The sequence below is a fragment of the Falco peregrinus genome, chromosome 11, assembly GCF_023634155.1.
Source record: "Falco peregrinus isolate bFalPer1 chromosome 11, bFalPer1.pri, whole genome shotgun sequence".
In the NCBI taxonomy this organism is placed as follows: Eukaryota; Metazoa; Chordata; class Aves; order Falconiformes; family Falconidae; genus Falco; species Falco peregrinus.
Window position 1 is genome coordinate 29,509,648 of NC_073731.1, and position 138,912 is coordinate 29,648,559.

The 138,912-nt window shown below is 42.3% G+C and overlaps 6 protein-coding genes and 4 non-coding genes across 11 annotated transcripts in view; 3 read left to right on the forward strand and 7 right to left on the reverse strand.

Annotated features, from left to right (window-relative positions):
- The window catches only part of LOC129785316 (ribosome-binding protein 1-like), a 4,721-nt gene extending 3,658 nt beyond the window's left edge, over positions 1-1,063 (reverse strand). The window contains exons 1-2 of the mRNA XM_055816387.1: positions 665-1,063; positions 1-116 (exon numbers count right to left, since the gene is read on the reverse strand). The exon at positions 1-116 is cut by the window's left edge and continues 33 nt beyond it. Coding sequence (XP_055672362.1) covers positions 1-116; positions 665-1,052 — 504 coding nt within the window. The 5' untranslated portion in view covers positions 1,053-1,063. The remainder of the gene's footprint in view (positions 117-664) is intronic.
- A 14,579-nt stretch (positions 1,064-15,642) lies between these two features.
- On the reverse strand, positions 15,643-40,082 carry WDR43 (WD repeat domain 43). The gene is made up of 18 exons (XM_005242402.4): positions 39,833-40,082; positions 35,194-35,328; positions 33,416-33,537; positions 28,189-28,309; positions 26,839-26,978; positions 26,225-26,327; positions 25,098-25,162; positions 24,556-24,727; positions 23,993-24,079; positions 22,073-22,204; positions 21,481-21,618; positions 20,575-20,661; positions 19,219-19,250; positions 18,350-18,413; positions 17,333-17,446; positions 16,815-16,884; positions 16,173-16,228; positions 15,643-16,080 (listed from the first exon to the last, which is right to left on the reverse strand). The coding sequence occupies exons 1-18, from the start codon at positions 40,037-40,039 to the stop codon at positions 15,961-15,963; spliced, it is 1,965 nt and encodes a 654-aa protein (XP_005242459.4). The 5' UTR covers positions 40,040-40,082; the 3' UTR covers positions 15,643-15,960.
- Positions 23,133-23,211, reverse strand: LOC114013561 (small nucleolar RNA SNORD53/SNORD92). Its single transcript, XR_003556605.1, has one exon. It is a non-coding gene; the product is annotated as a small nucleolar RNA SNORD53/SNORD92 (small nucleolar RNA).
- Positions 26,636-26,719, reverse strand: LOC114013564 (small nucleolar RNA SNORD53/SNORD92). The gene has a single exon (XR_003556608.1). It is a non-coding gene; the product is annotated as a small nucleolar RNA SNORD53/SNORD92 (small nucleolar RNA).
- Positions 27,966-28,049, reverse strand: LOC114013563 (small nucleolar RNA SNORD53/SNORD92). The gene has a single exon (XR_003556607.1). It is a non-coding gene; the product is annotated as a small nucleolar RNA SNORD53/SNORD92 (small nucleolar RNA).
- Positions 32,912-32,988, reverse strand: LOC114013562 (small nucleolar RNA SNORD53/SNORD92). The gene has a single exon (XR_003556606.1). It is a non-coding gene; the product is annotated as a small nucleolar RNA SNORD53/SNORD92 (small nucleolar RNA).
- Positions 40,083-40,163: 81 nt separating the features above from the next.
- Positions 40,164-46,835, forward strand: TRMT61B (tRNA methyltransferase 61B). Its single transcript, XM_027793902.2, has 7 exons — positions 40,164-40,716; positions 40,811-40,913; positions 43,846-44,036; positions 45,075-45,166; positions 45,581-45,816; positions 46,453-46,533; positions 46,719-46,835. Exons 1-7 carry the CDS (start codon positions 40,204-40,206, stop codon positions 46,760-46,762), a joined length of 1,260 nt encoding a protein of 419 aa, XP_027649703.2. The 5' UTR covers positions 40,164-40,203; the 3' UTR covers positions 46,763-46,835.
- SPDYA (speedy/RINGO cell cycle regulator family member A) lies at positions 46,542-61,273 on the reverse strand. 2 transcript variants are annotated; one of them, XM_005242404.4, is made up of 6 exons: positions 53,132-53,995; positions 52,040-52,098; positions 51,700-51,785; positions 50,014-50,185; positions 48,613-48,910; positions 46,542-47,106 (listed from the first exon to the last, which is right to left on the reverse strand). In XM_005242404.4, the coding sequence occupies exons 1-6, from the start codon at positions 53,358-53,360 to the stop codon at positions 47,018-47,020; spliced, it is 933 nt and encodes a 310-aa protein (XP_005242461.1). In that variant the 5' UTR covers positions 53,361-53,995; the 3' UTR covers positions 46,542-47,017. The 2 variants fall into 2 exon arrangements, 1 of the variants encoding a protein (XP_005242461.1); XR_008749194.1 differs by lacking the exons at positions 46,542-47,106; positions 48,613-48,910; positions 53,132-53,995 and adding an exon at positions 54,006-61,273 and having other exon boundaries at positions 50,050-51,785.
- A 3,624-nt stretch (positions 61,274-64,897) lies between these two features.
- Positions 64,898-71,071, forward strand: EPCAM (epithelial cell adhesion molecule). The gene is made up of 9 exons (XM_005242405.3): positions 64,898-65,498; positions 65,932-66,036; positions 66,676-66,916; positions 67,215-67,280; positions 68,500-68,560; positions 68,943-69,044; positions 69,213-69,407; positions 69,814-69,855; positions 70,557-71,071. Exons 1-9 carry the CDS (start codon positions 65,432-65,434, stop codon positions 70,596-70,598), a joined length of 921 nt encoding a protein of 306 aa, XP_005242462.2. The 5' UTR covers positions 64,898-65,431; the 3' UTR covers positions 70,599-71,071.
- A 6,800-nt stretch (positions 71,072-77,871) lies between these two features.
- On the forward strand, positions 77,872-129,551 carry MSH2 (mutS homolog 2). The gene is made up of 16 exons (XM_055816215.1): positions 77,872-78,130; positions 80,699-80,853; positions 81,256-81,534; positions 81,864-82,010; positions 83,063-83,212; positions 85,452-85,585; positions 104,638-104,837; positions 109,927-110,036; positions 113,697-113,820; positions 114,921-115,071; positions 117,984-118,081; positions 119,935-120,180; positions 121,654-121,858; positions 122,237-122,484; positions 126,550-126,722; positions 129,152-129,551. The coding sequence occupies exons 1-16, from the start codon at positions 77,911-77,913 to the stop codon at positions 129,320-129,322; spliced, it is 2,811 nt and encodes a 936-aa protein (XP_055672190.1). The 5' UTR covers positions 77,872-77,910; the 3' UTR covers positions 129,323-129,551.
- The last annotated feature ends 9,361 nt before the right edge of the window (positions 129,552-138,912 follow it).

Genomic DNA, 138,912 nt, shown 5'->3' on the forward strand with positions numbered 1-138,912 from the left:
CTCCCTCAGGATCTCGATGAGCCGCTGGGCCTCCCCCTCGCTGAACACCGTGCTGCTGACCGTGGACACAAGCGTCTTGTAGGGCAGGTAGAGGGGCCCATCCGAGTCCGCAGGTGCTGGGGAGGAGAGAGGAGGGGTTGGGAGCGCTCGAGCCAACGGCAGGGCTGAGTAGCATCACCTCAGTTGACTTCAACCCCGTAAGTGCCATTTCACGCCAGCAACCGCCCAGATGTCCACAGCCAAGTTTGATACCTCTCTAACCAAAAGCAATGTGACGAGCGCTGGGGACGGCGCTCACCACAGACAAGCGTTCCCTGAGCCAGCTGCCACCTCTGCCTGGCTCTGCTCCTGCTCCTGCCGCCCTGCCACCGCCCTCCATCACACTGAGCGTTTCCAGCCAGAGCTGGGCACGCTTTGCTAATGCCAGGGAGCAGAGACATGGTGGGCATCAGAAGCTGGACTCCATCGTGACACAGCCTCCCTAGGGGACATCGCTCCACGCAGCGGTGCCGGTGGCGCAGAGCAGCAAGGTCGTCTCCTGCCTTTCACTAGGCAGGTTCGTTCCAGCTCTTTCTTTGCTAAGGGAACGAGATGACTCCAGCCCTTCTCCTATCCCTCTGCTGGCTTACTCAATGGGGATACACGCAGAGGAACTTGGCCTTACCTGGCTCGCGTTTCTTCTCGGATGCACCTGCCTTCTTGACAGGTCCATTAGGCTTCTGCTCCTCATGGGTTGGAAGAACATTTGGTTTCTTGATAGTGACGGAGCTGACAGCTGGAGCACTTTGGTGCTGCTCTGCGATCTTTCCGTTTCGTTTCTCTTCCTTTTCCTTTCCTTTTGCTTTTTTCTCTACAGCTTCCTCTTTCTGCTTTTTCTCTTTTTTCTTCAGCTGGGCGGTTTCATTGTATTTGCCTTGCTTGGCCAAGGCTTCCTCAGAAGGAAGGAGGACCTTCTCCAGGAAGGAGAACAGGAAGATCCCAATGGCCAATACCACCGTCAAACCTCCAAAGACTACAACATCCAGTGTTGGAGGTTCATAGGCATCCATCATGCCTTACTCTTCTGTGCCTGCAAGACACCAGAACAACAGTTAGTGGGGACAACAAGGAGGTGCAACGGCCTCTCTGGGAGCAGGCAGTCTCCTATGTCCATCTGTGTTTTCAAATGGCACCACGCTCCAAAAAGTGCTCAGGATTCACACACCTCTAATGAGGGCAACCTGACGACACCCCCCCACCCCCACCCCCAGGTTTGTGCTCCTGCGCAGCACAGCCAGCGCACAGTGCTCCATCCGCACCGCAGGGACCGCCTGTGCTGGCTGCAGCAATCTCCAGAAGAACCAAAGAGGGGGAAGAAAAAAGCAGGGGTGCAACCAGAGAGAGCCATGAGCACAGTGCCCATGACATGTCCAATGGGACGCTTTTGCACGACCCTGGGCGATACCTGCAGCCCTGCGGCAGTAAGAGAGCCCGTTTTCAGACTGCCTGGTGCAGTCTGGCCAAGACCTGGTCTCTCCCTGGGGCACCTGGCCTTTTCTCTGCACCCGGGCGCAGGTGGAAGTGCATCCAGGGTCTCAGCTTTGGAATAAAACACCCCCCTGGCAGGGGAAAGCATGCACGGGAGAGCTTTCCCCAGCTTTGCAACAGCCCTGGCCGCCTCCCTTTGCCACCCGCGCCCTGCGGCACTGCTGGCCTCTGCCCAGCCTGGCAGGGAGGATGCGCGGTGACCGCATCCCACTGGGTAGCTGCTCCCAGCGGCCAGTGATGAGAACCAGCCCAGCAATGATGCTACAGACAGCACACAGAGAACCAAGATGCTACCACCTCCTTGAGATGCAAACACCAAGAAAAGGCCTAAGTTCAAGCCAAAGAAAAGCAGAGCATGGCCATTAACCGTCTCATCTCCCCGGCAGATGCCCGCAGGAAGAAACGAGACTTGCAAAGGGAGTGCTGGATGTGGCACTTCTCTTTCCACCTCTGCCATTAACTGGCGGGCAAACCGGGCACAGGGTCCTTTCCCACCCTCCTCTCCACGCTCAGGTTCTCCACCCATGACACACGGAGTAGCAACGGAGACCGTACTGCCTGGTCTGAGACCTGGCAGGCGGGGTGCAGCCCCACGCGGAGGAAGATGCTGCTGCCTCCACTCTTCTTAACCGCTAACCGAAGCCCGTCCCGAGTCTGGAAGCCAGTCTCTTCCGCGCTGTCCCACTCGCGCGTTTCCCCCGTGGGGGCATCACCTCCACGTGGCTCACAACCCCCCAGATGCTGCAGTCAGGCAGTTCATCGGCGCAGGGGCACTTCCCAGGAGGTGCCCGGCTGCGCTTTCTCGTGATCAACGCATCAAGCCCTCGGCTATCAGAAGTTCCCACCCCGCACCTAACTGAAAACATTTTCAAATTTCCTCTTGAAGAGACTGCAGGTTGAGGAAGGAGGGAGGGGCTGCAAAGGGAGGAGGCAAAATTAAGGCTATAACTAAGGAGATCAGCACCTTTTCAAAACCTCGGTGCTCGCAGGGAGAGACCTCAGAGCCTTTCCCTTTCTAACAGCCGACAGCGGCAAACTCACTCCCAGCCGAATCCGCACCGGTGCAGCCAGGGGGACACAGTGCAAGGAAAGTGTCACCTGCAGCCCCCAGGGGGGTTGTTGAGGGATGTTTCAACCAGCAGCCCAGCTCTCCCTGCCCGCCTCTCCAAGCACCCCAGCCGAAGCAGCAGAGAGCTGGCAGGCGGGCACGCTGCCAACGCCAGCTGGAACCAGCCTCCCCCGGCACGGCCACCTTCCTACCCCAGGGCACTGCTCGAGATCCCAGCTGATACTACAGGCATCGCTACCCCAGGTCCGCCCAGGCCGTTTCGATTTCAACGGCCTCAGCCGGCTCCATCCCAGCACAGCTGGTGCCAGCTCCCTCCCTCCTGACAACGCAGCATCACTTTGGGATGGTCCCCATCGGGCAGAGGGATTATTCCTAACCTGCAGGGTGAAAAGGGCTGCGTTTCCTCTTCCTGGCAGGAAATAGAAGCGAGGGTCCAGAGAACATGTACCCACGTCCTTCTGCTGGCTTTAGGGCCAGACCAATGCTCCCCGGAGCTGTTCCGCGGCGGAACTGAGCGCCCTGCATTCCTCACCTGGCAACCCCAATGTGCCGGTACCAACAGAGCTGCTGACCTCACAATGCCATCGCCAACAGAGCTGCTGACCTGCTGCTGCCACCGCCAACAGAGCTGCTGACCTCACACTGCCACCACCAGTAGAACTCCTGACCTCCCAATGCCACCGTGGCACACTTAGGCCAAAATTTGCAGCTCCAGCTTAGGGCAAGGGCATCGCTGACTGATGGCAAACGCCCTCCAACCCCACCAGCTGCTCCCGCCACCTCCCAAAGCAGCTGGATGCTGGTTTGGGCTTTGGGTTTTGGTTGGGGTTTCTTTTGGGATACTAGTGAGAGATGAGAACTTCGCAAGTGAAATGCCCTGTGACGGAGCTCAGATGAGCTCTGGCTAAAACTTACAAGGTGTGACTGAATTTTGGAGGCAGTAGAACTGTGCTCAGGACAAGAGCAGGTTTTGCAATGTCTGTGACACCATAGCTGTGCCATGCAGAGCAGCACATCTGCACCACACAGGCTGGAAACCGTTAGATTCCTTCCAGAGCTGCTGCTGTGGCAGAGGACGTTCAGCCCCGTGTCTGTTGAAAGACACGATCTCAAACATACTGTGCAATGGTAGTAATTAGCAATGCGCTTGATTTAGAGGTGTGGTTGTGATTTCTCATTTGAAAAGGCACTGCGTCTCCACGTGGAGAAGCAAAGTTCTAGTCAGCCTGTCAGACACCGCTAACCAAGGAGTCAACACCTTGCTGCAGCATTCAGAAATGTCACGCTAAGCCGGCCTGGCTTGTAGCCAGAGAGCGCTGCCCCCCCCTCGCTTCCTCCTGCTGCACTGGGCCACAATCTTGCAGCCTGCAAGACAGACAGCATCGTTGTGCAGCAGTGCCAGCCTTCACAGGACAGCTGGCCAGTGGACTGGAACTACCCAGGGAGGCTGTGCTGCACATGCGGAAGTTAAAGAAAGAACTCCTGACAAAATGCAGCTTCTCTCCGCATCAGACAGGCTTGGGTTGGGCTCCCCGCCCTCCAAGAAAAGAATCCATTGTTGGTTCCTTGGAGCAGCAAAGCCTTTCTGGTCTCTACAGCCCAGATTCTCACTCTGATTCTTTCACCCACCTCTCCAGAGCCAGCGGGAGCAGAGTCAGCCATTGGAGCCTGCTTGCGTGGAGCCTCCTCACCCGCCGTATCCAGGGTAGCGCTAGAAAGGAGAGATCCGCTCCTGAGAGAGCCTGCGGTGACAAGGGGACGGTCTGAGCACGCATGTAGTGAAAACGTTCTCCCTGGTGTTTCTACATTGCTACTTGGCGTGTAGCCAGATGTCTCCTCTGACACCCGTCGGGGAAAACCATCCAAATGCCTAAGCTAAGGCAGGACTTACCTGCTTGGGTGACCCGATTGCCTCTTCTAATGTTACTACCAAGTGTGTTTGATTGATTACTAGCATGTTGGAATGCCGCATTATTGTGCGTTTTGCCTCTTTTTTTAGGCAGAAAGCATGAATGCCAAGCAAACGGGCCAGAGGACCTGACCGAGCTTGCATGGCTGAGAAGCCAGGAGGCTCCCTGGTCGTAGCTCTTGAAGCACGTCCCGTGTAGATGTCATGGAGTGCCACAACTCTACAGGCATTCCATGTTTCAATAGATCAGTCATGTAAAGCAACCATTCTAGGCAAGGGTTTCCCTAACTGTAGGGAAGCTGTCTGGTAGAGTAGGTTTTGGAGATGTAGCTCGTATGTACAAATGACCCTCAATAAATCCCATCTAAGGATTTCTCTGGGTGTATTAATATTTGCATGGGTTGCCCGGCAGCCCAACACTGTCCCCGATGGATTAACACTAAAGGTCTCCCCAAATTGTTGGTCCAGTGCTGCAACGTGTCAGTGTATCACGGGATGAAAGGGCGGTGGGTGGGTGGGTGGGTGGGGTGAGAACAATCTGGTTCCTGCTCTTAATTTTCTAAACTGTAAAAAGCAAAATTCAGTCAGTCTTTTGGAGGCTACTGGTCAAATTGCCAAGCTCAGAACCCGTTTCCCCTGTAACCATTAAATACAAAAGTGAAAACCTCTAGTGAAAGTTAGGCTAAAACGACCTGTTGGCACAAAAACTGGGTTAAATTCTTCGTGCTTGCAGTTGCAGAGCAGTACTTATAAAGGCTAATTCTGAAGCGAAATAGCGATAAAATAGACACACTTTTCTGGAGAAATCGTCCTAATCCACTCTTGTAAACTCGCGGTGCAGGAAACAAGAGTTAAAGGTTCACTCGTTCTAGAGGGTCAGTGTTCTTGTTGTGAAGTGCCTTGAGTTCCCTTTCAGCCTGAGGGATTCTATAAAAATGGCTTTTTGTTGGCATAGTTGAATTTAGAACTACCTTCGTTTCTCTCATACGCACTTACTAGCGGGTCAGATGCTTCTGCGAGACAGAAGCGGCACTGTCCCCGCCGCTCCCGGCACAGCAGCAGGCTGCGCTGGCTCAGCCGCAGGGCCAGGGAAATGGTGGTCCATGACCTCACGCAGCATGTGCCCTCTCTGGCCACGCTGCGCGGTTCAAACCTTGAATTCAAAGGCAGGCGGTGACGGACTGCTCTGACCTGGCGCCCGTGCGGGTCACCGCGCTGGGAGCACAAGGGTTTCCGATGCAAAGAGATCCACCGGAGCGAAGCTTTGTGACTTTTGAGAAAAGCAAAGCGGCCTGGTTTGTGCTGGGGCTTTTCGCCTGTGTTTCAGTCAGCTCTGAGCTCACCCAAAAGCGGCTCGTCGTCGTCCTCATCCAGGGCTCGTCCTTGCCGAGGTGTCTGTAGGTGTCTAGTAAAACACCTAAAAGCCGACAGGCAGCAGTTGCACAGCTGACAGGAACCACCGAGAGGCAGGCAGGAGCCTCAGTGGCTGCGAGAGAAGGCCTGGGGCTCGGCCCGCTCAGCTCTTCAGAAGGGACAGTCAGTACTGGTGCAGAGGAGCTCCACAAGAAGGGCAATCGGTAGCCTTCTGACAGGGATGTGCTAATTGCTGAAAGGAAAACTACTCAAGAGTCAAGGACAACACTAGGATAAAATAATTGTGGCAGTGGGAGATCACGACCTCCTACTCAGATGGCCCCCTGAAGACAGTGAATCCCCCGCTCGGGGAGCATGCCCAGTAAATTTAAAATGAACTGTACCTTTGAATTGAAGTGAGAAAGCAGCTGACCAATACTTAGTAGGTGTAGACTTTGGGCAGAACTAAACAACTTCACTGTATAAATACGTATTGTGAGTACAAGTAGGTGTGCAAGTTAGGAGGAGCAATCCCCTTTGCACCCAGCGCTGCAATAAACATACCTGCGTTGTAACTTACCCGGAATTATAGTTTAATTCCTCATGTCATGGGTGTCAGGAACCTAGGGCTGCAGCTCGGTCTGGGACACAGGGGAGGGAAAGGTGCTGCTTTACTTTTGCCTATGTTTCTCACCATCCCAATCTCTTTAAACAGGCAGTAAATTAGATTCATTTTCCCCAAGTCGGGTCCTGTTTTGCCCACATGGTAACTGGTATGCGATCTCCCTGTCATTAGCTCAGCCCGTGAGCTTTTTTCCATCCAATCTCCTCCCATCCTGTCCCACTGAGGAGGGGGAGCAGCTAGGTGGGTGTCTGGCAGCCTGCCAGCATCAGCCCACCCCAGGGGACATTGCTGCATCTGCACTGCAGTGGCAAGAGATGAAAAACATAGGATCTCCATGTAAGCTCCAAGAGAAACGTGGGGGGACCAGACTCCACAAATACCACTCTAATTGCTGCAAGATAACTCGGATACAAAGGCAAGAAGTACCAGCATAAAACACTACAAGTCCTAGAGGCCTCCTTTGGCAAGGTCTGGAAAGGAAGGGAAGATACCTGCAGCTGTTTTAAGGCTTCTTGTTGCTTGCAGCTGTATTCATATTTCTAAAAGGAAATTACAGGCTTTCACTTGAGTTCTTCCCTCAAGGCATGCATCAGAGTTGAACTTGCATAGTCACTCATTTTTGTTTCCCCCCAGCCTCTAATGAACCAGGAATTCTTGCACACAGATATACCTCCCTTCTGCTCTGTCAGCCTTTCCTCTCTTCATATACTGAGCTGGAATCGGTCCCCATGAAGTCATACTTCAAACCCTTGCAGACTACAGAAATGCAGAATGCTGCAGTTCAGATAGCTGGAGCAGATGAAGCTGTTCAAGATATTAGAGCACTATCATACAAAACAGCATTAAGTGCTGGGGGGTTGGGGGTTTTAAATGTCATCGTTTACTTGGCCCTGGCAAGTAAGAGGTGATAAGGAGTGACAGATGGAGGGATCCCATGAGGAACAAGAGCAGGCATTCTTCGGAAATGCTAATCCAGCAACCAAGAGCATCAAGCTAACTGGGGAGGTTAACAGGAGGAAGATTTGTACAGGAGAGTCTACTCTAACCTAATCCGATCTAATCCTTCAACAGCCATAATGCAGTGACACGTGGAGCACCACTCAGCCAGCCTTATTTTTGACGTTCAGGGCACTTCTTAGCAGATACAATTAAGGCTCTAATCTTAAATCTTCAGGAGAAAATAAATCTTTGGCCTTAAATTTAGAGGTATTGTCTAATCAGCCATTTCCTCTTCTGGGTGACACAGTGACATCGGCTCCTGTACTCGGCCTCAGAGTTGTATGCTGAACTCCCTCCAGCAGTTCACTAGGTCTCAACAGCCTCAGCAGATGGCACCTACAGCTCTCCTAGGCCTCCAGGACCTCAGCTGCTCTCTCCACCAGTTTCTTCTCTCCTTCTAGCACACATCAGTGACATCTCAGTATCAGACCCTCTCAAAAGGGCAGCCTCTGCAATGTATTTAACCACATACTTCAGTCTAGAGCAGAAGTTTCAACTGTGACAAGTGCCACACTGCCTTCAACAGATTTGTGGAGAGATCGAGGAGGGAATATGGCCTTTAAAGAGGAACTGATGGAGGCATTTATTTAAAACAGTCTTTCTGCAGTCACCCTCTGAGGAACATACCAGCATCCCAGAAATATGGCTAACCCTGCCCCAACCTCTGTGTTTTGCTCTGATCCCCTCCCCTTTTCACACTAGCCCCTATCAGCAGCAAAAGGACTAAGTGTGGACAGCAAAGGAACACCAGCTGGCAAAGAGCAAGGACTTGCTGTTTCAGACCATCTGCATGCTCAGCCTGTTCACCAATAAATTAGGCTTGGCTCTCTTGGGAGGTGCTTTTTGAAGCCACAGGAGCTAGAAGTACACTTAAAAATCAAAGAACGCTGAGCTTCTGTGCACACTAGCAAAGCTTCATGCACCAGAGGAACACACTGTGCAAATTAATTTGGACACACAGACCATGCTTATTTAACAAACTTTTCTACAGATATCTTCTCAGAAGGACTGGATTGGCATTCTTTATGGTCACTGAGCACACTTAAGTTCTGCATATTTCCAAAAGCGCTATCACTGCTTTACTTAAAAAGTGATCAAGTTCTGTCTTTTTTTCTGTCATTCCAACATTTTAAAAACATTGCTACAGCCTTCCCAACAAAGACAAGACTGATGCCATGTGAGACAAAGAGCCAAAAAGGCACATTTGAAGCCCCTCAAAGGCCTGGGGACAGACCACAGGCAGCACAGGTGGAAGCAGAGTACTGCAGTGGTTGTGTGTTAGCTGCATTTTCCCCACCATTCTGCAAACCAGTAACAGCCTGGAGCTGCGGACTGAAAGCCAAGCAGAAAAACCTGCCTTGATGATTATTTTGTCTCTTCCAATCCCCAGAAACTGTATTACCCCTTCTATGGGTATTTTAGGTGTTTCACCGCCTGGCCCAGCAACAGAAGCAATCCGACATTTGGTTGCCTTTCCAAAACAGTTTGGATTACAGCACCATTATCAACACATCCACTTTCAAATGCTGGACTACGACACGTCCCAGGAACACCACTGCTTCCCAGAGCACTTCTGAACACCACAAAGAACTGAGAGCATCTCGCACCTGGTAAGAGGCTCTGGAGCGGGATTTCACTTGCACTGCTGCCCACTGTACGAGCCCTCAGCAGCTCTCCTCTCTAGGACCAAGCGGGAAACAAAATTTTCAGGTTGAAATCTGAATTCAAGATGGATGAATTCAATGGACTTGAATTTAAAAACAAAATCAATCAACCAATAAAACAACAAAAAATCCATACAAAACCCCCAAAGCTGACATAATTGGGGCCTGTTTTATGCATACCTGAAGGAGATTAAATGAAAATATTGAAGTCAGTTTAAAACCAATCAATTAAAAAAAAACAGTAGCTCTGTTTGAATACTAAAATAAAATGCTTCAGCCTCTCCCCAATAAAAACAGCCAAAAACCTTCAACATTTCTTTTCCATTTTTCCCTCCCTTGTCATTCACTTCACCACCTCCCTTTTTTGTGCATCAAACTATTAGTCTGCTGAAAATTAATTTTCTTCTTCTGCAAAATGCACCATTTCCAAGTTGGATTGGAATCTCACTTCTAACTTCAAGTTTCTAGAAAAGCAAAATATTAAAATAAAAATTAAAATACCACTTCAGAGCTAAGAGCAACTTTACATCAATAACAAGATACACTTCTCCTAAAAGACAGTCAGACTAAAATCAATGCAAAGCAGTGAGGACCCCAGTTCTGACCTGTACAAGAGGAGGATATTAATCAGCCCACCAGCATGTGTCGTTTCCTACTTGCAAGATTTTGCAAGCACCAAGAAGGACGTGGATGCCACCTAGTGCTGTTCCACTCAGGCTTTATTTGTGTAGAAACGCAAACACTAATTTTTCTCATCTTTCAAAGGTTCAGCACGTTGTCCATCAGGCTGGCCTACCATTCCTCCAGCAGGTGCCTTTGGAAGATCCAGGGATGTGCAGCGAAAGCCCCCTGCGCATTCATAAACATGCTGGGTGCTGAGCAGACAGCTGCGGTTCTGCCTACAGTTTCTAGCAGTGGCCATTCATGGCATTAATACACATCAGAAGAGAATCATCTAGAATAAGCAAAGATTGGCAAACTTAATCAGAATTTGTGGAACTTGGGGGGGGGGGGGGGGGAGGGTAGTGGGGGTGACAACCCCTGGAAGCACCTACAAAGCTCCAAAATTATCATCAGACCCCTTCAGGAAGCAGCAGCAAGCATAGGTTTCGGTGCCTTCCAAAGGGAGTCTTCTATGGAATTACCTTAGTTAGAGAGCAATTTATTTACAGGTAAAGGGGAAACCTCTTCATATAAACACGAAAATATTTCACTGGAAATTAGAGGACTAGAAAAGGAATTGACACTGTGAAACTCCCTTTATTTAAAGGTAAAGTCATTCAGTTTGAAGCATCCAGAGTTCATGTTTTCCAGAACAGCCTTCCCTGCATCCTATGAGTTTCCTTTGCTAAATGTACCCATTTTCCAAACCTTTCCTTGTATCTACAAATTCTATTTCAGCTATACACCTTGCTTTGAGGAGCCCAACTACATGATAAAGCTTCAGGGAACCACAGGTTTGGAGAGGACCCAAGCTTCTTCCAACCTACAAGTGCTGGAAGCCAGTCAGCTGAAACAGCACTACAAATACGTGTGTTCCTACATTCCCCAAGTTCTCACCATGAGATTTTTTGCATTACAGAAGTCATGGTGCAACTCCAGCAAAAGCAGATTCTACCAACCTTTACAATCAACTCCCCTTCCCAGAAAATCCATTTTCAACCGAGGACAGAAAACATTTCTTTGATCTGATTACAGGAACTTCCCACCCGAGGCAGCTGAAAGGGTCTGTACCAGACAGTCAGGGTGGTATCATTTCAACCTGACTTACCTCTACACCACCTTTTTGGGAAGTGTTGCAAATGGTCTCCCCTGATTCAGAGTGGGAAGATTTTTAATACTTTCATTGATGTGGACATGAAAAAGATTCTTGATGCCAGTTTCCCCCGGCAACTGTTGCCATGGTTATAAATCCTTTATTGCCCCCCATCGCCCTACAGCTGAATATAAAGAATGAGTTTACTATGTGCGAGAGCATGACAAATGCACAAGCCCTCTCCTTCCGAAACGTGCCATCAGGCACTGAAATACTGTTGACTGTTTTATTGCAGGGGCTTTGGGAAACCACTAAAATAACCAACAAACAAGTGCTCTCTAGTGTTGAAAGCAAAGTCCTCCAGTTCACAGATGCAGAGATCAAAGGAGTCCTAAGCTTGTGTGTGCAAGTCACCACTACAGGAGGGAGGAACCTACAGACAACGCTCTCCTTCCAAGCCCCCATGCAGCTTAAGGGAAATACTTCCAAGGACAAAATGCACCATTAATTCCTTAAGTTATTCCTAAATAAGAGTGCTCATTACTAAGAAAAGGTATTTGAAATAACCTAGTTAACCCTATCTCCATGATTAGAACAGCTTTGGATAGGCTCCAGGTCTGACCATGACTTCACTTCCCCTCATAGATAACATCAGATTCGCTCACACAAATCTGATTTATCTCTCATACCTCCTTGCTGAGCAATTTTGTGTCTTGCTCCCAAAACAGAAGCAGAGATGAAGACACTTATACACAATTTTCCTTGTGCAGAGGCCCAGGCTCTCTTCCAAGCAGGATTTTCTTTATGATCTTCTTGATTTTGCAAAGGCCAGGGATAAGGTAGTTTGGGAGAAAAGAGCCAAAAGAGAGATTATGTTTTAGGCAGCAGCTGAGTCAAAAACAATCATGCTGGCAAAACCAAAACACGTTTTGGCAAGTTATTGCCCTCTGCTCAAGTGCCGTGACTTCCCACACATTATTTCTGCAACTCCAACAGGAAGTGGATCACTCTCCAGTTCAAAACAAGCCTTTATAAATGTTTAAATGAACTGGAAAACACCACAGCTGTTAGAACGTAAGAGCTGAGGCATCCAGACACTGTAACTGAATATTATGCATTACCTGCTTCACAAGATCACCTCCAAACTACAGCTCCAGCAGCCCTCCCAGTGACTCCAGATGCTCTGCACACCCACTTAGGCAGCTTAGGGACCTCTATGCCAGAAGGGAGATGGCAAGACTGATCCCAAACCCAATCCCGACTGGAAGGGTACAGCCACCTAGCAACCAGCTGAAGCAGCAGTTGTCCACTTTTAGCAGACAGGAAATGTAAGAGCAGTTTTTCCTTCCAGGGTCAACCATACTGCTCTCAAAAGCAAAATTGGAAGTTTTCAGCTGCCCACCATAAATTAACTTGCAAAATATTTGTCTTCCTGGAGAGTCTCCTGGGTGGTTCACCAAGGTCCCACAGCGGTGAATCTGTACACACCTGCAAGGAAACAGACTGTCTGCCACAATCACCTCTCTCCAGGCCCCTCCTTCCAGGCAGCAGGGAACCAACATCCCAAACGCCACAGGTTATAGTTTCTAGGAGACTTAATCTTGGTTTAGGCACAGGTTAAAGGGGCGAAGGGCAAAACTGTGCACAGCATAATTTTCCTTAGCACCGAACAGTTGCTTCCCATGCAAAGAAGGGTGAATACAGTACCAAGCCCTTGTTTTATCACAAGACAGTGAAAACTACAACTTGGCTGTCAAGCTGTGTGCCATCTCTGTAGTTTTCATGTGCAGTTTCCAAATGCCTACATGCTGACCTTCCCAGTAATGAGGAATTTTCTAAGAACTAGTTGCACATCCTAAATCTTTCCTTCTTTTCTCCCTTTCCATGCCCTCCTCCCTCCATTCTGTCTCCAACAGCATGTTTTGCTTTTGTTTGCTTGACCAAGGTCATTGAGATATTTTGGGACAGAGAAGCCATTAGCAAAAGTAATTTGAAGGATGAACAAAAAAAGTTTTGCTATTTTAAAACCAATTGAATCACTTCCCATAGCACGCAGGGAGACCAAAAGCAAAACATCCATACTCCAAGTCCTTAGGCAGCAGAAGCAGAACCTCTAACAGACAAAGATCCACATCCCACATGGACAGCTCTTATTCCCCTACCAGTCTTCCAAGAAGCAGACGAAATACTGAAACATTTAGCAAAAGACACAAGAAGCACTTCTCGCGCCAAGTCCTGGTACTAAACCCCTTTGGAAGTAGGACAATAAGGAGAGAACGGGAGCTGCCCTTGCAGCGGGATGCAATTAGCAGCAACGCGATTATGCCTGGAAGCCACAGGCGACGGACGGGGAAGGACTTTTTGTGGCGCTGGGACACGCGCTGGCCACCTGTGGTATTGCTCCTTATCACAGCGTAATCCGTCACCTGGAAATAGGGCCACCACCAGACGAAAAGCGGCAAAAATGCCTTCCGCTACGCAGTGGTGCCAGGACGAACGTTAAAACACACACGTGTAAATAGGGCACAATAGGAGTTAGGCAAATAAAAGCAAACCTCAGAGTTTCCACCCCACTGATTTGTTGACTGCTCAGTCAACAGAGGTTTGCTCTGGACACACTTTGGACTCTTTACACAAACCCTCATCCAACCTCCCCTGCTTCAGATAAGCAGCTGGTCTGTCCTCCTTACACTCTTCATTGCTCCAGAACTACCAGGATTAGGGCTGCAAGAGAGGACCTACCCCATTTCCAGCCTCTTTCTCCACACGATGCCGCATCTTTGGAAAAACAAAGACAGCAACAGTTTAGCTGTCAGCTGGCTGAGACCTTGGCTTTGCAGATAAATAGTTCCAAGGATTAGGAAGTGCACAGAATTGCCAGTTATCAGTGCTATGGCGACAGATATTCTTGGAACAGCCAGCCCAATTTCTTGCAGCTGCCACACCCAGTTTCACACAGAACAGCTGCCTGAAGACGATGCAGGCAGAGGGCTGAGAGGACAGTGTGACCCAGCTGTCGTAACGCCAGAGGAGACCAGAACTCACACCCCTGCTACCAGCTTGCTGTCTGATGCTGAAACAGATTCACTGGATCTCAATGTCGACAAGACCGAAGAACGAACAAAACATTCTTGAAAGCCCCCTCCTCTTCCTGCTGCCAGGTTCTCCCACAGCTCCACTCCTGGAACAGGTTTCTGGTGCGCTGCAACAAAGGACATGGGTAATGCCAACTTTACAAGTGCAATGGGGAGCAGTGGCGCTTCCAGTGCCACCACTCTCCAGACCCAAAAAGTGCCAACAAGACACTCAGGCTGCTCTCTGACCCCAACCCAGGTCGCCTGCTTCAACTTCTGTTAAGCCTGGGACACAGATACATGCAGGACCTTGCACGACGAAACACTGCTGCTCCTTGAGTTACTCCACACCCCAACAGCTCAGCAGACCAGCACTCACCTGAGATGCAACAGACCTTCACTCACAACCCTCCTTTGCCTGATTTTAAGACTGTCTGCATATAGTAACACAAGTACTGGTTAAAAACTTAGGTGTCAGTCCAGCGTGATTTGGTGGGTTTTGTGAGTACAGTGCACAAGTGTTGGCATTTATTTTCACAGCATCTCAGAAATGGGGAAAAAAAAAAAAAAGAAAAAAAAAAGTCCAACTTTACAAATTAAGACACTGATTTACTATCAGTTAAAAACCCTCCAACTAGAAGCCTCCAAGTGCTGCCCTTCTACCTCCAGCTCTCCAAAGACAGACCATGTCTACTCCAGCTTTGTCAATGATGCAGTTCAGTCCCCAGCATCTCCAGACAATACTGCAACCCCAACACAATGGATAGGACCAAAATGCAGGGAGCCAAGAAATGAGTAACAATAGGTGCTTTGCAGAGTATCTTAACCTTTTAGGTTGGCTTTTTCATCCACCAGAAATCTGCTTTCTACAAACAGCATTTCATCCTTAACCACCACCTGTAGCTACCTAAGGTCTCTCTCAACAAACACCACAGGACAGGTATTTGGTAAAGGAGATGTATATTTATTCACTTTACAAAGAGGGTGGTATTTAGTTGCAACAGGTCCATTTATAGACAAATAGATTATTGTACATTATAGTGGTGAATGGCTCAAATCTTTACCTTGTTTTGCTCTTAAAAATGTGTTTGCACCACTTCAGCTTCCATTAGCTGAGCAAATAGCTGTCCTTGTTCTGCCACTGAGAGATTAAAAAACCATAATAAAGGTATAGCTGTGCGCTACGTATTCACAAGCATTCACCTTCTCATTTCCCTGTGTTACTCCCCTCTCCCCAACCCAACACAGTCTATCCTCTGGGTTAGCATTAAACTTATATACAGCCTCCATTAAAACAGAATTAGGAGCCAGTGACAGTTCTAACGTCCTTTTGAAGCACAAGAAAAGTCATTGATTTTGTACATATAAAAGTCTTGAGTTCAAATTTGTTAAAAAAAAAGAAAAAGCCATTTTTAAGTCAGGTTGGCATTTAGACATTGCCAAGGCATGGCGAAACCAATGGAGGAGGGGGGGGAAGAAAAGAATTTCAGTAGAGAATTTAAATATTACAAAAATATCTTTTTTTTTTTTTCCTGTTTTCTGTTTCCTTTTTTTAAAATGCAGCAGGATGCCCACTTGCTATTGCTAACTGAAGCATGGAAAGAAGGTAGAGACCAGTTGTCTTTGATCCTTGGATATTTGAAACAAATTCAGTGTAAAGCTGAACCAAGTTTACCACACGAACAGCGGTGGCAGATTTATTTCACTTGAGATACAAATGCATGTCCACATGACAAGCATAATCTGACCATGAGGTGGAAGAAATGTTTGTATAAGTAAGCGCAGGGAAATAGGGAGAGAGAAGGCTGGCATGGTTAAACATTCTGGATTCAGAAATGCAGTGCCCCACATGTGCCTCTGCACACAGGCCGTGCATGAGTCTGCACTCCCCATATGCAAATATGGCACCTTTCAGCAAGATGATCCAGAATTAAGAGTTTGGTGGCCCACTTGTTTAAACTGTTAAGATTACTCTTTCGTGCTGTTATTCTTCTTCACTTTCATTTCCCAGTTCCAAATCAGAATCACCATTCATTTCCTTTTCAACAGTCATGTCTTGTTCATCAGATTGCTCCTCTTTTTCCTCATCTTCATCCCAGTTTTCCTGGGGAAAAAATAAACAGGAATGTTTCAACCTTTGACAGTCACACAATTTGTGTTACAAGCAAACAGAAGAACTGATCCATCTCCACTTACATCAGAGTCTTTATCTGCAATCATCTCATCATCTGAGCCTTCCTCCTCCGAGGACTCTGCAAAGAGAAAACCCCTCAGTTTGGAGAACTGACTTTAAAACATCACTGTACAAACAAAGCCCAACCCCACATGCTGCTAAGTCTCCAAATTGTGCTATTTCAATTCCAAAACTAATTATACCTGAAGATTAGGCTGATCAACATGAATTAGGAACAAATCACTTCCGTTATGATTATACAGTATGAAGCTGCAGTAGGAAAACAAGGTCAAATTGGAAGTGTACATGCGCATACACTGACACACGTAGGCTACCTTGATGTCCTGCTGACTCAAACACAAAACTGCCTCGGTTATATCTACCATAGCAAAGTAGCAAGAAAGGTGAGATTGCCAGTTAAGCAGTGTACTGAAATTCCAATTAACAGATTCCTTAATTTGGAAGCAGAGAAAGAAGGAAGGACCAACCAACTACAAGACATCTGCATCACTAACCACTGACTTTCCTGCCATGGACTTCCCACAAAAACTCCCTACTTGTGATTGTACACTAATAGGTAAGCACAGGAGTATGATGAACAGCCATCAAGTATCAACTGTCACGGGAATTCAGGAGCTGAGCTACACCCAACATATAACACTTACCATCTTCATATACCAGCTTTGCAGTCTGATTAACCTCGGATACATCCTGAACTGTTTCTGATGCTGCAACCTGAATGGAATTTGCAGGTTAGCTTTAGATGCAATCACATATTCCAACCTTAAAAGGCAATAAAACTCATAACAATGTAAATGAAATCTACATCAAATTTAGCACACATTAATTCATTTATAGTAGTAGTTTAACAGCCAAAAAAGTACAAAGCGAAATTTTAGAGGCATCTGTTCTGAAGTGGCCCAGTACTTCCTATTTTTTCCACTTTAAAACTCTATGAGTTAGTATACACATTTGGCAGGAAAAAACATGTCACGCTTCCAGTGAGCACAGACTGACTAGACAGACAGTTAAGTGTACCGCTCTGAGCATTATCAGCGTAGCTGTACAGCAGCTGCATTAAGTTCCCAATGATAGGTCCCATCAGATGTAATCACAACAGGAGGTTAAGTCTGCAACCCATACTTCTGCACATCCATGTTACTTGGTTGGAACTGGAACTCACCTGGGTGACAAGAATGAAGAGTCTTCCATGCAGACGGGAAAGCTTTTGCAAAGTTTTTACTCTGCTCTCCATTAACTGGTACAGCATCCCCAGCTGAGGAATAAGGTCTGGCAACTTGAGAGAAAAGAAGGATGAGGAAAAATGAAGCTGTTAATCAACACATCACAGATGTCTTATTTTTAAATTTTTAAACTATCTTTGTATGTCTGGGACAAAAAAACCCTTGTCACGTTACTCTGACAGAAGGCAGAGCTGAGAGCTCACAGAAACCACCCGCAGCCTGACCGGTTAACACTTAGCCATGTTTAGAAACACCTTCTACGTTCAAAACATGGCAATTCTTACACTACTTTTGCTTTCCACAGTCACTGCCAAAAGCAGGTGTCAAAAGCACTATTCGGAAAGCAGTGTAAATGGGAACTGCACATACACCAGTGTACAGAGGCAGCTTCAGCAACATGTGCAAGTTCTGACACACGGCAATCCTATAATAAATGGGAGAAAGGACTAACAGTGCCAAAATGCTGGTTTCTTAACTGAGCAAGAGTGCTTTATCCATCACTTGTAAGGCAAGGCTAGACTTCAGTCCAGAAGCTATGACTTTGCTTACTACCCTGCCAGCTTTGGCACATCTTTACCCTATAAATCTGGCCATGCCCAAGACAGTCTCAAGATGAGCATTAAAACAGCAAGGCAAATTTAGTTCTGTAAGATTCAGCGACACAGGCTAGATTACTTTTGACAATAATTTTGTTCCCTAACTCTCACAGGTATGACATAACTTATCTTGGTTTGACTTTGGGATGACTATAATTATATCACAAATGACTAAAACAATTTATAACCAATATGCAGCTATTTGGCAAAAGTAGCAGAAATATAGCCCTCTATGCATTGATTTGGGCACTGCCATATGTGGAGAGCAGAAGACAGTTTCCTGAAGGCAGAACATACATATATTTAAACATTTAGATCTATGTTTAGTTACGTGCGTTAGCAGTAATGCAAAATACTTACCGTGGAAAGGTAGGATGCATGTAGAGTAAAAACAGATTTCAGCCATCGAACCATTAGTGAGGCACTGGAAAAGAAAAATTAATTTTGTCAGAGATACTGGCTGAGAAGCACCCATTTTACATTCTAGATGCTAAGTAGGTTCTATAGAAAATGCTCCTCTTTCATTACATAGAAAGATAAATGCAGATGGAAATACAACAGTCTGGCTATCCAGATGAGACACCTACGTAAGATATTTGTTAGGAAACAGACGTCTAAGTGAGGGATTAAAGTAGGCATGTTCAGGGGTCTGTGTTTCTGACATCTTTTAGGGGAGGCTTCAGTGAATAAAAGATCAAAGCATGCTACTTTTTTCTCCACCCACCATGAGGGAAATTTTATTTAAAAACACACATCACGACTGAAGGACAGCTAGTCTCAGCAAAGCTATCCTTATAGCAATATACCGAGATGGGAGAGGGGGAGACAAGAGCTGTTTTTGTTATTAAACACAACATCAGGAGATCTCTAAATATATTTGATAATATATTTGATAATTAAACCACACAAGCTATACATCTGATAGTTATTTTACACATTGATCAGGTCCACAGTGTTGATATTCTGGGACCCAAGATACATTCTCAGGGTTATACGCTTACTGCAAGTATCCTTTTCCCTTTTTAATTTCACTTCAGCCATCCTGGCAAAGTACTGCCTTGATAAAAGCTCCTTTTTGCACCCACAATCAGCTGAGATTTTTTACTTTAGGATACTGTAGTTTAATTACAGTTCCTATGGAGATCAATCACATAAGTGGAGGGAGGGACCATAATGCACAAGCTAGAAAAGTTTCAGGTGAATTAAACTGTAGTTGAGTTCTCTCTTACCTGTATGGGTTGCCCTGCAATCTCTTCGTTAGCTAAAAGGACAAAAATAGTCAGCAATGAATAGCAAACATAATGAATTTTAAAAAGCAACATAACATCCATGTGACAGTCCCAATACTGGGGCAGAAAGATCTCCAGACATTTGAAGTTTGAGAGGATTAACCATTGCCAGGCTCCAGAACATTACATTGCTGGCTCTATTCACAGGCTGATAACCTGCAGAGGCTGTTTCATTATTAAAATAAAACTGGAACTCTTAACAGGCAATGTATCTAGTGAAACTTAAAGCTGGCAGGAATAAATAGAAGGAAATCCCTTTATTTATGTCTCTGTGTATCTGCTTAGTAGAGCAGCCATTACAGGGTGAATGAGCTGGGGAACAAGGTAAAGGCTATTTCACAGAATAAATATCGAGCTCTGGAGAAGACAAGTTACATGTAGATCTGTCCATCCACTGAGATTATACAGTCAAACACTTGCACGTAGACCCTCTGAAAAATGTCCCAAAGAAACACTGCACCTCATTAACTAAGTCTAAGGAGGCGTCACAACACATGCTTCAGGGAAGTCAAAATATTCAAAACCAGACCATCTGCATAATTCAGTTAAGACTGGTACCACAAGTAAAAATTCAATCTTACTTGTGGCCAGCACATCAAAACACAAGTTAATAGTTAGATTCTTCTTATGTTACAGAATGTCATACACATAAGAGCAGCTAATCAAAGTTCAATTAATAAAAGTAATGTCTGATTAAAATATTTCTGCCCGAATACAGGTTTTATTTAATATCACTGAACAAGCAGTTCAGAAGCCAAATCTCTTTTAAAGTTATTACTAAGTGATGTCATACAGCTTAAATATAGTAACTGGGCTTCTGAGCTATCTTCAAAAGAGGAAAGAAATTGCCACTCAATTTCCAAGTGCTATCTAAAATCACTGCTCTAAGTGCATACTCTAATGTTCTTGCTCTCATGCGAGTATCTAGCATATTTATGCTCATATAACTTCTCTAGCTAGCACTGATATTTTTAAAAAAAAAGATGTAATTGGAATTGCCATGGACTAAACAAGCTTTAGCTTAACCTCTTTCAGTTCTTTTTCCCACATAATCACTTAAGAAAATATTACATGATCAAATGCTCTTCCTAGCTTTGAGAGTGGCGTTTTGTCCTTTGGCTAAGTTTCAGCCAGAGAAGATGTGAGTGTAGCAGAGATAAATTAAGAGCAACCTCTGTCCTGTAAAACTACCAAATTTCAATGGTAAAAATAAAGAGGCTACCCTGGATTTTCCCCAGCTAGAACAGAAACCAAACGTGGCTTGTATGACAGTAAAAGAAATACAGTCTCTCCCACCTCATGCAGCAGTGGAATGACAGCATGTATAGGCATTCTGGCTACTGTGTTCTTTATTACATTTTCTTTTCTTGTGTTAAGCACTCTCTGTTAAAATGAAAAAATATGATCAGAGAATCAATCAGTTTTAATATGTGTATGAACAATAAGCACAATCCAAAATTGCTGGCTTTAAAATCTTTTTTCTACTCCACTACTGTTGTACACTAAAAGATTTACCATGAAAAGGAGTTAGGAGTTTTCAAGTCAGCTACCATTAACAAAATAAGACACTTAATTAACCCATTTAAAACAATCTAGCATTGCCTCTAGTCCACCCAGGCCACGTTAGAAATGAAGCATCACAGGCACATTAAAACCTCCCTCACTATCTTGTGTGCTTGACTTCTGTGAATAAATGCTCTTCTCCACTATTTGTGACAAGTAATTTCTAATCAGCATCAAATTCTTAAGATTTCATTTCCCTGCCCCAGAAATATTATTTCCTCCTAGTCCAAGTGCAACAGTAAGCTTTTCAAGTGAAACTGTTGTCATCATGCATTTTTCAAGCAGTATTTCCAGGTTTTCCAAACCTGGAAATGGTACACTCAGGAGACCAAGCACAGATTATGCTCCTGCTCAAGCTAAAGGCAAGTTGGCTGCATTAGTAGCATCCCTTGTAAAACATCTGAACCGTGACATAACAAATTTATCGTAAGCAGAAGTGCCTCAAAGTTTATGGACTGACACAGAAAGCTAATACTGCTCCTATCATTTATAATACTGCTGCCTTGAGCAGCAAATCGGCAAAAAGCTGGGGAAGAAGCAACAGGTTCTTGATTGTTGAGCCTCCCCAGCTTTCAGGAAGGCTCCCCACAAGCCTCAGTGAACAGATTAAACAGCGTACAATGATCGTGTAACACTTACATTTAAGATTTCTGCATCGTTGCTTTCCAAGCCCTGAACCAAAAGTACTGCGAAGCTATCTGTTTGTGGAAGGCCACCTGGAGTTTTTACTTTGCTCACATCAATATCCAGTGCCTCTAGGCGCTCTTCAATGCTCTCCTGCAGACGGTAAACAAGGGCAGTGCTGTTTCAGTGCAGTTTCTCAGAAACATCAGCTGAAAGCCAAGTACCTAACCTACAGCATTCCCCCTTGATTCTGCTGGAAAACAACATAAATCTTGCATATTCTTTTAAATGCAATGAAAAAGAATGGCCTGAGCACAGAAGAGAAGTTTTGACTAAAAAGCAGTAATCCAGCTTATACAGAGAGACAGACATACGCTTGTGACAAAGTTCTGCAGGAACATGGCAAAACTACAGGTAAGGCACACAGAGCCTGAAAGAGGGGAAGGTTTTGAGCAGAGGGAAGCCTCTTTGATACAAAAAGATAGTATCATTAACCTTGCTTCCATGCCAAACAAAGCAAGTTCAAGTTCACCTAAAGAAGTTTTAACAATGATTTATGAGTCTAGTTTCTCCATTATTGATGTGTTTAAAAGAGGAAGAACTTTACCGCTGCCTCTCCCGGTTTCCTCTTCTTTTTCTTCTTCTCCTTTCCCGAGGATGGAGTTTTGACAGCTGTACTATGTCCTGGAATGCCAGGCACTAGAACTTTGGTGTCTGAGTTCACAACAGGTGTCTTTACCTAGTGAAAGAGATAACCACATTTGCCTGAATTAATAATATCTCAAGCTTTCTTCCAATTTAAAATACTGATTTTATTCCAAGACTCTCACGTACAAGGTAAAACAAGCCAGCCACAACCCATTTTCTAGACGTATGTATTAGGAAAGTCACACATTTTTAAAAGCAATTAATAACCGCAAGCAACAGTCAGCTAATTTTCATAATTAACTAAAGAAATGGTCTCTTTGGAATCACTTGTGATTAATTTTTCTTAGAAATTTGTTCCATAGCACTCAAACTAAGTGATTATATCCAACAACAACTATTTGGATGTTTGCTAGCAATAGACATGACGTGTAGTAAATCAGGCCCATAAACCGCATGCAGATTAATTCAGCTTCCACGGGCAGGTAAGGACTGATCGTGAACAGAGGCACAATGTTACAGTAAAAGGTAGTTACTATTCACTTTGATCCCACCAATTTTCTTCCAGAGATTGCTCAGACTCAGAATTCAGTAGTCTGAATTACGCTATGATCAGGACACCAACACAAGCTATGGTATCCATCCTCAATGAACACACGAAGGAGATAAAATTTTGAAGGGAATATAACTAAGCGCTCCCTTGCCCCACAGAGGATGTCAGGGAGTATGCCAGAATGCTACCTCCAGAACACTTCTTAAACAACAGTGCTTCTTTTTTAAAAAAAATGCAGGCCTTTTTTTAAAGTACCTTCCCAAACTTCCATACTTGTAGGAGCCCTGCTGGGTGCCCACTGAAGTGATACAATCTACTACAGTAAGCAAAGCAACTTCCATGTGCTGTGTGTAAAAGTAAAAAAACCCTTGCTTTTGTAGCTGAAAATTTTTACTGTCAAACAGCAGCAGTGTTAAAATGCTACCCCCTTTGCCCACAACACTAATCACTGACCTGCTCCCCACAAGGCATGCTCAGACAGCCAAGAGAAATGAGTCTTCACTGGAATTCAGCAAAAAGCGAAACCAAAATGGGTATCATCACTGCATGCCAGGGAGCTCCTACACCTCTCACTGCACTTCAGCTCTGTTGCCCACCAGCTCCAAGACTGAGGAATCAGCACAAAACCCCGCCTGGCTGATGAACAGCAGATCCAGTAGGTAACTTGAGGGTTAGAAAAACAACGCTGTCTGCTCACTTCACTGATACTGCATTTCAAATCTTCAAGGCCTTGAATATACACACTGATTAAGAACTTCACAGCCCATCTCTAAACCCCCAAAGGATCCTGCATGACAAAGTGGTGGCAAGTGGCCTCAGTGGACCCTGTTGCCATACAAGTCTCGGGCTCACATTCCCAGGTTCCCCTGTGAGTAGGAACGCATGAAGGCCACCTCAAGAAAGAACGCAAAGGACGCCCTCTAAGGCTCCATTACACTTTATTTAGACTCTAAAACAAAGCCATCCCAACCTCACCCCAAACCATGAGGGCCAAAGAGGCTGTGCAAACTGAGAGACCCCCGGGGAAGGGCTGATCTCAAGCAGAAAAACCATCCGCCAGCCCTGTCTACCAAGCAGACCTGCTGAGAACAGGACCTGCTATGAGCTACAGGAGGGTAACTCTGGGTGAGAGCATACCAGGACACGCAGCAGCCATGAAGCACACTTTACCCACGCCTGCCCAAGTGCTGTGGACATTTGTAACTACCACTGCAGCTCTGAGCAGGTCCACCTAGCAAACCAACCTCGTTTTAAACAGCAGCAGCAAATTCTACCATTTCCGAAGTAAAACAAGCGGAGCAACAAAATCGCATTCCATGCAAAGCTCACCTTTGTTAGAGCAACATCTGTTTTAAGTGACAACACTTTCTGGATGTCCCTTATCAAACATACATGAGATTCAGCGGTGTTCAAAGACTAGAAGGACAGGAACAAAACTAGTTAATACAATTGAGACTCACCCCTGTGATTCATTATGCTACTGAAGAGAACAAATTCCAAAGGTATAAAGTAGAAAGAACTTTCTTCCACTCTAGAACAGCAGCTGCTTTGCACATCTGCCTTTTGGTACCAGATCTGTACGCTCTCCAAAGATGCTCACAAAGCTAAACTGAAATTGTATTAAAAAGTTTCAATGGCCTAACTCAGTAACAGCTGAAATGGCAAGAAACAGACAGCAATAATGTCAAGTCATATTTTAACTGAAAGAATGGAAGAACAGAAATTGCCTTTCAAAACAGCTCAGGGGCAATAGCTATAGCTCCCAGGAAAGGGGGAAGGGATAAGCTTTGTCTTGTTATACAAAAAAGAAAAAAAAAATAAATCCCTCCAGCTGAGTGCAGTATGCAGTCCTTATTACAAAATCCAAAACCTATTCATTAAGTTTTACATACCACTTTCTCTATGATGGGCTGTAAGATGTTTCCATACACGAGCAGCAGAGACTGTTTGTCTGTGCAAAATGCAGCTGCTAGAATAGGGACTGGTTTTGGTGTGGAGTCCCCATCATTTCCAGGTGTCGCTATCTGGATAGTACAGTTTGATGTTAAGGGTTTTTTGCAATAACTGAAAAAAAAAGGGAATGAAAAAATTCCAAGACATTTAGCTTAAACACGTCAATATCTTGCATATCCAAGCACCTTTCATTAGCAGCTCCCCAGCAAACTCAGCCAGTTTACACCTTTTACAGATGGCTAAGATGAGGTACTGACACACAAAATGTTGCTTAAAGCCACAAAATGCCAAATACAGCACAGTCCCCAACAATTAAGTTCTCCAAAAACACGTCCAGGAGCTCAAGACAAAGAATCAGCTAGAAGCTGGTCTGCGAACAGATACAAGAGCTTAAAAGGCAACAGCATGACAAGACTGCGTTTTGCCTTACAGCAATCCCAGACCTTTCCCAAAGACAGCCTCAAGATGAATACTAACTTACCCATTTAAGATATGTTCAAATAAATGCAACTGCCCATCTCTGCACACAACTGCTAACTTCACAGGCTGAAAGAAGGCACAATAAAAGATTTTAATTAGATCAAAGGACAAATATCCCATAAGTACAGGATATCAAGAGACAGTTGGCAAGGCTATGATTTGACTTTTTTCAGTAACTAAACACATTAAAGATGTGTCTTTGATCTTCCTTACAGATTTACTTACATCTCAGGAACATTTAGTACAACTATCAAGAGACAAAAAAACAACTCTTAACTGTACTTCACTGTATCTCTACTGATATATCCAAATTCAAACATTTTGCACAGCAGCAGACATATGTCACTACAAACAGCAAAGCTCCAGAAATATGGTACCCAACATGTCTAGAAGCACAGGTCTACAAAGGCGCTGACATAGTAAATATGCTTAGAGGAAAAAACTGAGATGAGTCCTTTGAGCAATGAAATGCCAGATGTACATTACAGAATACTCTTATCTCCAGTACACACAGTAAGAGGGAATAACTGGAAACACTAGAAAATATAGCATGAAACACTGTTTGTAGAAAAGGCATGGAAACAGTTTCTGAGCATGTTTTACATGCAGACATTTTCCACAAGACTACTTTGAAAGACTCTTACTTGTACTTGCGGAAACTGAGAGACCTGGGGAATGCTCACTGCTACTCTGAATTAACTAGCCTTCAATGAATTAAAAATGCAGTTACATCACCAAAGCCACTCAAGATCAGAAGAAAAAGGACCATACCCAAACTGGACTTTTAGAAAGAATTTTTTTTGTGCTTTTTGCTGCCAAGTTCTAACAACTATTTTGATTACTAACTTGTTCTAAATAGGGCACAACTGACATTTCCATTATCACAAGCAAAATTTCTGAAGAAAACACTGAATTTGCACTTAGCTTTGAAAATTACTATTTCAAATTATCAGCTTGAAAAATGCACCTGTAATAAATATCCTTACAGCCATGAACTGGCATTCAGATCTCATCTCTGCGTAACAGAACCCAAATGCAAACGAAGCTTTTTTCCTTACACCCTTAAAAGGAAACTGATGTGACAACTGAGAAGTGTTAATGTATTTCATAACAGACTCTTGCTCCTACCTCCTCTTTGACTTCTGATACAGACAGGTCAATAAAAGTTGGTTCTTCTGTTACTGTGAAAGACATCACAGCATTATTTTCTTTCCTAACTGATCTGATCTGCCTGGAAGACACAAACAGTGCACATTATTTACCATAGTACAAGCGGCACCCTTTGAAGCTGAAAAGCATTATAAAGCCTAGAAATGACCAGCAACTGTGGTAGTATCTACCCTACCCAACATTACTCATGCTGTAATTTCATCTTTCGGCTTAGAAAGTACTCTAAATTCCAAATGCAAAGTAAATCCCAAGTGAAATTCAGCAAGAAAGAAAACTTAGCATAAACCTTACATTAAGTACAAAGAACAAGGAAGCCTATTACACAGTGTGTTCTTGGCGTACATTAGTGATTCAAATGGCAACTGGAAGCAGCTCAGACACAGCCAAGGAAATTCAAGTCTTCATTCAACAATCAGCGAGTTGAAACCACCATTTAAGAGATCACCACTGCATTCCTCCAGAGTGCCCCCTGTGCTTAACCTTCTGTTTAATCAGAGCTCAGAAAACACTTGTTGAATCTATCTTCCACACTGATCATAATTAAAGGTACAAATGAGGAAAAGCTTACATACCATACACTCAGTAATCGGTCATGTATAGCTCCAGACAAGAAATAAAGCCCTGTAATTCCATCAAAGGGCTTACTGTCATTCGTAGGTTTCACTGCGGTAAACATTAATGATGACACTGATGTAGCATGGCCTGTGAAATGCTAAGAGGAAAAAGAAGAATCTTCCAGTGATTGCCATAAACAGTCATAGGGTAAAAAATTAAAACATTCGTTAACAAAGTACACTTCAGTCTTTCCTAATATTATCAACTCAACAAGGACATTTCAGTGATTATTTTCTTTTTTTAACTAGTGATCAGCTTCCTTGCACTTCTGTATTTCAAGGAAACAGATCTTTTCTAACAAGTTCTTCTAACTCTCTAGATATTTATCAGAATTTTAAAAATTAAACAGGGAATCAAAGGCAAATTCACTGGAACTAAGCTCATGCAAAACAAATCACATCCACCTGTACTGCTGTTATTGTCAGAAAGCATTTCTACACATACACAATTTTACACTTCAACTTCTACAATGAAACTAGATTCCCAGTTTTATTCTCAACTGTAAGATGAACGCACAGGTCTGCTGATACACAAAGGCTGTTCAATACCCTCCCCACCCCCAGAAAAACCAGTTTTTCAATCTACTTTCATAAATAATGGTTTTGGTCAGCATAGGATGCAGACATACATGGTAGCTGACACATGCCAGCAGCACGTCCACAGTAACAGCACAGTGTACACACTTACCTGATAGTCATTACTAGAGGATTCAGAGGCTAGCTGCGTCCTATCTGCTAGCAGACAAGAGAACACCGCTGCACTCACGGAACAGCTAAAACATGGTAATTAGCTCAGGTCTGAGCCCTGCTCAGTGAACACCAAGGGGTTTACTCCTATGCCTTCCAACTGTTCCAACAGCAAAATGGATAATGCCACCAGGCACATGAAGTTTAGCAAAGAAACCTGAAGGCTTGAAGGAGGGACTCATGCTGAAAGTCAGGGAGCTCACACACAAACCTGTGCCAGCAGTAACTAAGACTGCGGTGAATGGAGTTGTCCTGCTAGAAGGGTATGAGAAAAAGACCCAATGAAAAAGATCAGCAGCCAGCTTTCTGCTACAGGTTTGAGAAAAGGTGCTGGTAGCATGCTCAGACACAGCCAAGGAATTTAACGTCTTCATTCAACTCTCAGCAAGTTGAAACCACAGTTGAGGGTATCATCACAGCAACAGCTTCCAGCAATCCCAAAACTGCCAATTGTCTCAAGCCCAGTGAAATTTCCAGATGTCCTGTCAGGACACACAAGGTACCTACTGTCACCAACCAAGAAGGGTATTTTTTGGCATCTAATTTAACGAAGTTACTTACTCTGTAGACTTCTTTGGTCTCCAGGTCCCACAGTTTTATAGTTCTACCGGCTGACAGCAGCATTTTCCCATCTGGACTGATGCATAGAGAGGTGACACTCCTATTGTCACCTTTCCACTTGCTAGAATTCAGGTGGAGAGGGTTTGTACAAAGGGAGAAAGATGGAGAAATAGAAAAACCAGTATTAATTAGCATAATCAGGACACACATCAATATGCTGGAAAATTTAAGGTAAAAATTATTTTTAAAAAGAGAATTTAAGTAGTCAAAGATGACACCAAAGCTATTCTGCTTCTGCTCCTCTCCTTCAAATTAGTTTACACAAAATACAGCAACTCAGAAACATAAAGCTATTTTAAAAAAAAAGTAAACAGTTCAGTGTTCAATATTTGCTTATTCTGTTCTGAATTCCTCTCTCAAAGTTCTCCACTACTCAAAACAGGGTAAGAGAAGCCATACCATTTGAAGATTTCTCTTTGTACCACAATCCAAAAAGCTGACACCAACCCATTCAGAAAGGCCTTCTCAACACTAAAATTCAGAGTTTCAAGGCCCATTCAGTTCCTGGCCCATCTCTCAGGTCTGTCAATGACACTGATAATAATCAACTTCACCTTAAAGGTCTATGGTTCAAAGCAGTATTAAAAAAAAAAAAAAAAAAAAAAAATGCTGTCATGAAAAGCTTGCATCCCTCACAGGACAAAACTGCAAGGTAAGCATTAACACAAACCCTTTACATTAGGAAGTGGGCCGCAAGCCACCACATTCTGATTGTAAACAGCTGCTCTGGAAATAGTTCCAAGTCACTTTCACAAGTCCAAGCAGTTCCTCTCCCATCTCCCAAAACAGAGCTCATTTACTGTATCACTTCTGATTACATTTCATAGAAGCAGGAAGTTTTACTGCCTACAAACTTGACAAACAATATTACACCTTATGGACAGTGTGACAAGGTTTTATATTCTCTTCCAGAGAAAAGGTCAGGACTAAGAATTTCAAACCATTTCATAACGTAAGCCAAGAAGGTATTATTAAAAGTACTAAAAAGACTAGTCTAAACTATACTGCAGAATATAAAAAATGGCAAAAAATTCCTTAGTTTTTACTTTGGATACTCTTATTACAGTAAAGTTTTAAACAGGGTATCACAAAACAAGAAGCTGCATAAGAAGATGTACAGAATGCCTCTGAGTATTCAGAGTATTTAAGACATGAAAAAGCTACAACCAGAGAAACAAGAAGTCACCCTGACTGTTTTAAACTACCTCTCTCCAACACCTCATCTTGCTTCTTCAGAAACTCTTCCCCAGCAGCCTGTCCCTCTTCCAGAGGTTTCAATGTGTGCTGCACACACCTCCTGAAGTGGTTCTATGGACTTCCACGTCATTAAGAAATTCAAGCCTAAAGCCATGTGGCTTCAGTTCCCGATCTAGCAGTCCATACCTCTATACTAACATGTCCAGAAGCCTGCAAATCAAACCCAGGAGCAACCATTCTGAACTCTGTGGGATATGTAAGGATTCATTTCCAGGTCCTGTCAAGTGTTAAAGACTGCAGGCAATTTCACATGTACGTATCGGGCACGAGCAATTATTTAGGATGATTTTTTCCATCTAGTCTCATTGATTTAGGTAAAATTTTAGAGAACTGTTTTCCTTGACTCTTTCCAATTTAATTTACCTTGGGTATGACTTGTAATAGCACCAGAGACAAATTTCAGGTAAAAAGCATATTATATTCCTGGTGTACTTTTAATGTATACACTCCAGGAATGATTTTTTTTGTTGCCATCTTTAAAGAATACAACGCCTCTAACTAACTTTTATAACCAGAGCCCCCTAAAAAACAGCAGTATGGGATGGGGGGCAGAGGGAAACACCCAAGATGAAGCTTGACAGGAAAAGTTCCCACATTTCCTGAGGAAGCAGCATGACTGGGACCTATCTCAAGTATTTGTACATGAACATATGTGCTATGGGATACAAACAGGATGAATTAGATGCACACAGGCAGCTTCAGAGCTTTGATCATGCTGGGATCACAGAAAAACAGTGGGTAACTTGCAAGACAGGAATGCTGCAATAAATGGACCTTTAGGAAGGCAAAAAGGAGAGAGGTTTCTCCACACAAAAGGGTAGCTTGAATGCATGGAATTTTCCTTTCACACAGGCAAAGGGCCAGTGGAGAACTTACAGTTAAGTATGAGAGGAGACCAACAAGGGCGATGTGGTGGGCATCTGCTACAGATTGTCCAGTTAAAATAAATAAATAGGTAAGTTTTCATAATTCCATGCCCTGGTTCTTCTAAGGGGCCTTAACCACCCCAGCAACTGCTGGAAAAGCAGCATAGAAGGGCACAAGCAGTCCCAGAGATTCCTGGCAAGTGCTGAAGACCTTTTCTTGATGCACGTGTTTTACAATCATACTATGAAAAGTGGTTTACTGGATCAGGTACTCAAAGAAAAAAAAAAAAAAAAAGAAGGAAAAAAAAGAAGAAACAAAAGGGAAGAATTAATCAGGAATGTGATGGTTGCTGACAATCTCCAGCTATAGCAACCACACGACAATGGAATTTAAGACCCTAAGAAAAACAATAGCAGTATAAACAGCAGAATTACAACCCTGGCCTTTTAAAAGGGCGGACTGCAACTTGTTCAGAGAACTGATTGGCAGAATCTCACCGGAGGCTGCCCTCCAGGAAAGCTGCTTGCTCTCCTAGGATAACTTCCTCAAAGCAAAAAATGGTCCATTCCGAAGGCCAGAAAATCACCACCTATTGCAGAAGGCTAAGTGGGTAACTCCAGGCTCAACTCAAAAACACAAAAAAGAAACACAGAGAAGGTGAAAGTGGAGATAGGTTACACAGAGGAATATAAAAATATTGTCCAGGTATGCAGGGACAGAATAAGCCAAAGCTTAGCTGGTGTTCCAAGCCAGCAGGGCATATGAAGGCCAACGAAAGGACATCTGGATACAGCACATCAGGAACAGTAAGATGATGACCAAGTAAAGTGTGGGCCTGCTGCTGGTTGTTGTAGGGACCCATTCAGTACACAGAAAAGGCTAAAGCACTAAAGAGCAATACCTCTGAGGCCTCCCATGATCCAGAACCTAATGCCAGAGTCAGAGGGAGCACAGCACTCCCCATAGCAAATGGAGATCAAATTAGGGATCACAACAGCAAATCCAAGATATGCAGCTCCTTCAGACTGAATGGGATGTATCCAGAACTGCTAAGGCCAGTGTTATTACAAGATCACACTATCATTGTAGGCAGCTACATAGCTCAGAAAAAAATTCTGATGACACGAGGTGGGGGGGTGGAAGACAGAGACAAAATATATCCACAAGGAGAATCCAGGAAACAGGGAAGATTATACAACAAATCCACCTGGAAGCCACCTCCAAGCACACAAAGATCAAAAAAGTGACTGGGAACATCCAGCATAGATGTACAAACGGCAAATCGTGCCTAACCAACCTTCTTGATGAGAGAAGTCTCTCAGCAGATGAAAGGAGAGCCACATATGCCATTTAACTTTACTTTGGCAACACTTGTGACAATGTCTCACATAGTATCCTTGCAGCCAAACTGAAGATATACAGACTGAACCGACGGACTCTAAGGAGGGATAAGATCTGGCTGCATCACTGAATTCAAACAGTTGTGATCACTGGTATGATCCAGGTGGTGGCCAGTTACTGGCATCACTCCCAAAGGACATCCCAGTATTGTTTAATATCCCCAGTAATTGCCCAGGTCTTCATTAATGACCTCAAAACAGGACAGAATGCACACATAACAAGTTCACATTCATACCAAATTAAGGAGAGCAGTTGACATGCTGGAGGGCAGGGCTGCTACTCAGGGGCATCTCAGCAGACTTGAGAAGCAGGCTGTCAGAATTCCAAAGCTAAAAGAAAAATGTAAAGTCCTGCACATGGGATGGAAAAATCCCAATACAGACTGGGGACAAACGGCTAGAAAGTAGCTCCACAGAAAGCAGCTTGCAGTCCTCATGGTCAAGTTGAACATGAGTAAGCAGGGAGTCCTTGTGGCAAGGAGGTCAACTGCCTACTGATCTGCATTAGCTACAGCGCAGTCAGCAAGCCAAGGAAAAGTGATTCCTGTCCTCTGTGCAACACTTTTGAAACTGCATCTGAGCACTGTGTCCAGTTTGGGACAGTACAAGTCAGTCATGGACATAAGCAGAGTAAACCCAGTGGAGGGCCACGAAGGCAGCTTAGGGACTAGAGCACGTAATTTAAGTGGAACAGGTGAGGGTAGATGCGTTCAATCCGAAGAAGAGAAGGCTAGAGGGAGATTTTACAGCCATCTTCTGCTACTTGGCATCAGGGTCTCAATGTAATACAACCTAAGGATGCACCTCTTTTCTAGGGAAATCAAAGAGGCTATTTGACAATGGGCTGTCTGCAGTGCCCATGCCAACTTTAACAAAACCAACAGAGTTGCAGGAAGGATAACACAGCAGTGGGAAATGTTACGAAAACCAAACAACAGCATAAGAGGAAGGTGAAGGTGCCATCACACGTTAGGCTTTTACTGAAGTAATATAACCGCGGTCATTAATAGAAATCTCTGTTTCTTGAAGTTTAAAAACAGTTTGACTTTATTATGAAAGAAAATAAATGCCTACACCAGGTATCTTGTTACTCTGCACTCGGCTCTATTTTGCACAACAGTACTTTAAATAGTAGTAGCCTGCTCAGACAGCCAAGTGGAATGTCCGCACTGCACATCAGCAGTTAGCGAAACCAAGTGGGTTATCATCACAGCAAGGCCCTTTGAGCAAAGTCAGGAACCGATTTAATTGGGATGAGGTGTTCCAGTACCTGCTCCCCATATTTTCAAGGACATTTTCTAGAATTTAGATTTTTCAGTGTCACAAAAGGGACTGGAAGCCCAAGTCCCACTAAGTGTTAGCATGGAGGGACCCAAATCCCTCTCAGTGCAGTCACTACTTTCATCCAATCTTTTCAATACACTGAGGAAGAAACCAAACTATGAGAATTACTCTCTTACCCCTTAATAAAACCACTTCCAATCTCAGAAAAGTAATACCCAACAGTCAGCTTTGTACAGTGGGCATGTAAGCCTGGATAGCAGAGTGCAGCATTTCCAACAAGGCCTCACTAAAACCTGTGAGGGATGAAAATACACAAAAGCAAGCGCAAACAAATTTGGCTGAAAACAGACGTCACTTACCACTTTACTTTGCAGGTCTGTGTGTTCCATTCCACGATGTGTTTGTCCTCTGAACAGCTATATAAGCAGCAGTTGTCCTGATGCCATTTCACACAGTTTACTCTATTGTCATGACCACCATCCTACAAAAGGTAAGAGAGGGTCAACTCATTAATAAATGAAGTCTTGACTACTGAGTCTTCCCCACACCAACGAGAACAAGCTACTCTTGAGAGTTTAATTCAACACTGGTAACTTGAAGAGAGTGTGGTTTTAAAGCTCAGTGTAGATACACAATTACATAAGCAAAAGATATTTCCTATTTTGATAGGTACACATAAGTATTTTAATTAATTCTTGTTCCAGCACTTCAGAGTAAACAAAAAAAATGGCCTTGCCCACTATGTTTATACACACAGCCAAACAAGGCTGTGTAACAGCATGAAATTTGCTCACAGGAAAGCCTAGCACAGATGTCTTGCTGACAGCCACCCAAGTGCCTGCTTGCTCAAGTACATTCAGAGATGAGTTGCCTTCCTTTTACGCTCAGTATTCAAGGGCGTGCTATCAGTAGACCAGAAGACCCTACCAAAGGGGCATCATTCACCTCTCAACAACCAAAATTTCGGCAGCTCAAATACACCCTCTTTAACTGTTTATGAAAATATTTCCTGAGGTTTATAAAATGTCACTATTTGAATCAGCACCAGCCAGTTCAGACTACTCTGTAAAGTGTCACTGCAAATCAGCTTTGAGCAAAACAAAATACATCACAGCAAGACATTCTGTTCAATAAGAACAGCTAAAAGTGACAGCTCTTACTCTAGCAGGAATAACTTTTCATTCAACCTGTCTGTAAAAGCAAAGTGCTCACCAAATAACATCTGCTACCCCACTCATAAAGAAGAGCGGCCAGTGTTTTCAAACTGACTGAAACTGTAAATTTTAACCTTAAAGTCCTTTATTTTGTTCAGTTTTCAAGCATAAATACAGCTTTTCCATAAAACAGAGGTGAGATTTGTTAGCTAGTGTGACTTGCATGTATCATGATTATAAGAAGTCACTGCTTTCTCTAAATTCATGTACATTTATCATCCTACATACAATTAACATTTTAGAAGCAAAAGTATGCCCAAGTATCTCAAAGCAATGCAGTCATTCATACAGATTTATTTTGCCTGTTATGTAACTCAAGACTAAAACCAAAGTCAGGAGTAACAGGCAAGTTACAAATAAGAAAGGCAAAACGAAAATCAGCATCTCTTATTCGATAAAGACCATGTGCTGAAAGAGCTCAAAAGCTTCCACAAGGGAGGTAAGTTTACAGAAGAGTCCACCAACACAACACCTTCCCAAGAGTCAATGACTACTTCAGTCCTGTCCTCCCCTCCCACAATACTGTGCAGGCACCAAGGCTGCAACACTCCCACAGAGGACTTAACTCTCCAGTTAGGCACTTCATCATTACTGTTATTTTTCATGTAAAACAACAAACCCATGCATAATGTTAAGGTATTGCATTAACTCTGAAACCAAGATTTCTTAGTGTATACATACCGCCCCCAATACAAAAACTATATATAAAATATATATAAAACTATATAAAATACATATAACATATATATAACAATACAAAGATTCCCAAGCACCTGAATTATTGCACCTCTATCCATATACACAGCTATTAAGAAAAAAATATATCTGAATAATTAGTTTATTTGTCAGCAGCAGAAAGAACAGCATAAACTGACTGAAACCACCAGTGTTTAGTAGCATGTGATGAAGAGTGCGTTACTTACTAGCTTGCTCTGTAACTCTCCCTTTACTGTGCTGTACAACAAAATGCTACCAACTGCTGTACCAATGGCCAGGATATCTAACTGCTTGTCCACTTCTGCAACTTCTGACTTCCGTTTTTTCCTCTGCGGGCCATCCTGGAAAATTGAAAAAGAGAAAGCATCAAATAAATCATTCTCACCAGATAATCTCAGCGTTAAAGAAGAGGGGGAAAAAACTTCTGTAAGTTTGAGACCCAGTCAGCCAGCACAGACTCTGCTAAGATGTAAGATGAAAACACTGAAGTGCACAGCAAGCTAGAAATTCATCTTGTACCTCCATGTACGAGGTAACTAAGTTGCTATGAGTCACCTGGAAACATTTGGTGGAGGCCATTTTGCTAGCCTAATGACCACATACAAGAGGGGAAAAAAATGACGTTTTCATTCACGGTTTTTGTCCCAGAGGCACAGGTAAAGATTAACACGATCAGAATACTTCACAAAATAGAACAGATTGTCCAAGAACTGACATGTATTTTCTTCTCAAAAGCTGTTCAGAAGAGTCTTGCAAATATGAAGTATTCATAATGTCTCTTAAAAAGAAAGTGCTACCCCACTTTGCAGAGGGTAACAACCAGGACTGGAAGCTGAGTGCTCCGTCCAAGCCCTGTTGGCAGTACCAGAGGTCCTCGTAGGATCAGGCAATTCTTAAGTCTTCGCTCTCTTGCTTTGCAAGTGCTATCAACCACTTCAAGGAGGGATTTCACTTCATCTCTCAACCAAAAACAGGTGAGTGTGGCACATCACTGGGAAGGGGAGAAGGAATAAAACTGGCTCTTGAGCATGTCAAACTAAAATAAAAGAGGGCAAAACAGCCACTACATTTATTCTCATTGGGTTAATCCCACATAACTCATTACACACACACAAAAGAAAAAAAAAAAAACTTTTCAAGGACTTTCAAAGGAAAAAAGTACCCATACCTAATGATACTGATTAGTTTTTAAATTGGACTTTGGTAATGCTCTTTACATTGTTATGTCACAGCAAAGCATTCTCTCCAATTCAAAAAAGACCAAAATTATACAAAAGCTAATGCTTCCTCTACCTAACAGATATATCTGCACTGACGAGCAGCCAGAAGCCAAAGGAGACTCTGATAAAATGTGAGCAATAAGCTCTGTGCAAGCTCCATGTGGTGAAGCTAATCTCTCATACAATCGACACCACCCAGCAGATGTAAATAATTTTTAATCAGGTCCAGAGATACAATGACAATGAGAATTTAAATCTTAGTTGTGATGAAAACTATCAAAAGTTTAACAGTGCAGGATAAATACTTTGGTTCTTTGTGTGTATTAACAAAGACAACACCTTCCACAAGAAAAAGGGTTTAGGTTTAGGCTAGTAAATACCAAAATGCTATATAGATACTTTTACATATTTTAACAAAAGAGATCACATTGGGTTTTTTGCAAGCATTCATTTAGACTTCATCTCTCCTGGTAAAGAAAAGTGCTTACAAAATATTATGAAAACATAGGTGCTGAGAAACCATCACAGTGACAACGCACTATCAAGTAAATCAAGCAGGTTTTAAGACAATATATGAGAAAATACTCAAATAGTTAAATTTGTGGCAGCTATGCCAACTAAGCCATCTTGAAACTGCTGTCTGACATGCAAAGACAAGGACCACATAGCCAGTGGAGATGCAAGTACAGTTGATGTGTTTTCTGGTACGTTCTGATCTCTCTATAGTTTTACAAATTACCCCCCCCACTCCCATGGCAAAGCAAAACTACAATTAAGAACAGATTTTATTCTCTTTCCTTGCATAAATCTTCTAACTAAAATTTGTTCACCCTCCATTTCAGTTTGTTATGGGAGATTTCCTGTGAAACAACCCAACAGCACAACAAAATCCCCCACCAACGTCCACAGTTACTTCCAGAGTCAAGAAGAAAGCTAAAGGCAGTGAAGGTTTTTCCAATTACTTTTTCACATTTATTTCTTTAGGGACCACTCTTCATCAGCATTATCATTGGGGTGTTTCGTCTGAATTTTTTGCAAGAAATACCAATGGAAAATTCAGACACCAGTTAATGTTGGAGATTATTTGAGAGAACATTCCAAGAGCTAAAAAAAAGTTTTTAAAAAAAATAATCAAACCTCTCTAGCCTGCATTAGATTAATGCATATTATTAGGGCATATTGTACGCATTAGTGCATACAGACTGTCAACTGCAGTAGAGATCCATGTGGGATTCACTTGTGGATCAGGGTCTTAAATATAAGAGCAGCCAGTTTTCATGGATAAGACAGGACAGGGCAGGGCAGCTGAACTACACCAAATACCAGTTTCTTTCCCCCCGCGCAGGTTTATGGAAACTCAATCCTATTTAGAAATCCTCCAACTCTGCCTGAAAAAGCACAATGGCTTAATTGGCAGAAATAATTAAAAGAACTTATCTGAAAAGGGACTGCATACCTATTTTCCCATAACACTCTTACTTCAGTCAGCCACCACCTTTTTTTTTTTCTTAATAAGAAAACCAAAACAAAACAGAAATCCAATTTCTGCTGCTCATGTGTGAACTAAGGCACTTCAAACACTGAAATGAGGGGAAGCCTGAAGAGTCTTGAGAGCTGAAGATGACAGAGTAGTTGCAGCTTATTAGGAAGAAAGTGGAAGAAAGTATTTTAGAAGTCGGTGGCCCACATACTCTTGCACAAGGCACCGCTTCACGGTGGAGGAGGAGATCAACACCACAAGCAGGAAGCACTAACACTGTAAAAGCACGTGTGCAGGCGACATCCCAATAAGCCACCACTGCATCAGCAGTTCCAGGGCCTGCATTTCCAAACTTCATTTCTAATATTCCCCTGTAACACATGGCCTTCATTAACATGGCAGGAGTCCAAAATATACTTAGTTTAGGCGTAACTTGGCCAAACACGATTTATAGATACCTGCTGGCACAGTTTTACTCCTGAACCTCAGATACTAGCACTACCTACAGAGATGTCAACTCTTCAGGAATTAAAAGACTAAATAATGTCAAAAACCCCACATTCAGTAAAATATATTTGGCAGAACCTTCACAGCTTTAGTTCTTCAGTTCAGTCTAAGGACAAACCAATGAATTACAAAAGTTTATGGCACAACTATTCTAAGAAACAGCATGTTTTCCAGCTCCACTTGAAAACATACCAACTTTCAAGCAGGGGAAAGCATTTGAACTACTGCAATAATTAGAAAGCACTGAGAGGTAACCAAATGCTGTCTGATTAAGTCCATTTTCCATACAACCCTAAACCAGGTTAAACTGAGGCATCTGTGGGTTTTAGAGTCTCTAGAAAAGGGCTAATTTTAAAAGCCACTCAAAAACCTCCTGTGCTTAGATTTATTTCACACAGGTTAGAGTAAACCCGTTTTCACATGCCAATTTCAATTTATTTAAGAGTGAAGAAGGACCTACACAGCTCTGCAATTGTAACAAATGAACAGGTTAAGGACAACCTAAACTAACCCTTTCTGCCACATTCCTCAGATGTTCTGGGAGTTTTCATAGTTCACACACTAAGCCGCTCAACTGAAAAAATGTGACAGTATCATCTTCCTTTGGATTGATAATGCATGTATTAAGTGTTTTGAAACACCTCTTAAGGCATTTCAAACATGTTAAATTATTTATGTACTAAAACGCATTTTAAAGTGCCCCCTCCCTACTTCTTATAATAAAGGGGGTGGATTTCACATACTTTATCGAAGGGATACATTTTTTTCCTCACAAAATGCTATGTTCTAGCTAAAGAAAATAGGATTACTTCAACATGAAGAGGCTGAATAGGTACCTTACTGTATATACTCCAGATATTTTCAGATCGAGTGTTCACCATGGTGAAGTTAAATAAAACAAATTCAAGATGGAGAACATCCGAGCCCTCAGATCTATGCTCTGGATAAAACTAGTGAACACCTTCTTTCAGGATTGCCGAGAAGACATGTCACAGCACAGCAGCTTGCACGGCATGGAACTGCTTCCAAGCCAAGGGGAAGGAAGTGTGGAGAGATACGGCCTTTACCGGGATGTGAACCGTACGCAAGCTATGTGGGTGCACAGCAGCCAACCTGCGCTGTAGCATCACCTTTTCCCTACGGTGAGATGTGCCATCAAGTAACGTACCTTGCTCCTTCACGAAAAGCTTCTTCCATGCAGGTTATAAGAAAGACAAATGATTTTATACGATCAGCGCTTCTCTTGATAGCCCCCCGTTGCTTTTTTTTTTTAATAAAACCCAACGATAAAAGCTCCAGCGCCGCTTCCACCACCACCACGTTAAAGCTGCCTGGCGATGCTCCTCTGAGAGGCGCGGATCCCCCCACCCCGCGGCAGGGGCACGGCCCGAATACCGCGGGGAGGACGGTAGCTAAAGCCGGCGGCGCTGCGGGCCCCCCCCGCCCGCGGCTGCTCCCGCTCCCCGGCCCGCCCGGCCACGCCGACCCCCGCCACATGGCGCCGGGAGGGCGGGGTGAAGCCAAGCGGGCCGCGGCCACGCGTCGGAGCTGCTGGGGGCGCCGGGGCCGCCATCCCACCCCTTCCACCCCTCCGGTGCCCCCCTCCCCCCGGCCCCTTCCCTCACACACCGCCTGTACCTTGCTGGGGGGCGGCCTACCCCCCGGCGGGGCCCAGGCCAGGCAAGTACAGGCAGCGCTGAGGTGAGCTGAGGGCACGTACTCGTGCTGCAAGCGGCTATTCGCCGTCTCCCACACCCGCAGGCGCCCATCGGAACCGGAGATGGCGAAATAACGCCGGTCGCAGGGGGAGAAAGCGCACAGGGCCCCCGCCGCTGCCGCCGCCATGGCGCTGCCTGCCCGGCCCTCCGCGCCGGCGCATGCACGGGCCGCGTGCTCACCCCCGCGCGCCTGCGCCGCGCGGCCCGAGCACGCCACAGGGTGCGTCATTGAGGCGCGCGGCGCAGGCGCGCGGGGCGACGGCTGATCTCGTTTTCCCCGCCTTGTCCCTCATGAGGGCCTGGCGCGGGATGAGGCGGGCCGCCTTCTCCGCCTTCTCCTCCGGGAATGGGGCGGTCCCCGGCGGCAGGCCTCGGAGGCGGGCGTGGGAGACGTCGCTGTCGCCGCTGGAGCGGGTGAGGCGGCTGCTGCCGCCAGAGGAAGCGGCGTCTGTGGGGCGGTGTGCGGCCGCCCCTCAGGAGATGAGGACGGACGGCCCTCAGGAGATGATGGAGGCGGCCGGCCCCGAAGCGGCAGGAGCGCGTCCCAGCCCTTTCCGCGCTGGGGAGCTGGCGCTGGCGGAGATGTGGAAGAAGCACAACACGACGGTGAAGCTGATGTGCCGGCTGGCGGCGGGGGCGGTGTTGGCTAGCTCCGGTGGCCTCCTGCCCCATCGCCACATCATCGGGCAGCTCCCCGGGCAGCTGCTGCGCACGTCGGCTGGCCGGCAGCTGCTGCTGAGGCGGCCCTCGCTGGAGGAGTACGTGCTGCTGATGCCGCGGGGGCCCACCATCGCTTACCCCAAGGTGCTACTTGTTTGACTGTGGCCGGGAGGTGGCAGGTCAAATCTGACTCTTAGTTTCCGAGGCTGATAACGGGCCATGGTTTTGTCACCCACAGGATATCAGCGCTATGTTGATGATGATGGATATCCACCCGGGAGACACTGTTTTGGAAAGTGGCAGCGGGTCTGGCGCTATGAGCTTGTTTCTGTCAAGAGCAGGTGAGAACCTGGTTTTGGGAAATGTCAAGGCAGTGCAATTCCCTTGTCACACGTTGCCTTTCTTTTGACCAAATACTTATGACCGGTTCTTAAAAGTGTTGCTGTATTTCAGATGTTCACATATATATATAGTTTGTTGACTTAAAGGAATGTTACATCAGTGCCAAAGCCAGTGCAGGGGCTGCAAACTGTTTTAGCTGTATTTCAAGGGCTGTAGCACCAAGGTTTACCAAAGGCCCTGCAGAAAGCTGAGTTTCAGTCATTGTTACTGGCTTTGCCTTAACTGTACTAGACTTTCTCCAATCTCTTGTCTTTCTCAGTTTCCTTTTCCTCATTTTGATGGATCGCATGAGTAATCAGATTGCTGGGTACCAGTGAAAAAGCTTATGTAAACACATGCTGTTATTTTTTTCATGTTACAGCTAGCCTGGTTTGATCTGGGTCTCCATGCTCAGAAAGGTAGAGAGCCTTTGCACTCAGCAGCGTAAGTGAGACCAAAACCTCACCCATAAACTTCATGTTATCTGTAGGCATCCTGTTAGCAGACCCCATTTCAGAGTAATTTGATTTATGGGCTCCTGATAGAACAACTTCCTTGAGGAAAGCAAACAAAAAGAAACAAAACCCCCATAGTTTGCTGTAATTGCTTCACACACCTGAAAAACAAAGGGCCATTTCAATTTGCTTTCCAAATTTTTAAGTGTGTTTCTGCTATTGCAGAATACTTCCCTTCTCTGCAATGTTAAAAGACTTTTGAGGGTAAAGACAGGAACTTCATCATGGATCACCTTGACCTGATACAGCAGAAAAATACGAGTTCGTATCCTGAAGGCTTATGTTCTAAGTCAGCATTTTTAACTGCGTACCTGAGGGTGCCAGCAGCAGTCACTAAACCTGAGAAACACCCATGTATCCTGAGCTGCTGTGAAACCCCAGCATTTCTTTTTCACTATTTCCCAATGGTGGTTAAAGAGCAGTATTATAGACTTTGTTGTCTTTGTAAAATGTTTACAGTTTGAGCTGCCTTTGCAGTTATGTTCCATATCATTCAACAGTTGAAGACACAAAACATTTCAATCCTGCTTAGAGGCAGCCCATATCAGTGGTAGGTGATGTGAGGGAGGCAAACTGAACAAATCTGCTGCTCTCTTGTTTCAAGACCATTAAATAACCTCAGAACTAGCAAATCTGTTTTCTTTTTCTCTCCACATAACTGCACTGTCTTATCTGCTGTCCCTTGGCATCTGTGTCAGGGTAACAGGGCTTTTTAGAAGCATGAGTTTTTCTGAGGAGCTTTAGTATTCAGCAAGTATGTTACCAGTGCCATCGATCCAGCCCTGTGCTGGGATGCGAGGTCACACTGCTGAGATCACGAGGACCTAAGAGTGGTTACGCAGGGAATGGTACAGACTGGAGTGCATCAGGAGCTTAAAACAGGCAAAGGCATGTAAGCAGCACCAAAGGGAATCTGGAGGGTCCCCTACTGAGACAAACAGAGCAGTTTGTTCTTCTTAGTTCTTTGTTTAGCCACAGTAGTCTCCATCTGACACACTAGTTCAGTTGAAAATGCTCAATTTAATGATCAGCCATTAAATGCTGCCCTAAGACCCCTCAGCTGCAGATGGTCTTGATACACAGTGGGCTCAGGTTTTGAGGTCAGTGGTTGTATCTCTGCTCCCCCCCTTTCTGCCTCCTGCTGCTATTCTTTAGTTCCTTCCGATCATTCTACAATCAACCAGGTTTCTTTGTAGTGCCATGACAGGATTTTGAAGACAGTATGCAAAATCAAAGCAACCATTGCTGCTGCGGAAGCTGACAAAAGAGATGAAACTCTGAGCTTCCCATTCCAGAGATGCATTTGGAGAGAGGGAAAGTAAGGGTCCCTAGCTTTCCTCATCCCCCTGCGCAAGCAGACCTTCAACCTGAAGAAAGGTTGAATACCTGATGTTGGCTAAGGCAAAAGTTAGCTTTTGCTAAATACAGCAAATTATTTTCTGCCTTGGGTATTTAGTCCACTGTGGCAGTTTCATACAAACGCACCTGAACTTACTGATCATTCCTATTCTCTTTCAATCTTGTCCAATGGTTTCTTTCTGATTAATTTAGCTGTAACTACCAAGTCAGCAAAATCCTTGGCATGGCCTGAGTATCCTGGTAGCACTTCTGTTATGAAGAACACTGTGTATTGGACTCATGGTAAATTTCAGGATAGTAAATTTATACTTAAAACAAGTAATACAATTATTTATTAGTTACAAACAAGAACAGGAGACTAACACAAGCCTGTGTCAATCGAAGAGTACACTTTAAAACTTGTCTGTGGGGCTGAGATCAGTGAGCATGTCTGGGGATTTCCTAAGCCCAACCCCAAGAAGAATTTGGATTTCCCCAACCCCAAGAAGAACAAGTGAAGAAAGAACTACACAAGGAAAACAACAAACTCTTGTAAAAAACCAGTACTGTCAAAAACACTCAAACCCAACAGTTTCAAATCTTACAACAGAAGCAGTCAGAGCCTGTCAGCTTTATAGCACCTGTGAGTAGTGACCAGTGTTGCAGCTTTCTCAGCTGGTAGCTTTAGCAGGAGAATCGTAGGTGGACAGGGCCACGGATGCTCAGGTCCTCCCTTGCTGCAGGAGTTACTTCAGGAGGATGCTAGGAACAGTTTGTACTACTATAAACATGCTTAGTTTCATCTGTGGATTGATGAATTTCAGTCTGTAAAAGAACTAACTCTGCCCTTTTATCTGAATATGTTTATTTTAAAGGTAAAAGGAAAAAAAATGGCAATTGATTAGATCATATGGGATTATATCCTGAAGTGAAGTTGAGACTTAAAGGTGTACTTCTGTTATTTACTACACCACTTTTTTAAAAATTGTTTATTGCAGGGGGAAAAGCGGTAAGTCTAGTGTCTTTTGTTTGTTTTCAGTTGGGCCCAAAGGACATGTTATAAGTTATGAAATCAGAGATGATCATCATAATTTAGCTAAGAAGAATTATAACCACTGGCGTGCTGCATGGAAAATAGGGCATATGGAAGAGTGGCCAGATAATGTAGAATTCATTCTTAAAGACATTTCAACAGCTGCTGCGGATATGAAATCTGTAACACTTGATGCAGTAAGTCAAAAAAATCATCCCATTTGACATTTACCTTTTCGGCATATATTAAAGCCTCTAGCGCTCACACACACAATAGGATTCCCATATCTAGTTTAACATGAAAAAAAAAGTTAGACCTTCATCAATGAAAAACATTGTGATTTTTTTGGTCAGATTACAAGTATTTTCAAGGTTTTCATTACAGGTTCCCAAATGAAAGGTGATACACTGTAGTACAGAAACATTACACTTAAGCACTGCTGTCTTGCAGGAAAGGCAAACTTACTTTCTTGTATTTTGGAAAAAGGGATATATTTGCATCTAAGGCATGTACTTCAAACATTAAACTTAAGAAAAATACGTAAGCTTATTGAAAATACAAATAGATAAACACTTTGCTATCAGCTATACAGAATGCACCATGTAACTAAGGCCTAAGTCAGAGTAAGGAATGCTATTGCTTGCTCTCCTGGCCTGCTTTTTGTAGCCAGATTTTTGTAAAGGGAGCTGTGCTGGGGAAGAGAGCTAGATGGTAATCACTCTTCCACGTAAAGCAAACTACTTGCATTAACACTTTAAACAGTTTTCTAAATCTTGTAACAAACAGCAAGCTAAGACATTGAGACTGTAGTAGGATCTTTTCATGATAAAGATGCACTTCAACGTTTGTGGGTTTTTTTACATTTGAAAACTAGATACCCAAAGGTGTTAGTAAAAGTAGTTGTCTAAAAGTTTTTATTAACGTCAACATTATGGAATATAATTAGTAGGAGGTTTAATGTTAATACAAGACTACTTTATTTGTGAAACGCTACTCGCTGTTTTAATAGAAATTCATCTAGAAGTAGCAAGGACTGGGTTTTGTAAATGTAAAAACCTTGGGTTTCTCTAAGACTTTGAGAGGCAGTAACAAAACTGGCTTGTGATTACAAAATGCTGTTGTATGCATTTGTTTTCCATAGATAAACCTTGTTTTTTCAAGCATTGTTGCTATAGGAAACAAATCATATATATTAATATTTACTGGGAGAACATATATATATCTTTGTCTTGCAGGTAGTTCTGGATATGCTTAACCCTCAGTCTGCTCTGCCTGTTGTACACCCAAGACTGAAACAGGGTGGGGTGTGTGCTGTCTATTTAGCAAAGTAAGTATTTACTTCTGGTACTCAGGCATTCACACAGGTATCATCAACATCATTACGAAACCAAACATCTTTTAAAATACACATCCACCATTAATGAAATGTTTAATGAAATTATTTTTTTTCCCTCATGTAATTTTTTGGGGGGAGTTGCATGCAGTATAAATTAAAGTTGGCCAAATACCTTCGCCTTTAGTTTGGGAATGTTCTCATTATGCACAGCAGAAGTTTCTACTTAATGACATCCTCAGAATAACTGTACTGTTTCCCAATTCAGTAGTCAGGCTGTTAGCTCATTTACCCTAAACCTGAAGGACCTCAAAGGTAAAGAATGTGACAAAGGCAGTAGAATTGAGACTAACAGTGTAGGATTTGAGTTTTCAAAATACTACTTTATCCTTTGCATTTCTTCAAAAGCATCACACAGGTTATTGACCTTTTAGACAGAATACGGACCTGCAAAATCCCTTTTTTGTGTGAAAGGATCATTGAGGTAACTCATAGAAATTGGTTGGTACTCCCTGCTAAAATCAAGAATTGCAAATCAAGCCAAACAGTTGAAATGCAGGAAAATTCTGAAGAACCACCTCAAAAGGAATATGAAGAAATCCACACTCAGGATCAAGTAGTTCTTAAAGAACGTGAAGACTATGGTAAGAATTATTGCTGATGAGATATCCTGTTACTGCAATTTGATAATCCAAGGATATAATGAAGGCAAAGTTTGTAGGAAGAGGCACTTTTTTTTTTCTCTTAGATCAGCTGAGATAGTTATGAAGAACAGACAAGCTGTTAGGACAGCCTAGACCTTGGCAGGTTTGAAAAAGGATATATTAAAGATTTAAGTTTAAGTATCTTTTTGGAAATCTAGACTAACTAGAAAATAAATTGCAGTCTTCAAACGTAAAGAATGACTGCCCTTGTACTACTGCTTTCAAATTTTTACTTTTTAATAAAATTCAGTCCTTTATACTAGTCCTGTAGCTGCTTTAAAGGACCCTCATGGGCTTAAGGATTCTGTAGAAGAAACGTTACCAGTGTGCTCTGTTTTTCAGTCATGCTGTTCTGGCAAATCCAAAAAAGATGCCTCATGCTGGTATAGATTTGCAAAATCCATAGTAAAGCAAAGAGGTCTGAATATACTGATAGGTGACAGCAGAGCACTTTAACAGAACCAAAAAGAAAGTAAAAATATGTCAAGGAAAAATAATCAATGTGCATTGGCAACTCTGGTCTGTGTGTATGTCTTAAAATTGTGGGAAAGAATTAAAAGAAATTATTTCTCACAGAATCACTTTCTGACAATGCTGAAACATACTGCTCTGTGCCTTATGTTGCTAGACCATCTTATTGGCAGGATGCTCACTCAGGTAAGACACCTGGAAAATGTTCTTTTACCTTAAATGTTTAGTAGTGTTTTATTTTCAAAAATACCATTTTTTTTACTAGCATTTGGCATGTTACTATATCATGAAATCATACAACTTGTAATAATAAAATAACTATTGCATATTGAAATACTAAAGTAATACCTTGTTTTGTTTTTTTTAATTAGCATTCCTTACCAAGCTGAGAAAGATTCAACCACTGCTTTCTTGATGCTACTGAGATGTTAGCTGCTAATTTGAGTATGGGTATCACAATAAAATAAAATGTTACAAAGTAGCTGCCACATTTTGCAAGTTGTGTAACTTTTAAGTAAGGACTGCTTTGATTTCTTCTGCATATAAAATTTGAAATCCCACCTACTATTTGAAGGGAAAATCCTTAACAGAATCATTGGGTGTGGTGGTGCGATGCATCACAGACTGGTCCGCAAAGCACAGTATCTGCTTCTGTCTCATGGGGTGTATTTCATTCTTCATTGCTGGTAAACCAGTCCATGGATTTGTCTTGGTTCAAGGTGCCATCTGGTCTCCTATTGCTGGACAGGGTCTGACAGTCTACCAGAAATAAAGAGGAAAAAAATATAGTAAGAAAATAATGGATTGATGTCTGCCCTTCCAAATGCAAGTGCAGCAGCTTCCGACTTCACTGACTACCAACAGGTGGCTATCGCTTTATCTTACAGTTGTGCTTTAAGAATACTGTTCTTAAAGAAACTGAAATTCACTGAATTTGTTCTCTTGATAAAGAAAAAGACCAGTTGCTGACATGTATAGCTTAGGTTCATTTTTAGCACCCATGCTGAAAGTTGCCTGTGGAGTTTGCTGTATATAAAGTGTTCTCAAAAGGTCAAAATAACCAGAGTTTTTTCTGACCTGTCCGATCTGACAGTCAGATATGAAAAGGAAGACCTCTCAAGTAAAAATAGATTTAGAATTAAGTCTTTTTGGGTCTCATTTAAGGTTTACACATAAGCATGTGGTGATGTTTAACACATTCAATTTTAATAAATGACATATTGTAGACACCTGATTTGTTCTGTATCTCAAGGAAGATTCAATTGCCAAATTTTTCAAAGTTATGGGATCCTTTGAGAATCACAGTTGTTCTGAAGTTGTCAAAAGGAGTAATATAATCCTGCTATAATAGTGAAATTTTGGATATTAGTGAGAACATATGCAAATAAAAAACAGAGCTATAATAACTCTAAATTTAAAGTATACTAAAAACTGCAGTGGTTGAGCACATGAAGGTGTCTTTGTGGAACAGGCCTTACACAGTTCCCCCAGGCAGTCTGCATCTCAAGTGTGTTCCACTCGGTACATTAAATGATAAGCCTTTGCCCCTTAACTGCTGTAATGCAGGCTTCTCATACAAAGGCTCAGGACACTGTTTTGAGTAGATTATCGTGCAAAGGTTCAATTACATAAAACAATTTTCACAGCAGACTCATGTATTGTTTTCTACTTGTATCCCAAAGGAAATTTTTTATAAATTCTGTCAACAATTGAGATACACTTAAAGGAAAATGTGAATTGTGCTTTAATGTATGTCCAAACTGATGACAGCAGCTGAGCAGTCTGTCCTTTCTAAAAACAGTGCTCTCAACAGGAACACTTTTAACTCTTAAACGCTTTTAGTGTAACACACACTCTTTTTAACTGACATGACACACACCAGTGTTTTTAATTGTTTCTTCTAACCAATCCCAAGTGTTTAAAATTGGATTCTCAATTTAATTTATAATGCCAGAATAGTAATAAATGCCTAAGTAGACTGAAACACAGCCCAAAATCTACTGTAGTAGCAATCTGAAGAGACTCCAAATAAAGCAGTTGGTCGTTCCAGGAAGTCAAGAGACAAGATGGGAAAACAAAAATGAAACCATGGTTCATTTTCACACTGGAAGCAGAGTGCTGCCAAGTTCTGTATTTGTAATGGGGATGTCTGCCCACACAGAGAAGTCGTCTCTTGCCAGACCAAGAAGGACACAGTAGTCCCCACAGCAGTCCAAAGGGCAAATATGGCCCTAACTGAAAATTATTTGCAATATTGAACCATACCTTGAGCATCATAAAAAGGAGAGTCAACAAGCATTTCTTCATTTGGAAAGCTGTCCTTTGAACTCTGCGATGAATGTAATTCCATCATCTCCAAAGTGCTGGTAGATGAGGAAGAAGATGATGACAATCCTAGTCGTACAGATCTTCCTTTCTTACCACAAAGCAGGCAGTCTGTAGGAGTAGCATTAGGTCCTCGGGGGAGCTGTACTTCGTCATCATTGTAGCTTCTCAAAGCTCCGCTGTGGTGCGGCGAACGTTCTCGCTGCCATATGTAATGTGTTGGAGCAATAGCCATCACCTGTCAAACAGCCATTAGATCAGAAACTGTAAAAATAACGGGAAGACATGCAGCTGAAAACAAGGGATCCAATTCATGTACAGCAGAAAATTAATACTACGTAGGTGGAACGGGCATCACCTGTGATTCATCTGCTCACTAGGAAGTTTGCTGCCTTAGGAATGAGTAAGTAAATCAGTTATGAATCAGATGTGGAAACAACAGTTTACAGCTTAGTATATTCACGTCAATCATCACAAATACCAGCTTATGCTTCGTATGTTGGACATTTACCAACTACTGAAGATCAAGTAGATGGATAGTCTTGGTTCACACCATGACTGAACTAATGATCGTTGGAAGCTGGGAAAACCAGTATACATTTGCCTTGCTTCTTGTACTTTTCCCGTAAGTATCTAATCCCATCCTCAGAGATGGGATTCTAGAATAAATGAGATTTTCTTTTCCACCAGCTGTAGTAAACATGTTCTTAGAAGATGACAGGGCTTTTTCCAGATACATTCCACCTGAAAAGTGAGGAATGTCTGTTTTCCCTCTTAGTATATGTTTGAAAAATGTAGGTTGTAACACTGCATTAATAGTAGAGAATGTTAAAAGTGTGTCCTTTGGAGATTTTTTTTTAAAATGCAGTGAAAAACCGTTAACTGAAAAAGTCAACTCAAGTTATATTATTAATTTTGAAGGGATTAAAATTTCACCTGAGGTGCTCAATTTTATTTAAAGGTTTTTCTTGTGTAGAAACTTATAATCTGTAAAGCAAACACAAAAAAATATTTCTAAGGTAAATGAAGTGCACAACCAATGTGGTAAATTTTAAAGAAAAGTATCTGCATAAAGCAGAAAGATTTGTGTCAATAAAAACTTCACTTTTAACAGTAGTGCAGTGTAAAATATTCTAGTCTACCTTAAAAGCATAGTTTCAAAGAATGTATTTAGAATGCAGAAGAAAAAAATAATCACAGAGGGCAAATGAACCATTACATTTTAGCTGCATCTTTTCTTTGCTATGGCTTGCCTATGTACTTCAGGGAAGAAATCGCTAGCTGGTATTAATTGCCATTTTCAGCTAGTTTCAGCATCTACAATAATAAAACCCTCCCTACCTCTTCACAGCAGCGTCTGCTTACAATAGCCCTGTAGTCAATTCTGCTCCACAGTTGATCTCTTAATTTTAAGAAATCAGGGAAGAGCTTTCTCCAGGCTTTTCCCAAAGCCCATGGGAAAATGTCATACTTTGATTCTTCATCGTCTTCTTCCACTGTATTTGCCAGATACCTTCAAACATACATATGCTCGTGTTCGTAAGTATTATTCAAACTTAAATCACTGTATTAGTATTATTTCTAATGTTAAAAGGCATAATACTGAAGTAGGGTTTTTTCCTAGTATTGTGAGAAAAATTAGCCAAATACAGCCTGGAGCACAGCATTTTCTTAATCAGAAATTTCCATATGCATCATTTGGGTAAATAAAAATTTAACTTCAGCTCTTATAAAAACTGCTTTAACCTAGAGTCTCCTAAATGAGTTGATAACGCAAGACGTAACATATCCTGATAGCCTTCTCCAAACTGGCAAGATAGCCTTGCACTAAAATGAACAGTTTCTGAGTGGCATCTCTAAATAAAGGTTAAAACCTATCTTACGAAATCTTAAACTTCACATTTTCTACTTTATGGATTTTAGCTATTCTTGGAAAATTATGTTGCTCACATTAAATTAGTAGCAAACAACTAAATACAGGTCTACTTTCATATATAAATGAAAACCTTAATTTTTCATGTCCATATTTCTCCCTTCCCTCATCATGTGCTACTTTGGCTTCTGGGTTGTCTTTTCACACAGCAGGAAAATACTTCCTCTGGATCCACCTAAACTCCTGTAAATCATACCTGAAAATGCTATGACTTTTAAGTCTCCTCCCCAGTTTTCTCACTTGCTCCTAACTCACCAGTATTCCCTCTAGTCCCAGTCACACCAGACCCTTTGTCCCCTTCTAATCCTCTCACTCTTCTGGCCTGGCTTCCTCCTCTGTGCTCTTATGGATGCTACCCAGAATACCATTTAGAGCAGAACAGCCATCTTTCTCCCCGCGCTAATGGGTAAATCAGAGTATCTGAGAAGCGCTATTACGGAGAACGGTGACCTGGGCACCGTAACACTATGAAAGAAAACACTCTGTTGTTATAGCCAAATACTGAGAGAGTATACAGGCTTGGTAAAAACAGACTACCGATTGCACCTCTGTTTCAAGGTACAGAAATCTCAGAACTGCTCAAAAAAGTTCTCAAAAATTCTCTAGCTACATTTTTACTGTTGACTTAAATCATCATAAAAACTTACTCCCGAGGTGCGTATCATGATGAAACATTTCAGTACAAATTACTTAAATGCTGACAAAGATAAAATAGGGTCTTAAAACAAGGAGTGTAAGCCACGTATATGTTGCCATGTATTGTCCTGCACATATTTCTTGTAACACTAAAAAAAGTTCACAGATTTAGTTGGGTAGGCAGAATGCCACACTATGGATCACTACACCAATACAAACGTACCCTCACTGCTGCTCAAGCTTGTTCCGCACAAGCGGTCATCAGGGGAGGAATGCCAAATTTGCACTATTTGTACATAGTATGTAGATTATGTTTCTATACTTCAGATAGAACCCAAACCACTACACAGAGAGTAAAAGAAGTCTCATCATATATCATAATTATCAGTGGCATGAACCAAGGAATAAAATAATACAATGTTTATGCTAATAAAACCAGATGATTTAAAAGTACTTACAAAGCGACAAAGAAATTGATTCTGGTATGCTCATTTATCGTGAGGTTAGCCCTCTTGAAATAAACGAAAGTCATTGCCAAGAGATACTGTTTTAAAACATAAAATGAAGTATCAATGTATTGTCTCAGTATATAATTTCAAAAAATGCACATTAATCTTGTATCAAGATATTTGGATCACTTTTATCAATGAAGAAAGCATGAATTGGGTTTCTCGAAGCTTCTAATATAAACACATTAGAAAGAAATTATGGTCTGTATTTGCATTACAGTATCAAGTGATTATGGGCAGACTTTCCACTCAACTGATACGCCGTTAACTAAGATGGAAATACTCTTACCTTGTCTGCGATTTTGCAACAACTGTCCATCCAAAGGAAGTCTTGGATTAGATCATCATCTGCAACAAAAGCAAGCTATAGCATTTCAAAGGCCAAAATTGGTTTTGTTAGAAACTATTTGTAAATAAATAACAAGTAGTCCTTTTATTAAACCAAACAGAAGGAAAGAAACAAGACCCACCAGCAGAGAACAGAAAAACTGAGGGGAGAAAGAGATTAGGTGTGAAAAGTGACAAAAGAAGACAAACTACCAGAAAGGCAAGGTGGAAAATCTGGTGACTGCATTTCACTCTCAGGAATAACAACTGAAGATGAAAAATCACCACTATTTTTTCTATTTATGTAACTTCTTCCTGCGTTAAGTTGTTCCATCTAATAGCACACTATTACTTCTAGTGAACTGCAGAACGTTAAGATCTCTGCACCTTGATTACCTGACAGCCTTTATAAGGCAATACTTTATTTTGTGGTTGGCATTTCAGTCTCTGTGAACATGTACTACAATAGGACTACTGCAGACTCTGATTCACTTCTGTATTCAAGGTTCAAATAAAAACAATGTGTAATCTTCTACTATTACTTACTCTCTTCACTAAAATAAATACAAAACCTTATACAAAAGAGACGCAGATGCAAAAGATACGCTACAACTCCTCTGATTCTCTTCACATTCCACTTCTCACCCTAAATGTTTATTCCCATAGTAAGTAACATGTTTATAAGACTGGGATTCCAGCCTTTTTTAAGCTTTATGTAAAAAGAAGTACATTGTTTTACAAGTATTTGTTGAAATATAAGAGCAAATAGAAAGGAAAGAGAAATAATCATAAAAGGAAGTATCATACCACCTTGGTTTCATTTGTAATTTAAAAATACACTTTTCATCAGTTTGGTAGCCCTTCTTGTATTTTTAGTTTATCCATTAAACATTTATACACTAAAACATAACACCAAAATACATTTAGACAAAGACATGGCCATCAGTATCAATATAAAAAGCACTCCCAAAATTACAGAGTTTAGAAAATATACTTGCTTAAATAGTTTTCTGTTGTTCGGTCAATACATTGATATCTGTCATTATTAACCTACCAAATAATTTAAAGAAAGCTGTCATTTCCTGACGCTGAATAACTAGACATGGTCCCTTTGGACATTTATATTTATGTCTAGAAGTCTTGTTTTCACAGTTTTCTTCATGGTCTTTAAAAGTAGGCCGCTTTAGTCTAATTAGCTTTTTTTGCTGATATGATCTGGATGCACTGGATTTTACATGAACAGTGACAGTGGCAGGTGTCTGACACACCGGATTATGTCTCATTTTGGTAAGTAAAGATTCCTGTTAAAAAAGAAGAAATCAATTACAAAAATAGTCAATTTCAGCAGCAGCCCTCTGTATTTCTTTTGTTTAAATGAAGCATTTCAGTAGAGCTTGTATGTCAGGTGGTAAAAAAAAATTCTCTCAGTACCAGTGTCCTAAGCCTTGTGCCCTAAGATAGCTATGTAAACTTAATTTAGTTCTAATTTGATAATTTGATCAATCTCTTGTTTTCAGTGGAAGGAGCCTTCAGCCCTCCTTTTTCCATTCAGAATTTTGAAAAATGGGGGAAAAATCCTCTCGGGAAAAAGCCATTTGTCAGATCCTCATAGTCCTACATACTTTACTTAGATTTACCAAAAAATCTTCATTCCTCCCCTCCAATTTGTGATTGTGTATTTTTAAAAAGATCGTTAAGAAGCACAGAACCATAATTAAGGCACATAAGATGAAAATTAAAATCATCAAGCTCTTAATTTTTCTAACGCTTGATTATAGCCATTGGGAATAAAACTTATCCCTCAAGTAGGACATACCCTGAAGGTATAACCAAGGAAACAAACCTGAGGTGTTTGTAACTGTAAAAATCAAGAGATACCAAATGGAGCACGAGGAAAGGTATTTTTAGACAGGAGCAAATGCACTTACTTCACCAGTAGGTCCCTCCACAGAGCACGGGGCTGCCGGAGACCAGCTCACCGCAGCCTCCCTAGCTCTCCAGCTTTTAGCCTGCTGCCATACAAACAACAAAACAGCCCTTCCCTGGTGGGTACGGTTCCGCTGTGTTGGCCCCCCGCAGGTAAGCCGGCAGGGCCGCGGTAGCCCGCCGCGGTGACCCAGCACGGCGCAGCACCGCCCCGCACTCCCCTCAGCAGCCTCTCCCTCACGCCTCAGCCCTTGCCGCGCAGGGCGACATGGCGCCCCTCGCAGCCAATCAGAGCGCGAGGTAGCCACCCCTGCCAATCAGGCGGCAGGACCCTCTTACCTCCCCTACCCTCCCGACGGGCGGCCAATCAGAGGCGGGCGGGGCTGTTGCTATGCGGGCTGGGGGCGGTGCTGCGGAGGAAGGCCCTGTGGCCTAGTCCGCCTGTCCCAGCGCCCCGCTCTCCCGCGCTAGGCGACGCGCGGCGAGCCCCGCAGCCGGCACTGAGGGCGGCGCTTCCCCGCGCGGCCCGGCCGCCCGTCTCTCCTGCCGCCACTTGGCTGGAACCTCTCTGCTGCCCGACCAGCAGCTTCCTTAGGCGGCTAAGCGGCTCCCCAGAGCCCCAGGATGTGAGGGAGAAGGCATACCTTTCAAAAGCCGTTACAAACACAGGCACGCCATACCCTGCTACTGCTTCCCACAGAAGCAATTAATACGTGCAGGATTATGCAGTTACTCTAAGGCTACTGGAATGTAAAAAGAATGAGAACCTCCCTTCACTAGCGAGATTTGGTATAAAATCTTACTGTCTCTTGTTACAAGAGCTAAAGAAGTATTCTAGGAAGATGGCAAGAAATGCTCCAATTTCGTTGTTCCTCCTGTACAGGTCAATTAAAGTGTAACTGCCCTCATTTGCTATGAGAGCAGAGGCCTTTTTACTCCTTCCTCATCTTTCATTAATAATTTGCTAGATGTTTTTATTTAGGCGCACAGGGTTAGCGAGCGTGTTCAGGGAAAGGTCATACCCAGTTTCTGGCTGCATGCTCCAGAGAGAGGAAAAACCTATCAGACAGTAAATGTGCTAACTAACAACATCTGTGTGGGATGGGCCGAAATTGGGAAACAGCAGAGCAGAGATAATAGCAAGCACATCAGAGGGGCAAAAGTCTGTTTTTTGAAGGTCCTTCTCCATATACACATATGCAAGGTAATTCCACCTGAACTAAATTGGTATTTATTTTTGCATAATACTTTTTGTCTAAGGAACTCAAAGCACTCTTCAATTAGTTACCATTCATTTGAAAACTGTGGAAAACAAAGTAAGGGCAATTTACAGAAACTTCCCCTTAACCACCTCAACCGCTCAGACTAGGGAATAAGCTTCTGTCATTTTTTTGCCCTACTGTAAAACATAAAACTGCAATGATAATTGTGAAGCACATGCTTTCTTGCTCTTCACACCTTCACATTTTTATTCCTTGGCTCATTAATAAAAAGTGGCTTACAATGCAGATCTTCACCCACACAGAGCTTTTCAGGGTTTGTATGGGTTTTTTTCCTGTAGCTCTCCCCTTTCTAAAATACTTAATTTTTGAGCTGGTGGTTCAGCAACAAAATACTAGAAGATTTTTATTTTTCATTCATTTTCACTCCCAAAAATCTGTTACAATCAAGTTATTCAACAGGTACTGTGACTGTTAACCCCTGCGGTACTGTCCCTCACCTCACAGAACCCAGGGCTCTGCTCTGATATGGACAAGCTGCCTCACCTTGACTCAGGCTGAGGAAACTGCAGCCGGGAGGAAAAGCTGCAAGGAAGTTTGCAACTTCACCTTTCCTTCCTTGCAGGACTCTGCAGCCTGAGGTAGGATGGTTGAGATAGGAGTGACTCAAGGATTCAACTTGGAAACGTCATGGAAAAACATCAGCATGGAAAGGTTGGTGCCTGAACCCAGTGACAATAAGGAAATAGATGTTTACCTGACTCTAAATTGTCTGCATGATATAGCAGACTTAATTGGCTCTCAACTTTGCATATTATTAACTATAGTTTATGGAAGGTTGTTGATCAGTTCATCCCAGAATATGGAATGTAGCTTTCTGATTTCCAAGTCAGCTTGCCGGACATCAGGGGGCACTGTTTCACCACCAGCAATTCAAACTGGCCTAACGCAGCATTTGTCTAGTGTAGTACAATGGATTTCACCTTTTATTTACTTCCTAGTTCTTCCTACAGGTGAACATTTGTCCTGGTTTCGGCTGGGATAGAGTTAATTTTCTTCCTAGTAGCTGGTATAGTGTTGTGTTTTGGATTTATTGGGCACCAAAGCCAGCTCAGTTCAGGTTACTACCACAACAACAACATAAAATCCATTTAGCTACTTTTCATCTTTGTAAGTTACCACAGTTTGAACAGATTTTCTCTTAGAGAGAGATAATGAATACAACCTGGGTCTGAAAGACCTGGGATTCTTACAAAATCTTATTTTTTGTGGAAAAAAAAATATTTCCATAAATGCACTGGCACTCAATTACACGAGACACGTAGTTACATAGCTATCCAGTAGCTGGTCCAAAGAGGCAGCTGCAGAGCAGTCTGCTTCGTTTAAATGAAAAACAAACTTTACAATTTTTCAGTGACTGAGTTCTTTACGGATAGATTAAGAAGCATCACTGAAGAAAAACACAGGGTTAGTATTTTAATAAATTACATTTAGGATATACATTTTGTAAAAATCGTTTTAAGATTTGTGAGGTAGCAAAGCACATCTCTTTGGCCTCTGATATCCTTTCCAGTGAACATTTTTTTTGTTAAAGACTACAAAGTACCATAGGAAGAACACCTGGTATTTCTTTTCAAACAAAGTCATGAAGAAGAACCACTGGTGCTTTTAAATACAGATCATTGTTCATAATAAAGGATCTGTTTTTCAATTATAGACTTCTACTTATTGCAGAGTGTGAAACAGAAGGGGGGGGAGGTAAGTCTCTCTTCCCTGTAGAGATGACTCATGACCTTGTTGGGGGGAACCCAGCCTCTCAATCAAGTATGTTCTAGATGAAACGCACACAGGCTGAGCTCGATTACTAAAGACCATAATGAAACTAAACATTCACCTAAAAAGCAAACTCTGGACATGTGGTTAACTCTTTCAGAGTAAAGGGTGTAAAAAGTCACACAAGTTTCAGTAAATTAAAAAGGAACAGATAAACCACCTCAACCCACATCTATCACCACAAACCTGTTTTTTTACGTGGGAAGAGAGTAAGGATTTAGATGAGTTGTGTGAAACAAATCATTACGGCATCCTGGTGCCTGGGCTAGGACTAAGCATAACAGACTGAATATGGCTTACCTGTTTGCTACTTGAGATAGCAAGTAAGTACTGGAAAGGGGCCTTACAGCTAAATCCTTGCTTTTGACAAATGTTACAGTATGATTAGAACTATAAATGGTCCAGTGCCACTCAAGCGTATGTCACTGATGGATGAATGGACAGGAAAACTGGTTTTGGCTTTGTTTACTTGAAAAGAACTTCTAAGCATACAGCAGGGTTTTCTAATGCTTTAGTCCAAGAGCAGCTGTAGTTATGCTCAGGTACTGAGAAATTCAGGAACTGGAAGAAAAAAACCCACCAGGAAATTACACAGTGAATGAGAAATGTACTGACTAGACTAACACAGCAAATGGTAAAAGAATGTGAAGGCTGCCAGAAAAGACAGTGCATGTTTAAACTTGTTTAAACTTCTGCATACTTCAAAACAGCCAAGTACTCTGCAGCAGCAAATCTAAGTACTGGGGACATAAGTTTGAACTTGCTGTTCATTTCTGCTGTAAATAGACTGATATATCCTGTATGAACTTAAATAATTCAAAGCAGACAGTGGAAGCCTTTAGGATTTATTTTTAAGGATTGGTACTTCTGTGCTGGTTGTAAATGAAATGAAGTAGCCTTATCTGAAGAGTTCAAATTACTTTGTCAAAATAAATAGATGAAATAGACTACACTAGGTTTTCCACCATTGTGTCACAGAATGGCAAGTGATGAATTATGTATCTCTCAACATCAGTAACTCAAAACTCTGAGTGCATTATTTTACATTAAAGGGAAAGGAGATGAACTGTACAGAACTCCTTTATAAGGTTTTTTTGAACCTTCAGACATCATCCACCATATTCTAACTTTTTAAAGCCACTAGAAATTGTATTTTGCATTAGCAAGTATTTAATAACCATGGTTATTTGTTACCCAGTTGTGCCCAGGCTCTTTCTTCATGCTGCATTGTGCAAAGAGCACTAATAAACAGGACTCCTCTACACCACCACAATCCTGGAGCCATTTGTTCCAGCTGCCAAGAGCACCAGGCTTCCTGAGACACAGGTGCAGAGCAAGGAGCAGGTGTGCATCAGCCATGCCCAGGGCACTGCTGGTGTACTTGCGCATGTGCAGTCACTGGGTTGCCTACATTCGCATGGAAAAATGCAAACTCTTCAGCTTCTGTTTTTCTCCTCTTTCCCCTCAGAATGACCTAGCAACCCCGAGACTTCAAAAACCTTCTTGATGAAAATGTTGCTAAACCAATAAAACATCAAGAATTTTGCTTAAACATTCTTATAAAAATCACATTAGCTCAAAATATTCCATTCACATCTAGTGAAAACACAAATACATAGCCTCACTGGCATAATGTCTGTGTACACATTAGTACGCAAAACCACAAAAGATCTAAGCAACTGACTATCCAGGAAATACAGCTATCTCTTCATCTAGGGACATCAAAAGTAAGAAAACTTTGGTGCTTTCAAAATAATGTCCTAATCCTTTTCCTGAAGGCAAGTTCAGCATTTCTTAAATAATAGCTGTTTGAGTGTATTAAGAACAGCTGGGAGCCTTCAAACTCTAGCTGGCTTACAATCCTGTAAGTGGGCAAAATGCATAAATTGCAACAAATCTTCCTCATCTCATTTTCCAATTCCAAACTTTACTCCTCAAGTAATTCAGATCACAGACCCTTTCAAACACAGGGTATCTATTGATTCTCTGTTTTTACACTGTTGAACACAATTGAACCTTTGTCCCTGACCACAGCCCCTATAATACAAAACAACAGTAGTAATTTAAGACAGGACAATTTCTCTATTGTCAAGAGCCTTATTTTCATGGCGTGGCATTCAGAAGACCTGCCCCAGGAAAGGATTAATCAAAAGTAATGTAGCTATAATTTCTGAAATAAGGGGAAATTATTTTCATATGCAAATGGCTTGGCTCAAATCCCCTCATGCTGCTAAGGAAGGAACAGCACCAAGTTCAGTAGTGGGAAGGCAGGACTTCAAGAACAGCCCTTTGGAGACTAAAACAGCCAAGTTAAAATGAGAGCTAGAAAGATTCTGGAGTCTTTTTTTTTTTTTTCCCCACTCCCATCCAATGGTCCAGGTTCCACATGGTTAAATTAGAGTTGACACAGTTTGTTAAACATTGAAAGCCCCTCCCAAGAAGCAACGGGGTCTGTAATTACTCCCAGGCAGGTCAAAAAGCTTTCTTGTTTCTCCGAGTTCAGTAATCACAAGTTGTAAAAGTTCTCTCACTCAGAGATTGAAGCAATAAAATGACTAGTACAAAAGCTATAAATTAAAGTGCAAAAAGAAACAGATGAACTTTGGTAACAGCTATTGCTAACCGAAAAAATAAGGGAAATTCACGAACTAGGAAAGTAGTCGAAACACAAGCAATTCATTTCAGCAAGAAAAAAAAAACTTTCTGTGAGCTATGGAACACCTAGCTCTCTTAACCTCACTCTTTGCTGGCCATTGCGTTACACTACATGGTGTTTGTGGGATGAGATTTTTCTGCTCAGCTCATGGGTGTATTTATTCACTTTTGCTTGGGGTATGGCTACACACACAAGTTAGTGAGCCAAGAATGGGTGGGGATTTAGAGCACGTTAGCTACTCTGCGGAAACTGCCTGTGTGCATGCTATGACCCTGTTTTTGTTGAGGAGTAAATGTCTTCTGCTTAGTGCTAGGTACAGCTGTGTCCATAGGTTGCTACTGTGGGTCATCTGACATACTGTAAATCCACATCCTAGCTAGTCTTGTAGGGACCTGTACATATACATAAGGCTGACACAAGCAAATTTAATGGCAGACACCTTCAGGTTGTGAGAAAAGTACTTAATGTGCCTTCTGATAACAGCATACTGAGAGACGGGACAACTATCTGTCTGTAAAACCATCTGCTTTGGTTCTGCCTACAGCACAGAGATGTTGTCATGCAATAAAACATGTTAAAAACTACTTAAGACTCTCTCAAACAGTTTTTAACAAGTGTTTTGACAAAATTCCATCTGTATCTTCTTTCACAGAGAATGGCTAAAAGGGGGGAAAGAAAGAAAAAAAAAAAGTATCTTGGATGCCAGAACTGAAACAATTTTAGTGTAAATGGAGCTTCTCTTACTACAGCTTGTGATCTCGTGTTTTCCTCCAAGCCCTTTCCAAACCCTACTAAATCAGTGAGTGTTCTGAGGGGTTGGGCACAGCGTGACATTAATAGGCTTGCCTCTCTATTATGAAGTAGTCTGCATTAAGAGTTATTAAGGTGTTTTTTTATATCTAATGCTGCACATTTTAATCAGGTTTGAATGCTGACAATAAATGTTCTGAAGATGCTGTCAGTACAAGAGCTATGGAGATGTATTTTCAGGTAAGTAAAGACAAGGATGACAAGCCTGTTACTGACCCCACCCACTGGGGTTAAGACTAAGCCCTGGCAAAGAGGTGAGGATGCCACAACGTGTATCAGACAGGTTGGTTTCTATAATCCTCAAAGACGTAAATAGAACATACATTAATTGCATGAGCATTTCTCTCCTGTGGCTACACCCTGTCTAGTTTTATGAACCTCTGAACCAACAGCCCTTTACCTCCTAGCAGATACTCTTACTTTCAGTCCAAGGTCTCCAGCTTGATAGAGAATCAAGCTGTGGGCTTCTGGTGCTGAGGACAGCTTTGTGAGTGTTGCCACTACCTCTGAAGCAATTTCCATCTCCAGTGTGCATGACAATTTTGGCAAAATACATAGTTAAGTTTATAAACTGTGTTATTATTCAAAGGAAAAAAAGTCCTGATCTAGAAACAGGCCAAAACCAAACAACATGTGTAAGCTAGCTTCCCCCCCCCCCAGCGTTCAGAAGTATTTAACCAGCTCCATATGGCCAAAACATTTAAGTTCTCCATGGCTCTAAATGTTCTCATTATTCAAATCAATGTAACAATACTTACCTCTTATAAGGTGGTTTTCAAACCTGCAGGAAAATAAATATGCAGAAGCACTGGTTTTATTACACTTCTTTGAGCAGCGGCATATACCAATTTGTGAAGGCATGGAATCTTCAGAAACACACAATGGACAAAATATAGTATATAGTTTCTTAATATTGTCCTCTTCCTACATTCCTTTCAAGGCTTCATTCTATGCAGATAGTGCAGTCTGGAAAAAAAAGTTGAACACAAACATTCTAAAATTGTCCTAATAAAAAGTTCCTGAGCAAGTCTATAGTACAGATAATATATATAGAAACATCTACAGTCCAAAAAAACTGTTCGCGCTTTTGAGCATAACATTGTTTCTGGTTGTTTCTAACTTTGTAAGCCTTAACCAGTTACAAGTCATGATGAATTTTCAAAAGTCATTAATTTTGTTGGGAAAAGATTAGTAAGACTATGTTTTGCAATTTAATATAATACATGGCCTATTTTCTAGGGACGAGACTTTGGTTATCTTTAGAAGGGTACACCCAAACCCGATCAGGTTTGCAGCTTCTGAAGAATCTCAGCCAGAGCTAGATTGCCACACACTCCAATGGCACTGATCATGCTCTCTCCACTCATCTCTCCGATCTGCTGACCCACAGTGCATGTCACAGCCCCACCTTGCATCGTTTCCTGATACTTCAGGAGTGATTCATACACCCCTGCAACTTTCCCTGAAAGCAGATTTTGTCTCTTTCCTGTGCCTGGGGAGTATCACAAAACCCACTTACCCAATTTCTAGGGAAGACCCAAAAATGACCTCATAAAGACCCAGGCCAGATCCCAGAATTGCACTGATTCTTATTCACTTCAGAAAGAGCTGGATTTACCTCCTTGGATCTGATTCACACGTCACCGAAGTCAATAGAACATCTCCCACTGGCGTCAGCAGCTCTTGAGTGCTTCAGTGAAATGAACTTTATTCTCCAAACAGATCTGGCACAGATGAAAGTTACAGAGCAAAAGCTGAAAAACACAGGTCATGTAAGTTTTCCTCATGTAAGTTTACATACTCTCTAGGGCCTGGTGATCAAAACAAAATATTTTCTTTTTGCTCTATGATACAGTCATGTGCTTGTAACATTTAAATTATAATTTGTCTGAGCTGTAATTATGCTTTAGTAAGTGTAAACCACAACTAGCCTACACTGCACTGCCTAATCAGCAATCAGCTATTTGATAAGGAGGTACCTCCAACAGTTGATAAAATTATCCTGTTTATAAGCAATACGCAAGGCCTTACCTTTAGAACTATACACTGAGGAAAAATAATACAGAACAGCCACTGAATAAGGTCACGTATTCCAGCACGAAGAGTTACATATTGCCACAAAAAGCACAAAAATGACACTGCCTTCCAACCCTCTGGACACCAAGCTATCTGTGTAATGAAGCTACTTTGTTCTTAACTTTTTAACCACATGCCTGCTCTGTTGGCTTTGATTCTACAGAGAAGCTTCCCTCACAATAACCTGGAAATCGGGTAAGATTAATGCCATTGTGAATGGTCCTTCCATTGCTTTGCTGGGGAATTACATCATGTGGAACAACTCCCTCTACTTCTAAAATACTGAGCAATGTTTAAACAATAACTTCTTCAGATTTGGAAACCTAGGGAAATTATAAGTAACTAGCTCTTCATTAGCCCCTGCAAATTAAAACCAAATTAAATGCTGTATTACAAAAAGCAACACAACGCACCTATCTTTGCACCACAGTTATGGTATGGCTTTCTATACCTGAATTAACAGTTCAGGGAAAAAACATGATGTGCCACACCAAAGAGCCAAAACACACTGTAAGAGGCTTCTTTGGTCCAAACAAACACCTAAGACCATTCAACCCTTAGGCACTAAAGGTTATGGCAATTTTTTCCATACACTGACAACAAAGATCTGTCTGGTATTTGAAAGTGATTGAAAAAGCAGCACACTTTCTGTAGCAGTCACTGTCTCAAGACTGCAGACTCAGGCTGGGATTTTCAATACTAGGCACAGAGCTTTACCCACACTGACCAAGGGCCAGGAGAACAAGGAGGATTAACATGTACCCAGCCTATTCTGTGCTTCTATATTTACATATAAAAAAAAAAAAAAAAAGGCTGCCTATCATAAAATGTATTGTTCTTCATTATGAAGGGTCATAGTTCAGCTTGGCAATTCGATAATAACAGGGTAACTCTTCCCATCTTGAGCAAACCAGTACATTTACATAGAAAATTAGTTTTACAGTAAAGCAGGCATTTCTGAGCCTACTGTTCCCTCTCACCTTTCCGATGAATGCCATCATTTGACAGCAGCAATGCGAGAAGTTCATATCCTAGACTTCATAGTCTTCCAAAATTTTCACATTGTTCTTATATGAATCCTTGACAAGTGTAACAGAAGAGTATTAAGAAGCCACACAAAACTAAAAGGATAATCAAGAATCAATTAAACCCTGCAAAACTCTAATTGGGGCTATACCAGGAGCAGACGCAAAGCACAGCCATTTAACTCGGACCCAGGCGAGTCAGCACCCACCCGATTTCAGCAGGACACTGCAGACAACAGTAAATGCAAAACCAGAGATACAATACAAATACAGCTGCACACAGAGACAAAACCTCAAAGATAGTTAACCTTCACTTACATATCTGCATGTGCAAAAGTTTAACACAGTTTCATTAACTGAGGTCTGCGTGTACAAAAGCAGCAATGTTATAGTGAATGTGAACACTAGTGAGAGGAAAGTTCAAGTCTTTGTAAAAGTTGGTCTCTCATAAATGCGGGAAGAGACTTAAGAGGGGTGTCATTCTGGTTTTCTCCTCTACTAAAATAACTTGTTTTCCTATGACACTAACACATCTTCCAGAAAGATCTACGTATATGCTTTAACTGAACTAATAAACTCAAAAAAAAAAAAAAAAAAGCTTCAGAAAATACGTGTTCAATGTACCATACCCATCTTCCACCTTCCGTTCTGGCATTGCTTCGACACTCTGGAAAGCCATTTTAAAACCCGCAGCAGGCCTTCCTGCGTCCCTCCCGCGCAGCCTCGCAGGGCTGTGCCACTACCACCATTCTGTCAGCTCCCAGCGCGCCATGCCGCTGCCAAAGCGCCCAGGGCTGCGCTGCTGAACAGAGACGGCAGCACCAGGAGCCACTCTGCAGAGCAGTCCGAAAACACACACCCATACAAAAAAACCCCACTCTACACCAAAAAAATTCCACAACACCCCCCCCCCAGACAACCCACAACCAGCCAGAAGATCCTCAAGAAACGGTTTATTCTACACGAATAGGCATTCTAGTTTTTTGTAACTGAGGGATCATCAGGATTTAAACAGCAAGTCCTCACGGTATAGTTCAAAAGGCACCACTGGACACGAACAAAGCCAGCCGTCGAGGGCGGGTATCTATTACCGGCTCAGCGGGCCCGGCGCAGGCTGCGGGAGCGGCCCGTGGCCGCCTGCCCACGGAGGGGAGCCCTGAGCCCGCCGCTCCCCTCAGGAGAGGGAGGCGCGGGGCCCGGCGCCGGGGCAGAGCCCTCACGCTCGACTGCCGCCGGGGGCCTTCTCGCACCCCAGGCCCGCCAAAGGTCAGTAGCAGAGGCGGGGAGCCCCGAGCCGGGAGCGGAACCGGCTTGGCCCGTGTGTCATCGTGTGGGGCAGAGAAGCAAACACGCCCGGGAGCTTCCCCCTATGACTTAACAGTTTCTCCTCGACGGTGGAGGCGGCCGGGCCCCCGCTCCATTAACGACGCCCCCTCATCCTCCACGACAGTAGGGCGGCTTCACAGACCCTTCACCAGGGCCGACCAACACCTCAGGCTACCCCCCTCCCCAGACCAGCCCTACGGAAACGGCAGGGAGCAGGGACCAGCCCTACCCCAGCCAGTTTCGCCCAGGTGTGGGGGGAGAGGCTTAACAGCGCGCCCGGAGGAGGAGCCGCCGCCGCCGCCCCCTGCGCGTCCCAGGTGTAACCGGAGCCGGGAGGGCGCGGCGCAGCCACCACCACCTGCAGAACCTGTCGGACCGCTCACATCGCCTCGCCGCTGCGCACGCTGCGCTCCTTCTCCTTCGCCCGCGTCTCGCAGGATTTTTTTCCCCCAGCCTCTGCGCCCCGCCGCCGGCCTTGAGCCATGAAGCCGCTCTGTGGGGCTGCGCTCCTACTGCTGCTTTGCGCCGCTACCTGTGCCCAGCAGGACTGTAAGTACCCGCGTCCCTCTGCTCGCCCCGCACTCCCGCTGTTAACTGGGCTCCGCCGCTCTGGGACCCCCCTCCTGCGGCCCCTCCGCGACCCCTAGGGCCACCGCACCGGGCGCCCTGCGCTGTGCGGCACCACAAAATGGCGCCCCCTCTGCGCTGGGGCGGCGGGCGGGCGGGCGGGCGGGGAGGGGCCGCCCCGCGGCCGGGAAGGTGAGGAGGGGCAGGGACGGCCGGCCTCGGCGCCCCTTTGTCGGCGGCCGGAGGGGCCCGGCAGCCCGCGGGGGCGCTGCGAGGGAAGCTCTCGCCTCTCTCTCTCTAGGGGAGGGCGGGAAGCGGGGGGCGCGGGTAGCTCACCCCCGGCCGCTGAGGGGCGGGGGCGGTGGCCGGCTGCCTCCCCGCGGGACCCGCGCTCACAGCCCCGCTTCTCTTCCAGCCTGCATTTGCGAGAAGAACAAGCGTGTCACCAACTGCAAGTTGTCCAGCGGCGTCTGCTGGTGCGAGTCGGTGGGCTCCGGCACGCCTGTGAACTGCGACACGCGTGAGTGAGGCACGCGTGTCGGCTGTGGGACGGGGCGGCGGGGGAGGGTGCCAGCTGGACTCGAGGGAATACGTGAAAATGGCCTTTGAGTTCCCGGCAAATAGTGGTAGCAAGGAAAGAAAGCTGCTTCCTGGTCTTCCAGCTCTACTGGTGATGGAAGATAAGTGTTTAGGATTCCTGCCGTGTAACTTGTGTGGATGTGGGTACACCTATGCTACGGCAGGCTCCCCCCGTCCTCCTTTGCATTTGGGCTCTAGTGGCAAGGGTTTCTCAAAGATTAATTTTTAGCTTTCTTGGGAGCACGTATCATGACTTTCCCTCCAACCCTAGAGGTGAAAGAGCTTTGTCTCAGGACCCTACTCTTGGTTTGAGCTCAGCTAGGTTGTAAACGAGCCTCTTGCTGTAAGAAATGAAAGGTGGCTGGGCTTTCTGTGCCTTTGCTTTGAGAGGGTGACCTGCCCCAGTGGCGTCGACTTTATGCACCACCTACACATGCAGGGGTGTTTTAACCCACTCTTCCTTCTAATGGCTTCAGACCTGGTTGTGTCTGACGCAACCTTGTGTTTTTACAGGCTAAGAGCTCTGTTTTGAACGTGCATGGTCTGATGCTGCATAACACGACTTTTTGGTTATTTTTAGTGACTTCAAAATGCCTGTTGATGAAAGCGGAAATGACGGGCTCAAAATCAGGTCGTCGTGAGAAACCAAAAGATGCGTTTGAAGATACTGATGGTCTTTATGATCCCGAGTGTGAAAGTGGTGGTGGTTTCAAGGCGAAGCAGTGCAGTGGAAACACCTGTTGGTGTGTGAATACAGCCGGTGTTAGAAGAACTGACAAACATGATGCCGATTTGAAGTGCAATAAATTAGTCAGAACAACGTAAGTCTTTCAACGTGGTGTGCTGTGACATGAAGATATTCCTGTCTTAGGTTACCTATTGGAAAGGGTTTGACTGTATGAATGATGTGCTGGGGCTGAATGAAGATGGAGCACTAAACACTTAATAACTGTTAGGGTTTTTTTTCTTCAGAAACAAGGAGACATTGAAGTGTTCTGGAGGGGGCTTGCTTTGTTTTTTCTCTCATTGCTCTGTTTTTTTCCCTGGGGTTAGTTTTTTAGTATGTGCACATATGCATGTGCTCGTAAGTATTTTCATTGTACTTGCCTATTACTTCAGGTGGATCATCATTGAAATGAAACATGCTGAGAGAAATGCTCCTCTGAACACTGAATCTTTAAAGAAGTAAGTGATGCTAGTAGTGCATGCAGACATTGCCTAGATACCTAGTGTATTTCTAAACAATTGTTTAGAAGCATTTTCAAACCTGTGAACTCATTTGTAAAAACATCTTAGAAGTAACCTACAGATCCCTCATAGAATTACTTCAGTTTTCATTGGAAGTAAATTAACTAATGAGCTAATGAGATTTAGTTCTGTTTAAAACTGATAACTACTTTTTTTATCAAGTCAATATACTGAGGGAAACTGCAGGTAATACAGTGAAACTGCCCAAAAAATAAACTGACAGGTGGTGGAGGGACTGCATAGAAGCAGCAGGAGAAATACAACAGTTTGGCTATTTTTTGGCTAAAATAAAGTCCTACTTCTCTCTGTCAGAGGTTATATAATAAGAAAAGTGTGCATTTAGCTATTAGATTTGACCCCCCACCCTGTCACTGAAACAAAAGCTGCTACTACAGCTCCTCTTCTGAGCTCTCGGAACCATTCAAACTCTTCTCTCTGACGTGCATCTTCCCTGTTAGGATTTAACAGCGCTGTAGTATAATTTAGTAATGAGAGTGTATGGGGTTTGGTTGGGATGGAGCTGATTTTCTTGGTAGTAGTTGCGACAGTGCTGTGTTTTAGACTGGTGATCGAAACGGGGTTGATAATGACCATTGTTCGAGCTGTTGGTGAGCAGTGCTTACATAGTGTTGAGGCTGCCTTAGATGCTCGCTCTGCTGCCCCAGTGAGTAGGTTGTAGTAGGGCAAGAAGAGTTTGGGAAGAGGGACACAGTAGAGACAGCTGACCCAAACTGACCAAAGACACATCCCATATTGTACAATGTCATGCTCAGCAATAAATCTAGGGTGGAGTTTTTCCCAAGTAGCCATTGCTTAGGGATTGCCTGGGTATCGATGTGCTAATGGCAAGTGATTGCTTTTGCATTATTTAGAGATTTGTATTTCTGCCACCCAGCCCTTTCACTTACTAGGCTGTCTTTATGTTGACCCATGAGGGGTTTTTTCTTGCTTTTGGTATTCTGATTCTCTTCCCAACCCTGCTGGGGGAAGTGAGTGAGAGACTAGGTGAGGATTTACCTGCCAGCTGGGGTCAGCCTACCACAGAGAGACTGCAGGGAAAAAAACCAGAGCAATTATACTAGTCTTCCATGCTTCTGAAAATAGACGTGTAAAATAGTACTGTCTTTTACAGCTATGGCTTTTAATATCCTTACAGGTTCTTCAAGGAAACAATTACCAATCGTTACCTGCTGGATGGACGCTATATAAGCGTTCTGGTAAGAGACACATCATTTTTACTAAAATAATCAGAATTTTATTTTGCTGTAAATAACTTTGAAAACTCTTTTTGACTAATGCAGTACAGCATGACTTACTGTAAGCTCTCAAAATAGTGCCACTGAGCAGCTAGCTAATAGCTGTAGCTAAACTGAAATAGAGAGAAATTACATATTGCTCTCCTTGGTCTGTAGATGAATTCTTACTTTGCTTCATTAAAAAGTGGGATTTGAATTGTACTCTAAACAGTTGGCTCAAGAACAAGTGCCATAAACTTGGTTCAGGTTGTGTGTTCACAAGTCGTAGCGTAATATTTTGCTGTGTATTTGATAGTTGGATTTAAATTAGCCCATTGTTAATATCATACAATATTTTTTACAGTATGAAAAACCTTACATAACTATTGATTTGAAGCAAAATGCCTCGGACAAATCTTCTAGAGATGTGGATATAGCCGATGTGGCCTACTACTTGGAAAAAGATGTAAGTGTGTCATGGATAATAAGTCTGCCAAAGACTGGGTGTGTATATTGTATTTCATTCACTAGTCTTACTATGTATTGGCTAAAGAAAGATGAGTTGTTGGAGTGCCTAGATGAATGCCTATTACAATGTGAACTAGTCAGTCTCTTTTTTCCTATACGTCCTTAGGTAAAAGGTGACTCCATCTTTCATAGCAACAGAGTAAACTTCAACATTGATAACGAAACGCTGCATTTTGAGGAGACCGCGGTCTACTACGTTGATGAAGTGGCACCAGAGTTTTCCATGAAGTCTCTGACTGCTGGCCTCATTGCTGTCATTGTAGTAGTAATAATAGCAATAGTTGCTGGAATTGTTGTTCTGGTAAGTTCTAGCAAAGCTGCCAAGCAGAACAGGTAACAGTGAATAACATACCATGATAACTGGACTGTTGAGAGAAACTTTCTCTGTAAACTGGCTTCTTCTTTTTGGGATTTGTGAGGTGGGAAAGAGGCGATAGACGTACCATTACTGTTTCAGGTTATGACTGAAGGGTGTTGCATGGAAAATAAAAGTATTAGGGAAAATCTGAGGTGAAGAAGGTACTTGTTCTGCCTCCTGGTTTAAAGTAGTTGAAAGTGACAGCCAGCCTCTCACATACCTCAGTTTGGAAGAATGGGAAAGGGAAGCTTCAAGTTTGGAGTTATAAAGTCACAACCAGATAGATCAAGTTACATGCATGTAAGTCAAGACTTAAAGAAAACTTCAAAATTCTTCTGTCCTCTTACAGGTCTTCACAAGGAGGAGGAAAGGGAAGTACGTGAAAGCAGAGGTAATTATTTTCTGTTTATGGTGTATGTGCAGGGAGGAGGTTGGCCAGAATCCAGAAACTCTTAAGTTTGCTGTAGGTTAAAAGCTTGCTTTGAGTGCTTCAGATGCTTTCAAGGAGACTGAAAGTATTCAAATTCTGTAACAAGTTTTTGTATCTATATTGTTTGTTCTGCACTAGTTTAAAAGGCAACTGGTGATCTGCTGCCCTTCTGAGGGGTGGGGGGTAGTGCTGACAAGTACTATTTTTACATATCTATAGCAAGGGTATATACAATCCACTGGAAATACTGATAGTCTTGTTCTGTCTGGAAGACCTTCACTTGAGGTGTTTGCATTGAGCTTGCAGCTTCTATTGAAGAGCTGCTTGTCAATGGGCTACTAACAAAAGGTACCAGTGCCTGGTGCTTCAGGCCAAGTGTAGGGCCTTTTGTAAAGGAATCCAAAGGATATAGCTAAATAGGCAAGTCTGCATCCTGCACACACCTTAGAGTGCTGGTTTTATTTAAAAAAACAAACAAAAAAAACCCAACAAAAAAACCCCCCAAACTTGTGTTACAGTGGTCTTGGCACTTTTGATTCTTTTAGTGTTACCTCAAATCCCTTTGCTCATGAAAATCTGGGCTGTTAAGTCCCATTGACGACTTGGGTCTTAGATTGAGACGTAGCACAAATGTTGATCTCCCTCTGCCTCCTCCCCTCCAGATAAAGGAAATGAATGAAATGCATAGAGGACTGAACGCGTAACTAAATCAGCTGAAGATGGAGTAAGATTCAAACAGAAGACAACAGAAAAATTGGAGGCACGGATCTTAACTCTTAAAAGATTCCTCCTGAAAAAGAGCCAATTGTGCTCACTTAATGATTGTTTTAACAGCCAAGACTGGTAACCACACTACTGCTTTTACTGTTTGTTGAGAGTTAAATCTTAAACGCCCCATCTTACTCAAGTGAAACTAAACTTTTGCTCCCTGATTTTATTTTTTTTTTATGATGTTGAAATGAGTTGACAACTGCTGTTACTAGGGTTTTGGAGCATACACGCTTAAATGGTTATTTTACCCTTGTGGGAGATTTGTTGAGAAAGGTGGGTTTTGTAGACACATTTTAGCAAGACTTATCTCCTGTATAACTGAACATGATGTTTTTATGGCTGTGTGTACATATTTGAAGTTGCTGTAACTTTTTTATGACTTGAATTAATAAAACTTTGAAACAGGCTTCTAATTCTTACATGTTGAAATGATGATCATCTGTGAAGTTACCATGCTTACAAATTCAGCAGTGTAATATTTCCTTAAAGCAAGTAACCTCAGCATAGGTCAAAATACTCTAAACTCCAATTAACAAAGTTTGTATTAATAGTCATTAGCATTATTTTTTTCTTAAAGCTGTGAAAAGTGTGCTTTATTTTCCACTCAATGTGCAACAGGAGTAAAATGATAAGACATGGATTGTTCGTATAAAAAAATAAATGCTGTGAATGTAGCAATTTCAGGAATGCATAGACTGCTCTTTCAAATGCCATGTAAGTATTTATAATAAAACAAGCGTCTGATCTAGAAGATCTCTGGTGTAGGGTTGGGGGTGGGTAGCCTTGGCGGCTGCCAGTGGAGCTGGGGAAGAGCTATTATGCCATTAATACGATTTGCATAGCTATCCCTTGCACAGCTAGAATCTGTTTCTACTCTTACTACTGTTCACTGTCATGGAGACTGAGCAGACTTAACACAGGCTACCTACCTCTCAGCTTTGGGTAAAAGCTTGCTTTGGCAGTCGGTAATCTAGGTGATGTATGTTGGCTAGCAAGTAAGCACCTATAGTCTATCCAGCATATCTGATTTATAAAGGAAATGCTGCAACTCCTGTTGCCAAAGAAATAATGAGATACAAGATAAGGAACTGAATGACAAATCTTATTACTAATGCGATGTTTGTTTTGACACACACACACACTGCCTAAACCAGGAAAATTAGGGTAAGCTACAGAGAGTGTGCTCTATGTGTTCATAACATGAAATGTGAAACACCCCATTAGAGAGCTGGTGTGTGTCTGCAAAATACAGCGGGGAGTTACTGGGCTGCATTGAATGTACTTCTGATGGCACAGGTCACCGGTATGCATTCTGCCGTTGAACAAGGTAGTAGCTGACAGGAATGAGTTGCTGTGTTGGATGTTGAAATGGTGGCAGTGACCCTTCCTGGGGTCTTCCGCCACCTGGTGCTGTGAGCTTGGGTATGTGCGCTGAGCTGCTCCAGCCCCCAGGTGTACCAGATTTCTCTTGAGTCTACAGTGTGTTCTGGGAAGAGGAGAACACATGCTCATTTGCTCTGTCACATTGTTGCTCCTGCTAAGTACAAAAATTCTCATAGAAGGAATTAACCGGAGTGCTTTGCAGCCTTCTCGGGCAGCCTTGTCCCTTACCACTTCTGTAAGGCAGTCTCTCCCTCTGCCAATGCATGCCACTCCCTTTCTCCCCAGGTATGCTGAGGGATGGTGGATTTCATACAATTCTGTAAGCTGTTAAATGAAGCCTAGTTTGCAGTAAGCATGTCCTTTGCTGAGTCGTGTATTATTGCCTTCCCCAATTCTTCACTCTCCATATCCTGTACTTTTTAAAATGCCTACTGGTATCCTTGCCATTCCTTTCTTTTCCCCGAGACTGTAATGCTATCGTATGCTCCTCTTCCTCCCCTCCTCATCCCCATTTCGTACCTTATTTTTGGCCTGTGGGATGGAAAGAGGTGATGTATGCTGCGGCAGGGCTGCAGCTACACACGTACTGACTTGACTGGTGGTATGTGCCTGCTGTGTGGCCTGGACCTTTTCCCAATCGGTTTGTTTGAGCATAGTTTTCTCCCTACTTTTCCCACAGTAAAGGAGCCATTTAGATACTTTCCAATTTTTTTTTTACCTAATGGAGCTCTTCACGTTAGATACATGCACAAGCTCACTGTCTCTAGTATGGTCTTTTTCCTTGTCATGTTTGACTGAAACTAGCCAAGGGGTTGGAAAACCACAAAGTGTACAGAAACCAATTTAAAAATAGAAGACAGTTTAACTGAATCCACAAACGAAGGGATTATACTATATCTTTCTAAACTCGGTGACTACGGTAGAAACATGCTGCTGCTCAGCCCTCAGAATGGTGGTCAGTAATAGGTTTTCCCTTTCTAAAGGTTTTACGGACCTTTCTATTGGCTTTTGTCTTGTTCTGTTTGGTTTACTAAATGCTGCACTTGTGCAACAGTCCAGCTGCATAAAAGTGTGTTTCTATAGGGGAATGGAAAAGAATGAGGGGAAAAGAGAAACTAATATATCGGCATCCTGCAGCTTTATTGTGTTTTATAGTTTTTTATAGCTAGACGAGACTAATGTGCTGAAATAAATAATAAAAAAAAAGCAAGCCGCTAACAGATAGTGTCAACTCTCCACACATGCATGCGATGTTTCTTCTCATATATAGAGAAGTTTTGAACTGCTGGCAAAAATGATTGATTGCTGTTGAAATATAATAAGGTATTAAATAGCAAAATACTACGTGTTCTCCATTTTAATACTTGGAAAGTACTCAGCTAAGATAAAATGCAAGTTTCCTGTAAAGAAACAAACCAGTAGAACTTAATAAAAGTGTATTAGTCACTGCATAAATTTTTGACAGGGTAAATATTTTGATGCTTCATTTGCCTAATTCATTAACTTCCATGAAGGAGCATGTTTTTTAAATCTAAAGTTCTATGCAAAGTTGTGATACCATGTTCCCTCTCTTTTAATGTAATGTCATTTGTGATAAAGGTTGTGAAGGGCAGACTAAAGAGCTATTAAATAATTTGAAACTGAATAAATGAGATCTTTTGTTACACAAGGGGATGACACAAACTGTACAAGAAATCCTGGTAATAATATTCATCTTAGTGCCTATGTACAGTGTGGGAAAGGAGCATTTGTATAGGCAAGTGCAAATCTAATACTTACGAATTGTTACACTTGTACATATATTTTATTCTTACTGCTGAGCAAAATAAAAGAAATGTTTATGCAAAGACAATGAGAGACTTTTTAGAAGAGGGCATGAAAATAATGTGTTTGAGAAAGCATGACCAATAAAGGCTACACAACTTTCTTCCAAAGACCTAAGTAATCCCTAAGCTTATTTTCCACAGCTACAAAATGAAAGGTCAGTGTTGCGTGTGTAGGTCTGTTGACAGTAGCATGTTCATTACCCTTCTGAACAATCACAGTAAACTTGGTAAGGGAAATAACATTGTTTGTGAACGATGTTTATTTATATCCTTACCTGCTGGACTTTGATTGCTATAATATGCAGTGACTTGGGACTACAGATGGCTGAAAATATTATAGGAAACTAAAAATGCTAGCAGCTCTGCTGCCCCAACTTTGTAACTGCTAGTTACTGAATTCTAGCAGCTCCCGGGAGAGGCTGCAGTCTGGTGTTACAAAGGTCCATTGCTGGGCATACAGGCAGGCAGGCGCACTGTAGGGGTGCCTCCTATGTTGGGAGTTTTATGAACTTTGCTAAAATCTGTCCTTTTTGTCTTAGTGGTGACATGCAACAGCAGATATATGCAAGGGAGAGGGTGGTAGATAAAAAGGAGTGGCGTGTAACATTAGAGGCAACACTTAACAGGTTACAACATGTAAAAACTTCATACATGTGAGAAATAGTTTTTTCTTTCTATTAACCCCTAAATGCACTGCAGAACTCTTACACGTTCAGGTGCCTGGGAAGCAGAGCATGGCTGTGCCAAATGGGTCTGAGTGAGAAAAGTGCATACAAGAAAGTTAAAAGGTTCTTTAAAAGGCAACAGCCACATTTTCTGTTTTCAAACTTACATTAACTTACTATCATCATCTTGTTAATATTATCTTAAAAGTCTCTGCTACATTATACGTGTGCACACATAAATACACATGGGTCTAATACAAAATTTTCTGGTGATGTTCCCACCAGCTTGAAAGCATTAGAGCTGCCACTGATCACACTCTTGTATAGTGTTATCGGTTGTATAGAAGAAAGTTGTATAGACTTTATTGGTTTGCTTTCCCAAATATGTTATTTGCATATCCTCTTCTAAGAAGTCTCTCCTTGTCTTTGCATAAATATTTAATTTTGCTCAGCAGTAATAATAATGAATATACCTTTGGTGAAATAACCATTGGTGAAAAAGATTTTTTTTTTCTGTACAGTGGTTAAATGACATCCATTTTCCTAACTGAAAAGCATTGCAACTTTTCTATGCTAGTTACACATAAGAAGGCAATAAAATTAAGGTCTGGATTAGCATCCATTTTCCATCTGCTGTGTGCTAACAATTACAGCCATCTTCTTGTTCCTGTTGCTGCTGGTAGCAAGGGAGAACACAGGAAGAGCTCTGTTAGCAACAGCACAGTGAAGCAACCAAGCCTGGCAAGAGGGAGGTGTCTGCCGTTCAGTTACACCTGTCCAGATCTGCTGGGGCACCGAGCCGCCCTGGAAGAACAGACAGGGCAAAGAAAATGGCAGAAGCTCAGAGAAAAGGTGATCAATCTGGTGATGTTTTAGGCAGAAGATATCACAACGCAAACGTTTTTCACAGACCATGGTCTGTGAAAATGCAGGAAGAGCGTTAGCAGCCCATTTGGGTGGTGGCTTTCTGTACATGGGAGCCTGTAGCTCAGCAGAGGTGCCTTGAGGAAACTGCTGTATGAAGAGGTGTAACCAGCCCAGGGGAGAGAAGGAAGCACTGCAACACGCAGCAATTACAGCTTAGCAGACATTATTCTATCTCTTCTGAAGATGGTAATGAGGTCCCTGGAGCCCACCTCCTGTCCAGATGTTTGTACAGAACACTTTTTTCCTTCTTGTTATATATTCTGCCTTATCTGTAGCCATCGGTATGTACAAAGACAAGCACTCCCAGATATTCATAACATATATTTTGGGCTGACCTGGTATTATCACCTCTTGGCAAAGTTGCCTGACGTTATGAGTACCTTCAGAAGGTTATGTATTTGCTAAATGACAATTATTTAGACTGAATTTTCCTACGTGAGTACTGCTGCAAGCAAATACTTTTGCTGGAGGGAAGTGTCAGTTTAGCTAAATAGTTTAGCTGCTTCTGAAAATAGGGTTAGGAAAAGTACACTTATTTGTACTGAAAACAAATTCAACTGCCCTGGCTAGAGCAATGTTGTTTTTACAACTGTTATGGAGATAAGAGGAAGATTTTGGACAACTACAAAGCTGTCAAAGCTCTAGTGACCTTGTGCTTTGCTTCTTCCTTCCTATGTCAAATGAAGACAGATTGGACTTGCTCTTCTCCACAAGAACCGCCTGTGGTCCTTCAGCAAGTGTGTGTGCAAAAGGGCTTTGAATGCCTTTTCTGGAAGAGCTGTGTTACCTCAGGGGTACAGGGCTGGAGTTGGAAGGCTGAGGCAGGGACAGGCAGCCCAGGGTGACACAGGGCAGGAACAGGGCAGAGGTGGAGACACCAAAGTGTTCCCTGTGGAGGGTCAGCTAGCATACGGCAACACCTTCAGACTGATGTATGAGGGTGGCCACAGTGGTAAAAGGATAGTTTAGTGTGAAAACCTGTAGTCCTTGTGTGAGCGTCTGAGGGCCTTTTGGAAAGCACCTATTGACACCAAGAAATATGAAAGATGAGCACATTAATTCACCATGTGGAAAGAGAAGTCAGGGGAGAAATCTAGAGAAAGAAGTCCCCAAAGCATTCCGTAGCTGGGACCAGGAGTGGGCTGAGATGAAGAAAGGAAGGGTGGGAGATGAGGTTGGAGAAGTTGAGGCAACATGCAGTAGAAAGGAGAAAGCAATGGGACACAGATAAGGGGACGTTCTGAAGCAGCAAGGTGCACAGAGCAGAAGAAGGGGTAAGCATTTATGCAATAAATGTGGAGGCATGTAAAATTTAAGGTGTTTTGTCTGTAGGTAATAGTATGCAGGCAGCTGAATTAGGGTACAAGAATCATGATTTAGAACTGACTGGAAAAAAGAAAAGCAGCGTGAGACAGGAGAAGTGTCCAAGACGACTTGATTTAGCTGATGAAACCTGGGATTTTTCATTACTCTTAATCCCTAAACCAAAGATTGTCAGCTATACTGTTTCTATTTCTTTGTGTCTTTACAGCAGAAGGAAAACAAAAAGCCTGAAAAATGCTTAGGACAGTGCAAGGAAAAGATCACAAAAAATAGTAAAACTGAAGCACTCTGGGCTCTGGATCCCTCTGAACACCACAGGGCAGCCAGTGCCCTTTCTATGCCAGAGCTGGGTGACTCGTGTGTAAATGAGGCCAGGTCTTGGTTTTTTTGGCCATTTGCCACGTTGTTCCCTGTGCTGCCTGGGAGGAGTGAGCCCTGCTCTGTAGGATGGGTGAGAGTTGCTTTCTCTTTGCCTGAGGGTGGACGCGGGGCCTCTGGCCACCATTCCCCCGGCACACAGATGAGGGCCCAGTCTTCTGCCTCCTGGCAGCCTGAGCAAGGCCTGTATGCTGGCTGTTAACAGCATCTGCCTCCTGGCAGCCTATGAAGCTCCACGTCACGCTGAGCCCTGCGGGCCTCCATGCTCCCTGTCCACAAGACACTTTTCCTCACGGAGTAAGCGGAGCCACAGCCTCAGCGCGGCTGCCTGGGGCTCCCTCCCGCCTCTGGGAAGACCTTTGAATGGCGGCGCGCCTGCGCCAGTGAGGCCGGCGTACTTCAGCTTTGTCGTGAGGTTGTACACACACACAAACTCCTGTCAGCGTAGGGGGCCCGGCGCTGAGGCAGCACCGACCACGGGCACCGTGCGGCCGGCCCGGCCCGGCCCGGGCGCCCCCTCCAGCGCCCACCGGCGGGGCGCCAACAGCCCCGCGGCGTTACCATGGCAGCGCGCGGCGCGCGGAAAGCCCCGCCCCTCCCCGCTCCCTCAACGCCGGCGGCCGGGCGCCGCGTAGGGGCGGGGCGGGGCGGGGCGGATGTGACGCGCTTACGCGAGGCCCGCGTTGATTGGAGCGCCGGTGAGCGCGCGCGCGCCAGGCGGCTCGTTGGCGGGAGGCGGCAACATGGCGGCGGAGCCGCCGCGAGAGGCCGTGTGGCCGGAGGGCGCGGGGGTCGAGGCGGGCTTCGTGCGCGCCGTGCTCTCGCTGCCCGAAAAGCCCGACACCACCGTACGCTTCTTCGAGCGCGGCGATTACTACACGGCGCACGGCGCGGACGCGCGGCTGGCTGCGCGCGAGCTCTTCCGCACCCGAGCCGTCATCCGCCAGCTGGCGGGGGCCCCGGGTGGGTGCAGCGCGGGCCCCGGGCGGGCGCGGCGGGGCGGGGGCGGCTGGGGGGCGGAGCGGGGGCGGCTGGGGCTCGCCGCGGGGGGCGGCCGGGGCGGCCGGAGGGTCGCGGGGCGGCGGGGGCAGCCGCAGGTGGCGCGGGGGGGGTCACTGGGGTGCTGCGTGGTGTCGCGGTCGGTCGCTGTATGTCGCGGCGGCCGTGGGCTGACGTCGTGCGTGGCGTCATTTGTCAGGGAGAGGGACCTTGGGGCGCGGCCGCGTGCCCGCTGCGGGGGGTGCAGTGGCCCGGGTGGGAGCCGAGGTGCCAAGAGGGTTTAATACCCGCTGGGATTCACCGCGGCCTGCAAGCGGGGTGACTGGGGGTGAATCTTTCTATTTCAGCCTCCTGCAGATTTGCGATAGGTAGTAGGGTTACTGTGAGTAGGCTGCGCGGCAGAGCAGTAGGTGGTAGGGTTACCGTGAGGGGGGTGCGCGGCAGGTGTAGGTGCCCAGGCGTGGGAGGGCACGCGGCGGGTGCTCCTCGCTGTGCTGCAGGTGGCACATGCGGCGAGCTGAGCGCAGCGTGTCGCGTAGCCCCGCAGCTGTTAATAACGCATTTTCCAGCACGCTGGTGGCGATTTCCATTTGTGAAAACGATTGTGTGATATTTTCTGTGATAACCGATGAGGCTCATACAGTTCTATAGCGCAGGTGATGGGTAAATGTTGGTAATGTCACGCTTGACTAATGATGGCCTGCAGAACTAACAAACAAACAAACATTTAATTATGTATTGCATAAGATTTTTCTCTTTCATCTGTTCCTCCTTGCTTTTTGTTTATTCCTTGGTATATGACAGTGGGGCTTGCAGATGTTGGTTGGAAGAGCATCGAGATGACTTTATCTCATCAGAAGAGTCAAACTTTACTATTATCCTTAATCTCAGGGAACAGAAAGTTGAGAAGTTATTGGCTCATACTTCACAAAATAAACCTGTTAGTTATGAGTGATTTTGTGTGTGTGTGCGCACACAATGGCATTAAAACCAGAATGACATTCCCGTATGCTTTTCACTTTCTATTGCAAGTGATGAGCTGATATGTAAAAACAGGAAAAAAAACCCCTATCTCCTCCCCAGAACCACAAAAAAACCAAACTGTGGCAAAGTTGTAGAGCTTGATAGTTTCAAATGTAGAATTTAGTGTGTCTTCCAGGCTAGAAAGATATGCATCAGTATTATTTTTGTATTCCATTTAAAAATGAACATTTCACAGATGTAAGCCTATTGACAATGACTATTGACTCCAGTTTTAAAACATTTAAAACCTTATCTAGCATATCCAAATAAAAGTCAACATAAAACTACATGGTTTTTTTCTTTCAGGATGATTACAAAGCACACATCAGCTTCAGCAGCCCCCTGCTAGCATGTTATGTAGACTCAGCTGAAAAAAAGAAAAATTATGTGTTGTTGGACAGTTCTGTACTGGGAAAGAGAACATAATTATGTGCGATTTTTTACTTGCTTCCAAAAAGAGCAGTTTTTTACCTGCTTCCGAAAAAAGTCTTAATAGACACTTGAGGAAAGAAAATTTAAAAAATCCTATGTAAAATAAACCCATCAATTCCTACAGGTGTGGAAATTTTCTGTTTTATCATCTTTCACATGAAGGAAGAGCCTCACATGTGATGAAGGCATGCTACTGAAAAGAAGGATGTGATCATCCGTATCTTGCTTGTGCTTACTTATATGTCACCTAGCTCTCATTTATCTGACGCCAGTCTGAGTTAATTCCATTTGTTGAGCTGGCAGAAAATTAGTATATGCACCCAAACCCCCAGTTTGTTTAGTAGCGGAATTACCTTACTCTGTGAGTAGGCTGGTGCCAGAGGTGGTGAGGGAGGTGGGGAGGTAGAAGTAGTATTGCACTTCTTGGCAGCTGTACAGAATAAAATTTGTTCAACTGTATTATCTGCCTGTACCCTTATAGGAACAGAAGCAAGAATTTTGTCAATTAGGCACTTTCTGAGTCAGGTTTTAATGTCAACTATTATACTTTTTTTGAGAATATTTTTTTTTACAGTATATATTGTGATAAAAAGGAAGTTCTTGGCACTTGTGCCTTACCATCTTTTGGGTGTGAATAGGGTGACAGTCTGTTCTGTCAACAAAGGTGGCTTATCCGGGAAGGAGAAGATGTTACCCAAGAAGGAAAACCTGTAACAGGTTTCCACCGCTCGTTAGATTAAAATGTGCGAAACATTAACTAGAAAATGAAATCAATAATATTGCTAGGAGAGGGGAAAGGTGAGAAGAAACAGATCTCTTTGTATATATGTTTAGGTTTAGTGACGTTTGGAAATGAACATAGATTTTATTTGGATATGGAGTATGCTTTCCTCATTCTTAATACTAACCAGTTGAATCTTGTGGTTTTGTGTTGTTTCATGGATTTTACGTGTTTGCTGCTTTGATATTAGAATAGTATCCTTCCTGAAGGCTGTTTTTGGGGATTTTGATTACAGAAAATAAACATGAACAAATGCAGGTATCTCACGATTTCATTTTTTTTTTCTGTTTTTGTAGGAGCTCAGAAGCTTGAGAGTGTAGTGCTTAGTAAAATGAACTTTGAATCGTTTGTGAGAGATCTGCTTCTGGTTCGTCATTACAGAGTTGAAGTTTACAAGAACAAAGCAGGCAGTAAATCTGTTAAAGAAAATGACTGGTATTTAGCATACAAGGTACAATTTTCAACCTTTCTTTATAATTGTAAGATGAAGGAAAAATAAAACAAACGTGTAACTGTTTCTTGAGCCCCTCAGCTTAGAGTTTTGGGATTTTCAGGGACTGATGTTGGTGGTACGATGGCGAATCATGTGGTCTGTTACATATTGCAGTATTTTCTACTGCTGTAAGGTTGGAAGAGCTTGTTCTGTATCTTTGCCGTAGGTTGGGAAATAAAGGAAACCTGAAGTAGTTCATTTTTTGTAGGTGATATGTAAAATTTTAATGGTTAAAAAAATAGAACAGCTGTATTCCTTATATTATATTGAACTATTCAGTACTTTTATCAGTTGTCCTTTTTAAAGAAAAAAAAGTGTGTATATGCACAGTTTTTAAAAATGTATTTCTTTTCTGAATAGGGTTCTCCAGGAAATCTTGCCCAGTTTGAGGAAGTTCTCTTTGCCAACAATGATATGTCAACGGCCATTGGGGTTGTGGGGGTTAAGCTGTCAACTACTGATGGACAAAGAGTAGTAGGAGTGGGGTATGTCGACACTACGCTGAGAAAATTGAGTGTCTGTGAGTTTCCAGATAATGATCAGTTCTCAAACCTTGAAGCTCTACTGGTTCAACTGGGACCGAAGGAGTGTGTGCTACCAGGAGGAGAGACTACAGGAGAGATGGGAAAACTACGACAAGTAAGGGAACCATTATGGATTACAGTTAGACGAAACTTTTATCTAAAAATCTGTATTCTAGCTTATTAGCTAGGCTCCATGATTTATGAAAAAACTAAGGAGCAATGTGTTAAGTCGAAGAAGTTTTGATTTACGCATCCAAAATTTATTTGTCGACCATTGGCATTTTAATCAACAAAGGTTGTACTAAGGGTAAAATCTTCCTGTCATTCTTCTCTCTGCAACCTAGCAGGAAAGAAATACCTCTTCAGGGTTTGTTTCTATGTGATGAACATCTGTCCCCTGAATATTGAAAGTAATTGATAACTCTGCGTGTTTATGGACAACAGGTCATCCAGAGGGGAGGAATACTGATTACAGACAGGAAAAAGGCGGATTTTACAACAAAAGATATTGTTCAGGATCTGAATCGCTTGTTAAAATCAAGAAAAGAAGAACAAATGAATAGTGCAGCACTGCCAGAGATGGAAAAGCAGGTGAGCACAGAGTGATATTTAATGTGCCCCTGTTTTTTAGAAGCAGAGTGGTCTGTGCACGTGTTGTGAACTGATCTCCTCTGCATTCTTGTTGAAGTGTTTTGACAGTTCTGCTCAGCTTGAGTCTTTGTTAAAGTTGAATTCCAGGGGTCCTGAAACAAAATGAGAAAACCCTTCACTTATTTTTTTAAAGCAGTAAATTCTGGTAAGGAAACAGACTGTGCATAAGAGGTCCTTCCTGTTCATAACCTATCTAGCCTAAGGACCAAAATAGAATACTTTGATTATTTTGCATGACAGGAAAATTGGAATTTGAAAACAAAGTAATGTTTATGATAATATTTCTGTTTTATAACATCTTACGGCTCAAGCATATGATTGAATGCCTGCATGTGAACTGAACATGTTTGTTCTTAGCTCCAAACAATAGGTGATTTGCTTGAGATAAACATGTTAAAATGCCCTTTGCTACTGATGCTCACTGCAGGTATAAAGTACAGATTATTCTCCCTTAACGTGTGATTTCATAACAGGTTAAAATTGTTTGAAGTGTGTTGCAGCTGAATAAGTCAGTCACGCTGCCACCTCCCTTTTGTGCTGGCACTAGCGTTTGTAATGCCGTGCATTGAGTCAGATCTGATCCTTGTTCTGGCTGAAAACTAACCCTGAAACCATGTCCTGAGATGATCCATGACATCTCATTTATCTGCAATAACTTGTTTGTTTTCCTGAGCAAGAAACATCCTGATAACAGCTTTGGAAAGCTGGCAAGATGTGCACTTCACACTTTGTTTATCAGGTTATGCAAATATGTAGTTGTTCTTGCACCTACCTAGAAAGACACTGCAGTGCCATAGAATGTCCCTATGAAAATGAAGTCTTGTCAAACAGGACGGCTGTCATAGCCATGCTGGAACTGACATGGCTCAGTCTTCCCTGATTGTAATTTTCTAGGGGCATTTATCAATCAATACTCTCCAGTTCAGGAGTGTTTCTAACTAGAATGTGGTGTCTTTTATGTGTTGGTTTGTGTGGTTTTTTTTAAACTGCAGGTTGCTGTTTCTTCTTTGTCGGCTATTATCAAGTTTTTGGAGTTGCTGTCAGATGAGTCTAATTTTGGACAATTTGAACTGACTACTTTTGATCTTAGTCAGTATATGGTTCTAGATAATGCAGCAGTTCAAGCCCTCAACCTTTTTCAGGTAAGAAATGCACGCTTGAATTGGTAAGTGGTTTGCAATATACTTACATAGCTGCTTCATAAGTAGCCTGACTGCTGAATCGTAGCTACCTAGATACTTATTAATGTCAACTTATACATTTTAGCTTTGTGTTCAGCTACTCCTGTGCAGTGTGTGTTTTAAACAGCTGCTGTTGCTGCCTTTTATTTTGTTAGCTTACTTTGAATGAAGAGAAGATCAGTAAGGAGGTAGGAACAGGCCATAAACAAGTGTCTGTGTTTTGTGTTTCCTTGGTTTTAGTTGGAGAAGTTCTCTTCTCCAGTGTCAGGACCAGACTTGGGTTGTGGGAGAGGAGGAGGGTTCTGTAGTTTTGTGGTATAATAGGGGTCTCCAAAGAATAGCTATACAGTAGTACTGTTTTGGGGAAAGAGAATAGAAATGTGAATTAGATAGTATTAGAGGAAACGGGAAGCATGTGGCAGGCAGGAGCACTGCTGGTGGTGATGGAAAGGGAGAGGTGGCTGCAGCAGGCAGGGCAATGAACAGGACAGTACTTAAGAATGTTCTGAAAGCACCATGGCATGCTAACTGGCCAGTGTCAGTTTTACTTTTTACACATGTTTTCTACAAATCCAGGGAGACTGCATGTCTGTTTTTCTGCTTCACCCCTTTATGTAGCTGTAGGAAAATGTGGACTCAAAGTGGTGTTTCTCTTTTATTTTCATGTTAGTAGACCCTGCTTAGTGATCTTTGCTTGGAGCCAATCTGCTTGAGCTTTGAATGTATAGGAGGAAATGACAAATAGGGTCCCCGGTTTACCTTGGAGGGATTTCTGAAGGAAAAAAAGAGCATATATTCAGCATCTGAGCTGATTACCTTGGAGAGAGATGTTCTGATATTTTTTTTCTTTACTTCTTGATTCTGTACCACTGTAGCAAAAATTGTATCTCTTTTCAAGCTTTATGGAGGTGTTCTAGGAAGTTCAGCACTGTCTTAGCTACATCCCTTTATAAATCCTTGCAGGTGTTGTGTGTTATGATAGGAAATACACTGTCGTGTCTGTTGTGAGCTTTGAAACAAGGGGTTTGCCATGTAACAGAGATCTGTGTTGTTGCCTGTTTGGCAAGCTGTGCGGAGGTTTTTGGGCAGGCACCTAAAGCCAAGTATTTTGTAATTTGAGTTGCTCTGTGGAGTAGGCTGGTAAAGTTCTCGTGGCACAGCAGTTGCGGTTGATTATATGAAACTGCAGCCTTCCAAATTGGATGTGCTGAAGTAGGTTATTTGTGTGCAATAGATCTATGTACTCTGTGACACTTCTTTGGATTCGGAAGTTTTTCATATGCAATACTGTCCAGAACACTGAAAATAGGTACATCCACTTTAGATACTAGATTTTCTAGGGATTAAATGTGTCAGTATACCTTCTCACTGCATTCTTTTCCTCTTGTGGTGATGCTAGTTCTGCATCCCAGTTGTTGACAGGCATCCAGGCCTGCCCCTTGGTGAATGCTTGCCTGCTGTTTTAATTGTAGGTGTTCTAGGGTAGAGAGGGTTGAGATTTTAATTTCAAAGTTAAGAGCTGAAACAAGCTTATTTGCTGTTCTTCAGTGTTAACCAAAATTTTTGCTGCTTCGCTGTTTGTGCAAAGAACAAAGAAAACCCCAAGAAAAATGCCTAAAAGGCTGTCTTGAGTCCAGTTGATATTAAGCATAAATTATAGATAATAAACTATAATCTGAACAGGGTAAGCTTAGAGATGTTTATAGTACTCCAGAGGTGATCTAGGGAAGCTTGAGAGAATTTGGATAACTGTGTTTTTTCCCATTGCCTCATTGTGTCCCTGCCCCACCCCTCAAAGATCTCCAAGCAAAACCCTTGAACCCAAGTCCTGTTTCTTGCTTTTTTTTTTTGATGGACAGGACCTCTATTTTTCGACCTTATAAAGGGCAAATGAGCAAATACCTAGGTATACTTCCACTTTTCCTATTCAAAGGACAAACTTCCCAGTGACTAGGTATGTTTCTAACTGTCCTGTGCAGTCAGGCTGAATTTCAAAATAGACAAACCTATGTCTTGCTTGCCATATTCCAGGGACCAGAGTGTAAGTGCTTTGATGCCATGCTGTTTCGTTTGCCTTTTTTGATGGGTGCCAAGTTGAATACAAAAAAAATACTGAACTGTTCCTAGGTAGCAAAGTTAAGTGCCATTCAGTGTCAGTAAACTTCACTAACTTTGTTTTTTTCTTTTGCTTCCTTTCCAGAGTTCTGTGGAAAATGCTAATACTGCACAGTCTCTAGCAGGTTTACTAAATAAATGCAGAACCCCCCAAGGACAAAGACTAGTTAATCAGTGGATCAAACAACCACTTATGGACAAGAATAGAATTGAAGAAAGGTAACAGTATTATGCATTTGATAAACTTGCACAACTTAATAAATATTTTGCAGAAGGCTCTTTTAAGCGCAAAATACTACAATCAAGAAATAACGTGGTTGGAGGTTTTTGTGTGCTATCCTGTAACACATTGTAGTTAAACAGAGCAGAAGATGTTTTTCCCTGAGATGCAGATTGACGGGTTACTATTAGATTAAATTTTTTTTGCAGTTACAACATTTGAAACAGGAGGTATGATATGTTTAGATGGTCAAATGATTCATGCTACAGGCTAAAGCAGTGTAGCAGCCACTTCCTAACCGTTGGTCGTACTGCAAATGCTCAGTCTGTATAATAATATTTTGATGTCACTTCCATTTCACCCATTAAAAAAAAAGAAATCCACAGAACAATTAAGCAGTAGCGACCTCTTCCTATTTCCAGGAAAAAAAACTACCTTTGGTTTCATTGGGTCACTATTATCATATCTTGTCTAGAGATTGTGGCCCTAACAGGAGTGGTCTTTTTCTTCCTTCTGCTTTCATACTGCTGCCTGTCACCATGCAGATAGCAGTATCTGTCAGTACGAAACCTTAGAGAATCTGGCAAATCTCTGCTGAGAATGTGCAGATAAACCTCAGTCTTTCAGAAAGGAAAACTGCAAAGGCCATATTCCTGCTGCGTGTATTTATCTCGTGTTCACCATGCAAACAGAAGTTAACACTTTTTTTTTTTAAACTTGTGCTAAATATAGCTGTATTCTTATAATCTAAAACCAGACTTCATGCAAGTCAAATGGTTATCAGGTTAATGCATTGCAAGATGTATATTAATGTGTATCTTGACAAAGCAGGAGAGGCCAGAAAACTGAATTTAACTTTGGTACCTTCTCTAAGGCTTGTATTTCAGATGAGGCATTACAGGTGTGTCTGTATACGTTGTTGGGCTTTAGCACAGATCATTATTACCAAAAAAGACATTCTGGCTTGGCATGCTGATATTTAAGTTATGCAAAGAGTAGTTTTCTCTCTAGATTTCTGGAGACTGTTAATCTACTTCTTGCAATAAATCTTTCTGCTTTTTGTAATCATTTGCAGAATGGTGTGTAGTAACTTGATCAGAGCCCACTTAGAAATGTTATTAATGTGACACTGAAATATTTGTCCCCAAGTTTATTGAATGCTGTATCTTACTCTTGTGTTACAAGAGCTTTTGCCATTAGTTCTTAATTACCTACCCAGGTTCTTCTACTTAGGTCAGTTTTGGATCCTAAGATCTGAGCCAAGTTTAATTTTACAGTTATGTTGGTGTTAAGATTTTGAAAGTTCCTACTCCCGTTGGTAGTTTTCTTATGTCAAAAAGTGAACACTGGAAATTTAAACTTCTTTGTCAGACTTGTTTGCTCCTTGCTGTACATCGCAAGTCCTGCAAGTTTGGGAGAGAGACAGTGTTTTCTTTGTAAAACTGTGGTTAAAATAGAGGCAGAAAATGTAACTTGTCATGTTTGTTAGAGTTGTGATCATCTTTGCATTTTGTGTTGTGATTCTGTGTGGCTAATGTTGACTGCATTTATGAAAAGCTATATTTAAAGGAGGAGTAATTAAATGGAGTTAAGCTCTTAGTGAAGCTTGTGGAGGTTGGTGTATCCACGTGTTACAAGGTTGAAAGGGGTCTATTGATAACCTCCTTTATCTTGCCCAACCACAGAATCGTTGGGGCTGCAATTTGTTAGAAGTAGTTTGTACTTGCAGACACTGAAATACTATAGTCATACTCTTTTCAGGTTATTCTGCAACATAGCCAAGCCTGTCTGAATGCATCTTGCCTTCAAGTACTCTTGGATAAATTTAGTTCTTGGGGATAAAAGCAATGTATTTTACTCATAAGCTGTTGGTGTGCCATCCTCAGTCTTAATGCTTTTCAAAGCGTGTAGGTCTGGTTTTTTTTTTAGTCCAAAGGAACAAGCATAATAAGAGAAGCTGTTAGTGAGACTGAGATGTATTGACAGATTCAAGTATCTTTTGGAAGATATGCAGTTGCTAAGTTGTTTTCTATATGCTTTACATTATATTGTGGCTGTTTTAAGAATTACAAACTATAATTGAGAACACATAGGTGGTTTGGGAAGGAAATACCTGGACTGCTGTTCCTTTACATGTCGTATGTTGTCAAGGGGAGTTACTGATTATTTATTGCTTGAAGTGTGCCACCTTCAAAGGACCCCATTTAACACTAACCTAACCAGTGCAAAACTGTTTGCAAAACTAGATCAGTGCAGTTTAGGCTGATGTTAGGTGACATGTGTTTTGAAGTAAGCCTCTTGTTTTGCTTATACAGGAGCTATTTTGACTTAACTTGTATTTTAGTAGGGTAGAATTGGATGTGCAAAAGTTCATGTAGAAAAGGGAGACTCCTGTAACCCTCTGCTGAGACCTGTAGGTGGTGCAAGTAATCTTTTGGATCTAAATGGATCAACTTCTTTCAGTAGTTTGTAACCTGCAATGTGGTGTTAACCTTTATGGATAAATAGAACACAGAGCTACATCGCTAGGCTATATTAACCATTGATACAGTAAGAATGCAAATTAATGTACAAGTGCACATGCTTCAGATAAAATGTTTGTCTGCTGGAACAGCTCCTAGTGAGAACTAAGAAAACAGGGGTTCTTGATACTTGTGTGCCTTGAAGGGCTTGGGATCTTGCCCATGTCTGGCTGATTTTCCATGAGTAGAAAAATAATTAGCAGTCATAAGGATACAAGATGCAGCCCTGCTTCTCAGACACACGTGTGTTCAGAAGGCAAGTGCATGAGGTTCTTGTGCCTTGCCTTATAGTCAGCATGTTTCTGAAATTAAAATGTAGTCGCAGAGACAGGAAGTGGAAATAAATATTTTAATTGCATAGCATGATCGACTGTAATACAGCAAGCAACTTCAGTATGTAACCTTTATTGTTCAGATATGGGAAAGTCTGAGAAATACGTCACAGTGTAAAAACAGTGCTTTTGTTGTGCCCTGAGAAGAGAGCTCATGCTGAATATATTTAATTTTTTTCTGTCTTTGGGGGAAGCTCTATCTGACATCTATACACAGCACAATCATAAGATTCCAGCTTACCTTTTTAGCCCTCTATACGTACTGTGGCTGAACCTCTTACATATCTATGTACCGCGATAGAAGAGATGCAGGGATCTTGGAGTAGTTAAAGGCTGTCCTCAAACATCGCTTGTTTTGAGCTTTTCTCCTGTGTGCCTAGATATCATGCTGCATGGGGGCCACATTGTAGAAACGAGTCCTATCTCTAGCAGAGTGAGAAAGTAAGAGATTTAGGAAGCTTGAGGTGAATAAGTGGCTAGCATGGTAAAATTTCCAAGTTTGTAGAACATTCTTATGAATCAATCTTGAATGACAACTAATGTAGCAGCTTGTTTAAAAATGAAAAAAAATCCCAACTTGTTGCTAGTAGTGTAGGCAGGCTTGAATGCCTTTACAGTGCTTCATTTAGCAGTAAGTTAACTAACATATGCTTTTCCTAGCAGATAAGTGGAGCGACAGAGTGGGTAATGCATATGGGATAGCTCAGAAGCCACGTGGTTGGGGGCTCGTCTCAGGTGCACAGGAATAGAGCATGGATGGGAAGCAGCCAGGTGAAGTGAGAAGTTGGTGCGTTGCAGGCCTGTGATCTCCCTTGGGTCACCGGAATGTGCTCAGGTAGCTGGGGTGCTGGAGGGTGTGCTCATCATGAAGGCCAGGCAGGGAAGATGGGAGGGGTTGTGTTTCTGCAAAGGTATGGCTTGGATGTGAATGCACAGAGCTCTGCTGCAGAGCGGGCCACGTGCGTGGGTCAGGATTAGAGGGGGGCGGCAGGGCGGGGGATGTTACAGTGAGCATCTGCAGCACACCTGCCCCATCGAGGTGAGGAAGTGGACAAAGCTGCCTTGAGACAACAAGAAGAAACATTAATCATAGGCCCTGGCTCTCTTGAAGGTCCCGAGCCACCCTGGCACCTGCTGGAGCGAAGCGTGATGCTTGCATCTTTGCATGCGCTGGCAGAAGAGTCGGCCAGGCGAGTCAGCAGCGTGCCCTCACAGTGGTGAAGGGTGTCTGGGCACTGGGTTCCACTACTAAGGGCACGTTGAGGAACATGGTTGTTCACATCTGCTTGGTAGCTGTGAGGCTGCACCTAGAGTGCAGTATCCAGTGTGGGGCTTTGCAGTCCTGGTAGATGGACAAGCAGGACCCAGTCCAGCTGGAGGCCGCTGGTGAGGATCGTGGGCTGCAGCGTGTGGTGGTTGAGGCGATGCTGAGGGAGCTGTTTGTAGCCTGGAGAAGAGAAGGCTAAGGGACAGAGCTCACTGCTGCTTTCACCTGCCTAGTGGGTGGGAATTGTAGAGAAGGTGAATCCTGGTGCTTCTTGCAAGGGACAGCAAAAGTAGAACGCAAAACAGACACCCACCAAAAGACCCTCCAGCTAGATAGAAAGAAAAAAAATCTTCACTGCGAGGATGGCCAGACTCTGGAATGTGTGCTCAGAGAGATGGAGGGATTTCTGTACTTGTTCACAGAAATTAGCCTTGTTTTGAGCAGGAGGTGGAACTAGAGGCCTTGAGTTTCCTTCTAATGTAGATTGCTCTGCATTAGGTTTTCACTACTTCTGCGTTCTTTTCTAACCTGCAGCTGTCCCTGCAAGGATTGGAGATGGGCATTGTTGCTTCTGCCATTGTGGCTAGCAGCTCTGGAAAGGCCTTCAGTACTTTTCTGACTAGGGGTCAGTAGTTCTGCACAGCAACAGACTGATTTCAGGCAGTTAAATTAGTAGGCGGTAGCCTGTGTCCTCAGTAAGGGAGGGGAGAATGTGACTGACTTGAAGCTTTGCCTAAATAGATTAATTAAGATGGGCTTTAAATGCTGGGAGTGCCCCTAAATACTGGTAAAGAAGCTTCTGAGGTACAGGCTGAATCCAAAGGATTGGAAGATAGAAATGTGATATTTTTTTGTTGTTGTCATGTAGACTGTGATGCAATAAATACTTCGTGTGATAGAAGTTGTTATTCCAGTGACATGAAAATGGTCGCTTCCCAGCAAGCCTCTAGAAATGTTAAGAGAAATGTCCCCTTTGTCATTCTAGAAGTTATCATCTCTTAAGTCCCCTAGAGCAATGTCTGGAGCTTGGAAACTCTCAGTGCTGCTTCTTTAACCCCCTCACCTCCCTTCACTTATGTTTACTTTTATAAAAACTACTAGATCACCTGTATATTAATTTTGGTTTGCTTGTAAAACTGAGGTTGCCGGTTAGTGCTGCCTAGAAGCATTGAACAAAAGCTCTACTTCTGTAGAGTCAAGCACGTGTCAGGCCATGTCTCTAGGAAGGAATTTCTATCAAAATCCCAGACACTTGAAACACATTAAAAAGCTTAGATTCTTGTGTTGCAAGAGACGTATTTTTAGTTTTCTTGTTTGAGGAGGGAAGAGGGGGATCTAAATAAAAGCTGAAAAGACTTTTCATGACACCGTCAGGTGTGGGAAAGACAGTGTTGCTGTTTGAGGCACTGGAGATGTGCCTAAAAGCTGTTTGTATTCTGCATGTTATCCCAATCATTTGTGTTCTAGGTCAAGGATCAGCAATCAGCGTTGCAAATCTGTAAACTATGGGTGGCATTCAGTGGTGCAGCACTGGAGCAAGTAGTCATAGTATCTCCTAGTTGATACTTCCAGCTCACCCACTTCATCCTGACAAGTCCTCACTTGGTGCAAAATAAATAGAAGGATTAAGCTTTTGTTCAGTTTCTTCTGCATCTGAATTTTGAGGCTCAAGGGATATGAAAATTAGGCTAAAATTTTGTTAAAACATCAAATTGGTTTTCAGATTTTAAGAAATAATCAAATTGCTATTTATTTAGGGAAATGTGCATCTGTAACTGTCATCCTGTTCTTTTGCTCTCAGCCTGCCAAAAGGAGGTGGATGGTAATTACTGCAGTAGTTAAATTTTACTTAGAATCTGTGTTTAATTATTCAGTTTTTGGGTGTTTTTTCCTAAAATCACAGCCATAAGTTAATGAAATTTCCAGTTGAAGAGTGTGACCATATGAAAATTTTTTCAATGAAAACTTGTGCAAAGCTCTCTGGTTTGTCATGGTATCTTTGGTGGTCATTATTTTGAACATTGTATTCAGGAATACAGTAAATTCTCCGTGAAAGAACAGTGAACATAGTATTGTTTCTGCTCTGTTTAATTTATATCCACAAACATTGGAAAGGTGGCATGTTAGGAAACTGCAACAGAAACTCTTGGCGAGAGGCTTTTGTCTTGACTTGCAATTTAATTTATCATGTATAAGGGTATTAAAAGTCTTTCATGTTTTGTTTATATAGAGTTTTGAGTTTCTCTTCTGTACAGAATGAATGCAAATGAGGAAATACTTGTTTTTACCAGCAAAGTATGTCTTTAGTCTACACAAATTTTAAGGAAGTGCACAGGTTGGCAATTTAAGAGCATTAGTGTTGATGGAGTAGTGTAATAAACTTAACCTCTTAATTTTAATAATGTATCGAAACTTGCAAAGAATGAAACAAACACTTAGAAAAAAACAATAATGGAAATATCTTTCCTTGGCTGTCTCTAGTCTTTGAAGACTATGCAGTAATACTGTTTTACCACTGGATCCCAAACTGCTGTATTTAATTAAAAAGGAAGACTGGCACAAAACCTCAGCAGTGTAAGGCGTTATCCCGAGAGGCAGCTGTAGCTGCTTTTCATCTGTGGTTTCTCTGGGAGGTTTTGGGTGGGGCAGTTTCACTATTTGGAGTTTACCAACTTGCCCATGACTGGATAGTACTTGGTGAGTTCCTGCTCTGTCATCTTCATTGTTCTTTGTTACTATATAAGAAATGGGGGTTTACTGGTAATTCTTAAAAGATGGGCATTTATTTTCCGGAAGCTTAAGTACTATGTTGATGGAATGGCAATGTTCAACAAAGGTATTGTGAAACTTATTCTTTATTCAAATTAAAATATTTTTGCCTTCACGTCCTTGACACTTCCTCACGCTAGCTGTTCGTTCTATGTGTAGGATTTCCTTGGTCTTCAGTGGTCAGAATTCAATGTGAAGCTGTTTTGCTTGGTTTTGACTCTTACGCATCATACAGCGACCTGTGGCACTGAGTTGGCTGACAAGTGCTGTGCTTCCCTGACTGGGGATTGTCACCAGTTCCCATGTTATTGGCGCTAGCAGTAGTGTTCATGTAGCTGCTCGGTTCGTCTTTTGATGGGGAATTTAGTGTGCTGAAATAATCAAAGGTATAATGTCATATAGCATCTGATCCAGTAAAACACGAGGCAGCTAGCAAAAGGGGCAATCCTAGTTCCCCTTTCTGGCCTTCAGCTCCTGTTGCTCCCTTTCTTTGGTCTCATAGCTACAGAATAATTTGGTTTGGCTTGTTCACCTGACGAAAACTAGTCCATGAAAAAGTGAGGGAAGTTGGCATCTAAAATTAATCCATTCGCTCTTCTGCAGCTGGTCCATGACCTGCTGTCATCATAAATAAGACAAGATTAGCATAATCTTAAATGCAGATCAAGCAATATCAAAAGCCTGGTCTTCAGATTTAATAATCTGGCTTGTGTTTGCTTTCTCCTGCCATCTTGACTTTTTACAGTTTACGCTAATTAATTTATGTTGCATGTTGAATTACCAAACTTGCTACGGGAGGATGAGTTGCATATTTGCCTATCCTTGAGTGGGAAAAGTGTCTGAATCTGGAATGGAGCTGTTCACTACCATCATTGCTCCGTAAACCTGCTGCCTTTCTCACAAATTCACTATAAAGATTCTACTTGAATATTTTAACTCCTATAGAAGACTACAAAAATAATATGAAAGATAATGTATGCATGGAAACTAATAAGTCTTCTGTAATGTTGGGAGGGCAGAAGACATGTCTCTGACAAAATGTTTGGAGGTACTTAGAGAATCCTGTTTTATGAAATACCTTCTTACCACTCTGGTCTGTACAGTTCCTTGAGGGTAAGAGACTGTTTAGTCCAGCAAGATTTTGCTGTGTTTTTGAAGTGGGAGAGGATTTGCTATGTAAAACATGCAAAATTCAACTTTGCTGATGAATCTTGTGTGTGTTTTTTCTTACATAAGCATGCATGTTTAAAAGTTGGGAACGGCATTTATTATTTCGTGAAGGAGCAGGCTGATAGAAGATGAGAATTTTCCCTTTTTATCCCAGCTCCTCTTCTGTGGAGCTGTTTAATTTGTTAAGGGTAATAATTTTGTTATTTCTTAACCGAGAATGAGGAGGAGTGGTGAATGAAATCTAAATAGTGCTGTTACATAAAACTCTAGTCTGAATGCCAGTTCTCAGTAATAACTAAAAAAATAAACTTTACTTATTTGGCCAACAACTTTTGAGAAACATAAGTGAAAGTTTATTTCCCTTTTCTGTGACTTAGCCTGGGCTGTGGAATGGGAAAGAAAAGACACTTTGTTTTGGTTTTAACTGTGATGGGGGTGATCATGTAGGTTGCATGCCCAGGTACATGAAAGTTTCTTTAGTATATAGACAGGAACAATACTTTTTTTCTCGTTGTTTTATTCTAGTATTTTCAGGACCCAAGTCTTGCAGAGCAGGGCTGGTCTGCCGTGGGGGCATGGAGTAGCCCCAGCTGCAGAGTGAACCATCAGCAGGAGCTGATGAGGGGGAGATGCTGGCAAGGCCTTTCTGGGTCCCTGCCGCAGGGCTTAGGTGGCCTTCTGGCCTCTGGAGAGAAACCGTGGGACCCTTGACAGGCTCTGGCCACTGCTTGCCTGTGGGAAACGTTCCTGAAGATCCCTCGTTCTGTTGCTCTGAAACACAGCTTGCAGCGTGCAGCTCTTGGCCATGTGAAGAGAGAGGTGTGTGACAGTACCATCAGGAGTGCTGCCAGCCTTGCCTTTATAAATGAAGAAAAAACTGTTTCCTTTCTGCTTTTCTTTCTTTCTGTTGTAGGAATTTGTGCGTGTGCCTTGGAGCCCTGCAGTTCTTCGCTTTGACATGCTTTCTGGCTAGAGGAGGCAAAGCATAGCTTTGCTTGTGTGCTTCTGCTTTATTTGCATATGCTTCAGAGTGATGCCAAGCATTCCCTTCCCTCAGGGTCTAAAAATACTGCTGTTGCAGCAGTCTGCTTCAGGAGCAAGATCTTAATTGCATCAAGTGGTACCTTGCTGGCAAGGATAAGAACCAAGATTTTATTTTTCTGCTGAAGAATTGTTTTCTTCTTTACCTTGCCTTATCTGCTGGGGTTGGAAAATGTTCAAACACTTATGCAAAAATAATGAATCATTGGTAACCTATTTCAGAATACGTAAGACTGCAGTAAGTATCTTTGGAGGAAAAATCCATTATGTGGAGTTAACAATATTTTTCTGATAATCCTGCTTGTTTTTTTTTTTATTCTGAGCTCATTAGCTTGCAGTCTCACAGTCAATACATAGAGCTTCCAAAGCTTTGCTTGATTGTTATAGAAAATAGTTATTTTTGCCTGGTACCCCTGATATAATCTCAGGGGTTTAATTTACTATCCTTAGGTTTTGACAGAATACTCACGTGGTATATGTAGGAATTAGGGTGGGAAAAGAATCTTGCTTCCCTGATACATAGTAGTTTTATGTTATATACATTTAACTGATGTAAAGGAGTGAACTTTGATTATTTGGAAGAATGCATTTATTGAATTTAATATCTGTAAGTCGCCTGTACTGAAGTTACAAATACCCAGTATTGTCTTCATGGTAGCATGGTTTGGGGGCTGGTTAGGAAAATTAGAAAAGGCAGGAGACTGATGTTTGGATGCATCTTTCTCTTACGTTGCTTAATGTTTCAGGTTAAATAACAGGGAGCCTGAGGTAGAGCACTTTCGTCCAGCTGCTCAGTAGCATTTTGTGTACCCAGCACCCTAGAAGTGTGCGCAGTGTGATTTCTGTGGCTCTCCTAGGGTCCAAAGCTGCCCTTGGACTCTATAATAAAAATGTAGTACTTCAACAGAGCTGCAAAAAATATAGTCAGCATATTCATGGTTGCTTCAAGTTATACATTTGAGATTAAAAGCCAGTAGTAGCAACTTCAATCCAAAGACCTGTCCTGTAGTAGTGGAATGAAGGCCGATTCCTAGTACTAAATCCATCTTGAGGGTTTTGGATACTTGCCTGGAGATACTTTGATTTAGTTCACTTCTGTCTTGAGGGCGAAGGTATGGGAGCAGCAGGCAGCAATACTACCTCACGCTTGTTGTGGTGACAGTGCTGGTTTCTGCCAGTTTGGAAATACTTGTAGGACTGTGGCTTGAGGGCATAATTCCCTAGCCAGCTTAAACCAGCATCAGGATACAACTGGGCTTGTCCACAGCTGATAGGGCCACCCCAGTGTGAGGTAGTTCAGGGGAGCCTCACCGGTGGAAAGCTAACACAGCCACAGCAACCAAAAATGTGTGTTTAGTGAGGGGAGCATCACCTTCAGCCTCAGCCCAAGGTGCCTGCAGCTGCTTTAGCCAGTTTTTCTTCATCTGTGCTGTGTGGCCTGCCTGTGTAAACAGCAGGACCACTGAGCCAGGTCATGCTTGGGCTCTATGACTTCTTTGTTTCTGCAGAGGAGTTTTGAAACTCTCTGGGTCTAGACCTGTGAATCATTGCGGAGTCTTTTAGGAGGGTAGGAAGATAATCAGAGTACAGGGATCGCTGTGATCTTACTGGGATGACACCATTGTCTTTGTAAGAATACGGACAGTACAGGTAAACTAAGGTGCATCACTGTGGGGCTCTTTGTTCCTGGTTTGCTGTATCTGTGATTACTCTATTACACATCTTTTCATTGCTAGAAGCCTGGAATTTCACATTCCCCACGTAAAACACTAACGCACTTTAAATTCTGAAAATCGTGATTTGAGGATGTATGTACTGTTGTACTCCATCACTGTTGTCTTGAAAAGTTTTGTTGTTTAGGCAAGCTGTGTCTTTTAGTTTAGCTCTTTTTTTTCTCCTTTTTTTTTTTTTTTTTCTTTTAGGTTGTAATGGTGATTTTCAGGGAGGGAAACCGTCAAGTCATTTGATGCTACAGAAGCATTTATAGCATGTTTCTTAACTGAGGAAACCAAACCAAATTTGTGCTAGCATGCTAAGAAGAAATGATAACGGGTCACAGGGTTTGGGGAGGAGCAGGCAGGAGACAGAAGAACTTGAGCTGTTTAGTGTGGAGGGGAATAAGTGTGAAGGTGCAGCGTGCTTTTTTGGAAGAAGCCTTTCTTACCTGGGCATGAGCCTCTCGCACGGGCCTGTTAAAGTTGTTGGGTTGCCTGCTGCTGAACTACAGACGCTTGTGCATGCACATGTATTTGGGAAAGCTGAAAGAGAGCTCAAATGAACAACTTGTGACGCTCATTCAGACGTAAGATTTTGCACCCTAATGATATTGTAGGACCAAATTGTACCCATTTCATTAAATTAACAGAAAGATTTTGACCCCTTGGTTGGGGGTATTCTCCCTTATATGTAAGGTGTGCTAGAGGGGTATATATACAACTCACAGTGGTTTGAGTTGTTGATGAAACAAAACCCTGGATTCAAATCTTTGTGTCTTAAAGTACTGGAAGAACTGGTGCTTGTGGCAGGTCCCCCTGCAAGGCTGCTCCTGCTGCTTGGGTAAATATTGCCACCAGCTGGAGGTTCGCTGCCGGAGACCGGGGCAGCTTTTGCCTGCGCACTAAATTTGGAATGTTATTTTTGTAAATGCATGTAACAACTCTCATTGTATCGGGCAAAATGACAGGGGATAGTCAGTGTGATCTTTATGCTGCTCAAATGTGTGCTGGAGTAAAGTAGTTCTCAATATTAGGCTTCAGATAGCAGATTTCTGCTCCTGTGTGCCCATCTTAGGTGTCTGTCTTGATACTTCAGAGGTTGTAAAGCATACTGGGATTCTATATCATGAAAAGAGCTTTGCAAATTTAAGGTGATAGTTACTGCTTACATGAGGTGGTGATGACTGGTCTTGGGCTGATGTTTGTGAGAGATGTTTGCCTGGGGACCGTTTGGGTCACCAGGGAGTTTCTAAAGGAAGCTTAGGACAGTGCCTTGCCTATTTCTGGCTGGAAAACACAAATGCAGGTATTAATTGACTACAGCAACTTGCTGTAGTAGGCTTCCTTCAGGATGTTAAAATCTTAAAATCCCAGGTGCTTTGTATGGAAAAGAGAACCTGATTAGAACAAGTAAGATGGTGGCTTGGCTCCCCGCCCCCCCCGCCCCCCCCCCCCCCCCCCCCCCGAAGAGGCAGTACCTGAGGCTGTAGTTAATGATATTATTCTTGTAATTTCTATAGGATTAGAAAAGAAGAATTTATCAGTATTGTTTAGTTAAGTGTGTCCAGGAGGGGTTTACCTCCGCTACATTGGATTAAGAAGAGATCTGAGTTTGAAAGAAACCTGAGGGAAACTGAAATTAATGGTACATGAGTGTTTTCCACTTTCCTTTGTATAAAGGAAATATGAAATTAAACTTACAACTGTGCATATTCTGAAACTTTTGTGGTGAGATTGAAGTCTTAGCTGTCTTAAAGCAGTCCTTAATATGCTGCTTTTGTACAGTGAGGTTTCTCTGATAAAATTCTCTATGAAGAGTTGGACAGGAAAGTTGATCTTAGTCTGCAGTTGTAGACAGCCTTTAGCAGGCAGAGAATACAAATGCATGCTCTTCAGAAGACTCGGCTGTTTTATAGCCAGGGGAGTTACAGCCTTTAAGATCATCTTTAAAAGTAAGTCAGCTTCTCGTAAAAAAGGGCATTCTTAATTTGATTTCAGTCTTAACACTTTTTTCCTTGTGTCGTGTGGAATTTTTAGTTAGTATCATTTGTCCCTACAAAATTGTCTACCAGAATTCGGGATTTTAAGTTACTACTCTGTAGTAGTGACTAAATATATGTATTACTGACAATTAAATATATATGTTACTGATTACATATAGATCCACATTTCATAATATTAATAAAAAAACACAGTGCTTTTTCTGAGCAGCAGTGCTTGGAGGAAGCCTTTTCTTTCCTGCACGCACAGACAGACACAGAACTGCGCAGGGTTTTGCAGGTTGGTGGAGGAGAAATTAAAACCTGGGTGCTTTATAACTCAGCTTGTACCTCTCGCTGTTTTGTTAGTTTTTTGTGTGCTGGCTGACCCTGCTCAGGCATTAAAAATACTCTATTCATGCTAACTCTGGTCTTTTATTTTAATCTGTTAGTTTAGCTATTATTTCTATAGACAGAATTGTTTTCATTGTTCTATGAAATCTGTATACATATCAGGCTTGATTTAATGTCTTCCCATTAACTTAAACTTCTCCATCTAGCTCCGTAAAAGCCTAGAAATATAACAAACCCTTCTGACAACATCTGTGTAGTGGCAGGACTGAGTGCAGTAACCTTAAAATTGTGGTGAAAAATGCGGTATAGGTGTAGCAAAGGAAGAAGCAGTCTTTTCTGATGTCAAATGAGATGTAAACATCAGTGGAATGGAAGCATTGTGATGAGACTTGGGGAAGTGTGTGCCGTTCATTAGATCAGAAACACATTTTTGTTGTCGTCTTTTGGTGTGGAGCTTTGGTCTTTTGTTAATGGTAGGTGTGAGAGACAGCTCTTATCAACAGTAAAATACGGGAAGAGATTAAATGCTTTCAGTTAGATTCCAGAATATTTAACAGAAACTTGGAGATAGGTGAGGTTTTTTTTTCTTCTCCCTCCTTCTGTCTCTCTCTCTTAGAGCACACTAAACCTGATGTTGCTTGTTACTGCACAGAATTCAAAGCCAATAAATAACCATGGTTTTGAATAGCAGGGGGAAAAAAGGGGAGATTGTAATTTTCAAGTTGAAGAAAAGCACTTGTGTTGGTTTTCAGTTGTATTAACTGAAATTGTTTGATGTTCTTGTGGTTTAATTTGCAAGTTTAAATAACTGTCTTGAAACAAAGAGGTGTTTTATGTTCTAGTGTGGTTTCACTAGTTATTGTTTCTGTTCTCTTGACTGTGCTGCATTAGATCTGTGGTGGAAAGTGTTGCCTTATTTTCCTTTCACTTCTGGTTGTGTGGCAGAAACAAGTTATCCAATGTGGTCAGTTGTTGTTTGATTGCACTCTCTCGGATTTATTTTATTTGTTTCTTCTTGCATTTTCCTTTTTTGTTTCCTTAGTTGAGCTTTATATAAAACCCGACGTGTCATTTGATTTCATTATTACTTTTGAGCATTAGGCATGGCTTATAGTTGCATGATGTCAACGTAGCCCTGTGTATTCTTACTATACCATCACACCCTTACCATACCAACAGGAAACTTATGGAAAACCTGGCCTGAACGCAAACCTGTCAGCCTTGTATTTGTGGTCAGCAAATACGGGGCAGGGGAAAAAGGAAATAGAACAGTGCTAGGAAGGTCATGAGATGTTAGTCATTAGTATGGCCTTGGCAGAGGAAAATTGTGTCATGCTGAGCTGAGAACTCTTTGAACTTGTCGTTGTATACAAAGGAGAGGAAAAAAAAAAAAAGAATAAATTAGAGCTTTTAAAAGACTTTTGAGGAGATCTTATCCAAGAGGTTGTTGAACAAGCTGAGGGAGTCTTGGGGTGAAAGTGAAAGGTTTGTTTGTGTAAAATGCACAAGGAAAAGAAAAAAAAAAAAAAGTTTTAATCTTGGCAAAGGTAGGCTCAAGAGCCCAGAAGATGCACTTGAGATATTAGCTAGCCACTATCCTGATCATTAGAGAATAAGGTACTGATGCTTTTATAGGGTGACACAAATAAGGACCAAACTTTTAATAAAAACCAGAACAGGCTGACTGACTGGCAGAACAAGGATGGGTTTGGATTTCAGTAAGTATAAAGCAGTATGTATAGAAAGGAAGAATGTAACCTGCCTGTGTCTTACAGAGCTTTACATGTATTCAGAAAGGGTGTTAGGCATCTGTGTGTCAGGTTGAAGGCAAGTCTCTGCAGATGGATTGTTAAAGATAAGGTATGGTGGCTTTATATAAACTGTTGCTGCTAGTTTGTTCCAAGTGCAAAATTTAGTAAGTTTCAGGAAGTGATTCCATGTGTGTATGTCCATGTGCCAGGAGTATTGATTGTGTAAGAACCTCTTGGAAGAGAAACTAAATACTCTGCATTTAAACATAAGCTATCAGACAGCAAGATGGTATCTAATGTAGAGGAAAAACTTGAATTTTTCACATTCAGAGATTGGTCATCAAAATCAGGGAAATACTTTTCATACTGGAAGTTTTAATGTGGAAATCATGGAGTCTGTAGCTCCAGCAGTATGGATGAAACCACCATGCTCTGGTTTCCTAGCACAGGCAAGAGCAGTATTTTTCTACGTTAAAACTAACTTTCATAATTGGATAAATACTCCAAATGCATCTTACTTTCTTTGTAGTACCTTTTTTAGGTGAAGAAAGGGTATTTTAAACCAAAACTTCTTGCAGTTTTGTAGGGGATAAAACTTGAAGGAATTTGTGACTACTGCCTCTCTGTGATTGGTGTGTGGTGGTATTTTGATACTGGAGAAGTAATAAATGGGTTTACAAATCTTGTGTATCACCTGCAATGTGAGAGGACATAATATCAGAATAGTACAATTCCTCCTGTGTCTGCCTTGACCATAACTGCTAAAGACCAAGCAAGGTGATAGTAGGAACACGTGTATGCTTTATGGAGAAGTTTTCAGTGAATCCTGTCTTGGTTTTGCCAAAGGAATTGTTTCATATTAAAGGACTAAAACCAACCAAGTTACTGGGTTCCTGTGAAGAGGAACAGGATGGCAGATACTGCCCCTAGTTTCAGTAAGCTCTGACAGAGGCAGAAGATACTTTGAAGGGAAGACCTTCAGATGGGATTTCTTCCTTCTGTAATCCCCTGGGGAAGGTAGGCAGACATCTGGTTAGTGGCCTTGTATTTAGGCTGTTAAGCAGTGGTGTCAGGTGTCTTTAGTTTTGGTGTGGGTGCCTTTTTTTTTTTTTTTATATTAAGAAAAAAAATCTAGTCTTTACAAAGTGCTTTTGGTCACCAGTTGCTGGTGGTGCTTCTGAGAGGAGATTGTTTGATGTAAGTCTTAAGTCACATCGGCTAAGTAAATTGTAGGGATTTTTAATAAACATGGCAATGTATCTGCTTTGACCAGATCATGTAATTCTTGTTATTCCTCCAAAGTGTTTGACAGAAGCCTGAAACTTAGAAATTGTGCTCGGAAACCTCAACAGGGATCAGAATTGGAAATTATTTGGCTATTTTGATGTTTCTTATACAAATCTTGTGCGTTCTTGCAGCAGATACCTTAAGTATATTCCTGTCTACTTCTCACAAGCTCTGTACACATGCTGGAACTTAAATGTATCTTGTAGAGATTCCCCATGTTTTCTATCCTCTTTGGAAATAAAGCACCATTATAGGTCAGTAATGTCAATCTTTAAACTTATTTATCAAGGCAGTAGTTGAAGGGATAAACACAGAGGTAGGATTCTTCTGTTTTTCATTGATTTTGTTCAGTATAATACAGAAGGTTCACTGGAGTGGTGTGCGCAGAACACTTTCAGCAACAGAAGAATGTTCCCTTTGAATTTTTTTTATATGCAGAAATGTACTGCTACCTGTCCAGGGCGCTCTATCTCTTTGTTACCTTGGAGAAAGCCTTTGTTTCTTGAGTGGCTGTCTTTGCTAACTAGCTGAGGCAGTGTATCATGTTAACTGCTGTGTACTGTTTCCAGCATCTAGCGTGCTCTGCAGAACACCGCATGGCGTGATGTAGAGATTACTGCTTTCAAAATGACAAAAAAATATTGTCCTTTCCAATGCAGTTTGCAAATGCAAATGATCTTGTTATTGAAACTGATGCATTTTTGCCAGGAAACAAAACAGCAGAAATAATATGGTGAAAGTTGTCCTTTGCTGGCATGTCTCTAAATTAAATTAACATCCCTTCTGAAGCCAAGATGCTGATAGATGACATGTTAATGTGATTAACCAGAAATCAATGCAGTATATCATGTGAGGAGGTCTCTGAAGGGGTGGAGTTTGTCCTTATTCCTAGTGTGACCAAAGAACATTGACCTTTCTGGCATTACAGAAGAACAGTATCTGACTTCTTGTTTAACTGCAAATGCAAAGTAATGTAAAATATGTAAAGATGACAGTGTTAACCAGTGCAAAAAATAAAGCGAGAAATGTATGAAAGTTCACTTACATTCTAGTGGGGAAAATATAAATTAATGCTCTGTCACTTCACATTGAGATTTATGCTTACTTTCAGCACTTAAAGAATATTTATTTCACTGTTTTTAAAAAAAATCCAAAATGTTAGGGAGCAGCAACAAGGACAGACTGAAGGAAAAGCAAGCTGGAGGTCATGGTGACGAGGCAGGTAGAGACAGTACCCTCACAGATAAGGATGCAGTTCCTCAAAACCTGTGTGAGACACGTGGTTTATCTGGTGACAGTAACCAGGTTCAGCCAACAGTTGGTCTCCAGGCAAGTCTGTAGTAATGGTCAGACATGAAGCAAGGAAGTCAAGTCAGTGGGTCACGTCTGGAGCAGTGGGGTGTGTGGGCAGCACAGGCCTGGCTGCAGCATTGCTTGGGTAAGAACCGAGGACAAGTGCTTTAGTTTGAATGCAGCTCTTGAGCGAGGGTGAGGAGACCCCAGGACAAGGCTTCCCACACCTCTTCCTTACACAGCTCTTCGCAGTGGTCTTTGCTGGCACGATCTGCCTTCAGAGATCCCAAGCATCTGAAACCAGTGGCAGAGTCTGGAGCAAAGATGACGCAGCCTCATTAGAGGGCGGTTAGGTTGCCAGGTATATAAACAAATCTGACACATGCAAGTCTGTGGGACCCAAGGAATACACCCACAAGTGGTGAGTCACTGGGGGAACGAATCTTGGTTGTCTCAGGTCATGATTGTTTGAGGAGGCTTCCAAAGGTAGGAGTGACGTTTGCTTTCTTTCAGTCCTCAAGAAGGGCAAAAAGGACTGTCCAGGGAATGACAGGTTGGTCAACCTTATCTTCATCCTTGGGAAGGTGACTGAGCAAATAATCCTGTAAGCATTGCTAAATATACTAAGGGTAGGGCGGTGATTGGAAGTAGTTGGCAGGGAAAAGCATACCTGACAAACCCGATAGAATTCTACAACAAATTGACTAGGTCGTTGCGTAAGGGGAGAACAGTTAACGTTGTTTTTCTTGACTTTAGCACCTCAGCAGGCTTTTATCACTGTATCCCACTGCATCTGGTGAAGTATGGACTAGATAAGTAGACACTGGTGGACTAAAAACTGGCTGAACTGGCAGGCTCAAAGGATTGTGATCAGGGAGGGGCATGAAGTCTAGCTGGGGGCCCGTCTGTCATGGTGTATGCCAGGGGTTGATGCTGGGGCCATCCTTAAGAGATGCCTAAAATGTGACTGCGTGCCATTCTGGGGAGCTGGCTCTAACTGACCCTACTTTGAGCAAAGGAGTTGGAGTAGTCAATGTCCAGAGGTGCTTTCCAACCTCAAGGATTCTGATTCTGTAATGCAGGGTTGCACAGCTGCCCAGTCACAATGTTGTCTTGACCACAGGCAACTAAACTCTGCCAAGAGTGGGAATTTTCCAACAGTGTAGGTTTTTCCGACTTAATACCTATTCTTTCCTAGACTACTGGATGTGGTTTTTTTTTTATGGTGCAGGGAAAGTATTAATCGCAAAGTAGATTCTGAGCTTTGACATACCTAACAGAACAAATAATTGGTGTTTGTATTTGAAACTGTTTGGCTCCAATGCTGTTCTTGCCGTACCACAACTGTTAAAAACTACAGGAGCACGACATGGGCTATAAGTACCCTTGCCTTCTCAGCTCCTGAGTTATTCTAGTTTCATTTCTTCTTTCATCAGGAAACTTGGCCAATGGATACAGCCATAGAGAAAGGATAGATAGAAACTGCCGGATAAATGTTTTCATTCTAATTAGTGACATAAAAGAATTGCAGACAATGCCATACTAATCATTGTGATGAACTTCTTATTTAGGTTAAATTTGGTTGAAGCTTTTGTGGTGGATCCCGAACTACGTCAGTGCCTTCAAGAAGATCTCTTGCGTCGCTTCCCAGATCTTAACCGGCTGGCAAAAAAATTTCAGAGACAAGCAGCAAACTTACAGGACTGTTACCGAATGTACCAGGCTATTAAGCAACTGCCTAATGTTGTACAAGCACTAGAAAAACATGACGGTAATGCTACCTCCATCTATTTCAATGTTTTATAATTCACTGATGATGCAAATAAATAGTACCTAGATTTCCAAAGATTACTTTTTTCCTGTGTACATTTGTTGCAGGAATAAAGCTTAAAGATGTCTGAATTTGAAGTGAGCAGAAATTCTGAAATGCCAGTCAGATACTTAAAAATTAACATACTCAAATCTTCACATGAAAAAAAGCCTTCCAATTAGCTGAAATACTTGGACTGTTGGGTGGTGGTCTGGTAATCTTTGACATCGACTTGTCTCAGATTTCTTGACCAGTTGTGTGTGTATTATGATCTTACAAACAAGATACCATTCATACAATATTGTTGTGTTCCTTTTGAAGACACTTTGCACTTTGGGTTGTAATTAAACACAAAAAAACAGTATAAGCATTATAGGTATAATTTGAATGGCTTTTTGTTGGTGTGTTTTTTTGGTTTTTTTTAATCTTGATGTTCCTGCATTTCATAAGAGTAATGTGGCAGAGTGTTGCTGCTTATCTTCATTAGTCGGAAGCTCAATGCTATGACAAACAAGTCTAGAAAATACAAAGCTTGCTATTTCTTTTTCTTTTCCTTTTCTATGTGTTACCAAGAAAATGCAGGATAAGATTGTGTCAGCATAATGGGGGTGACTCAATACAGCAATAGCAGTCCTAGCCTGTCAGAAAGCATATTTTTGTAAAAGCCCATAAATTATTGTTTGAAAATCTCTTTGCATAAAACAAGCACCAAAACCTTAAAGAGAAATATTTTTTGAAATGGTAGTTACAAAAATTTTGTTCCTGTATTTGAGCAGGCAGTAATGTTGCCCAGTATGTTATGCTCTTCTGTACGATAGTTTTATGACTTCAAGGAATGCAACTTATCCTCTAAAATACTAATCTTAAAATACATTAATTTTTGGTTGCTGGCTGTATTATTTCCAAAAGCAGTTAAGATCCAAAACTGGGAAGGAACTGGCAGATAATTTTTTTTTTTTTAAGACCTCAGTCGTGTCCCTTTGGTTTTACAAACAGACTCTGCTTGTTTTTGCCTTGGCCTGGAGCTCTTGGATCTCCATCTTAAACAGAGGTGTATTAGTTCAAAATACTTGTTTCCTTTCTTTGCTTTTTTTTGTATTAGTTGTCATTTGGATCAACAGAATTTCTCTGTCGTAACGTTGGGGTAGAAAACAATTCAATTTTTAGAAGTTTTGAGGAGCAAGCTGTATCCGGCAAACTGCTAAGCTCACCATATGGAAAAAATAATAGACTGCAAAAGGTTCTTGCTGTTTTACACATGAATCAGTCAGCCTTTAGTAGGGCATTCATCAGCAGTATATCTAGGATAATTTAAAATCAGTGAAACATGTTATTTTTCTTTTTCTTTATACTTGTACACCTTTGTTTAAGTACAAGAATGGTCTGGTAATTTTGTGTTATATGACTGATTCAGGCTGGATCTGATCATTTTCCTGTTTCAAGACTGTATAAAGTCTTTTAACTCATCAAGAGACGGAAAGTCAGAAACTTTTTTGACAATTCTGAGTATCTGCCAGTTTCAGAACTAACTTTTTTTTTTGTGAATGGCTATGGGGAGATAGAGCAACTACACCATGAAGTGATCAGCAGTGATTGCCCTTCCCTTGGTATGAAGCGCTGCTTTGTTGAGATGCTTGTTTTTACGGATGGTGAAAGCTGAGGATAGGGATAATGCGTGAAGATGACTTTTTTTGGTTTTCAGACATAAGAAACCTGCATAAGATGGGAAAGACTCTGAGTCATCAAATCATTTTGCTATTGCTGGCAAAAGCAAGCAGTTGTTCATTACTCAAATTGCTGGGGCATAAAATCTAGGTACTTACAAGATGTCTGTCTTCAAAAAGCTGCTGAAGCATCTTCCTTCCCATCTCAGACTGACACTCTTTATTTTAAGCCTGTAAATATGCAGGATACAGGAATTGTATGCTGGGTTCCAGCATATTTTTACTGTTCTGTATACCATACCCCCTTAATGCTTTTGAAAACACCTCTTATTGCATGTTCCAGTATTGGTCTTTCCATGATTGTTGTACTGGCGTGTTATAACCATGTTGTAACCAAACTAAGCTGTTACTCATCCTTTGTCATTTCCAGCTGATTATTTCCCTGCTCATACTGGAAATTTTTATAAATGTGTCATCTTACTGTTAAATTTTACTTTGTTTCTATTAGCCCAGTTTTCAAGGTCAGATAGTTATGTTCCTAATTCATTTTGCTTCAATTTCAGCTACTGATATCTTCCACATTGTATATATTAGTGAATTTTATAAGCAGCCGCCTTTTGTGCATTAATATTATTAATTCACACATCTTAAAAAGATAAATGCTTGTATGAGCCCTGGAGGAATTGTATTGCTGATGCCCTTCCAGCTCATTCATCTTTTGCAAGTTGGTGATGTCCTCTTTATTTGCATTCTGATCATTGTATTAATCATCAATCTTGTGTCTTAGCATCCCAAGTGATACGACTGAATGCTTTAGAAAAGCCCAGATTAGGTCTACAGATTTCTTTCTCTTAGGCAGTCTGTTATCTCAGGCAGATGTTGCGCTATGTATGATCCACCTCTGCTAAACCCGTACTATAGTTTATCCCCATTTCCATTTTGTTCCTTGTCTTTTCCTCCTCATTTTTTCTAAGACCTCTTGTACCATCAAAACGGCTGGTTTAAGTGCATTTAGTCATTGAGATTTCTCTGCTTTCCCTTGATAGAATAGTGTCAGTTCTCATACTTCTGTTTCCTGCCAAACTAACTGTAAATGTCTCAAGTTTGAAGATCGGTGTTTGATTTTAATTTCTGTACAACGCTTTAAACCATATCGATAGTAGTCTTTAATGCATGTAATAAACACTTGTCTGTGCTTCAGTAAGTAAATTATGGTTCAAGTTAAAAACTGTACCTGGGAAGAGATAAGCTTTGTTATCAGTGTGCATCTCTGCTTTTGGCAGGATAAAGGTCTATTATTCTTTCTCTCTGTGGTTCACTTACATGCTGATAATGTTAAGGAGGTGCAAACGTGTTTTCCTTTTTACCATGCATCTTTTATGTGAGTTTATGAATGCAGGTGCAAGACAAGCTGGAGTTTAATTTAGAATTTTTCAGTGGTGATCTTTGCCCATAGTCTCTTAAGGCCAACTGTTAGGCTTTTAAGAAAAGCATACACATACAGCTTTCATAAATCCTCAGCAGTCACTGACTCCGCTATTTTACTTCAAGTGTTGGATTCTGAATATGAAGTTGGATTGAAAGAGTAAATTTATTTTGCAGTGTATCACTTTGAACTGTATCACAAATATACGTAAGTACATTAGTGCTTTATTTACAGAATAAATTAATATTTTTCTAATTTTTGAATGTGACATCTGCCTATTGTGTCTGAAGATGTACTCTTCAAACTGAAATAATGAAATGGTATAATGAAACTTTCCTACTTACAACTTTCAAGAAAATAAACTTAAAAGTAGCAATTACAATTTAAGCACAATCATTTTTTGTTAATTCAGGCATACTGAAGATCATTTCATTGTGTGTGCGATGCACTGTCAGGTGGTGCACTGGGAACTGCTAAGTTCACTCTGGTGAATGAACGTGAAACTTCTGTTTTGCTTTTCAATCTCTTCTTTGCTGTCTCCTTTTATTTTCTATGTTGGTTTAGATGTGTCTTCTTACAGGAGGGGAAAAAAAGATGAGATTTGGAATAAAAAGCAAACTGCACTTTATTTCGGCTCTTAATTTTGAAAATTTTTAGTCAGCAGAAGACTCCATTTTTACAAGTTCAACAGTCCCTCAATGATGTGTAATTTTTTTGTCTGTTGATAGATACTAATCATTTAAGACCTTTAACTTTAAAAGTTTGGGGGAGTGAGGAAGCAAAAAGGCATAGGAGAAAAGGGAAAAACCTTCTTTCTACTTAAGTTACAATGATGAGAGAGGAGAGACATTCCCTTGGGTAATCATGTCCTCACTGTGTGACTTCTATAAATTTGCATGGAAATTTTTCTTAAAGATTAGGACTCTTTCCCTAGTCTGGTAAGAAGTTGGGAGGCTGTGGAATGGCCAGACTTCATTCTGTGTTTCTCTGTTAATGTGCAAAGCCTTGCCATCGGAGCCAGATATTGTAATTCTGTGCATAATCCAACGATTTATAAGCTCATAGTATTGGATTCTTTGTGGCATTTTGTGTAAATTGTATAGTCAATAATGCTAACCTTTCTGTGATTAAATCATAACTTGAAGTGGCTGCAAAGGTATTAACATTTGTTTATTGGCAGAACGTTTTCCTAGCTGGCTGCTGGGTAGATGCTTATTTTTGTAGGCCTGAAGAAAATACTACTTTCATTTGGCAATAGCTGTGTACGCTGAGTTAACGGTGAACTGCGTTTTTCATTCAATGGTTCCAGTGTTCTATGGATTTCCAACCAGTATGTGTTACGCAGTTATACTTGGTGCTACAGAGTATCTGTGCTAACAAAATATGTTGGAAAAGACTAATCTATTTTTGACTTCCTGATCAGTGACTATAAAGATCTGGTTAAGAGTAGGTGGTCTTTTTTTAAGAAAAACAAAACCCCAAAAACATAGGCCTCAGTTTTTATTTGTGTCCATGTTGTAACCTACCAAATATCTCCAATTTCTTGTAATTTTGAATTAAGAAAAATTAAAAACTGAGTGTGCATCATGAGACTTCCACTTTGTATTTTTAAAATTGTTTGCTGTAGAATAGACTTTTTACTAAAGCGGTTTCAGCTTTTTATGTGCAAGAAAAGGTAATGTTCAGGCAGTGGCTCTGCTTTCAAACTGTTGTTTGTCTGTAGTTTTACTCATAGTAGAAGGGACTTAATACTACCAGATACAAAGTACAAGCTTAATCAGAATATAAACTGTATAATGCCGGTTTTAGAAGAAGATACGTGTGTGTCAGTGAAGTAATCACAACCAATCTTAACAAAAATGAATCAGCTATATAGTTGTGCTGTTTATCTTGCATAAGTGAATTCTGGTAAAATTGTGGGGTTTTGCAAATGATAATTTTTCTTGTTTGTTCTTAACAGGAGCTCACCAGATGTTGTTGTTGGCAGTGTTTATAACACCTCTTAATGATATCTACTCTGACTTCTCAAAGTTTCTGGAGATGATAGAAACAACATTGGACATGGATAAGGTATGAGCTGGTGTGTGGGAGGGGGTTTGCTTAGCAATTAAAGTTTCTTATTGAACTTTGCAATCTGCTCCACACTCACTAAATTTAATTGGTCATCTATATTAAGTAGTTAGTTCAGCTGTGGAATGTATGAAGACGGTTATTAGTATAGCAGTTGAATATCAGGAGGATATTCATCCCCTGTCTAAAATTATCTAGCCAATGAAAAAATGCTTTGGTACACGAATGCTGTGGATCTGAAAGAGTTTTTAAAAAACCTAATCAGTACTAAAAGTGGGGAAGTTATTTGTCGCTTTTCTGCTGCTTCATATTTTCAAGGTAACTGTGATATGTCTCAAATCTAGAATGTAGTTAGAAGATGTTTCTCTGCTTTTGTAGAGTTCATTAGACTTGGTTCTGTTTGGTGGAATTAAGTCTTCATAACTAACAGTTTGCCTCTCTGAGAAATTATTGACTTAGGTAATAAAGACTGACTTGACTTTACAGTTACATTTCTCACTAGAGAGAAAGCTGCTACAATTATCTTAGCCTTGCACCTACACTTGCTTATAAAATATCTCTGATGATAGAACTATGCTTGCAAAGGAAAACTAGCATTTTTTTCAGAGGAAAAATTGGCCAAAGAAAGCTGGAAGGAACATTGGTGTTCCTTAAACTTGTAACAGAAAGAAGAAGGGATGGGTATAAATGACTAATTTATTGCTGTTTAACACTGAATGCTTAGGACACAGGCAAAAACGTGAAATGTTGTTTAATGAGTGAAACACCAGGGTTCTGGTGAGTTTTGTACATTTATTTTCCCCATTGCATTTGTTGGAGAATTGATGAGATGCATTTTGAAATGCACGTGCTTTCTAGAAACTTACTTAATGCTCCTTTCTCAATAAGATGCTTCAGTCATTTTGGAAAACTTGGGAGTTTTTTAGGATTGTTGTGTCAGACTCAGCTGACTGTAGAAATAAGAGATCTACCTAACCATGTGCCAGGCATGGTAGCAAGGGCAAAGTGTTGAGCTCCTGAAAACTGCAGTGGCTTTGAAAGATGCATTTTGTTCTCCAAAGGCAGAAGCGCTGCATTTTATCTCTTTGTATTGTGTATGCATTCATCAACTGCATTTTGCTTTGTTTAAGGAAAGGCTGTTTGATTGACATGTTGCTGTAATTTCTGATACATGCTAATGAAGAAATTTATAGCTTTATACTAGCTACAGACCATCTGTTGATGCAGTTTGTATGCTCTGGGACTCTGTTTTCTTTAAAACTAACAGCTGTTCTAAGCCTTCACCCTTCATAGTCCAGCTCTTCAAATTTCTTTTCAGCTTCTACTTTAAAAATGTTTTGTTGTCCTTCTAAACAGAATAACAAGTCAGTTATTTTTCATCAAGTCCCATAGAAACGGGGTGTGTTGGATTTTGTTTTTTTCCCCTTCAGGATGCTGGAAAATGGCTACAGATGAGCCAGCACTGGTTTCACCAGAAGAATAAACCTTGTCCTTATGAATGTTAAAACTTGAACTTTGACTTGAAGTCCTCCTTAGATTTTTAGGGAGTTCAAACAATATACCTAGCTCTGCTCTGAGTGTAATCGAAGGACAAGTTGTCATAGCAGCTAAAGTATGTCAATAATCCATTCTAACATAAAAAGAAACATCTAAGTTCAAAAAGCGTGGGATATGGATATTCATTTACCTAGCTATAACAGAAGTTGAGAAACTGTCACTTCCATTCCTATCTTTCACAAAATCCCGAGGGACCTTTGAAAAACTATATTCCAACCTCCTCCTCAAGTCAGGGTAACTTCAAAGTTTGTTGGTGCTTTTTGTATGTAGTATTTTGGTTTGAGTTTCAAGAGTACAGCCCTTTACAGAAGGACTTGTTTTTCAGATTAGCTGGTGAGCTCAGCATAGTCCCAGAGTCTGTTTCAGATCCAGGATCTGCCCTACAAAACCAGGAATTGTCTTTTCTACTGTATTCTTTGTCATAAATGTTCGTTGCTGTTCTTTTAGCAGAATTATTTAAGGGAACAGGAGGAGCAGGCCTATCAACAGGGTTGTAACAGGGAATGTATTTGTTCGTACCCCTTAAAGCCTCCAAGTTCAAGATGGTCCTCTAAAAATCTCGTAATCTGTTGTTTTGTGGAGTCCACATCTCTGGTTAAGCAACTGGAGAACTTTGCCACTGCAGCGTGTTCGCACGCAACACAACTGGAACCAGAACGACAGGCTGCCTGTAACGCCTTGCAGTGCTGGTAATTGCACAGAGAAAATAAGCATCAACAGTTCAGTTTTCCATGATGCAACTTACAAGAGCAAATTATCTGTTGGGAGAAGGTCATTCTCAGAATGAAGTAACAATACTTTAAATAGACAGTATGCTGTGCAGTTTCTTCAGGTGATAATTTACTTGTTCCCCTGTTCCAAAGTCAAAATGTATAAGCCCTGTGGCTTTCATCTCCAGATTGCATTCTCACGTCTTTGTTCCAAGTTGCTGCAAAATCTGGGAGACTTCAGGCTGATGCTTTTACAGTTGTTTTAATGCATGGTGGATTTGAAGCACTTCTTGTGCTTAGCAGAACAAGATGTAGGTGGTGGTTCTGGCAGTTACAGTTCCTGTTGCTTGGTGCTTTCTGGAGTGATACTTTTATTGTCTGGGAAGGAGTAAAGGAACTGTGAACCTCCCTTTCTTCTCCTTTCTCCTCTTGCTAACATATACTTCTGAGTAAAAGTCAAATTGTATTAACCCACCACCTTGTTTCAGGGTCTTTTGCAAAGTATTTGCAGTGCTTTGTGTACAATTTTGCAGGCAATTTGCAGCCAGGGGAAGCTTTGGGGAAGCATTCCTTTGGTTTTAACATAATTTGATTAAATACATTACTAATATGAAAGCCAGTGCTTGGTTTCCATGTTGGACAACAGTGCTAATATTTTGTTGATTGTAAAAGTTTATGTATTAAAAATCAAGTTTCTTTTATTTAGCACTTTTATGTTCTGCTTGTGGATTATACTTTAGGCTTGTAAGGTTTTCAGAAACGTGCACTTGGCTGTAGAGGCATGGGGAAGAGAGATGAAATACAACTTAGTTCACCTGTGCTTCTGATGGCTTGGAAGGAAACGTGTATGCTTTTCAACCCCAAAATAACTGGATTGAAATGGATAGGATTTTTGGTGATACTGTGTAGGCTCCTTCCATAACCTCTTGAGCGTGTGTTGGGCAAGAATTACTGTTTCAGAAACTTCTGTTTCCAAAAACTTGTTTTGAAACACCCCATCCTTTTATGCTCTGTCTTGAATAGCTGCAGCAAACCCAGGCTAACATACAGATTATGTACATAACAATTTCATTTCCTCTGACTTTCCTTTTTTTCCTGCCTACTGCTCGGTTATTTGTATGCAAATAAATGTACGGATGACTCCTATTTCAAAGGAGTCTATTAAATTGGTATATTTTGCTTGTATGAAGCGTATTATTTGGGAAAGGAGGTGTTTGAGATGTATTTGTTTTCTAGTTGAATCAGGCACCGATTATCACAGACAGCATAATTACAAAATAACATATATAAACTGAATAAATTACTAAGTAAAATAATTTCACAGTGTATGATCAGGGAGGTGATTTATTTTTTTTTTTGTTACTGCCTATGTTCATATGATTTTTTTTTCCAGGTGGAGAACCATGAATTCCTAGTCAAGGCTTCTTTTGATCCTAATTTGACAGAATTAAGAGAGAAGATGAATGAACTGGAAGAAAAAATGCAGTCCTTTCTAAAGAGTGCAGCCAAAGAACTAGGTAGGGTATGAAACTGCCTTTGATTTTTACCTCCTTTGTAGAATGTTTTGAGATCAAGTGATGAAAACTGTTGTAGAGGAGTTAAGGGATGTTTGTGTTGTTTTATTATTGGTTTGGAGTGACTTTAGTTGTCACAGTACAATCTGTTGATAACTGAGTGATTTTTGGTTTATAACTTGGCCTTTTTTTTAAAAAAAGGATAGCATTCCAGAATATTTCAGAAATCATCACGTATGTTGCAAGATACTGCCGAATTAATTTTATAGAACTGTAACTCAGCTTTTGGCTCAGCCTAGTTCTATTTTACATCCTTTGAGGACGTGCGTTGAAATGTGGGGCTTTTTTTTTCTGTTTTGGTTCCCCTCACCCCCACCCCACCCCCCACCCCTGGCCCCGTGCGTTCTCTTGAGTGTGCTTTCAGGATATGCAAGTTTTCTTTTGAAGTTCTTAGCAAAATGTAATTTGTCGGCAAATGAGACATTTAATGAGTTGATTATCCTGTGCAAAAAATTCCATGTGCAGGTGATGAGTTGGGCATTCAAAGAGCAACTTAAAAAAAATAAATTTTTAATGCAAATATGGCAAGGAAAACTGGCAACACTATAGGTTTTTTTAGGTTACACCTTCAAGGGCTTGCATATATTTTGGTCTTGATTTTTATTTTTTTTTATGTAAACAAGATACCTAGATGAAAAGAAGGAAAATCAAGATTGTACAGGGATCCCATCAGCAGAAGTAAGTGTTAGTAAAAGGATCATAAGACTACAGATTCTGTGCTTACAGCAGCAATATAGAATGCCCTTGGAGTGTGCTATGAACATTTTTCACAATTCTGGAGAATATGTAGCTATACAATAATTGTGAACCTGATTTGAATATGCAGTTTGAGAGCATACCACAGTAAGAGCAGAGAATGGGTTAGTAAATGTATGTTAGATCTGGGTATTTCTCATACCTGTACAGAATCAAAGCAATTATGTGGAATAGTGTATCTAAGAGGCTACATCCTATGTACTCGGGATTAGTCAGCAGAAATAGCACAGGCTGTAGGATTTTTGATAATACAGTTTTTTCTTTTTTACCTTCCTTCTGTCTAAAAGGTTTGGAAGCTGGCAAAAGTATCAAACTGGAGACAAATTCACAGTTTGGACATCACTTTCGAATAACTTGCAAGGAGGAAAAAGTTCTCCGTAACAATTCAAAATATGGAATAGTTGATACACAGAAGAATGGTGTGAAATTTACTAACAGGTATGAAATCTTCTTGATAGTCTTCCAAGCCTGTTGTGAAAGAGCAGAATTGTTTCTTTCTTTACAGTTACGCTGATAAACTGGTTTCCCTACATCTTGAATGGCTGAATTTTCACCTTTTTGACTCACAGATTGAGCTCTTGAGCGAGACTGGCATGAAGGAGGAGTAGTCATACAGATTCTGTTAAAAAGCTGCATTCCCCATTTACTTTGCCAACTGTTAGCTATTTTTGGTCCTTTGACTTGGGCTAATTTCTCTGTTTTAGCTGCAGCTAGTAGCATAATTGCATTCACTGTGAGTGTTTATACAGACACTTTCACAAGCTGCAATAGGAAGGGAGCTATTTATGTTTATCACTAAATATGACATGCCGCAGTTTTGTTAGTGATTACTTTTTTGTGTGTGTTCCAAGTCATGCTGTAATTTCTGTTAGTCCTGTGTATTGGACTTTGACTCTGTGGCTCTGTAGATTAAGCTATTTAAAAATTTTAGTCTTCAGGCTAATTGCATTAGTGCTGTTTCAGCGCCGCCTTGTCTGGACAGCAGTTCTGTCACAGGACAGCGAAGCATGAAGTCTATACTTCTTGCTGAATTTTTAGCTCTTCTAGAGCATTTTAGAAGGAGCAAGGGCTACCTCAGTCATCAGATGTCTCCCTTTCTGTGCTTCGTTATTTTTACACAGAACAAAGCAGAAAGTTCCATATGCAGATTAACTTAGGTTGAAGACGATCTCTTGAGGTTAACTGGTCTAACCCCTTGCTCAAAGCAGAGCCACCTTGGAAATGAGATCCTGTCTCAAAGTTCGCTGAGGTGGCTCAGGGCCTTGCCTTAGGTGCCCATCCTCCAAGCATCCTTCACAACCTGGTGGGGCACAAGTTTGTGCTGAACCACTCTTTGTGTTAAGTTTTCCTAATCAGAACTAATGAGAATTTTCCTTGCAGAAGCTTGGGTTTTTAGTATTTCGCTCTTGCTGTGCACCTCCAAAAAAAGTCTGGTGCCTCTCCAGGCTGGCTTTAGATTCTCTCAGCCTGGGCAAGCATCTCTCTCAGCCTGTCCTTGCATGCCATGTGCTTTGGCTCCAAATCTTCCTGGTGGCCATCTGCTCCAGGTCTGATGTCTGTTGTACATGGGGAAGACAAAACTGGAGACAGCACTGCAGATGTGGTGTCATGAGCACTGAAAAGAGGGAAAGAATCACTTCCTCCAACATGCTAGCTATGCTTTTCCTAGTGCAGACAGCGTGAGGTTGACCTGCCCTGGCTCGGGGACACACTGCTGGCACGTGTTCACGTCTTGCCCACTGGGTCCAACTCTTACGAATAGCTGTTTTTATAGCCATTTGGACCCCATTCTGTGCTGTTGCATAGTTACTTCATCCTAGGTGCAGGGCTTTGCCTGTGTTGAAATCTTCATCGACCTGTTTCTCTAGACTGTAGATGGCCCGATGAGTGGCAGCCCTGTCCTCCAGTGTGCTGGCAGCTCCCCTTGGTGTGGCATTGTTCACAGCCTTGCTGAGGGTGCGTTTGAGAGTGCATTCAGTCCCATCATTCACATCATTAATGGAGGCATAAATAGGGTCAACCTTAAGAAATGCCGCTAACTGGACTTCAACTTTGTGACAAGTTCCTCCTTGTCTGTCAGCAGCAGGTCCAGGAGAAAACTCATCTTTAAGTCTCCTCCATGTGTTATATATGGAAAGGTAAAAATAGCAGACATTAGTACATTGTACAGCCTGTTTCAGACAAACCATGCTGCTGTTGCTTCATGTGTAACAGTTCCTGCTGGCGTTAGCATCAGAGAAGTGAGTTTGTTGGGAGAGGTGTCTTGACTGACAGACGTGAGGAGCACTGCCTACAGGGCAAGGCTGGTTTCATGCCAGTGCTATTACTAATAGCAACTGTTACTGTTAATCACTCACTCTCATAGTAATAAATACTTTGCTTTGAAAAGGAGGGCAAACATACTGGTTCACGCCAACCAATATGTTGGTGTATTTTGCACCGATTTCCTTAAATGAACAAAGTGTAAACCTTAATTGCATTTTGTTTTAACATTGACTCAGAGGATATTTTTTCAAAACATCCCTGACATTTAAAACTGCTTTTTTTTTTTTTTTTTTTTTTTGTGAATCTGAACATAATGATGAAGTTAGGCTTTTCTGTAACTGAGAAGAGGGTACTTAGTACCTCTACTGTAAATGTCATTGGTTTCCCTTGGGGGAAAAAGCCCATGGGTCACTAATAAAACAGTGTTCTTTGCTTAGTTAGGTTGCTTCTGTAGATGGTACTAGAAGCACAAGACTGAATTCTGCTTATAGTGTGGGTGCACTTGCGTGCATCTCATATTCAGTCCTGCAGACTCTGTGTTTAGAGATGAGACTCAGAAGAATGAACACCTGTTCAAACTCTCTCTTCATTTCAGCTTACCTTATCTTGAAGACTAGAACCTGTTCTTCGTGACAGCAGTTCACTGAGTTTTTTACTCAATGAAGCAACTCAGTGCCTTCAGCTCTGATAAGCCAGCCTAGTGTAGGACTCTGGGCTAATTACACAGTTGCTTAGCAGCAGTTCTCCTCTGCCAGTTGTAGAACATGCCACGTCTTGTTGCAAAATGGCCAGAAATACAGCTTTAAGTCCTTATCACATAGCTAACAAACAACTACTGTAAGATTTTTTAAGAGTGATTTGTTCAAAGGTGCTAGAATTGCTGGTTTGGCCTTTGTGGGTGATACTCGATACCCTGGTGTGGATGAATCATAGATGAGTTGCTTTGTGGTCCTCGTGCTGAACCTTGCTGTTAAAACAGATGGGGACAACTGGTAGTGACTTGCAGATGAGGAGGCCAGAAGTTTGGCATTGCAGCAGTGAAGACAGAAAGCTGCAGCTTCTAAATATTGTGATTTTCTTCACAGCAAACTGAGCTCCGTCAATGATGAATATATAAAGATCAGAGAAGAGTATGAAGAGGCTCAGGATGCGATTGTTAAGGAAATAATTAACATTGCTTCAGGTGAATATGTCAGTGTTGATGTGTGTCACAGTCTGGAATGCTGGGATGACTTACAGTTACTTTCAAGGTCCTTCTATAGAGAAGAACCATAATGTTCCCCAGACAGTGTGAAAAATGAGGTTTGGCTTTTTGACAGTTCTTCAGAGTTTGAAATACATTGTTTTGTGTGGTCAGACCCTTTCCTGGCATTGCTACGAGTGTGCAGTGAGGGAGTGTGTGCACATGCTAATCCCATAAAAGGAACAAAAATAGGCCCATAAAGGCCATCTATCCTCCACCTACCTCCCAGGCTCTGGGTATCTCCACCCAAACAGCAGACAAAGGAGAAGGCAGAAAATGTAAAAGACAACAGAGAACTGAGGGAGTGGGGCCTGAGGTACATAAAAGATGGTGAAGAAAGAATGCTAGTATGTAATATAAGATCAGGTTAGTTGTTCATATGTTACAATAAACATTGTTTTCCTAATTGATTTCCATATATTTTGCTCCACTATTGCCTGCTTATGGGACGTTTACCGTCCTTCACCAAAAGGAGAAGAGACATAGGGGAATTTGAGCTGGAGGACTCTCTAAATATTGCCTCTCCCAATGGCATTAGTTACAGCAAAACAAGTCTTAGTTCTTTGCGAGAGAGAAGTTGAAAGTGAAAACACTAATGAATATTAAGCTAAGGGTAAATACGTCAAAGATACAAACTCACTTTTTAAGCTGACATATTGAAATATTTGAGTGTGTATTTATTTACAGTGGAAATCTTCATAAGCTTTGACCTGTTGTCATGATAAGGAATTTGCTAGTGTATTGCAAAATCAGTAGCTTGTTAGAATTTTTTTTTTTTTGTATCTTGGTAATTTTCAAATGGTGTTTTTCTGTGTGTAGTATGCTAAGGCTTGTATATTTCTGTGGAAAGTCAATTGGGCATTGTATAGCAGGATTAACTTCCATATAACATCTATAAATACCTAGGATGATTAATAAGTCTTTTGCTGTTGTTTAAACTTTCTGTGTGTGCAGTCATAGACTTACAAGTGTGTGTGTGTATTTTAAAAAGCATTTTTCTTCTCCAAGTAGAGACAATTTAACAAAAAAGCCTGGATTATGTGTGTAATTCTTGTATGAAAATGACTTAAAAGTCCTCTTAATGACCTGTACCTAGCCAGTTCAAGAGATGATGTTAGAACAGTAAATGTACTTTGTACAGGTAGGACTCTTTCTACAGGTCACTGCTCACCTCTTCTGACACATGTATCCCATTTGCAGGTGTTAGTTCACCTCTGTAGACTCCTGTCCTTCATCCCTTTCACTGAAAAAAAAACCAAAACAAACCCCAAACCACCCAAACACCAAAACTTAAAAACTGGTGCTGGGGATGCTGGGCCATCTAGTCTAGTTGTCTGGTATCACAGGCACTGTATCTTCCAGACCTGGCCATACCATCATTCACATAAACAGAAATGGTTGCGGTGTCTGAGTTGTCCGTGCTGTGTCTCTGTTGTCATTGATTTCACGAGGATCAAATGCAGTGTTTTATTGAGGAAGGAAACTTAACTGGAGTTCCAGCCATCTTGCCACCCAAGAGCATTTGTTGTCCCACAGTAAGATAAGCTGTTTCTTGTTGTCTAGTGTTAAGGCAAAACTATCAGCGTGGCCTCACCTCTTCCTTTTCTTGGTCTGAAGAAGTCCCCTTTGTAGTCAAAGCATGGGAACTTTTTTACTGCTATCTTGAACAGAATTAACTTTTAATGCAGTTGAATTCATTTTATGGGCTCAGTATAGGCTTTAAGATACCTTTTCAGCAAGAAGAACAAAAAAAAAAACCTAATGGTATTGAATTTGTGTCTAATCAAAACCAGGTTATGCAGAACCTATACAGACGATGAATGACGTGGTAGCTCAATTGGATGCAATTGTCAGTTTTGCTCACGTGTCAAATGGAGCGCCAGTGCCGTATGTCCGTCCTGTCATCCTGGAAAAGGGACAAGGACGGGTTGTGCTGAAAGGTGCCAGGCATCCTTGCATTGAAGTGCAAGATGAAGTGGCCTTCATCCCCAATGATGTTACCTTTGAGAAGGGCAAGCAGATGTTCCACATTATCACCGGTAAATGCTTCTGTTCTCTTTTTCATTCGTTATTTACATTTTAAATGTCTCTAGTATTTCCAGTAATTACGCCTTTTAAAAACAACCCAATAAAACTCCGTCAAAACAGTTTCTGTCATCAACAAAGAGCAAGCAGCTAGCAAGTTGTTAATCTTTCTTTATGGGGGATAAGATTTAGCTCTGGAAAAGAAGGGAGGGTATTGGTAAGCTGTTGTTTATTACGTTAAAAAAAAGTCACAATGTTTTTGTGAAATGTTACATTTGCTAGTGGGTATTTTACATGTTTATGCACAGACAGGTGTTATTTCTCGTTGTCCAAAGTAGTATTCATGGAATTAGTTGTTATGTTGTAGTTACAGTGAACTGTTTGGGGAAGCTGATTACGAATTTAGCAATAGTTATTTGGGAAGGAGAGGCAGGCTGCTAGGACAGTAGGAAATAAGAAACGAGTCCTTCCTTACTATACGTGTTCTTTGCCTTGGTGAATGTAACTCCACAAGCCAGGCAACCTTGGAGCTGGCGAACCTGAACCTGCTTAAGTGATGCGGAAAATTCCACTAGACATCAGTTGTACTGTAGCCACGTAGGCAAGAAGTCAAGCAGCTGCTTTGTTAATGTTTTCTTTGTTTAGTATTAAAGTTGATTTTAAATGCAAAACATGTTTCAATGACTCTACCCTTCCCCCCTTCCCCCCCCATTCTCTGGTGTAATTAAGATAATTTTCCTACACAGGAAAACATTTCTAGTGTTTAGTTTTAATTGAATTTTAATTTCCATCCAGATGTCCTTGACATACATTCTGAGTAGCAAAGGTCTGAAATTAGAGAACAATTAATGATCACTTCTAACATAATCAAAAAGAAAAACCTAAAAATCTGAATAAATGCATGGTAATGTGCTTGTCTTCCTGGTTAGCAAAAGCATAAAATCTGTTTTAATGGCCAGTTTTCTGGAAAATACTTACTGCATTTGTGCCTCGGTTAAAACGATCTTATTAATATCCATTTTTGCTGATTCAGAATCCCTTTAGATTGTAATTTAAATCACTGTTAGCTTGTACTCTGTAATTAAGCTATTGCACTTTTACAGAGAAACTTTTGTTTGAGGTGAAAGCAAATTGTTTTCATGCTTAAGCAGCAATACTGATGACTTCTCAATTAATGCTTATTAATTTTAGGTACAGACATGTTTTAGACAATTGCTTATACTTCTGAAAAGTCGTAAAAGTTAGGAAGGGCCCCTAATGCTCTCCGATTACCCTTTGAAAAAGCAGCGTTTGGTACAAGCAAAGCGTCTTAGTGGTGGAGCTGCTGGTTACACCTGTTAGACAAGTCTGCTGCTCTTTCCTGGCGAGACAGTAGTAGGTGTAAATGTTCATTGTTTTAATTTAGAGCCTGTTCTCCTTTAAAGAATTGTTGAATTGTCAAAGATGGTTTGTGTGTTTTTAATTCATTTGCAACATTTCTTCTTTAGGCCCTAATATGGGGGGAAAATCAACGTACATCCGGCAGACGGGAGTGATTGTTCTTATGGCCCAAATTGGGTGTTTTGTACCGTGCGACTCTGCAGAAATAAGCATTGTGGATTGTATCCTGGCTCGGGTGGGAGCTGGGGACAGTCAGCTGAAAGGCGTGTCTACTTTCATGGCTGAGATGTTAGAAACTGCTTCAATCCTTAGGTGAGTCCTGTGCTTATTGGATTTTGTTGGTTGGGTTGATGGGAAAGGAGGAGCTAAGGAAGATACATTTAAGATTTCCTTTTGTATAGGATCTCAGGGGAGGATCTCAAGTCCTGTTAACTTCTTGAAGTAGCCTTCTCTTTATTTCAGTGGCCATATAGAGCTGCTAGCAGGAGGCCAAAGTCAAAATGGGACAGAGAAACTAATTTGGAGTGATCTATATGATGCTCTGTAGGCACTTTATTCGTATGCTGTTATGCAGATAGAAAAGGTCTTTTGCCTCTTTTATGCTATGCCTCTGCAACATAACTGTGGTACTCCCAATATCCAGAGTTCATGCTGTTCTTAAATGTTATAAAATGCTCTTGTTTTTTATAGGACAGCATCTGAAAACTCTCTGATAATCATTGATGAGCTGGGAAGAGGAACTTCTACCTATGACGGCTTTGGCTTAGCGTGGGCTATTTCAGAATACATTGCTAGCAAAATCTGTGCTTTCTGTATGTTTGCTACACATTTTCATGAACTGACAGCTCTTGCTGACCAAGTGCCAACAGTAAATAACCTGCATGTTACTGCTCTGACCACTGATGACACACTGACAATGCTTTATCGTGTCAAGGAAGGTAAGGCTGTGTAAATGGTGAACAGGGTAAACTATTTAGTCCTGCGAGAGGAAGAAATCTTAATGGAAAATACAATAAAAATTTGCACGTCCTATTCCAGGCTTAGTGTTTATAATAGACATGTTCTTCTCTGTCCATAAGGAAGTGTGTACAGCAGGAGCTCTGTCTATGTGTGGACACAGTTGGTGGTGATGTTGATGATTATTTGTTAAGACTTCTAGGTTATTTCTGCCACTCAAGTTGGTGCTTTTGAGGTTGGTCCCTTTCTCTTTTATTAAAGAGCAGAGGGAAGGGTTCCAAAAGGTTATTTTCTGTTTTCCTAAATCAGCCATTTTAACTTGCTGATAGAAAAGACTTAACATTCCTTGAAGCGTTCTTTTAAAAGAAGGGAGTGTGACCTTTATGTGCTGACAGTTTTGCTGACGGTTTTCAATAATACCTATTTCATTGTTATAAGGCTTATAAGATTCCTTATAATTCCTATAAGAAGGATGTTGCCCAGTTTATGCAGTAGTTTGAGATAGGAAAAATCGTATGTTTAGTTTTTAGCAAGTGGCATCATAGTGAAACAACAAGTAGCCTGTTTTGTTACTGTAAAATAAGCCCAGATATATTTAATTAAAATCTTTCAGTGGATCCAGTTATTCCTTTTGTTATTAAATTAGACAGTTTTTAATTGGGTGTAAATTTAATCTGTTAACTGCAATAAGCAGTTCCACCTGCTTCTCTATATCCCCAATCATTTGTTCTTGCTCCCTTCAGCAGGAGCCTATATTTATGTTAAATAAAGCAGGGCTGTGTAACTGGCTTGTAAGGTGTGGTCATTTATGGCCATCTAATTTATTTGTAAACTTTAAAGTGATTTTGTTGTTCCCTTAAGAGCATTTCAGTCAGGCTGCCAACCTCTGAACTGAGATTTTGATTTAAAATGTGGGCAGAGTACTGTTATGCTATGTTTTCACTTAAAAATACCTCTTGTTTTTCCTTTTCTGAGTTCCACAATGATGGAGTGAGTTAGGTGATACTCAGATGGATAGGACACGGTTACTGTAGAAGACTGTGGCTACACTGGATCTGATCAACAGTTTAACTTGTGGAGTGGTTTTGTCTCAAATAAGGAATAACTATTTGAGGAGTTAGGCTATTATCTTTACTAAAACAATTACCAAGTATCATCCATCCGTGTCTCTGCTAAGGAGCTAGTCCTTGTCTCATTATCTCAAGTCCTGGAGACTGATGTTTACTTACCTTTCTGGTGTAGGATTCAATCTTACAGGTGCAATTGCTGAACTTCATTCCTCACTTTGAAAGCTGGTTTGTCATGCTGACACAATTCCGAATACTTGCTTTCACATGCCTAGTTCATCCTAATAACTCTTCTTTTCATGATCAGTGCATATTCAACTAGAACTCTCTCCAGTTTTTCCTGATTTCTTCAGCCAATTTAGGACTTTTCAGTTCATTCCTTCTGGCATGTATTGTTCTGAAATGTATCTGATATGCTGTCCAGTTATAAAATTTTACAGTTATGCTTTTAAAGATAATTTTTATAATCTTCACAGGCTATCACCATACTATTAAGTGTCTTTAGATAATTGGTAAATGTGTTTTTATTATATCCTGATCTGAGCCCTCACTCCAGTGGTGCCATGCTAGTTTAACTCCTGTGATGTTATTAATTGACTGTTTCTTACTCATGTCTTCTGGTTTTAAATCCATCAAATGACTTAATTTCTTGCCTTTTGATTACTTGCATAACCACTTCTAATTTTGTATTCCCCTGTGGCTATAGTCTTGCAATTAGATTTTGGGTACTTTTTTTGTAAAGCTAGGAGACTGCTCTGCACAAAGGGGATCAAAGCATGACCAGAAGCACTGCTCTCAGCTGGCTTTGCTGAGAGTCTGCTTAAAGCTGGTTAGAATATCTCTGTCTGGTTTCTTTTAACTCTGCTTCCTTGCATTTTGAGATCTTTATTCCTTAGAAATGGCCTCTCTTCTCCTCTCTGTTCGTGCGCTTTTCCTAGGCAATGCCCAGGGTTTGCTTCTGAGTTCCAGTGGTGCTGGTACCCAGCCTGTCCCAGTGCAGGGGCAGTGCCTCTGGTTCTTTCATAGTTTGCTGTTTCCCATCTTCTCCAGCACGTATCAAGCTCCTTCCACCAAGTGAACGTTCGGAGCCCTCTGAATGCCTGGCAGAAATCAGTGCTTAAAATGTGACTTAGTGTGGCCTGGGAACTGAAGATAAGTATAGTCATAAACTGCTGTGAGCATGCAGTGGAACTATGAGTGTTTTCAGTGCAGTTGGGAGCTGGTGAGGTACAGTGTCTTCAAACAATCTAACTCTACATTTAGGTGCATTATTTTGAGTACTTAGGTTGGAGAGGGAAGTAATATGGGCTAATTCTAAACCTTCTACTTTATAAATCCCTTGGAATAGGAAATCTTGTGATAAAACCCCCTAATATTCCCCAGATGGTTGGGTGAATTATCTTTCTTCACACTCCCCATACCAACCCCCACCCCCCTTTATTTTTTTATTAACCTGTATTAACTCACTCATTCTGGTCCTGGTGAAAACTAGAAGCCCAGTTGCATATTTTTCTTTAATCAGCGTTGCTATTTTTAGTTGTACACTTCTTTGTACATGCAGCATCTTTTCATTCAGTCTGTTTTCTTGGAAGTGCTGTGGAGCATAGAGGCACAATAGTTTGTATCTATCTACTTAAACCTCTGTCAGATGAGGTAAAACATTATGAAATCTTCATGTTAAAATACCTGGTCTCAAATTTGACCTCTTTCATGTAAGTTGTTGCATTTAGTGTTGTGCCCTTTCCCTCTTGGAAGGATTACATTGTTCCGGCAAGAGTGTGAGTATAGGCAGCTCGGATACAGCTGTGTTTTGAAACAAGTAACAGGTTTCACCTTGTTGGAAATGTGTAACTTGATCTGAAATGCATGACAAGGAACTTTTACACAGTATTTGCATCCTTGTTTTCGTGTTTCAAGAGAGTGACAAAATCGTGGGAGAAGGAGACGTGGAAAGGGCTGTTCTCAGCAGAGACCTGAGTTAGCTTTGTGTCTGGGCAGGTGTGTGTTTTTAATGTAAAACAAGAAGACTAATTTTTGCTTAAAAATGTTAATTTCCTTTAAGAAACCTGAGAGATTACAAGGTTAATAACCCAAAAAATATTAAATGCTAAGTTTTCCTTTACCTATTCTTCAGTAACCCAGTATTTAAGAGATGATTAGTTAGGTATCATTTTATATGTGTAATTCACTTATTCATAACTCCTTTCTGGAGACCGGAATTAAAAGGATGTAGTAATATTTGTGGGTGGCCAGTTGGAATTACGGTGATGTAAACCAGTGGAGTTGACAGATTGTATCAGAGAGCTTTTAATATTGAAGCAAAAATTATGTAAATGTGTATAATAGATATATTTTGAGCAATTATGAGAGCTTTTCTTTCTCAACCAAATGCTATAAACACTGTATTAATTGAAGTAGGTGTAAAGTTAAAGTTGGAAGGTTTTGATATAATTAAAGATGGCTCCTGGAGTCTGGGAAGTTGTGTACTGAGGCGAAGGAGAAGGAGAATTGAGAATGCAACCCTTTAATATTATACTATATATATACATACACACACATTCACATATGTATTCATATAAGTATAGAAAAAGTGAGATATACACTAAAAATAATTATGGGTATTACTATATTCTAAAGACTGTGCTGAAGTACTTTATTAAAAAGCATCGCTCAATTTCATTCAAGTACTAGAGGGAAATTCTTTCTGCCTGAAGAGTTTTATTCCTGAAGCACTTTTGGAGCTATGCAATTACTGCTCTAAGAGAGCTTAATTAAGTAAGAGCATATTCTTTAGCCTGTGTTACCATGTGTATCCAAAAGGTGAATTGGAAAATGTTGGGAGAGCCAAATAAATGTCATGCACTTAATTCTTCGAAACAGAGAACTATTACAACTTTGCTCATATCATCTGTGTGTAGGCACATTATCTCTTGAGAATTCTTTCCTGTTTGTTTTTTTTCCCCCTCCCTCGACATCCAGGTGTTTGTGACCAGAGTTTTGGAATACATGTAGCAGAGCTGGCAGCTTTCCCAAAACATGTGATAGAAAGCGCAAGAGAGAAAGCATTGGAGCTGGAGGAGTTTCAAAACATTGGCAAGTCCAAGGAATCTGAAGGAGAACCACCAGCCAAGAAATTCTGCAAAGAAAGAGAGGTTTGCTATCAGGAATGCTTTTAAAATTTTGTTTAGCTGGAATAGACCAAGCAGAATAGTTCAAGGATTCAGGTTCCCCTGAAGCTTGGGGATAAGTAACTATGATGTCATTTTTCCATAGCAAGATGTTTTAGCTATGAAGTTCATTAGGAGTTGAAGATACGTTCAAGGTTAGTGGGTTTTGGTTTAGATTGATTTCAAGTTAACATAGGCAAGAATTTTATCAAAGAACATAGTGTGAGAATGAAACTAATTTTTCTCTTAAAGAATAATGATTGGCAGATGGTATGATTGGCACACAACTGGAGTCATACAAAAGGACCATGTCCCTAGCTGTCCCATGGGGTTTTCTTTATTGTTGAACTGAGCCAGAATTTTGTGTTCATCACTTTTGTTGGCTACTTAGTTTGTATGAAGTGTTTCTTGGGACTTAAGTTACAGGTTTTGTTTTAATTGTCGTTTAGATTGTTCTTGGCTCTGCAGGTGGGTTGCACCTGGTTTTGCCCTCCCTTATTTGAGGGCTCATTTGTGCTCATTTCTTAAAGATCAATATGAACATGTTCAGGTTGGTTCACGTTAGAGAAAAGCTGAGCACACAGCCCTTCCACGTCCCATCAGTACCAACACTCCTCACAAGCTGATCCTGTTGAAGGACACGGCAGTCTGGACCTGGAATGTCTGATTTATAGATGTCATAAAGTTCTTCCCATTTCACACATGAGAATTTTAGCTTGGCTCTCTACTCAGCTGAGAGGTTAAAAAATGCCCTTGGCTTTGCACAGGCTTCAGCAGAAGCTGAGGAAGCCCCCATCTCCGCATAGATCTGATCGTGTCTGCGTTGCATAATACAGTTGTGTAAAGCCACTGGAGTGAACTGTTTTTTCCCTTCATTTTCTCTTAAAAGAAGCTTCATTAGCGGGTAGTGAAAAGGAAAGCAATAGCCTGCAGGAAGCTTTTTGAGACTAGCCTGTGTCGTCTTGTTGCTGGATTAAGAATTCTTACCATGACATCTGCTGCAGCCTCCTAGGAAATCCACGTGCTGTATGACTTGCATTGTTTTTTGCCAGTAGTCAGGTCCTCCTTGCTTCACACATGTAAATCAGCGTACGGATCTTAGTTCTGTATCCCAGCAGCTGGCCTGAAACTCAGCAGCCTTGTAACTCGTCTGTCTCCTGTACGTCCATGGCAATCCTGGTAATGCTCCATATTACCAGTACAGAAGCCCTGAAGTGTTGGTCCGTATCCTAAGCACTTCCTACATCTAAAAAGCCTTTGCTTTAGACAGAGGCTGTTACCTGTTACATTATTTTCAGTTTCAGAGGCTTACTGCATTTGTGCCTGGCTTAGTACGTGGATCTGATGTTGAGGATGAGTGATCTCCGATTTGTCCTACCTTTTAGTGCCAGGAGGTTCCCCCTCCAACTGCCTCAGTTGCTCCGCTATTACCTTTCCTTTATGGTGAAGTATTTTTCAGATTAGCTGAATCTGGCCGTGTAGTCTTAAGTTGGTTGAAATTAAATTGATTTGGCAAACACTTCCGACAAATACAGCATCATCTTTTATTCTTGGATATTTCAGTAATACATAATTTTTCATAAACTCTCGAGGCAATAGAATGGCATGGCTATAGATGTCTCGCCTGGGCAATTTGTCTGCCTTTGTTAACATCATGTTTAGAGGGAAAAGCGTGCTATTGCTTTGCCAAGTCCTTTGCAGACTTCTGCACTGAAAGCATACTGCATGAGTCTTAAATGAGAAAAAAAGAAAACTTTGTAGAAGAGTTCTAAAATGCAAGAGGCAGAGGACTAGACAAAATTCCGTATTCTGGGCAAATTGTTTCTAATACAGGGGATTTGGAATACTCTTCATTGAAATGTTTGTTCTTGCTATTCAATTCAGATTGTTTAGAAGTTCCACTTTGCCTGTTTGTGTAAAAGCATATGCATAGAGCTTAATTATCATCTGTTCTCCTTGGTGACGGCCACTCTCCAGTTGCTTGGTTACAATTTGTTCTTTCCTTTTGCATATTGAAACATTGGCTTTGATTTACCATTCCTTCAAAAAGTAACTAGTTTGGGTAATATTAACACATCGATGCTATTATTGCTAGTGATCCTCGCCTAATGTGTTGCACGTTGGAATTAAATGTGGAACACATACAGGAGCTCTCAGTGTTAAATATTGTATTTCTGCTGATCAGCTGCTACATTTTGCTCATGGATTGAAAGAGGAAAGAACTTCTGATACCAGTATAACTGGATTGTTCTGGTATTGAGAACGTACTAGCAAGTCCGAAAACAACCATGGGTTTTGCTTGCAAAAAGTTTCTAGTGAATAATAATACTTTTTATCTTTAGGGAACTTGGAAAAATCCTGCTTGCGGTCTAAACATCCTTTCTGTCTTCTTTTCCTTCTCCTCTCCGTTTCAGGAAGGTGAAAAGATAATTCAGGATTTTCTTTGTCAAGTGAAAGCATTGCCCCTGACAGATATGTCAGAAGAAGACATCAAAGTCAAGCTGAAACAGCTGAGAAATGATGTGTTGGCAAAGAACAACAGTTTTGTGAATGAAATAATTTCCCGAACAAAAGTTACATCATGAAAGGTGTAAGAACAAGATACAGCTCTTGAAGCATGTCTTACATTGGAAGAGCTATCATTTTCTTGTCATAGCTTTTATACTTGGATACTTGTACTGATTTATGTAGGCATTTTTCCTTGGATTGTAATTATTTTGTAAAAAATTCTGAGCACATTCTGTGCCAGATTCCTGATTTTGTTGTGATCATTGTGTCCTTATAGAAGTTTTCAATAAAATGTTTTTTTCAGTATTGGGAGAATTATTGACTGTGCAAACAAAATGTGTAATATTTTACCAGAGAAGTGTGCTGGAAAGTGGTAACAATTGAGATGGCATACAACTACCACAGCCTTGGAAAGCAGCGGTGCATACACAAGATCTTTGTCCTGTACCATGATACTTCTTTGTATGATGCAGTTACATTAATTCAGCCAAGTTTTAGTAACACTGTATTAGCACTCCATCAGAAAAAAGCATCTAATCTTAAGTGATTTGTTGTAATATTTTTGCATGTGTACCTGCACGGGGCTTGGGAGGGGGAGGATTTATTTGTTTGCTGTGTGGATGGTAATGCTCGAGTCAAATATGCTATGGGCCTGCTCTTCAAGCCTGGCTGGTGATAACTCTTGCATATCTTGGTGGTTTTGTAATGTGAGCAGGAGCTGGGGTGAAGTTACAATTTAACTGGAACTTCCGAGTTGGTTATAGTTTGTAAGGTCTGTGTACGAAGACAGAATGCATTCATTTTGATCTAATGAGCTTCTGGCACTGAGTTTGAAAGCATGCAGATGAAAAGTTTATATTCTCCTTGAAATTTAGCATTTTAAATAGTAGTTCAAGAACACTTTACCTATATTTAAAACTGTCAGTGCTGAAAGTTCAGTGGGAAAAGGTGGTTATTGCAGAGGAATGCTGAAGAAGCCCTGCAAACTTGCTGTGTGCAGAGATTGCATCAGTGGGTGTGTGCTGAGGGCAGCAGTGCTGCTGTTAAAGCTGTGCTATAGGTCTGCATCAGGGATTAATGTTTTGCAGTGGTCTGCGTTTAAACGTTGCAACAATAGTCATAAAAGAGGTATGTTCAACTTGCCCTTGGGCAACGTTTTGTAGTTAGGCTAGAAGTTGAACATACTACATATACTTCTCAACAGAAGATAATAAAGGCTTGAGAGGTTTAGGTTCTGCATAACACCTTTCTGGTCTTTAAATTAGAATGCATTCTACTTACAAAGACAAAAATAGACTTGCATTTACAAACAGCACAGTTGATGCCTGTGTTCAGTAGCTGTGTCTGGAAAAGTGTGAATGGAAAACCTGTTACTTAATGGAAAAGATAGCTGTTTTTTTGCAAATGCAACGGGTTCAAGCACAAGCTCTCCAAAAATAGAGACTTATACATAAAATAGACAATGAGAATCAATTTAGAGGATTGAGTACTGCAGTGACACGATTTGTATTGTATCGAACTGCTTTAGCTGTTGCTAGAAGCAGGCAGTTCTAAGGGACTGGAATGGCTGGTACCTACAGCCTTCCTGTGTATGCTGAGATATCTCTGGTCTGATCAGAGATGCCCCTTACTCAGTCTCCTGTCCCTAACCGTGGGAACAGGCATAAAACCATCAGTGGTTTTCTCTTCCAGGAACTTCTCTGTTTTCCCCTTGAGCCTGTGTGAACTTCCAGTGCCTGCGGCGCTCTTAGCCAGGGCCTCACTGAGCTGCTGCCTGCAAGAGGAATCACTTCTTTGCTTTGAACCCAATTCCTAGTTTTATTCAGTGCCTCTCGGTTTTTATCCTTGAAGCACCCACTCTTTCTGCTCTGGATGTGGTGCCGCAGTACAGCATGTCTGCCGGCTGCTGAGGAAAGGCTGCCTTGATTTTTGTGTTGCTGACAGAAGCGCTCCCCTGTAACCAGATTTGCCTGTCTCTGAGGGTGAACGTAGTACTTGTCTGCGTTACTGGGAGTGATGGAGTGCGCTGACTGGGCCAGCTCCAGCCAGCTCCTCCATCTTTTTCTGAAAGGTCCTTCAGAAAGGGAGTTAACGCATCTGCTACAAAAAGGAGTTGGTTCTTCCCATGCCCTTCAGCACTCACAAGGAAGAAAGGTGCAAGTTAATGGCATTTTAGGACTCGTCTTTTCAGCTATTTTCTCTTCTGTGCTGTGCTTCCCCCTGCCCCCGAGGGCGCTGCTGCTGCTGCATATAGGCTGGAGAGGATCAGGCAGAGTTTAGTCTCCATATGTCGGTGCTGCTTGCAAACTGGGTTACAGGTAGTGTGATTTCATGTGAGCAGGAGGAGGACTATTTTTGTTAGCTCCAATTTAGCCTTTTGTTCAGAAAGGTACCTATGAGACGGGAGCAGTTCCAGAACTTGTTTGGTTATTACAGAGCAGTGCCAAGGATGCAAAGATTATCAGAGCTTCAGAGCAAAATAACATGGCAATGGAGGAGCAGTGAGGCCAGCCTTGGATAAGGGTGCAGGTTTCTCTGTGCCCGTAGGCTTGGCACAGAGTGCTTATGGCAGGAGCGGTTGTCTCAGTCCGTGCTGTTACTGTGGAGGATGAACATCTGAAAACTGCGTTAGATGGGGGTAAAAGAGTGAATGCAATCAAACACTGAAGGAATTCTTTTCCTTTCATCTCTTTACTGCCCACCTCTTGGCCATCAGGAGTTCAGCCTGTTTGTGTGCAGGAGCACCTGGTAGCCAGCCTGATGAGAAACCGCCTGGTTTGCCTCTTGGGTTATGGCCAAGAACAGGTGAGGTGCTTGGCGATCAGCAGGCTCCAGTTAGGGCTGGGGGACGTGGGGACTGAGCTCACACATCCAGGGAAAGCATCCTGCTAGCCCCGGGACTCGGCTCTGCCTCTCCCTGCCTGCAGCTGCGCAGGTTCCTCTCACTTTATAATGCAATTGTGAAGTGGTTCCCTGTCTTTCCCTGTGCTGGAGCTGCTGTATTGGAATCAGAAGCGGCAGGAACACGACTGAGTCCTTGCCCACTGGCCTGAGGAGGCTTCCAAGCCTCCAAGAGAGCTCCAGGTAGCTGCTGGTGAGAAGCAGGCCAGCTACGGCCCCGGCTTCGTTGGGTGTGATGACTGTGTGAGCTGTCGGCTGTAGCTCTTCTGGCCTGATAATGGCTCTGAGTGACTGGGAGTGCTCGTAGTCTGATTTTTCCAGGTTTAGGGAAGCCTGTGCAAGAGCTCATGGCTTTACTGCAGGAGATGCTGCCGTGCGAGCGGGTTGATCCGATTTGGTGCAAGGTTAGGGTAACAAGTTAAACTGGTTTTCAAATACACCATTAGTCTAGAGGCTGAGAGATTTCTCTGGCTACTAAATGGTGTGACAGTTAGCCTTGCTATTCTGCAGTGTGACAGATATATTGGCAAAAATGAAGGGAGAGCAGCTGCTGCTCTGCAGCTGAAGCAGCATGAGCTCGTGCATCGAATGCTCTGCATCTCGCTGGCCTGGCAAGAGGGAAGACAAGTGGCTGTAGGAGCCCGAAGCCTTGAAGACAGCGGGAGGGGTGCTGTCATCTCGGCGAGGTGGCTGCAAGCCTTGCGGGTGGAACTTGCCTCTTGATGCTGCCTGTTTGCCGAAAAAGCCTTGTTTGCAGCTGTGTGTTGGATGTTGCTTTTCCCTCCCCAGCCCTGCAGCCACCTTTCACCTTTCCCTTCCCTACGGCCAGATGCCTGCACTGCTCCTGTACGCAGGGGAGCACCTGGCATGGCTAACGTATGCGTGTCTCGCTACGGGCAATGGTTTTTATCCCTTGCATGGGGTGGGAAGGAGAGAATTACATCCCTGCATGTGCTGCTTTGCCGGTCACATTGAGAGAGAGCGATGTCCGCTGTTGAAGGGAGAGTGACAGTTCCTAATCATTCCCAGTGGCAGGCAGGACTGGCCCAGTGTCCCCTGCCGCCCGGCCCAGCAGCACTGGTGTAGCTCAAGGGAGCGATACTGTAAAGCAGCCGGTCGGCTGTGTTTGCTCCGGCAGCTGGAGCGAGTAGCACTTTATTCTAGAGGTGAGAAATTTGCTTTTTCACTGTCATGGAAAACCCGGGTTGAGCTGCTGGCCGCCTGTGGCAGTTTCCACAAGGCTGTAATTGTCCTGTCCTTGTAGGGGTGGTTGGAAAGCTGAAAACAGCTGGGCTGAACCACGCCAGCGAGGGAAAAGCTGCGAGTAAATAGCCCGTGCTTATGAGAACATTACCCCTGCTGATCCACCTGGTCCTGCTGCATATTGCAAAGTCATTGCTTTTCAGGGCAATGTGCTCACGCAGGGGGTGGCTTCAGTGTGCTGGGTTTTTTGTGTGTGTGTGTTTGCTTTTTTTCTGAAAAGGAGACGACCGTATCTATGTGGGTCACTGTGGGCCCTGGCAGTGGGGCCGATGCTCTGGCAGGCTGCAGACCTTTAGCCTAAGCGGGGAGGGCTGCAGCAGAGCCCATGGGTGGCTTGGTCCTGTCTCCAGCCCACTGCTGGGCTGTGCAGCAGGGGGGGCAGGAACCCTGGCAGCACTCCTAAAGAGTGTGCCAGCCTGCCTGAAGTTGCTGCTTTACACCCTGTGGGATGTGGATTTTTTTTTTTTTTTTTTTTTTTCATACTGAGATTTTGAAATAACAACTTGTCTTCTATCCTGCATCTTTCTATTTGTGCACAGAAGCAGTATAAAACTTGAGGAAAATATCCACCACAGTAGGCTTCAGATTGGAGACTGTTGGTCCTTTCCGCACGCCTGCTGGTTCCCGTTGTGTTCCTGAACCACTGTGACACCTCTGTGCGCCCACCCGGTGCCAGGCGGAGCAGCGTGGGGACCCGCTGCAGTCTGGGCGCGGGTGCAGCCAATGCAGGCAGCTGAGCAGCACGGCAGCCCTGGCTGCACGCTGAACCTCCTCCCCAGGGCCCGGGCTGTCAGCAACGCTCTCCAAAGCATCAAAAATGTCACAACGCGGCCCCAAGCTTTGCAAACAGCAATGGCAAGGTGTGTTGCCGTAGTGCAGGCCTTGCAGGTTTTAAGTGTTAGTTGGAAATGCCCTTTAGAAGCAATTCCCGTCTCCCTGGATGTTTTTAGTAACTCTTCCTCGTGTCTTTCTGCTCTAGGTTGTTGCTGACTTAAACATCCCTTCCTTGGTTTTCAGGGTCCCAACATGATAGCGAGTGTGACGCTTCCATGTGCTAATGAAGAAGGTAAAAATCAAAATCAATGTATCAATGCCCAACACCAAAATTACCAGCAAGATGGTTCTGGTGCTGAATTCCAGTGCAGGTGCTCTGGGTGTACAAAGTCTTTTTTTCGCTGTGACCTGGGAAGGCAGCGTAGGTGTTTTGGTTTCTATACCTGCTGATTGCTTCTCTCCACCTTGGGCAGTAAGAGATTTTTTTCAAGCTCGTGCTCGCTTTCTGCTTTCAGTAGGTCATCCCTCATGTCTTCGTTCTGCTGTGGCATTTATCGTTCAGGTGGGGGACAGTGGGATGCAGTGTGACAATTCACTTGCATGTTTGAAAGAAAAAAAAGCTTGCTTGCTTTGTGCCTGTGTGCTGTGTAAAAGGGTGTGTATTAAAGTGCAAACGGCTGGTAATCCAGGTGTGGGAGAACAAGGAGGTGCCCCTGAGCTGTGTGAGATGCTCCTTTCTGTGGCTGTACGTCCACACTGAAACCCAGGCAGCTCCCTAAGTTTAGAAACAAAATCAAAGCAGCTTCCTCACCCCCCAGCTGTGCATGAACCTGCTGCAGGTACTGTTTCCACACGAGGCCTAACGGTGGTGGCTCTGAGGCTTTACCACAAGGGCTGCCTGCCTCCCAGATGTTGCACACATCAGCAAGGGTGAGAGGGGTTCCAGGGTTTTTTTGCAGTAGGTACCTCGTTACTCTACCTCCAACCAGGAACCAAAGCACTTAGTTCCACCTCCCTCCGTGCGGAAAGCAGAGGAGGTGCCAGCGTGGTCACTCGGTTTCATGTTGGTTGCTGTGGCGGTACCCCGGAGCGCCGCGAACCCAAACTCCTGGAATGCATCGCTCGCAGGGCTTGGCTGGCAGGCAGCTGCGCGCGTCTCTGGGCTGCTGCAGAAAGCCTGAGCCTGCAGGATTGACTGCAGCAGTGGGAGCAGCTGCCCGGGGTAGCTCTGGTAGTGCTGACTCCCTGATGTTGCCTCCAATTCCAAGTCCAAATGCACTCTATCGCTGCAGCAGCCCTGGTCCCTAGTTGTCCTTTCTCTCCAAGGGCTCTTGAAGATGCTATTTTGGTGGTCCTTCAGCCACTGATGTTTTGTTCTAGTTATTACTTTTAATTTAAACAATCATCTGAGACCAAAAAACACCTGTTTGAGGTTTCCCCAGAAAATGGGTAGCACTTATCAAGCAGGCGGTGGACTGCCAGCACTATAAACTACTTGCATGGCTGGGTGGCTTGCTGAAGGTATTCCCTCTTCTGAGGGGGAAGCATGACCTCCCCAAAACGCTGCTGATGCTGAAGGCACTGGGCGAGCGGTGCTCTGCGTTGCCCCTGGGACCCCAGCTTGGACCTGCCTGCCCCACAGCTACCACAGAGCTCAACTGGCGCTAGCAGTCCTGAGTCTGGTCCCTAGTCATCTGATGTATGTTCTGACCTATAGTAGCATTTTAATATTTGGTTGGGGTTTTTTTCCCCCTCAGGAAAGAAGTAAATTTGCAGAAGGAAAATCCCACAGAAGCCCTTCTTTCGGTGCTGCCGGGGCTGGATTTCAGGCACAATTTATTGTGGTGCAACACTGGTTATGAGAGAAGCGCAGTGCTGTTTATCTTTCTGCTGTGGACAGATACAGGATTAGTTCTCTGTAATCTCTCTGGTAAGAGATGTGCTCATCCAGGGTGAATCGGAGGGGCTGCATGAAGTGAATGGGCTTTTTCCCTGAGATGAGACTGGCTGTTGATTTGACCCGTGGATCTGTGCTAATGCTGTTGTGCTCTTAGGAGTTCTCGATGGTTTCATATCTATCTCTGAGGTGTAGTTTGTATGTAGAGAGAAGTGTACTTGTCTTACAGGAGAACTTTGGAGGCTGATGAACATCTTACCCATTAGTATTATAAAGTTCAGTTTTACTGATTCTTTTTTCTCTCTCTCTCTTTTTTTTTTTTTTTTTTTTAAGGAATTCTAGCCGCGTGAGTGCATGAGAGAAAATAAAACCACCCAAGACTTTGCCGTGCCTCCCGTGCATCCTGAGGAATGCACTTCTTGGGATCTTGCTTTTCCTGTTTCCCCTGTCAGAGCAAAGCAGGTAAGGTGTCAGGCTGCTTGCGAATGTTTTATGTGAATGGGAGGTTTTTGGGGGGAGTACAGTAACCAGCACAGTAATCTGGCATTTGCAGATAATGCTGAAAAACTTGCTCTTTGGCCCTTCCCGGAGGACACGGTGGTATGTGATAGGTTCCTGCTCTGAACCCCGGAGCTCCTGGGCCTGCCCTGGGTGCTGAGGGCACAGCACCCAGCCAGCTGCCCTGCAGGGAAGGTTTTGGCCACCAAGATTTGGCGTAGCGGCCGCGGTAGGGACTGCGGGCGCCCAGTGTGTCACAGGGAAGGAGCAAACCCACCCCCCCAGTAAACCCCCGAGTCACTGGTGCGGCTGCTGCCATGGGGAGCAGTAGGCTCTCTTGCTTTTATTCTTTTAAATTCAGCGCTTGGAGACAGTGTGTAGTACTGTCCTGGGAGTCAGCTGGCACAGAGCTGGTCTTCAACCTGTCGGAGGTTTGGGCAAGTCTTTAGGTTCAGGTGTGGTGGGGGGCTGTAGGTGTGGGACAGCAGAGATGTCCACATCAGGGCAGCTCGGAGGCTTCAGCCTGGACCATGTGTGCAAACAAGTGGGGTGCTCCAGGGCTGTGTGCAGAAATAGCTTAATTTCAGCCTTCACAACCATCACCCCCCAACGCTGAACTGCTGTGAACACGCAGGAGCCTGGCTCCTGCCTGTGCCTCGAAGGAGCCTTAATGGGAACTGCTGTTTGGTCCCGCTTTGTTCTTGCTCAGTTCATTAGACAAGACCTTCTTGGTTAATTGAGAAGAAGAAAGAAGGAAAGCAGTAATTAAGTGAACATGTGAAGCATGCACAGCTATGGGCATCTTGCCTTCTTAAAAAAATCCTCATTGTAATATCCTGTAAATGTGGCAGTATGACCAGGCGGGGTAGAGAGAGGGAGCTCCTGGTGCGGTGCTGGGAAGCAGATGTGCATGGAAAGCAGATGTGCATGGAAAGCAGGGTCTCAGCAGCTCCTGAACAGAGGTGATGCTGGCACAGAGAACCTGAAACCATCTATCTTAATTAAATTACATATTGATCTCCTATTGGAATGTAACAAATTCTACGGCTTCAGAGCTGTAAGAAGTGAACACCACATCAGTGGCTCTGACAAATGTATGGATGATCCATTGCCTGTCCCTTCCTGCTCTTCCCAGAGTCAGAGGAGGAGGCTGGTGCAGCAGTCACATAATTGAGTGCTTGGTTACATGGAGATGAATAACCCTGTGTGTCCTGGGGCTGTGATGCTTCATCTAGACATGTCGTGCAAGAGGAACAGACCAGCTATGCATGCTGCAAGATGCACAGAACCCCCCCTCTTTTTGCATTTGTTTCCCCAGGCTGGTAGGAGCTGATTTTCACCCATCTACCACCTGTGGTGGGCTGCATTGCTGGTGGGGGATGATGAGCATGGTTTTCTGCTCCCCAGGCTCTGCTCTTCCCTCCACACCCAGGAGGCTCCACTGCAGCAGAGCTCTCTCACCAAGGAATTTGCCAATGCTGGCCATGTTTTCTGCTGAGTAGTTCCACAAATTTCCAGCTTGGCTTCATCTGCTGGCACAGGGTTGCTGTGCTGGGACTGAGCTGCCCAGGGCAAAATAAAGTTATGGCTGCCAGTCCAGCTCCAGCCCCTGGGCTCAGCACAGGCTCCTCATGCCTCTTCATACCAGCCCTGGATGCTCTCAGAAAGGCATATTTCCTTACGTGTGAGCATCTCTCTCCCCCTGCCACCAAGCCAAGGATAACTGTTCCCTGTTCCCAATGGCTCGCCTGCTGATCAGGTCCTAGAGCAATGAACACTGCAAAAATAGAGATAGATAATGCTAAAAGTAGCTTTTGTCCTCTGCAAAGGGGAGGCTGGCTCTAGCACAGCTGTTAACCTGTGTGACTTCAGGGTGGCTGACAGCAAACAGCTGGGGCTCACCGCTGAGATGGTATAGAGGTCGGCTGCTTGTGCCTTTGCCTGCAGAGTGACACACACCTTAGTCCAGGAGGTGGCTTCTAATCTTTTAAACAAGTTGTAAAAATTTTTCAGTGGTCTTCAGGGTTGTGATGTTCAGTTTGTCAGCTGGGTTGGCTCTACCTGTGGTTCGTCATCCCCCACCTCTTCTAAAAGGCAGTGATCTCTCATTATGAGGTCTGCCTGTGACCTTTATCCAAATGGGGACATTTAGTTTGGAAAACAGAACCAGCAACACATCTGGTCTATAGGGAACTGGTGACCATAAATGCATTTGATAGGGAGCTAAAAGAAATGTCCGTAACTATCAGTCAGGATGGTTTTTGGGAAACCTTCCCATGGCTGTAGCAGTCAAGTGCTTTGTCTGCCTTTGAGATGGTACTTGCTGCCTTTGGT

Coding starts and splice junctions, on each gene's coding strand:
- EPCAM (XM_005242405.3), top strand. CDS start 65,432: ATGAAGCCGCTCTGTGGGGCTGCGCTCCTACTGCTGCTTTGCGCCGCT. Junction 66,917..67,214: donor AATAAATTAGTCAGAACAAC/GTAAGTCTTTCA, acceptor CTATTACTTCAG/GTGGATCATCATTGAAATGA. Junction 69,045..69,212: donor CCTACTACTTGGAAAAAGAT/GTAAGTGTGTCA, acceptor ATACGTCCTTAG/GTAAAAGGTGACTCCATCTT.
- TRMT61B (XM_027793902.2), top strand. CDS start 40,204: ATGAGGGCCTGGCGCGGGATGAGGCGGGCCGCCTTCTCCGCCTTCTCC. Junction 40,914..43,845: donor CTTGTTTCTGTCAAGAGCAG/GTGAGAACCTGG, acceptor GTTTGTTTTCAG/TTGGGCCCAAAGGACATGTT. Junction 45,817..46,452: donor TAAAGAACGTGAAGACTATG/GTAAGAATTATT, acceptor TATTTCTCACAG/AATCACTTTCTGACAATGCT.
- MSH2 (XM_055816215.1), top strand. CDS start 77,911: ATGGCGGCGGAGCCGCCGCGAGAGGCCGTGTGGCCGGAGGGCGCGGGG. Junction 120,181..121,653: donor GATGTTCCACATTATCACCG/GTAAATGCTTCT, acceptor TTTCTTCTTTAG/GCCCTAATATGGGGGGAAAA. Junction 126,723..129,151: donor AATTCTGCAAAGAAAGAGAG/GTTTGCTATCAG, acceptor TCTCCGTTTCAG/GAAGGTGAAAAGATAATTCA.
- SPDYA (XM_005242404.4), bottom strand. CDS start 53,360: ATGAGACATAATCCGGTGTGTCAGACACCTGCCACTGTCACTGTTCAT. Junction 48,911..50,013: donor GCAGACGCTGCTGTGAAGAG/GTAGGGAGGGTT, acceptor GCTGTTTGACAG/GTGATGGCTATTGCTCCAAC. Junction 47,107..48,612: donor TCCTTTTTATGATGCTCAAG/GTATGGTTCAAT, acceptor TATTTCTGGTAG/ACTGTCAGACCCTGTCCAGC.
- WDR43 (XM_005242402.4), bottom strand. CDS start 40,039: ATGGCGGCGGCAGCGGCGGGGGCCCTGTGCGCTTTCTCCCCCTGCGAC. Junction 25,163..26,224: donor TATCAGAAGTCAAAGAGGAG/GTAGGAGCAAGA, acceptor GCCTTCTTTCAG/CCTGTGAAGTTAGCAGTTGT. Junction 16,081..16,172: donor TTGCAGATAAAGACTCTGAT/GTAAGTGGAGAT, acceptor TTTTTTCCCCAG/GAAAACTGGGATGAAGATGA.